The 144,179-nt window shown below is 39.4% G+C and overlaps 5 protein-coding genes, 1 long non-coding RNA gene and 1 pseudogene across 11 annotated transcripts; 1 reads left to right on the forward strand and 6 right to left on the reverse strand.

The window, feature by feature from the left end:
• Nucleotides 1-25,208: 25,208 nt before the first annotated feature.
• LOC133743480 (12-oxophytodienoate reductase 1-like) lies at nucleotides 25,209-36,165 on the reverse strand. Of its 2 annotated transcripts, none has more exons than XM_062171432.1 (5): nucleotides 35,641-36,165; nucleotides 34,336-34,494; nucleotides 34,110-34,240; nucleotides 33,440-33,616; nucleotides 25,209-26,067 (listed from the first exon to the last, which is right to left on the reverse strand). In XM_062171432.1, the coding sequence occupies exons 1-5, from the start codon at nucleotides 35,709-35,711 to the stop codon at nucleotides 25,475-25,477; spliced, it is 1,131 nt and encodes a 376-aa protein (XP_062027416.1). In that variant the 5' UTR covers nucleotides 35,712-36,165; the 3' UTR covers nucleotides 25,209-25,474. The 2 variants fall into 2 exon arrangements, with proteins under 2 accessions (XP_062027416.1, XP_062027417.1); XM_062171433.1 differs by having other exon boundaries at nucleotides 34,336-34,476; nucleotides 35,641-36,162.
• Nucleotides 36,166-37,923: 1,758 nt separating this feature from the next.
• LOC133743479 (uncharacterized) lies at nucleotides 37,924-40,629 on the reverse strand. The gene is made up of 5 exons (XM_062171431.1): nucleotides 40,346-40,629; nucleotides 40,067-40,268; nucleotides 39,897-39,965; nucleotides 39,676-39,808; nucleotides 37,924-39,062 (listed from the first exon to the last, which is right to left on the reverse strand). Exons 1-5 carry the CDS (start codon nucleotides 40,557-40,559, stop codon nucleotides 38,463-38,465), a joined length of 1,218 nt encoding a protein of 405 aa, XP_062027415.1. The 5' UTR covers nucleotides 40,560-40,629; the 3' UTR covers nucleotides 37,924-38,462.
• Nucleotides 40,630-48,345: 7,716 nt separating this feature from the next.
• LOC133742605 (12-oxophytodienoate reductase 2-like) lies at nucleotides 48,346-91,172 on the reverse strand. Of its 2 annotated transcripts, none has more exons than XM_062170297.1 (5): nucleotides 91,087-91,172; nucleotides 50,207-50,347; nucleotides 49,956-50,086; nucleotides 49,228-49,404; nucleotides 48,346-48,971 (listed from the first exon to the last, which is right to left on the reverse strand). In XM_062170297.1, the coding sequence occupies exons 1-5, from the start codon at nucleotides 91,155-91,157 to the stop codon at nucleotides 48,379-48,381; spliced, it is 1,113 nt and encodes a 370-aa protein (XP_062026281.1). In that variant the 5' UTR covers nucleotides 91,158-91,172; the 3' UTR covers nucleotides 48,346-48,378. The 2 variants fall into 2 exon arrangements, with proteins under 2 accessions (XP_062026281.1, XP_062026280.1); XM_062170296.1 differs by lacking the exon at nucleotides 91,087-91,172 and adding an exon at nucleotides 51,650-51,736.
• LOC133742265 (uncharacterized) lies at nucleotides 55,664-64,170 on the forward strand. 4 transcript variants are annotated; one of them, XR_009862458.1, is made up of 8 exons: nucleotides 55,664-58,381; nucleotides 60,486-60,557; nucleotides 60,908-61,050; nucleotides 61,440-61,505; nucleotides 62,718-62,768; nucleotides 62,883-63,115; nucleotides 63,552-63,653; nucleotides 63,774-64,170. It is a non-coding gene; the product is annotated as an uncharacterized LOC133742265 (long non-coding RNA). The 4 variants fall into 4 exon arrangements; XR_009862457.1 differs by having other exon boundaries at nucleotides 55,664-56,017; nucleotides 58,239-58,381; nucleotides 60,908-61,505; XR_009862459.1 differs by having other exon boundaries at nucleotides 55,664-56,017; nucleotides 58,245-58,381; nucleotides 60,908-61,505.
• Nucleotides 67,874-71,799, reverse strand: LOC133742606 (12-oxophytodienoate reductase 2-like). The gene is made up of 5 exons (XM_062170298.1): nucleotides 71,618-71,799; nucleotides 70,065-70,205; nucleotides 69,815-69,945; nucleotides 69,061-69,237; nucleotides 67,874-68,795 (listed from the first exon to the last, which is right to left on the reverse strand). Exons 1-5 carry the CDS (start codon nucleotides 71,686-71,688, stop codon nucleotides 68,203-68,205), a joined length of 1,113 nt encoding a protein of 370 aa, XP_062026282.1. The 5' UTR covers nucleotides 71,689-71,799; the 3' UTR covers nucleotides 67,874-68,202.
• Nucleotides 91,173-95,848: 4,676 nt separating the features above from the next.
• On the reverse strand, nucleotides 95,849-99,663 carry LOC133742039 (putative 12-oxophytodienoate reductase 11; annotated as a pseudogene).
• A 17,418-nt stretch (nucleotides 99,664-117,081) lies between these two features.
• LOC133742042 (12-oxophytodienoate reductase 2-like) lies at nucleotides 117,082-120,945 on the reverse strand. The gene is made up of 5 exons (XM_062169734.1): nucleotides 120,641-120,945; nucleotides 119,280-119,420; nucleotides 119,037-119,167; nucleotides 118,247-118,417; nucleotides 117,082-117,974 (listed from the first exon to the last, which is right to left on the reverse strand). The coding sequence occupies exons 1-5, from the start codon at nucleotides 120,709-120,711 to the stop codon at nucleotides 117,394-117,396; spliced, it is 1,095 nt and encodes a 364-aa protein (XP_062025718.1). The 5' UTR covers nucleotides 120,712-120,945; the 3' UTR covers nucleotides 117,082-117,393.
• Nucleotides 120,946-144,179: the final 23,234 nt, after the last annotated feature.

The raw sequence follows: 144,179 nt of genomic DNA on the forward strand, positions 1-144,179 counted from the left end.
TTTTATGTAATTTATAAATACATTTAAACTATTTAATCTTCATTTAAAAGATAATATAAATTCAAAATTATCTAAAATTGAGAGCACTGATGCAGACGGACCGGAGAAATTTTGAAAAGTGACCTTCTTTGAGTATTGAAATTGATTTATAACCTTTTTTTCTAAAAGGTTGAAAAATAACCATTTAGAAATATAAAAAGTCGCAATTATCTTTATTAAATTTTGCTTAAATTTCCACAGTTTCATATTTTCTCATTCTTCCCACTCACAATAAGCTCCCTCAAAGCTTCTCTCACGTCGTTGTTCTTCTTATTCTCTTCAACAAATGGAAGGGTTTACTACAATTGCAACGACAAAGACTTCCTCAACACAATTTAAGAATACATGCGAATCATATTTTTTCGATTATGCTAATTATGGTCTAGGGTTTCCTTTTCAATAAAAAAAGAATTATGGTCTAGGATTTCTGTGGTTTTTGTGTCAAAGATTTTTTATTTGGGTTGTTTCTACTATAATTTTCTGATTTTGTTGAGGAAGTCTTTGTCGTTGGAATTGCAGTAAACCTTTCCTTTGTTGAAGAGAATAAGAAGAATAACGGCGTGAGAGAAGCTTTGAGGGAGCCTATTGTGAGTGGGAAGAATGAGAAAATATGGAACTGTCGAAATTTAAGCAAAATTTAATAAGGATAATTGCGACTTTTTATCCTTCTAAATGGCTATTTTTCAACCTTTTAGAAAAAAAGGTTATAAATCAATTTCAATACTCAAAGAAAGTCATTGTTTGTTGAAGAGAATAAGAAGAATAACGGCGTGAGAGAAGCTTTGAGGGAGCCTATTGTGAGTGGGAAGAATGAGAAAATATGGAACTGTCGTTGGAATTGCAGTTGTACATACTACTAGGTAGTTCACTAGGTTTGGCAGTCAACTGGGGCCCGTAGGAAGACCCAGGTACCAGGCCACGGGCCGGGTTCACATCCCACCATGATGGTTCGCGTCAGGGACGGCACCCTGGGCACAGAGGGGTCCGGACCTGATCAGCACAGTCCATCTAAATATACACCAGAAAGCTGATATAGCTGCAACGGGACAACATGCGTCCCACATCGAAGATAGGGGAAACCCCTTTCCCTTACTTGAGTATTAAAGCATCAGCACAACCACCTTTTAAGGGTAATAACTCCTTTATCTACTATTACTCGATTCAATTATATATTAGTATCTCACTCAGGCATCGGAGAGGTGTAAACCGTCCGGTACGGTTTACCCCTCTAACGTTGTGTTCTTGATACATGATTTAGGAGTTAGATCGGTACCCCAGGTGGTATAGGATTCTGTGTGAGGTACGTACCCAGAGAAAGCCACCAGAAACAGCAGTAGACCTTTTCATTTGTTGAAGAGAATAAGAAGAATAACGGCGTGAGAGAAGCTTTGAGGAAGCCTATTGTGAGTGGAATTGCAAAATTTAATAAGGATAATTGCGACTTTTTATCCTTCTAAATGGCTATTTTTCAACCTTTTAGAAAAAAGGTTATAAATCAATTTCAATACTCAAAGAAGGTCATTGTTTGAAATTTCTCCTGTCCGTCTGCATCAGTGCTCTCAATTTTAGCTAATTTTGAATTTATATTATCTTTTAAATGAAGATTAAATAGTTTAAATGTATTTATAAATTACATAAAATAACTCAAAATGAATGTTTTAAATTATAGAGAGTCTCATCTCGTTCTCTATATTTAGGAGCAAGATAGCTAAAAGTTATAATAGAGAGCCACTTAGGAGTCTGGTGCTGCAACTAAAATATATAAAAAGTTAAACATACTCTACAAAATAGCTAAGGAGCCAAAATAGAAAGTCTGCTAAAGATGCTCTTAAGCAATCAATTTGTTACTCTTTCTTTGATATTTTGGTAGATTTCTCAATCAATAAAGGTAATTCATCAAACTCTAATTATCTATCCTTTTTGTTTCATGGTATTGATAATGAAACTATATATTACGAAAAGATTTCAAATCAGGAGCAATCATAGTGGATGTTAAAGACACTCAATCTTCTCCATTGAATAGCTAATAATATGGCTATAATGTTGTGCATCAGTTTTGATATTGTTGTTAATGTAGTTTTTTTTTTTTTTTTTGAAAGGGGTTTGGAACCCAGCCAAGCTGGGAGACTCATCCCCACGCCTGACTTATTATATTAAAATTAGAATTGTGCAAAGAGGGGGACATAACACCTTGACCTCTAGCACTTGTACAGAAATCCTCGTAGAGTACATCCTGGATAATCACAGGAGTCTCCTCTAACCAAATATCATCTAGATAATTAAGACTAGCAAGATGAGTCAATCTATGGGCTACACCATTTGCTTCACGGAAAATATGTCTAATCTGAATAGAGTGAAAATATGTCAAATATGACTTACAATCATCGATAATGCGCCCTATGTCAGATCGATCTTCCACATTTTGTTGTAACGCAGCCACCACGAGTGAGCAATCACTCTCAAGGTCGAAGGCATCCCAATATTGGTGAATTGCCAATAGAACTCCAGCCCTACAAGCCTCCGCCTCCATATGAGTAGCAGAGATAACATGAGGGAAATAACGTGCCATAGCTGCAACACAGCTGCCATCTTCATCTCGGACCACGACTCCAATACCTCCATCACCGAATTCTGACCGATAGCTACCATCCACGTTAATTTTCAGACGCCCAGTTGGGGGGAGTTGCCACTTAGCCTTGATTATTTTCTTTTTAGTCAACCCAGCCACATGAAGCTTCTGATAATCAAGTAATAATTGAGAAGGCCACTGCCTAGCATTGCATGCATTAAAACATCCACCCTTCCAAATGACATTATTCCTCTCCATCCATATAACCCATAGGTACATGAAGAAAGCCTCACATTGACCACCATGCAAGACATCAAACACATTAAGTACCCATTCTTCCAAACAACTCCCAGAAACATCTCTCACGTTCAAACCCAAGGAGCTAAGCAACCAAAGGGCCCCAGTGACCTCACAATCTCTAAATAAGTGAATGCCATCTTCAAAAGCATTAAAGCAAAGGGCACAGTTCATATTAGGGAGATCAACACGTCTAGCTAATGCAACTTTTGTAGGTAGAATACCTTTCACCACTCTCCAAATAAAAGAACGTACCTTGGGTGGAATGCATGCATGACAAACACCCCTCCAGTACGACCGATTAACTCCGAATGATCCATTAGATCCAGATGCCCTTGAATCACGTTCAGCTGCCCTTCTAGCTACATGATACCCATTACGGACAATATAATAGCCCTTCTTATGGTAGTGCCATACAAGTCTGTCTTTCGACGCACGCAAACTAAGAGGGATACGTCCAATTATGTCAACCTCAGAAGTTGTAAAAAGGGCCTGAAGTAATTCCCCATTCCACTCATGCATATCCACATCAATCAAGTCAGCAACTCTTAAGTCTTCCAAACCTTCAGGTGGTCTTGAAAACGGCTTGAAACTGTAGGGGAGTGGTACCCAAGGATCACCCCATACTGCAATATTCCTACTATCCCCAACTTGAAATCGTAGCCCTTCTTTCAATAACTCTCTTCCATGAATAATACTCCGCCAAGCATACGAAGAACCATTAGGTAGCGCTGCATCCAAAAAACCACAATCTGGGAAATATTTTGCTTTATAGAGAGAAGCAATCAGAGTAGTAGGGTTATGAAGTATCTGCCAACCTTGTTTAGCAAGCAGCGCTTGGTTGAAGTATACCATATTATGAAACCCTAACCCTCCCTCATCTTTGGGAACACAAAGTTTCTCCCAAGCAAGCTAGCTAGTGAATTTTCTTCTCATTCAATTTGTCACCCCACCAGAATTTAGCCATTAGGCTATGCATCTCCAAGCACAAGTGTTTCGGGAGCTCAAAACAACTCATAACATAGGTAGGAATAGATTGCGCAATAGCCTTAATCATAATTTCCTTACCAGCAATACTCAAAGTCTTCTCCCTCCAGCCGCTTGTACGCTTTCTCACCTTCTCCGTTAAGAAACCAAATGCCTCAGCCTTTGATGAGTAGCTAATTTCAATAGGGAGTCCAAGGTATTTGTCATGTTTATCAATCCTCATCACACCCATAATTTCTGCAAGTTCATCTTGCTTTGCCCTCTTCACATTCTTGCTAAAAGCCACAGAGCTTTTCTAGTAATTAATTAGCTGACCAGAAGCTTCTTCATACTTCTTGAATATATTCGTCAATGCAAGACACTCCTCCGGCTCGGACTTGAAGAAAATAAATGAGTCATCAGCAAAAAAGAGGTGTGATATGGAAGGTGTACCTGAACATATTTGGATACCATTGAGCTGGCTAGACTCCTCCGCACGCAGTATCAATTTGGAGTTTTGGACAAAGCCTCCGCACAAAACAGAAATAGATAAGGTGAAATAGAATCCCCTTGCCACAATCCTCGAGAGGGCACCACCTTCCCCCTAGGAGTTCCGTTAATAATGAAAGAGTATGACACTGTAGTTACACATCTCATAACCCAATTAACCCAAGTAGGACTAAACCCAAGCTGCATCAACACCACCTTCAAGAAACTCCACTCAACTCGATCATATGCCTTACTCATATCTAGCTTTAAGGCACCAAAACCAACATTACCCCTTCTTCTATTCTTCAGGAAGTGAGCAATTTCAAACGCTGCCAATGAGTTATCAGAAATTAAACGGCCTGGAACAAACACACTTTGAAACGGAGAGATCATCTCATTCAAGAACGGTTTGATTATATTGGCAAGAACTTTAGACCCAAGCTTGTAGAGAACATTACACAAACTAATAGGGCGTAGTTGAGAAACATTCTCTACATCCTTAACTTTAGGAATCAGAGAAACATTCGTACCATTTATTTGCTTCATCATATCATCAGACTCCAGATAACAACGCACAGCTCCCACCAAAGGCCAAAAATGCTGATAAAAACATGGTGCAAACCCGTCCGGACCCGGTGCCTAGGCCCTAGTAACTCATTCATACTGTCCGAAACACATCTAGGAAGCACATCAGCCACCTCCTGAATACCATGAGGCTGAGACGTCGTATAAAGAGTCCTGAAATAGTTAAGCACAATAGCCTCAATCTCACCATCAGCAGTACACCATACACCCTCCTCATTATAGAGCCCCTTTATCCTGTTCTTCTTCCTACGATTACTGGCACGCTGATGGAAAAAGCGTGTATTCATATCGCCATTTGTCAGCCAAAAAATCTTAGCCCTTTGCCTCCAAAAGTCCTGTTCCTTCTGTAGTAGATCATTCAACTTGGCCTCCAACTCCAATCGTACATCATCTGGAGGTGAAGAAAGGGAGGTGTCGTGGAAGATGGATAACTTCTCTCGAAGGGCAGCAATATCTTTCCTCAAATTACCAAACTTGTTCTCACTCCATTCCATAAGCACTAACCTCGTTTGCTTGATTTTATTGCAAACAAGCCTAAAGGGATCGGTGCCACTCTCATGCGTCCACCCCAACTCCACCATGCGACAACATTCCTGCTCTCTGAGCCATAGTTCCTCAAACCGGAATTGCTTTTTCTTTTTCTTCGTAGATTTCTACCCTCGGACCTCAAGCACAATGGGTAGGTGATACGATTTGTTAATGTAGTTTTATTACTTCATGTAAAACTGCCAATACATACTCCTATATATTGTACACAATGTAATTGCACAAATCAATGAGAATCAATTTCTACATGGTATCAATAGTTTAGGGTGTCTTTTTTACCTCCTGTCTTTCTCGTTTTCATCCTCTTATCTCATTGCTTCCTCCTCTTCTGCCCCTCCCTCCCAAAACACTACCCAGTTTACCAAACTCATCGAAACAAACTACCTAGTATGGCTTCGTCAGATCAAACCCTATCTTCATGGTGCCAAGATTTGGGGTTATGTAGATGGGTCCATTCCCGAACCCTCTCTCACCACCACAAACACTGCTAGTGAAGGCAGACCTGCAACCACCATTCCTAATCCCGAGCATGAAAAATGGTTGTCCACTGATAAGCAAATTGTCAGTATATATCCTCACCACATCCCTAATCGAAAATGTAGCTTGTCTTACCATTGGGTTTGATACATCCAAGGGGATATGGGACTGCCTCGCCCGCCATTTCTCCCAACGTTTTGTTGCTAGCGCCACAAGCCTCAAGCTCCAACTCTTCGATCTTCAAAAGGGTTCGCAGTCCGTTGATGAACATTAATAGGCTAAATCCATTGCTAATTCTCTAGCTTCAATCAATCAACCTATATCTGATGCCGACTTGGTCGTTGCCGCACTTCATGGGCTTGGTCCCGATTATCTAATGCTCCACACTGCTCTTGCACAGTCTCCATCCCTACCTGATTTCTCTAACCTTCATGCTCAGATTCTTGCCTTTGAAGCCCAACAGACCCGCCCATATGACTCAGCCTTAGCTATAGCTTTGTTTCATCACGGTCCAACCCAGGAACCCCAGCCTCGTGCTCCTAATCCTCGCTGAGATGGTCGTCGGCCTCAATATGGTGATCGCAACAACCACCATTTTCGCCGTGTGGGTGCGCGACCACAAGCCTTGATGCAGACGTAGTCTTATCACGTGTTTTTCAGAACGCATCCTCTTTTTCTCCAGCAAATTAGGCTGTTTGCTCCCCTTGGGCAAATGGGCTTCTTGGTCCAAGCCGACAGTGGTGTCCTAATTGTTAAACAAATCAGCATGGTCTCCCTAATTGCCCACACCGTTTCTCTGGCCCAACCACAACCGCTCTTCCATTTGCCGGAGCCCATTTCCGTAGTGACCCAAATTGGTTTCTCGATACCGGAGCAACTCACCATATGACAGCCATGGCACTCAATAACTCTCAATCTTATGGTGGCCCACACAACGTTTATATGGGTAACGGTAATTCAATGCCAATTTCTCATTTTGGTAACCTTCTTTTATCATTGGGTAACTCTCGTTTCTTCTTCGAAAATGTCTTACGTATTCCTTCCATTCGTAAAAATCTCTTGTCTGTAACTCGTTTCACTGAAGATAATCTTGTCTACTTCCTTTTTGCTCCTAACTTTTATCAAATTCGTTGCTTACGAACTGGTTGTCTATTGTTTCAGGGCCTCGGTAAAGATGGCCTTTATCTGCTTCATTTGTCTTCCGACTCCACCACTCCTCATGCTCTAGCCATTATTCATTCCTCCCTCTGGCACAATCGTCTGGGTCACCCCTCGTCTACAGTTTTAGCTTATTTAAAGCCCACTATTGGGTCTCAATCTACTTTCAGCAATTTCTGTCATGATTGCGCACTTAGCAAATCACATCAGTTGCCTTTCCCTTCCAATAATGTATCTGCTACAACCCTTTTTCATATTATTCATAGTGATATTTGGATGTCCCCCATTTTGTCTGTTAGTGGCTTTAAATACTATGTTCTTTTCACCGATGAATTCTCACGTTATACTTGGATTTACCCAATGCGTCGCAAAAATGAGGTTCTTACACACTTTCAAACTTTAGTTGCCATGATTTGTAATCTCTTTAATGGTTCCATTAAATTTCTTCAAAGTGACAATGGCACTGAATATGTAAATCATGCTTTCTCTCATTTTTGTCAATCTTTGGGTATCCAACAACGGTTTTCATGTCCCCATACACCACAACAAAATGGCCTAGCTGAACCCAAACATCGCCACATTGCCACCATGACCCGCATTATTCTTCTCACTTCTGGTGTTCCTAAAAATTTATGGGTTGAAGCCGCTTTGACCTCTGTTCATATCATTAACCTCCTTCCCACCCCCGTTCTTAATTGGAATACACCTCATCATCGCCTTTATGGTACTCCTCCCTCGTACTCTTCTCTTCGTGTCTTCGGTTGCTCTTGTTTTCCCTATCTAGGTCCATATGTCTCCAACAAACTCTCTAGTCTAACTGTCGAGTGTGTCTTTATTGGTTACAGTCCTCACCATAAGGGCTATCATTGTCTCAATCCCACCACAAATCGAGTCTATGTCTCCTGTCATGCTTTATTTAACGAAAATCACTTTCCTTTTAAAGAATTGCAGGTACAGTCCCATCCCAATACTGGTCCACCGAAGTTTATCTCATTATCCAGTCCAATTCCTCCGCAGGCCCAACTTCCGAGCCCATTGTCATCCCCATCTGACACAGGCCCAGTAGAGTCCACTCTGTCTTCATCAGACGTCTCGTCCTCCCCTCATTCCACATCGAGAGCTTCTCTGCTCTGGCAACCGTCATCTCCACTCTCCAATCCTCCGTCGACATCATCCCCAACATCGTCGGTCTGCACTCTGTCCTTGCCATCCACCGCCAGCGATTCCGGTCCCTCACCTCTGCTCCAATACAATCGGCGTCGACCACATCAACCAGCGACGGTGCCTATTGCCTTTTCGTCCGCTCCTCCAGCCTCAGACCCTACTCAGACCGCAGCATCCCAAGCCACTGCTGTTTCCCAAATCCCAGATCCTCCCGTCAACGCCACTCTTCTGCAGGTGGCAGCTCCACCGCCAGTCACAGCTCCTCCTCCACCTCATCCTATGGTCGCTCGGCTTCGAGACCGTATTGTTCAGCCCAGAGAACGCACAGATGGCACTGTCTGATATCCTATTCTTCGGGCTCTCCTCACCTTGGTTAATATAGTTGAACCTACCTGCTACTCTCAAGCCTCTCAAAAACCAGAATGGCATGCAGCAATGACAGAGGAGATCAATGCCTTGTTGAAGAACAACACATGGACTATGGTGCCTTCCTCCCCCACACAAAATACAGTAGGTTGCAAAATGGGTCTTTCGGGTGAAGTTGAAGTCTGATGGCTCGGTTGAGCGTTATAAGGCTCGTCTCGTCACCAAAGGCTTCCATCAACAGCAAGGTATCGATTCTGATGAAACTTTTAGTCCTGTAATTAAACCTGCTACTATTCGTACTATGACTATTCTTGCTGTGTCTCGGGGTTAGTCCCTTCATCAATCGGATGTCAAGAATGCCTTCATTCATGGCATTCTTAAGGATGATGTGTATATGGTTCAACTGCCTGGTTTTGTTGATCCATCCTGGCCCACTCATGTCTTCAAACGCAACAAAGCCCCCTACGGCTTGAAAAAGGCACTTTGTGCTTGGTTTCATCGCATGAGTACCTTTCTTTTATCTGTCGGGTTCATTCAGAGTATTGCTGATTCATCCTTGTTCATTTATCGTCATGGGCTGCACACAATTTTTTTTATGCTATATGTTGATGATATTGTGGTTACGGGAAGCAATGATCTTCTGCTATAACATTTCATTGATGCTTTTGGGCGCGGTTTTGACATCAAGGATCTAGGTCCTCTCCATTATTTTCTTGGTTTGCAGGTCACTACTCACTCTCATGGGCTGCACATTAATCAGATTAAATATGCCCATGATCTTCTCTCTAAACATGACCTCTTATTTAGCAAGCCAGTGAGTACGCCCATGTCAGCCAAGTCTGATCTTAATTCCACTGATGGTGTTATGCTTGAGAATCCTACAATGTTTCGTCAACTTGTTGGGTCCTTGGAGTATCTCACCATCACCCGCCCAGACTGTGGTGACCCGAGAGAGGGGTCCCACAGCGCCGCGACCCCGAGCCAATGAGAAACCGACATGTCACGAATGACATCCCGATAACTCATCAACCCGAAATCGCAAGGCCTTTTGGGTTTAGACCGTTGGTTCACAAAACACTTTCTTGGACAAATCACTCTAGCAACCGAACAACATATTTTCGAAAACGGAATTTAAATTGGGCTAAAGGATTTGGGCTTACAATAGGAGCCTAATTTGGAAAATAACAAATCACCAAGTAAATATAAGTATGAGAGATGCGCCCCAGGGTTACGGGTCTCTCGAAATTTTGGTAAACGATTAGGAAATAGATAAAAAGTAGATAAACAAGCTACTTCAAAATCCGATTAAGGACCAAAACCTTCTTTTGATAAAATTAAAGAAGAATGCGCCAAAGCCGGGCCATGTGCCTCCTCTATACGCTCCCCGACCACGTGCTCAAACCTGCACACTATTGTAGGGGTGAGCTTTCGTCCTCGCATGCCCAGTAGGGGCCGACCCAACCATGCTAGGTTTGAAAATAATAATAATAATAATCGAAAATATTTACTACATAATATTGTGCACGTTTATCGAAAATACTTTAAAAAGAGGCAACCACAAACATTTATTTCTTTTAAAAAGCATATGCAGTATGCTTCACACAATTTGGAGCTCCGAGATACTTACCTGCCGGCTAAAATAAAACAAATCGGTGACCGACCTGGTTCGTCATCCTTCGAGAACCGGCCAACTACTTTGTAGTACTTCTGACTACAAGTAGCGAAAGTGTCCATTTCCTGGCCCTGAGTCTCCAATGACTGGTTCACTGTCTATACTCACTCTTTCTCGACAAACATAGGAGCACGGCCCCCTCCGGAGGTTCACGGTTATCGACACCGTGGGATCCCTAGGAATCTACGCGTTTAGGTCCCATTCACTTTCAGGTCACAAGTACAAACATACAATGGTACAGTATCTCAACATGCAAGTCTAGCCTCGGTTTTCGCAATTAGCAATTATCAGTTCTGAAAACATATGTATCACGAGGCATCGACTAATGAACAGCCAAAATCGTACTTGCAGGCAACATACTATCTTAGTATAGCATTCCACATGTACTGAAAAGTCTCTAACAAGGAAAGGACAGCTCACCCTACCTGGAATTGGAGTGCTCGTCCACATTCGGGTTCGTTCTCGACTTTCGATCATTTGTCCAAATCCAAACGCACACGCTCGAGTCCTTTAACAAAAACTAAATCCGATAAGTACTCAATTCACAACTCATTTGCTCAATTTCTTTATGAGTCACCAATTTATTTTGAATCGATAATTAATGGTAACCATCCCCGAACAATTCACTTAATGTAGTAAGCTCATTCGAGAGATGGTGATCACACTTCTTCCCATATTAAAATTTCGGTCAACCAATTTGACCTCAATTTATTTAGCTTCTAAACCTTAAGCAATTAAATAATAATTACCATTCCCGAATGATTTCGCCTTTCAAACTCCTTTCGGGATATGGTGATTATACTTATTTTCTTAATGTATTCCAAGTCAACCGGTTAGAACCTTTTTACTCAATCATTAAATAATAGCAAATAAATAGTGATTACCATTCCCGAATTATCACATTCTCACAATAACTCCAGGATATGGCAACGCTAGAATACACCGATTTTTAACATTATTTCATGAATGTTAATCCAATATCCTAATTTAGCTCAATCAAATAAAATCCACCATTTTCATTACCCATTTCCACTCAACATTGATAATTACTCAAGCTCCTTATTTTCTTTCACAACAACTGTTTACTTTACAATATGACAAACTCAAACTCCGTCATCATTTTAACTAATAACACTATTCTTCTCCACACACATTTAGCCATTTCATGCTTGTCCACATTTAAGTTAAATTCACAACAATCGATCACTTAAAGGAGCATTAACCATTCAAGCAGCATACCAACTTTTCATTCCATTAGATAACAACCTCTAGAATTTTACAATCACCATACCAAAACCACAGTTTGGCAGGGACCAACACTTACCATTTCTTCTTTTCCAAACGGAGACTTGAGTCGCCATAGCTTCATTCCCACCATCTTCATCCATTCTGATCCCTAACAGGCACAACACAATTAACAGTCCATCTATTGATCAATTTCTGCATTCCAAAACAGAATCTGAACATAATCCTTACCATTTCCCACTTCAATCGAAACAGACTCAAGAGCTTCTCCTCTCCCGAAATCCCAAATTCGCAGACTCCACAAAACCTCATACAATCCCGATTAAATGACAGAGTTAGGGATTTGAAGATCAATGTCCATAACTTTTCCAACAGAACTTGACCAGTATAGGGAAAAAGGTTTCGACTTGAGCTTACCCAAAACGAGCTAAGCAAGTTGGCAGTTTGCACGGTGGTGATAAGGTGGTTCACGGCGGCAATGGGTGACCCACGTGCCAGCGGCGGCTCTGGCCGGAATTGGGGGGTCGGAGTTAGAGGGCTATGGCAAATCGTGATACCCTGAACTCATTTATAGTGGTGGTGTGGCCTGAACTTGCCGGAAGTCGAAGAACAGAGACAAGCAGAGCTATGACTCTGGTGATGTGCGTGTGGCGTCGTCCATCCTCGGTGGGTGGCAGAACTTCTGTGTGTTTGCTCCTCGTTGCTTGCTGAGTCTGGCGGTGGCGTCGGGGTGGCGAGGTGATGGTCAGAAATCGATGAAGGAGGAAGGGCAGTGGTGTCGTAGCTTTCCGGGCATGCATGTGGTGGTTAGGAGCTTTCGATCGGCGGCGAAATGGCTGGGCTTTGATCTGATTTGGGTGCTGGTTCGAAGGGTGGAGGCGGTGTTGCAAGGTGGTGGCCGGAGATGGTGGCTTCCGGCGCTTGCAGAGGGAAGAAGAAGAGAGAGGGAACGAGAGGTCGGGAGAGAGAGAGAGTAGGACGCGGCTGAGAGAGGAAGAAAGGAGATAGTTTAGGTTCTAGGGTTTCCACTTTCCTATTTATACCCATGTCCGTGAAATACCCATTGTGCCCTTGCGACAAATTACGGAACTATCCTAGCTTATTGCTTTCGGTTTTGGGCTCGTAACATTTCTTTGATTCGTTTTTCGTCTGAAACCTCCTAAGTTATTTCTCGACTCTGTCCTAGGCCCAAAACTCGATCTCGTAAAAATCCAAAATCCAAAACTTTGTCACAACTCAACTTATCGTCTTCGAAAATTCAACAAACAGTCGCCTCACTAAACTTCTGTAACCTTCTGGGCCCAAAACGAAGGACTCTGGCCCAAACTTAAATTATAAGGCCCAAATCGAAGTCTCGACACCGAATTGATCTCCAAGGTCAATTTCTTCAATTAAATCACCTGGCGAAAAATCTTATTGGCAAAATATTACCTTCAAAATTTAAAAAAAAAAATTCGGGGGCTCACACAGACATAGCCTTTGCAGTTAACTTGGTTCCATAGTTTATGAGTCAGCCACGTGTCCCTCATCTTATTGCTGTCAAATGCATCCTCCATTACATCAAAGGCTCTCTTGGTCATGGTTTACTGTTTACTCCCCAGCGTCAGCCGGTTGGTCTTTCAGCTTACTCTGATGCTGACTAGGCTGGTTGTCCAGACTCTCGTCGCTCCACATCTGGCTATCTTGTGTACCTTGGTTCCAACCTCATCTCTTGGTGTTCTAAAACGCAGCCTACCATAGCCCGCTCAAGTGTCGATCTGAGTATCGATCTCTTGCCCATGCTAGTGCCGAAACAACTTGTTTAGGTTATCTACTATATGGACTTGGTGCCCGGATTCAATTTCCAATTTTGTTACATTGTGATAATCTAAGCACCACCTAGCTATATGGCTTCTAATCCTGTTTTCCATGCCCGCACTAAGCATATTGAGCTCGATTACCACTATGTTCATGAAAAGGTTGCTTGTGGTAGTCATCGGGTTTGCTTCATTCCTTCCAAGGATCAGCCAGCTGATTTACTCACCAAGCCGCTTCACAAGTCTCGTCATCTCCTTTTTTCTGGCAAACTTGTCCACCCAGGATCGCCAAGTTTGAGGGGCGTTGTTAAAGACACTCAATCTTCTCCATTGAATAGCTAATAATATGGCTATGTTGTGCATCAGTTTTGATATTGTTGTTAATGTAGTTTTATTGCTTCATGTAAAACTGTCAATACATACTCCTATATATTGTACATAATGTAATTGCACAAATCAATGAGAATCAATTTCTATAGTGAACAATTATAATTGTTTTAGAGAGACTTGTTATTTTTGAATATTTTAATGATTTATGATTTTTTAAACAATATACCGAATTTTTTGACAATCAATATATGCAATTAATTTTATGTTATTTGATGAAATTTATTTTTGTTTAGTATAATATTATTCAAATTCTGACACTCCAATTAATTTTATGTTATTTGATGAAGTTTATTTTTGTTTAGTATAATATTATTCAAATTCTGACCCTCCTAGTTAGTAATTCTGGCTACGCCACTGAATGTATGGGCATCATGAATAGCATGGTTGCACTATAAGCTCTATACTAAGTTGATTGTACTATAACTGAAGGCTTTCTATACAAAACAAATAGATTTCAGAACTCAAATGAATATATGTAATCAGAAAGGACCTATCTGGACAAGAGTCTTGAGCAACTTTTAGTCATAACCAGGTGTATAAACCCTCCTCTATTATGGGTACTGCTCACATACTAGTCATACGAGGGGGTGTTATTGAATTGATCAAAGGACCTGATGCGTCAATGTTGTAATTTTTCACTTATGTTCACAATTGTTTCTATGATGAAAACTATGAAAGTTAAGTCATAAATGTCTACGTGAAGAACGCACCACTATTTGAAACTCTTCCCGCATGCCAGATCTGACAGAAGAATACACCGCCTTTAGCATGAACTGCATCATCAATGGGTTTCCGGGCTTCCACTTGTTCCTTTGTCCATAAACCAGGCATATCAGGTACCTTCGCATATGAAAACAGTAAACACTCAAGGGGATGTTTGTCATTTGATATGAAATCATCAACAAAACTAGAAAGCCACTCTAACTAAATTTACCCTTGAGCTGTGTCAAAAACTCTAGTGGCTTCAGCTATTAATAGAACCCCGTTGGTTGTTCGCTGAGAGTAATATAATGAAAATACAAGAACATAACGTGTTTTCTGGAAATCGGGGATTGATAGGCACATTTCAATCCTTACTGGGCAGAAACCAAAAAAATCAGACAGAATACAGGATTTTAGTTACGCAGTGAAAACCTCAAATATGAGATTAAAAACACTGCGGGGCTCTTACTTTTGAGAACCCAAAATAAAATCAATTCACTTATGATGAAGGATATGTTTCTTTACAAACACAAGCAGCACTAGCTCGGCTACAATCACTAGACTAAACTAATGAGATGTTGGTCTTCAACCTTGAACGCCTTCTTCACTTGAGTGATCTTCAATTATCACTTTTCTTGCATCCACACCTTCTCTACTGGTCTTGAGAGAATCAATGCATGTAGGTGAATGAACAATGAAACACTTAGACACGGAACAAGTGTTTCATGGACTCCTATGGAACTCTTTCTAAGCAAGCAAGACACACAATAATTCTTCCATCAAAATCACCACAAAATCAATCCTGCTTTTCTGAATATATTGAGGAGAAAACCAATCCTCAACAATTAAGACTTAACCCTAATTGGAATCCTACTAGGAAAGATCTTTTAATAAAAATCACCTAGGACTTCAAAAGCATGATTTTATCAGTTGGAAAATATCTTTGTAAAATAAAATCTAAAAACCAAAAGATACTTTCCAAAATCAAACTTCCTAAAACGTAGGACTGACTTGGGGATTGCAACACATGTTGCAATCCCGTGCTTATGCATGAGATGCAATTACCTGAAATTCTCCGAGACCAGTTTTGATGAACTTTGTAGGCTTCTTTTTCCAGCTTCGAATGATGAAACGGGATAAGATGCTTCACTTGCTTTTGTATGGGAATGCCAACACATAAAAGTACAAACTTTTGTACTCACATATATATAAGATGGCATGTGGTTGAGGAAGATAGTTGTATGATCTCTGTCTGGTCAATAATGGTGCTAAAACAACTCTAGAGAAGAGAAAGAAGCTAAATGAAATATAACTACGAGCATCTTATGAAATTCTAGGTAGGGGGCACTGAAGCAGTATTCACCTACGTGGCCGGCCTGTGGTAGGTTTCAAAGGAAAATGTATTATTAGCTATCATGCCCCTCAGAATCCTTATCGAATCTTGCTAAGCAAGAAGGAAGATTTTAAGAAGTGTAACCACACAATAAAGAAGTTATTAAACAATCAAGACTGAAAAGCACATCCTTTACTAGGTGATAAATCACATCTAATATCAAAATTTAATTCATGAGTTCAAGGTCAGTACAAGGCAAGTTCTGATTCAGGTGTGTAAATCCTCCATATGATTGAAACCCCAAGAACGTATCATCCAGGTCATGAGAAAATCAAACCATGTGTTAGTCCTAGCAAGGCAACATTTATGCAGATCTTGCATTTGTTCAAGAAAATTAGATGCAAGAGAGATTGTAGAGAGAATTGGTGTGTCTATCATTGATAATAGGAACCTATAAGGACTAAAAAGTACAATTTCTTAGAGTACAAGGATTCCTATTCTAACTTGAAATGGGAATCTAGAACATTCTCTTCTATTACAACAATAGATAGTAAACACAGTTTGACAAGGCACACTAAAGTCAACATTCTTCAACAGGAACAAAAAGGAAGATGTCGTGGGTTGATGGAGTGGCTAATTTTCTTTTCAGAATTTTAACCAAATGGAGTGATTGACTGAGATCTTTGATGGCATTTTTAATTAAAGTGAAGTAAAATCTCATACATATAATTAAGTTGATTTCATTGATGACATTTGTAATTCAGTGGAGGCAATATCTTCTATATCATAATGGAGTGTGCACCTTAGTAGACTTAAAAAAGAGTGTTGGTATGGATTTTTTTTTTTGGAAAAATTTCAGTTTAGTACCCTGAGGTTTGGGGGTAACATCATTTCAGTCCCTGCCCTTTCAATTTGATCAGCAACACCCCTGTGCTTTCAATTTCAATCAGCCATGCCCAATTTTTTCCAAGCCATCCAAATCGGACGTTAAATGCTGACCTGGCAGCGGCAAACTCAGCTAGTGGGCCTAGTGAAAGGGGTAAATTCAACATTTCACTTAATTTCCACATTAAAAAAAAAAAAAAACTCTTGTTCTTCGATCTCTTCCTCTGATCCTCCTCTCCCCGCAACTATCTCCAGCTCCCAGCAAATCCAGATGAAGATGAAGGGAATGTTGGGGTGGCCTCCGCCAGCTTCTGGCTCCGAGTTTCCATACAAGAAACCCAATTCACCTACAAATTAACCAAAAACCCCAAATCTGAAACAAACTCAAATCACCAGTTTCTACTGCACTTTACAATCAGCATACAATGCAAGCAATCAATCTGTCCTAATTGTATTCCGCTACAAACCACCATTCGCAACTTTAGAATCATAACACAACTGACCATCAATCCTCAAGCAGAGAGAGAGGGAGGAGAGAAAAAGATAAAGAAAGAAAAACCATCGGAGATGAGAGAGAGGAGGAGAAAAGAAGAAAATGTATTTGAAATGATATTTTTAGCCCCCAAAGTGGGCCCCTCAGTCAAAGTTAACGTTCAAATTGGACGGAACAAATGAAATTGGACACGGCTGATTAAAATTGAAAGCACAGGGGTGTTACTGATCAAATTGAAAGGGTAGGGACTGACATGATGTTACCCCCAAACCTCAGGGTACTAAATTGAAATTTTTCCTTTTTTTTTTTGGCCAATAAAAACTAAGAAACACAAAAACTAAGAACCAAAGAGGTGACATGGTCTGCAGCTCTATTTGCATCTCTGCTGGTCCAACACCAGCTAACTGACGGTGAAGCCTGCGCAAAGAGGTGGAGGTCCACCGCTAGTAGTTGGACAACCCAGTCCACTAGTGTTAGCATGGATTTTAAACACCATAGACAAAGGAATAAGGGAAAAAGAAGAAAATGTAGTGGTTGGTTTTGTAAAAAAAAAAAAAAATTGATTTGATTATGAAAAATAATGGTTGTAAAGGATGATATGATCGGATGGACTAATTATTGACTTAGTAGATCAGTGGGTCTCATGATGGGAGGTAGAACCGCCGAAGTGTGGTGGTCAATGGCACTGTTGCCGCCAATGGTGGTGTCGTGTCAGAAAATTAGCCGGGTCTTTGGTTCGTATTTGAACTTCATTGTCGACCTTTTTCTTCATTTCTTTCTCAACCTCCACATTCCGGGCTCAAAATTAATAAGTTTCCCTCTTAACATGATTTCATACAAAATAAGAAACTAAATTAGTTAACGCTAAATTGAACTTTAAAATAAGTTATTTTTGTTATTTGGGAACATACAACAATGACAGCGGAAAGAAGGATTTGCATCCCAACACATACAATCTTCCTCTTTCTTTCCCTCTTTGATTTGAGAAATATTAAGGCATCAGTTTCCGTATTATCAGCTAAAATCAAAATATTGGATGTAAATATTAATATGCTTGTAAAAAAACAAAAAAATAGAGAAAATTTTAATATTTAATTGGTTGAATAAGCACATAAATGAAAAGAAAGAGCAACACTACAATCACACATGAAACTTATCAAAATTAGCAAACATTGAATCAATATAAATCATGCCTCATTCATCAAAGCAGTTACCGGAATGTCTAACAAATGCCCAGTTAGCAATGATTTTGGTACACGGTTCTTGCCTACTCGACTTTTGTCTTGGGAGGAACTTTAGCTAAAATATAAGAAATTTTCATTTAACAGATGTTTTTTCTTTAAAAAAAAAATGTTGTAAAACATAAAGTGAGAGAGTTTGAGAAAAGAGAGAAATGACACAGAGAATGGGATGTGTTTCTATTCATCTCACCATGAGGTTTATATAGGACTACCTCAGGTATACAAAAGGCAACTATTCAACGATTGCACCAGTATTCGTCTGATTACAAATCAATCAATCACTAATTATATTCTGTTAATCACCAATCAATCATAATTGACGTATATCACACAACACTAATTGGTATTACATGAATAGCCACATTAATATTTACAACACTCCCCCTTGGATATTCCATGTCAATAGTGTTGCCCCTGCTGTGAGCTTCTAAGTTGCCTCATCAAAAACCTTGCCAAGTAATAAAAACCCTGTGGGAAAAAACAACCTTGGTCGAAGGTAAAAAAGAGCACAACGCGCGTGAGTGTGGAGTAGTAGTATCACAGCTTTAGAGATAGGTGAAGCCTTCTTATCAGCATCATAAGTAGGTAGCATGTCTACGAGAGGGATGCATTAGAGTTGCTGCACCAAAACCTTGTCTGGTAAACCCAGCGAGAGAAACCCGTGGTCGAAGGGAAAAGATGAGCAAATGCGTATGTGTTGAATCAAAGCATCTTCAGGATGTAGTATAAGTGGGGTGACCATGCTAAAGATGTGCCTCGTTAAAACCTTGCCAGGTAACAAAACCCAATGGGACAAAATAACCCTGGACGAAGGACAAAAAGAGTACACGATGGTCAAGTGGGTATGCTTCGGGATACTCCCCCTAATTTCGACTCCCCCTGAAGATTACATACTAGGTAAAACTAATACCTTGAACATGCTTCGTGAAGAGCTAGACTCTCAGCATAATTTGAAGAGGTAGCAATAAGGTTTGTTTTATATACCTCCAAGATATTATTATATTCCCAATAGTAAAGACATAACTAGTTTAGGAACAAGCCTTGTGTGGGTTTACATAAATAACCCGTGTTAGCATATCTAACAAGGCAGGCATCATTCCGAGGATCAAAGGGGGTTTGATCCATTCATTGATGCGTAGGGTAAGAATAAGCCTATTTCCGTCATACATTTAAAGTAGTCAAAATTGTCTTTTATGCCATTTACAGAGGCGACGTGTTGGCGCAGAGCTATATCTAGCTAACAAGTTCACATCGAATGAGATGTCCGGTCTAGGGCATTGAGCCAAGTACAATAATGCGCCTATTACACTTAGATATGAGACTTCTGGCACCAATATCTCTTCGTTATCATCTGCAGGACAATACGGGTCTCTCTAGACTTCGGACGACCATGGGTGTGCTTGAAGACTTAGCTTTATCCTCATTAAAGCGTCTTAACATCTCCTGGATGTAATTTGATTGATGAACCAAAATTTCATCTGCACTATGCTCGGGCTCCAGGTCGAGACAGTAATTTGTTATCCCAAGGCCTTTCATCTCAAATTCCGACTTCAGGTGTTTTGTGGTTTCCTTGATCTCTTCAGGAGTATCAATCAAATTCATGTCTTTGACATAGACCGCCACAATTGCAAACCCGGAACTTGTTTCCTTAATAAACACGCATGGGCATAGTTTATTATTCATATATCCACTCCGATCAAATATTCACTTAGACGGTTATACCAACTTCGTCTAGATTGTTTCAATCCATAAAGTGAACGTCTCTAACGAATGGAGAGCATGTTCCGTGGTCTAAAACTATTTGCATCGGGTATCATTAGTCCTTCAGGAACTTTCATGTATATCTCTGTATTATGATCCCTATAGAGATAAGTTGTGACCACATTCATAAGCTGCATATTCAATTTTTTTTTCGGAAACTACCAAACTGATAAGGTAGCGGAACGTTAATACGTCCATTACGGAGAATACGTCTCCTCGTAATCAATCACAAGGCGTTGAGAAAATCCTTGCGCCACTAGACGAGCCTTGTGTATCACAATCTCGTTTTTCTCATTACGCTTCCTTACAAATACCCATTTAAATTCTACAGGTTTAACATGGGGAGGTGTATAAACAACAGGTCCAAACACCTTTCTCTTTGTCAAGGAATCTAATTTGACCTGGATTGCTTATTTCCTTTTTGGCCAATCGTCTCTTCGTTGATATTGATCAACAAAGCAAGGTTCGAGATCATCGCTTATTATAATTTCGGTGGCTACCGCAAATACTAATATATCATCGATGATAATCTCATTCCGATTCCAAACCTCACTAAATTTACCAAGATTGATTGCATAGCCCCACACAAAAACTAGAAGCTTGGTGATCATTACCAAGATTCTATCTGCGAGACCATCTTGGGTGCGAACATAGTGATCTATATGTTCAACATCAATCCCAAGGGATATGCAATAATCATCGAAAGACTTCGATGTAAACTCTCAGGTATTATCAAGTCTTATGGACTTTATGGGATAATCCAAGTGGTGAACCCTCAATTTCGTGATCTAGGTGAGAGTTTAGCAAAAGCAGCGTTTTCTTGTGGACAATAGTGTAACATGTGATCACTTTGTCGATACATCAACCAAAACCATTAATATTTAACTGGTCCGCATGGTGGTTGGATATGTCCACAAATTTCCTGTGCATTATGTGCAGAAAAATGGTGGTGTATGTACTAGTCTTTGCATATGATGGTCTAGTATTAAACATTTCTAACGAGTAAGCTTGGCATAATGTGTCATTATACACAAGACCCTTATTCAGAAGGGGATGCACATGTGATGAGTTGAGGATACGGTGAATCATACTTTGACCTGGGTGTCCCAAACGGTCATGTCATAGCAACTAGTTGCTCGAATTAGTTAGCTTCTAGCTAACAGATTTCAATTTCTCCAATGTACGCTTCTGACTGCACACTCGGAGGTTATGCAAAGATATTCCACTCATTTTTCTTAGTGGTTTCAACGTGATAACCGTTGGTTCGAATATCCTTAATATTGAATAACATTCTTCTAGAACGTGGAGAATATAAGGCCTCATTAATGGAGTTCAGTATCATTGGACAACATAAAGTGGGCTTTGTCAAAGCCCTTTATCAGGTTGGATTGGCTTGATATGGTTGTCACAGAGGTATGAATAAGCAATAAGTTTGAAAAATATCTTCGATCTAGGAGTATGGTGTGCGTAATAGCACTTTTAGCCAGACAACAAACTTCCCCACATAATATGGCTATTCATTTACTTAATTAAATGGATCACATGTATAAATAAGTTTATTGAATTAAATATATTCAAACATAACCACATTTCCATAATCCGAAATAATTGAAAACACAAATCACCAAAATCAAAAGACTGAAACATCATTCATTAAGATAAAATAGATATGGCACAAGGGGCCAATCATACCCATGTCTTTGAGTTTCTAATCCTCGGTATGTTCAGTAACTGCCTGAAAATCCATGATCTCTAGTGTGGAATCGATAGAAAATGACCATTCAATAAAGTTGGTATTTCTAGTTCCACGACCCGCGTAATACTCATCTACTGCTTCGGCTATCGCACAGCAGCTGCGGGACCAGCAGTCAATTCCTCCACATCGATAACAAAGATCATGCTAATTATGGTGGTGGTGGGTTGGACCAGTGTTCCTTTCCACTTTGGCTTGTTGGACAAGGGCAATATAACATGGGGCCATGCGCTTTAACTCTGGGCCTTGGCTATGTGGCTCATGGTCATATGGTCCATTTTTTTTTCATGGCCGCAATTTCTCCTTTTGCAATTAGGTTCACGATGAGTAACATCATTTGCTTTAAGCAAAAGTGTTGCTCAGGTACCGATGGGCTTGGCTTGATCATTCCTCAACAGGAGGTTGTTGTTCATTTCAGTGAGCAACAAGATAGTGATCAATTCTGAGAATTAGTAAGGTGACTCTCTCCTTGTATTGTTTTGGGCAGATGGGCTTGTTCAATATCTTGCTAATCATGTCTTGCTTCAGGCAAGAAAGCATGCCAACTTTAGATAATTTCTTCCAGAAACTTTCAATTGCTTTCAATTGCTAAAATTTGACATTAAATCGTGGATATTACTCAACCCTTTCAGTAACTCCAATTGAATACGACCAGGTAAGGAGGGATGAGGTTTAGGTGGAGCGAGGCTCACTTAAGTACACAGGTCCATCCGAACCTTACCTAGACATCGCATCCAACTGGGTGAGCCTAGTTAGAGAAGATTCATAACATTTCGTGAAATAATGTGAAAATATATGTATAACTAATGGGAACTTCGATCAGGTTCTATAACATGGCTTGAGAAATCGGATTAAACAAGTAAAATCTTCTGGTTTTATCATGTATGGTGAATTTATGTAGGAAACTTCAAGTTCCTTCTGTGGCTTTATCAAAACTACAGGTTCGATATTTATGTATAAACTTCTGGTTCATTAAGTACCTGCATTTTCTACACATATATTCTAGTGCAAAAATTTAAACAAGTAGCAAAAATAATTATGAACAAAGCAAGTTGGAATAATATTTCACAATTGCATAAAAAGAATTCATAAATTAAATGTCACAAAACCTTGCAATTGGAATAAATGCTTTTGGCATGCTATACATACTGAATATGGTTAGAGTGTTCCAATGTGCAACATCAGCACAGTAGGGATGTGGTTTGTCTCACATAGCCTATGCCTAGGTTCGAATCCTAGAGATAGCAAAGTCATTTTTGCCTTTTATTTGGTGGCTCTTCTAGACCAAAGGTGGACTGGGCTCTACCACTTGATAACTCACACAAGACCAATGAGATAGTGGGCCTGCTGGGCTCGAATTGGGCTACTGGTGCATGCGGCAACACGTGGCGCGATGAAGGTTGGCTTGGGCCTCCGAGCTCCTTACTCGGCCCATTTAACTGTTGGCATAGTCAGCGGCTTGGTCGATGTGTCTTGGGCCTGAGCTTTTGGCTCCGCTGAGATGGACTTGGGCTGTTGGCGTGGTCCTAGATCGCGACGGACCCAGAGTGTGTTATAGGGTTGTTGGGCCTTCTGGGTAGCCCGTGCGGTCAGCCCATTGGCAGCCTTCTAGGCTAGGCAAGGTGCTTCTGGGCCTTGAATTTAGTGGGTCACTGACGTGGCTGCACCTGCTCTACTGGGCAGGCCTTACTGCTTTGGGCCTTCGGGTCAGCCACTTGGGCTGCAGAAACCAAAAACAACTATAGTCCTACCGACCCTAATTTTTTTTTTCCAATCAATCAATCCAAAACATGAACAAATATATATGCCAAATAAATAAATCAGATAGGATTAGGGTTCATGCATCATGGTGATTTTTCATATTCAATCAATAGGCTCAATAAGCATGAATATAAAATTAGATTTTGGAAAACATTACTTGATGAAGAATGGATGAATCTTTAGCTTATTTGTGCAGAACTGAGAAGGCTGTCTTTTCAGCCAATCCAAGAGCTTGTTTGTGATTCAGATCCTAAACCAGATTGAACGATGATCCTCCTTTGGTTGATCAGCAATTTCAGAGCTTTTCGTGTTGATAACGTGTTGTAAAACATAAAGTGAGAGAGTTTGAGAGAAGAGGAAATGACACAGAGAATGGAATGTGTTTCTATTCATCTCACCATGAGGTTTATATAGGACTACCTCAGGTATACAAAAGGTAACTATTCAACGATTACACCAATCACTCGTCTGATTACAAATCAATCAATCGCTAATTATATTCTGTTAATCACCAATCAATCCTAAATTGGCGTATATCACGCAACACTAATTGGTATTACATGAATAGCCACATTAATATTTACAAAAAAAAAAAAAAAAAAAAAAAAAAAAAAATTTAAGGTTGCTCACTTGTTAAGTTTAACAAGAGTAACAAGGGGAGTGGCATTCCCATTAAAAGGAAAAGTAAAGAGTATTTCCATAAACAAAGATGTAAAGATGTGTATGACCTTTCTTTAATGTATCTATATTTGATTATCAATAAATGTGAATTAAAAGCAGTGACACATAAGATAATGGGTAAAATCCTCAAATGGTACCCGAACCATTACGAAATGCACTTTTTGGTACCTACAAATTTTCAGGGAGTCTAGTAGTACCTATAGTATCTCTCCGTTAACCCTTTTAGTACTTCCGTCAATTATTCCGTTAAAGTAGAGATAAAATCGTAAAAACCCTATTTTTTATATTTTTTTTACAAATTTTTTATAAAACTAAATTAAACTTGGTTAAAAAAAAAAAAAAAAGAGCTAGAATTGAATTTAATTAGTGAATATCTACATTTACCATTTACTTACTACTTCCATTGGTTAATCCTATTAATTGTTTGAGAAAAAATTATCTCATTAGTTGACCAAATGAATATATATTAATTTTTATAAAAAATAACTAAACACAAACAAAATACTTAAATTAATTACCCCAAGTAACTCGAGAATAGGGAAGAACGGATTGGGTATTATTTTTATTTTTTATGTGTCAAATTACTTTTTAATTATAGACCTTCAATATATTATAATACTATAATTCTAGATATGAATGAAAATACTATTTTACCCTTGTTATTTTACTCACATGAGTCTCACATGGCCGCCACGTAGGCCTATTTAACGGAATAATGGACGGAGGTACCATAGGGGCTAACGGAGGAATAGTGCAGGTACCACTAGACTCTCTAAAAATTTATAGGTACTAAAAAGTGCATTTTGTGATAATTCGGGTACCATTTGAGGATTTTACCCTAAGATAATAGCATATCAGTTCACATTTCAGCAAGGCACAAGCGGCACATTTGATGCATTAATTCCAGTTTATAACTTTAACTCAGGCATAATATACAAAGGAGACTACTATCACTGGCTTGCCAACCACTGCCTAAACCCTTCCTTCACTTTTTTCCTCTAAGTATTCACATTTATGCATACCACCCAACAGAAGTAATTATAAGTATACATTGGAGCAGATTATACCCATATAAGTGTTGAAGCCTCCAAATGCTGCTGGAAATTTAAGCAGTGGTCTCAAGAAATGGATAATCAGTGTAACCAACAACTGGATCAGAAGTGTAGAAAGTACTTCTGTCATACTTGTTTAGGGGAGCATTAAGCTCAAATCTCTTTGGCAAATCTGGATTAGACAAGAACCAACGGCCGTAAGCAATAAGATCTGCACAAGCCTCAGCCACTACATTGTTCCCATCTTCCCTGTCAAAACCACCACCAGCAATGAAGGTCCCATTAAAAGCCTTTCTCATGGGTAGAAGACTGTCAGCACTTTCACTTTTCACTGCAGCTTCCTTCATTCTTGGCTCAATCACATGGCAGTACAGAATCCCATATTTGTTCAAGGATTGAACCATATAAAGGCCCAATGCTTCAGGGTTTGAATCCCCTGATTCCATATAGTCGGCAAATGGAGATAATCTAATTCCAACTTTATCTGCTCCTGTCTCATTAACAACTGCTTCAATGATTTCCAGAGCAAATCGGCAGCGATTCTCTAGAGATCCACCATATTGGTCTGTTCGATCATTCACTTGGTCTTTCATAAACTGATCAATAAGGTAACCGTTAGCTCCATGAATTTCAACCCCATCAAAGCCTATATCAGACAACGTACAAATGTTATTAGCTACTTAAGATTTTATGATTAGCAAAAGAGAGACTTTCTATAGGCAAAAGGCAAACCTTGTCAGAAAAACTTATTCTACTTTATTGAGTCTTTGAGATACTGTCTTTTGCTAAAATCCCTACTCTTAAGAGGGTCACATTTGGACACGAAGGAGTGATTTAGAGAACTAAAATCAAATCTGCAATTTGGAAGATACAACCATCTTTTTATTACACAAGAAAAGAGGTAGACTCCCTTTTTCCATTTTCAACTGCCAAAACTACTAAAATTATTTTTGATCCTCCGGATCAAGAATAACTCTGTTTTTGTTGAAGGATATTGACATTTAGTGTGCCTAGTCAAACTAGGATAAGTTCTATAGTTGTAATAGGAGAGGTTTCCTACTCCAAGTTAGATAAGGAATCCGTGTACTCTTAGATTATGCACTTTGTAATCCCTATATATAGGGCTCCTATTCTCTATAATGAAATACACTTCTCTCATCAATCTCTCTCAATACCAATATACTTAAACACGTTATCAGCACGAGCCCTAAACCACAAAAGCAAAAGCCAAAAACCCGAAAAGAAATCCCTATCACCGAAACTGCCGCAGCTCCTAGCCCGTGCTAGCCACCGCTGCAGCCCCTGCTGCCCCGCGCACCTCTGCAGCCCCTGCTGCCCCGCGCACCTCTGCAGCCCCTGCTGCCCCGCGCACACCTGCCCCCGCAGCCCCTACGCACACCTGCGTTCGCTGCTGCCTTGCCCGCACCGACTGCTGCCCCGCAACCGGCCTGCCTACTTCGCGCCCGTAGCTCCTGCACCCCCTGCTGCCCCTGCAGCACACCTGCAACTCGCTGCCACTGCAGCCCCTGCTACCACGCACCACTGCGCACCTTTACTCGACTTGCTTCGCTCCATCACGCCTGCATCGACACGCGCGTGATCCAAAACCAACAAGTAAGTACCCAAAAGAGTAAGTTTTAAAGTTCCTAATTTAAATATTTCTTCTTTTTCTCGGGGACTTGAAAACCTCCCTTCTTCTACATCCCACCTTTCTTATAACGTGGGTTCGATTTTGAGAAAGCGGAATCGTGGGGATTCGCGCTATAAACGAACTAAGAGCGTTCGTAAGACTTCGGACTAAGAGCGTCCGCAAGCATCGATTAACGACCTTATAAACATCATTGTTTCGGTCTAATCCAATTTTCTTGGAAATCGATTTCTTGGTAGCATAGCTCGGAAATCTAAATATTTAGTTGTCGTGGAAGTTTTAACTCCGAAACTAATATATTTCTTCTTCTTATTTCAGGATGTCAAAACTTGACTTTCCTATCCTTGACTCAACTGGCTCGGAATATCATAGTTGGGTCACGGATGTTGAGAACCATCTCACTTCAAAAGGGATCCTACCCGTAATTCAAGCACCAAATCCCGACCTCATATTTGAGCGTACGGCTACAAATAATGCCACCGCTCTCATCTTGATGAGACGCCACATGGATAAATCACTCCGATTGGAGTACATGGCAATCAAGGATGCTAGAGAATTATGGGTTGCGCTAGAAGAGCGTTTTGGTAATGTAAAGGATACCCTCCTCCCTGACTTGAAAGTTCAATGGAACAATTTACGATTTGCTGACTTCAAGTCTGTAGCTGAATATAATTCAGAAGTTCTTCGCCTCAAGACCATGTTGGGGTTCTGTGGACAACCTGTCACAGAGCAAGAACTAATTGAGAAAACTCTCTCCACCTTCCCCGTCGCAGCTATTTTGCTATCAAAGCAATACCGAACTGAATTCAATACTGGACGGCTCACGAGGTTTCATCAGCTAATTAATATTATGTCTGTAGCTGAAAAGCATGATAATATCCTCGTGAAAAATTATAATTCAAGGCCCATCGGAACTAAGAGCGTTCATGAGGCAAATTATAATAATGCACCCAAAAGAGGGCGCAAGGAGCGGAACCCTAAGAATCAGGGACACAACGGACGTTCTGGTCCATATAACCGCCCTACAAAGGAAGGTATTCGTCAGAATGAAGGACAATCACGTGGCAATACATGGCAACGTGGGAGAGGAGGCCGTGGGGCTCCAGGACGTGGAGGAGCCACCCAAGGCCGTGGGAATGGCGCCAACTCCTATAAGGGACGCCACCCAAGTGCAAACAATGCACCTCAATTAAAGGGAGGAAATCACAATGACATGTGTCATCGATGTGGATCTAGTGAGCATTGGTTCAAACAATGCAAAGCAAGCAAACAATTAGCTGCGCATTACAAGGCATTTAGAGACTTCAGAGAGCATGAAGCCAATTTTGCCGAAAATATACAAGAAGAAGATGGTGATGATGACAACGCCAATCTCACCATAGCGGACTTCAAATCTGACAAAGAATTGCACAAGGATGCTGCAGATTTTGATTAGTATAGTCCCTTATTTTTCCAAGAATTATGTAATGGCTATTATGCCTTAAATCAATAAAATGACTTATTGTATTAACTTTTTCCCTCTAGGCGTACTCAAGAGTACTTGTGATGTCTAGGCAAGGTTTGATCTGAGAGAACGGTTTTAAAAGTGAGCAACGCTCCACCAAAATCTCGCCTTACCTTACCTGGTCACAACTAAATTGAAATTACCGAACGGATTGAGTGACTACGATTTGTCTACGGTTTGATTTTTTTTATATTGGATTAGATTTTGGTCAAGAAACTTTGATGTAATCATTGGCTATTTTAATAAAGTTTTCGATTTGTTCCATACAATGTCTTGGACATATTTTTAATTCGAACTTTATTATTTTTCAGTATGTTTCCTGGAGAGCTAGAATGCCTCGTGGATAGTGCAACTACACATACTATCCTTCGAAATAGACAGCTATTTCTATGGATGACACCATCTCGATCTTCCGTGACTACGATGGCTGGATCATCTCGATTGATCCATGGTCGAGGACCAGCCCAATTTATGTTGCCAAATGGCACGAGTTTAAATGTCACCGAAGCTCTTTATGCTCCTAGGGCAGGAAGAACCCTATTAAGCTTCAAAGATATAAGAGCCAATGATTTTCATGTGGAAACACATCGTGAGAATGGACAAGAGTTCCTTTGCATCACCTCTAATGACTACGGACATAAACGAGTCTTAGAGAAACTTATGTGTCGCTCTAGTGGGTTGTACGCAACCACTATTCGAGTCATTGAATCCAACCATGTCATGAGAGATGATTTATGGGATTCTGACACATATAGGCTTTGGCACGACCGTTTGGGACACCCAGGTCGTGACATGATGATCCGTATATTAAAGACTTCACACGGACATCCCTTTTTCAGAACGAAAGGAAGTAAAACTCGAAATTTGGATCAAGGAGGAGCACCTGCGCCTCACGGCGCCTTCCCCCTTCAAGTCCGGCCACCACTAGCCGGCGCCGCCATCCCCCTGCGGCTCAAGGGTGGCTTTGACGCCCCCTCTGCTCCTCTGACTCGAATTTCTACTTCTCAAGTCCATTGTGACTTTATGGCTCAACCAAAATCCTCATTGGTTGTTTCTAAAGCCCATCATTCGTTCTGCAAAGCCTGCTCTTTAGCAAAGCTAGGATCGAGACCATCCTATGCAAAGGACACTAAAGAAAATATACCATTCTTGCAAAGAATCCAAGGTGATATTTGTGGACCTATTCAACCATCATGCGGACCATTTCGATATTTTATGGTATTGGTTGATGCATCGACACGCTGGTCACATGTCATGCTATTGTCCACAAGGAATGCTGCATTTGCTAAACTCCTCGCACAAATAATTAAGTTAAGGGCTCACCACCCTGATCATCCTATTAAGTCTATAAGATTAGACAATGCTGGAGAGTTTACATCAAAGACTTTTGATGATTATTGCATGTCCATTGGGATTGATGTTGAACATCTTGTTCCTCATGTTCACACCCAAAATGGTCTCGCAGAAGCCGCCATTAAACGACTACAAATGGTCGCTAGGGCATTGGTAATGCGCACCAATCTCCCTATTTCTGCTTGGGGCTATGCAATATTGCATGCAGCTGTGCTTATTCGTCTGAGGCCCACTGCCACTCAACCCTTCTCTGCGTCCCAGATGGTTACTGGGTATGAGCCTGATGTCTCACACTTACGCATATTTGGGTGTGCAGTTTATGTGCCAATTGCGCCTCCACAGCGCACCAAAATGGGTCCTCAAAGACGATTAGGCATTTATGTTGGATATGATTCTCCAACGATTATCCGCTACATAGAACCCTTGACAGGCGATCTCTTTACCGCTAGATTTGCGGATTGTCACTTCGATGAGACAGTCTTCCCATCGTTAGGGGGAGATAAGAACATCAATGTTCAACAGGAACGACAGGAATTGTCGTGGTCTGTCCCCACTCTGTCTCATCTTGATCCCCGAACCGCACAGTCCGAAATTGAAGTGCGGAGAATTCTCGATCTTCAGAACGTAGCAGAATCGATGCCTGATGCGTTTTCTGATATCGCTAAAGTGACGAGATCACACATACCTGCTGCAAACGTGCCTGCAAGGATTGATGTCCCTAAAAATAGAGGACATGACGCCAACTCAAGAATGCATGAGCATGGCGCCAACGTCCCATCTCTCAATGATGGTGACGTTATGGCTAGGCCCACGGCTTCCGCCAGGAAGCGCGGGAGGCCCATAGGTTCGATGGATTCTCGCCCAAGAAAGAAAGCGAGTTTGGCACAAAATAATCCATTAATCATCGATGTGAATAATCCATCTCATGAGAATATTCCGGATTATGGTTATGTCCAAGAGACATCATTGGGGGACGCTCCAATGTCAGAACCAACTCCAGAGAATAGAGAGATCTCCATAAATTACACTAGTGTACATGAGATGATGGATAGAAATTCTATGGCGATTGATGATGCATTTGCATATCATATTGCAAAAGGAATTATAGAATATGATGATATCGAACCTCGCTCTGTTGAAGAATGTCAACGAAGAGCAGATTGGCCTAAATGGAAAGATGCGATCCAGGTTGAATTGGATTCACTAACAAAGAGACAGGTATTTGGGCCTGTAACGCAGACACCCCCAAGTGTAAAGCCTGTTGGCCATAAATGGGTCTTTGTTAGAAAGCGTAATGAGAAAAATGAGGTGGTAAGATATAAAGCCCGCCTTGTGGCGCAAGGTTTCTCACAACGCCCTGGAATCGACTACGAGGAGACATATTCTCCCGTAATGGACGTTATAACGTTCCGCTACCTTGTCAGTTTGGTAGTTTCCGAAAAACTTGACATGCAGCTTATGGATGTGGTTACAGCATATCTCTATGGGGATCTAGATTCAGAGATATATATGAAGGTTCCAGATGGACTTCAATTACCCAAATCAAGTGGCTCTAAACCACGGAGCGCGTTTTCAATAAGGTTAAAACGCTCACTATATGGATTAAAACAATCCGGGTGGATGTGGTATAACCGTCTAAGTGACTACTTGATTGGGAAGGGATATATTAACAATGAAATATGCCCATGCGTGTTCATTAAAAGAACAAGTTCCGGATTTGCAATCGTAGCAGTTTATGTCGATGACATGAACCTAATTGGAACTCTAGATGAGTTGAAGGAAACTGCTAAATACTTGAAATCCGAATTTGAGATGAAAGATCTTGGGAAAACACGGTTTTGTCTCGGTTTAGAACTCGAGCACCGTAGTGATGGGATTTTGATCCATCAGTCTGCATATACTCAGAAGGTCCTAAGGCGCTTTAATGAAGATAAAGCGAAGCCTGCGAGTACTCCCATGATCGGCCGTAGTCTTGAGCCCGAAAAAGATCCGTTTCGTCCAAGGGATGAGGACGAAGAACCATTAGAGGCCGAAGTGCCCTATTTGAGTGCAATAGGCGCATTATTGTACTTAGCTCAATGCACAAGACCGGATATCTCATTCGCAGTGAACTTGTTAGCTCGACATAGCTCTGCGCCAACACGCCGCCATTGGATTGGTGTAAAGACCATCTTTCGATACCTAAGAGGTACGATTGATATGGGCCTATTCTATCCCTACAGAGAGAAAAGGAATGACGGAAAGTTGGGATCGGACCCCAAAAGGCAAAACGCCCCCGTCCATGGAATGGCCGCCGGCCATGTTGCCGCCGCCGGCGCCGCCGCCGCTCATGGTGGCCGGCGTCCTCCTATCTCCCTCCATCAAAACGACAATGATGTCTTGATGGGTTTTGCTGATGCAGGGTACCTCTCTGACCCTCACAAAGGTCGCTCCCAAACAGGTTATGTCTTTACCATGGGAAGCACTGCGATATCTTGGAGGTCTACGAAACAGACCCTTGTTGCTACTTCCTCAAATCATGCAGAGATTATTGCTCTACATGAAGCTGTACGTGAATGTGTATGGCTAAGGTCTGTAATTCGACACATTCAAGGAAGTTGTGGTTTGAAGTCTACCACAGATGAACCTACATGCATTTATGAGGATAATGCAGCTTGTATTGAACAAATGAAGTTAGGTTTCATCAAGGGCGACAACACCAAGCATATATCGCCTAAGTTCTTTTATAATCAGCAACAACAATCACTTCTAAAGATTGAAGTGAATCAAATCCGATCAGAGGATAATGTAGCGGACTTATTCACTAAGTCGTTACCTAAATCCACCTTCGAGAAACATGTGAAGAGTATCGGATTAAGAATGTTATCCGAACTCCCATGATTGTAGCAATCAGGGGGAGATTTCGACATCAGGGGGAGTTACTCAGTCTCGAAGGATCAAGGACGTGTTGCACTCTTTTCTCCTCCTCGAGTTCATTTTTATCCCACAGGGTTTTTTCACTTGAGCAAGGTTTTTAACGAGGCAACGGATGAAGCGTCACCACCAAGTTTGAGCGGCACAAGGGGGAGTGTTGAAGGATATTGACATTTAGTGTGCCTAGTCAAACTAGGATAAGTTCTATAGTTGTAATAGGAGAGGTTTCCTACTCCAAGTTAGATAAGGAATCCGTGTACTCTTAGATTATGCACTTTGTAATCCCTATATATAGGGCTCCTATTCTCTATAATGAAATACACTTCTCTCATCAATCTCTCTCAATACCAATATACTTAAACAGTTTTTTTTTTTTTTTGGGGAGTCTAATTCACTTCATGCCATCATGTGTTTATGTAGTTTCTGCCTATATCAATTAAACCTCATAGAATATGTATGGAACTAATCTGCATGTATCTAGCTATTTGAGTAAGTCTATTCCCTTTTACTACACTTGATCAGTTAATCAAAGTATATTTTGCCTGAGCTCAAAATCAAATTTCCAAGTTTTATTTCATAATCAAGTTGAAGGAAAATTACCAGCTTCGATTGCATTCCGTGCAGCAAGTCTAAAGTCATTGACAATTTGTGGGATTTCATCTGTCCTTAATTGCCTTGGAGGAGTGAATTCAGCAACATCAACACCGTCAGATAGTACTTGAGGGGTTAGTGGCTTGTCAGTACAAGAAATTGGAGCTTGACCATTTGGTTGAAAAACTGAAAGTATAAGAGATAAGAATCTCAATCTGAACACAAGAGACTTTGTTTGAGGATTATCAAATCCACTAATGAGTGATCAATAGCCAGCCATAATAGCAGAAGCATCACCAATATTGATGAAGATGATGACAAAAAGTACTATTACTTGCCATCAAGCTAACTAAATTATGCATGGTTCAGCAATCAGCATATCATGGTTCTGTTTATCAACACCAACCTCGGATCTTGGCAAGTCATAAATGCATGTATGGCAGATTGAGCAACACTATCAACAGTCAAATCCATTCACTTCTACACTTGCGCTGAATTCTGAGCTATTTTATATATCAAACTTCTTTCATTGCAACAGAGTTTTTTCTGAAAATGCTTTTCATGATAAATTAAAGAACCTGATGCGCCAATGCTCTAATTTTCGATCACTTATGTTCACAATTGTTTCTATGATGAAACTATGAAAGTGAAGTGATAAATGTCTGTGTGAAGAACGCACCACTATTTGAAACTCTTCCAGCATGCCAGATCTGACAGAAGAATACACCACCTTTAGCATGAACTGCATCAACTATGGGTTTCCATGCTTCAACTTGTTCCTTTGACCATAAACCAGGCATATCCGCAAACCTTCGCATGTGAAAAACACTAAACACTCAAGGGGATGTTTGTCATTAGATATGAAATCATCAATGAAACTAGAAAGCCACCCTAACTAAATTTACCCTTGAGCTGTGTTAGAAACTCCACTGGCTTCAGCTATTAAAAGACCCCCATTGGTTGTTCGCTGAGAGTAATATAAGATGGCATGCGGTTGAGGAAGATTGTTGTATGATCTCCGTCTAGTCAAGGGTGCCAAAACAACTCTGGAGAAGAGAAAGCAACTATATGATTTATAAGTACGAGCATCTTATGAACATTCTAGGTAGGGTACTGAAGCAGTATACACCTATGTGGCCCGTTGTAGGTTTCAAAGGAAAATGTTATTATTAGCCTTCATGCCCCTAATCCTTTGGAATCTTGCTTAGCAAGAAAATTTTAAGAAGTGTAACCACACAGTAAAGAAGTTATTAAACAATTGAGACTGAAAATTAAGACACAACGTTTACTAGTTGATAAATCACATCTAATATCAAAATATTCACAATCCCTGGAGAGATAGTTCACTAATAAACCGAGGGATCAGTAACCCACTCATTCACATCTAGATCATCAATGTTTGGAATCCATATTATGCAAGGAGACATTGCTTTTGCTAATTCTAATTGAAGGGTGATATAAAATTGGTCTATTTCCGGCATCATATCCCTTCATGAACTCAAGGTTCGTACAAGGGAAGTACTGATTCAGGTGTGTATATCCTTCATGTGATTCAAACCCCATGAACGTATCGTCCAGGTCAAGGGAAAATCAACGATGTATTAGTCCTAGCTAGGCAACATTTATGCAGATCTTGCATTTACGTTTTGGTGCTTCTTGATGATGCTAATGTCTGTTCTTTCCAAATTATATTATTTTGATACCTTCATAATATTTGTGTCAAATCTTATTTAAAAAGATGTAGTTGCACCACCAGCCCCGGTTTTGAAAAATCCCAAATGCATAGGAATTCTTATGAGCAAGAAGGCTAGACACCCGACTATTAAACGGACTCGGTACACCCAAACTTGTAAAGAATGCAGCATTTTGATACTATAAGAGGCTTTTTCCAAGAAAAGTACACAGACCACATAGCATGCAGAAGTAAAAGCATCAAATACCAAATTATCTGGCAATGCATAGAGAGCAATATAAACTGTATTACTATGCTTCACACTAAATTTGAAAAAAACAGAAGCAGGAACACCTTCATTTTTCTTGTTAGCCAACTGGGACATAACAAACGCCTATTACTATGTGGAGAAGAACCACTTTAAATCAGACCACAAGGCCCCTGCTATATAGAAAATAAACTAAAACTATGTTCTTGGGCTCTTAGCCATCTTGATCGATGAAATTATATAATACTGAAGCAAAGATTAGGCAAGTACCGATGAGAGAGATTGAACTTTCCCAGTTTGTAAGGAGTGAGGAGAGGAATGGTGGGAGCTTGAGCAGACATACTAGAGCTATAGCTACTATCTTCTGGGTTGTGTTTTTTGATGGTATTGCAGCAGATGAGAATGGAAGAAGAAACAAAACACCTGGGCAGGAACAAAAAAAAAAAAAGGAAGATGCTGTGGGTTGATGGAGAGGCTAATTTTCTTTTTAGAATAAATGGAGTGATTGACTGAGACCTTTGATAATGGAGCGGGCACCTTAGTAGACTTAAGAAAGAGTGTTGGCATACGTTAACTTATTGTAATCTCTTTCAGAGAAAAGAATCTCGTAACTGATCTGAAAAATGAGCAACTATCTTATACTTCTGACCATATCATTGAACATTTGCATCAAGAATCCACTATCACAAAATAATTACATGATCTAGCTTCTGCTGAAGAAATTTTTTGGCTTCAAAGAGCAAGATCAAAATGGATTAATCTTGGAGACAAATAATTCTTACTTCCAAACTCAGGCCCTTGGCAAAAAAAAAAAAAAAGATTACCACCTGAAAGATGACCAGGGGTTGATTGATCAAATTGTTTTCCTTTTTAGATTTAAAAGATTTAGATTTGTTATAGAAAATAATGGTGAGTAAAGCATGACATGATAGGATGACATGATAGGAATCATAGGATGGAATAAGTTATTGACTTAGTAGACTCAAGTGGGTCCCATGATTGGTGGTTGCCAGTGGTGGCGGCACGGCAGAAAATTCGCCGGGTCTTCAATTCGTATTCGAACTTCAATTTCGACTCTTTTCTTCATTTCTTTCTCAACCTCTATATTCCGTACTCGAAATTAATATATCTCCCTCTTGTCATGACATCATACAAAACAAGAAATTAAATTAGTTTAAGTTATTTTCATTGTTTTAGAACATACAATAATGACAAACTGAAGGAAGGAATTGCATCTCAGTCATAGTTTTTTTTTTGATAAAAGGATAGCTTCATTAACTAAAGGCCAGAAGGCACATACATCAAATGCTGTCTCATACCTAAAATCTAGATGGCACAAGCCGCCAAGCAAAAGACAAGTACCTTCACTGTTAACACATATGCTCACTTGTGGAGCCTAGAATACAGAAAATCAAATTCTCACTACTAACCCCCTTTGAAAAGAAAACCTAGTCGTCTAGAGACCTCAATTGGTGTACAACTAAGTAGACTGAGAAGAAAGTAATGATGAACCCAATTTCCAGTAGTAGGCAAAGGAACCAGGAAAGCCTAAAGCTTTCCTTTGCCCTTATCTCTAGGGCTAGAGCCTGAAGCACCGGCGGCAGGGTAGGTGAGTCTCAGAGGGGCTGCTCCGGCCTTCTTCCCAGAGCGTTGGCTCTTATTCCTGCTGCCCAGTGGCCTACCCATCTTCTTCTTGAGAGTGACAAGAGGGAAATCATGGTCGTCGCCAACCAGACCCAAAGCATCAGCCTGCAAAGTTGGAATTTTACCACCCATAATGGTCTTGAACTTCTTCGGAGAGGGATCACAACCTCCATTCCTATCCCTTTTCTTTGAAGCCACAACATCTTGTTGCATATCCTGCACCAAGGTTGCAGCTTCACTGGTACCAGAACTATTTGCCCCATTATGGGCCTAAAAAGAACTCAAGGGCTGCTCCAAAGCATGCTCCGTCCCCGAAGTGATATGCATCTCAGTCATAGTTAGTAAAAAACGGGACGTGTAAAGTACGCGAAAAATACATATGTGTATTATTCGGACATTTTATCAAATAGTTCGTTGAAAAATTCGGCAAAATATTTTTAATTAATTAAATAATTAATTTTAATTAAAAATATTAATTTATATTCATATTTGTTCAATAATATGTATAAAATACAGAAAAAAACGTAAAAATCTTGTATAGTATGTGTATAATATTGGCTTCAAAATACGACAAATTTAACGAGTCCCTTTCAAAAATATGAAGTACGGAAGTATTTTTGAAAAAAACGTAAGTACATATTTTATTCGCGTATAATACAAAAAATTACTAACTAGGATCTCAATACATACAATCTTCCTCTTTCTTTCCCTCTTTGATTTGAGAATAATTAAGGCATCAATTTCCCATTCGAAACTAAAGTCAAAATATCAGACGTGAAAATTAAAGTCAAAATATCAGACGTGAAAATTAATATGCTTGTAAAGAAAAAACAAAAAATTTGAGGAAATTATCGATATTTGATATTTTAATTGGTTTAATAAGCACATAAATGAAAAGAAAGAGTAACATTAGAATCACACATGAAACTTATCAAAATTAGCAAATATTGAATCAATATAAATCATACCTCATTCATCCAAGCAGTTAACACATGCAATCGATACTAAAGTTGCAATAAATTGCCAGGAGAACAGAACTCAACTCTCTGAACGGTTACAAAATTAATAAATAGAAGCTTACAATAACCATCTGATGATTTGTATAGGTGCCATGCCGTTGCAAATATATCCAATTTCTTAACTGCAGCAAGCTGGAGGAAGAATCAGAGTCCAATCAGGACAGAAACCTATTTCTGGACTTCAAGTTTGAGGAATTGACATGTGATAGGTGATGGAAACGCCAGGAGTACAAATACCACTTAAGAATTCATACAGAGAAATCAAACTTTTCCAGATTGGCTATCACCAGAAATTACTCGAAAGTATATAGAAACAGCCAACTCAATGCCACCAAAGGCACTATACTTGTATTGTCAGCAATTTCTAGGGGCTTTTGCTCCTCGGAAATTCCCTCTTTTGATTCCTTTCAGGGAATCTAATGAGTCCGATCATTCTAATATTTCCCCTTCCTCTATATCATCATCTGATAATAAGAAATCCCTGATACCTGAAAGATTTCTTTCTATCCCTTCACCATCCAAATCAAGAAAATCATCAGGATTAATTTCAGCAATAAGATCTGAATACGAGTCTATTAAGCCTTGATCAAAATCAAACTCCATGTCTTCAAAAAGGCCTTGTTCCTTATCCTTGGAGCTGGAATGTGAACCATTTTCTGCTGCTAGTGTTGCAGACAAAGATCTATCTGATGCATTATTTATCCCTTTCTCACACCTGCTGTTGTTGGAAATATGAGGCAGGGAAACTGAAGTCTCATGTCCCTTTAGATCTAACACCTTAGGGCAGCTGTTGTCCTCTTCTATTTCCTCCTCCCTAAAGGGTACACCTCCTGCACCTGGGTCATTACTTCCATAATTCTGAAGCTCTTGTTTGTGAACATTACGAGTGACATCTTTAACGACTTCAAAATCAATACTGTGTGAAGGAAGAAAAACATAGATGACAGGGTATTCCAAAATATCCAGGTTGGCTAATTGCTGCCTGATTGGAACTCTTAAATCTAACTCACGAAAAGGTGACCTGGTGCCCTGTAATCACAGCCAAAGACAAAAATTAAAAGAACTGTTTAGTAGGCGACATTTTTAATATACATAATATAGATATTATCAAAGTAGGTAATTAAGCTTAAAATACAGCTCCAGTATGACCCAAAGAACACAGATTTTCACCATATCCCAACCTTACTATCTCTATATACCTTCACCTAAAAACATACCCATCCATAGCATACAATTAGTATTATAAATGTGTACACATATATCTCCTACAAGGGAAAGAGTATCCAAGAAAACCCAGATCATTGCAAGTCTAGCAAGAAGCAGTTGGGCAAAGCTCACATAAACCTAAGAGATCCAGAATTGATAGAGAGATGAAGCACCATAGCAAAAGCAGACATAAGGACACATATATATATATATCAGTCATGAGCCAGGGCTTGTACAAGAATGCAGTAATTTAAACCCAAGTTATAATTGCGCTAGCACTAATGACATTAATGCAGGGTATTGGCCAGAATAAACAGTGATTGATTATCCTTAACCTGCCTGAGAGTCCAGCAAGGAACTATTATCAGGTTTCAACCTGACTTTCTAGATGTTCACAGCGAACTATTAAACATCAACCAGAAACAAAAGGACAAACCTTTGGGCGTTTACGAATAAAAAGCTTGAGACAATCCAGCTGCTCTATACAGAATTGCCTCAGCTTATGATTCCATGGGCCAGGCTGTAAATGGTCTTCAAGAACAGAGGATAGGTTCATGTTTTCATTTACTCTATAACAACATAAAAACACGCATCAGTTGTCAAACTATATTACCGAAAACTCGACAAACAACCAGACATGGAGAGAAGCAGGCTCACCCATGGTCAATTAGAACAACATCTGTAGAATGAAACCGCCACTCAATGGTCCATGTGATGCATTTCTTCCTGCAGCAGACAACACAAAACATAAATAACTACTTTCGCAATCATTCAAGTAAAACGTATTGCTAATAACACGAAACAGTTGAAGGGCATCGAAATTAAACCTTGTGTCATATCGGGTCTGATTTTTGTCCCTCTTTGACATACCAGTAGGCAAAAACAAGAGTTTGGTTCTGCGACTGAAAGCAGCACCGCGTAGGCTCTTAAGATGAAAGGGCAGCCTAAAACTATTGTATCTGCACAACTTATTCCTCAATCTCTGAGCAGAATCAGCAACCCTCTTCACTTCCTCAAGCAGATTGTAGTCTACAACATACAAGGATTTAGACAAGGAAGGAGATATTAAGAAAACAAAAAGATTGAGAATTTGAGATAAAGGGTACCAGAAAGGAGGAGATTATCGTCCATCTGAGAGATGGTTACGAAGTGGGTTTGGCTTCTCTTGCCCGTACAAGAGGTACGAATCTTGTGGGCTTTAACGCAGGGGAGGCTGCAGGAGCGTATGGAGCAACCGGGACATTTGTACTTGGATTCTTTGGCTTTGCACTCTTCGCATAACATTGCCTTTGTCTTTGCTTCTCCTCCGTCCTCCTCCATTTTCTGATCACGAGCAGAGAGAGAGAGGGCAGCTGCCGCACCGCTAAACCAGACCAGAGAGTTTCTGGAAGGCAGGGTTTGGGATTTCGGCGGGCAAGGGCTACTATATTTGGGCCGGGCTTTTTTTTTTTTTTTTTTTTTTTAAAGGTTCTTTTTTCTTTTTTACAAAAGAAAGTCTCTTTTTTCTTCAAAAAAAAAAAGAAAGTCTCTCTTTTTTTTTTTTTTTTTTGGTGAGATGTACAAAAGAAAGTCAGATGCCAACATAATTTTGGAAAATGTGTTTCATCATTTCTGTCCAATACAAGTATGTTTTTATATATGTGTTTGTGTTTTACTCTTATTATAATGTTGAAGTAATAATTACAGCTTTGTTTAAGGAAATATCTCTTTTATGTGTTTGGCCCAAACTCTAGGTTACTGATAATAGGGTTAAATTAGAAGGATCTAGATTCCTATTCAATGTACGATTACTTTCCTTGTACGATTGAGATTCTATGCATTGTAATCCTCTATATAAAGAGACCCCTATTATCAATGACAATACACAGCAAATTACTCTCAATTTCAATTTCTCTACAACACGTTATCAGCACGAGCCCTAACCCTAGCTTTAGAAACCAAAACCCCAGAAATTGATCAAGCTCCACCAGATTTTCCTTGCCTGCGCTACTACTGCCCTCGCAGCCCCCGCGTCGCAACTCAACACTAACCCTACCAGGTTAGCCTCGCTGCCCCTGTAGCCCCCGCAAGCCCTGCTTGCCTTCTACCTTCGCGCGCGCTCGCCTGCCCTCGCGACCGCAACTCACCAGCGGCCTCGCGACATCTCCACAGCATCCCCGCAACTGTCCTCGTGGCCTCGCGACATCCCCACAGCAGTCGCATCCCCGCAGCGGTCCCGTAACTGTACCCGCGACCTCGCGACATCCCCGCAGAAGTCGCTTCCCCGCAGTGGCCCCGCAACAGTCCTCGCGGCATCTCCGTAGCGTCCTCGCGACATCCTCGCAGCGACCCTGCAGTATCACTGCACAGCCCAACCAACATCTTTTCCGGTCAAGAATTCCGGCATCTTTTCAAGGTAAACTTTTCTAAAAGTTCCCGTTTTTGAAGTTTTTCAATTTCTCTTCTTTTCTCGGGGACTTTCAACCTCCCTTCTTCTACCCCCCTTTCTTCTTCATAGGGGAGACCAAAAGCCGAACTGTGGGGGTTCGTGCTCACTCCAAGCTTGGAGCTTGTAGAGTCCTCCAAACTTAAGAGTTTGTTGAGAAGAAAACGATCGACCACACACATCATTGTTTCGATCTAATCCAACCCCTCTTGGAATCGAATTTCTTGGAAGCGACTACGCTCGGAAATTCCTAATTTCTTGGAAGCGACTACGCTAGGAAATTCCTAATTTCTTAGAAGCGACTACGCTCAGAAATTTTATATGTTTTCGTGGTAGCCTTTCACGCTCCGAAACTAACCCTAACTTCTTGTTCTCTTTCAGGATGAGTAACCTGAACAAATTGGACTTTGCTCCATTGGGAACAACTGGCTCTGAATATCACAGGTGGGTTCGTGATGTCCGCCAGCATCTCAAGGCCGATGGAATCCTGGATACGATTCTCGAGCCTAGCCAGGACGTGCTAATTGTTGAGCAAGCTCAAGCTTTGGAAGCAAATTGAGCAGCCTTAGAGGCAAATAAGGCGAAAGCCATCATCCTAATGACTCGTCATATGGATGATTCGTTCCAGTACGAGTGTATGAATGAAGAAGACCCCAGAAGGCTGTGGGTCTCACTCGAAGAAAGATTTGGCAACGTCCGTGACTCCTTCCTTACTTCCTCACCTAGAAGTGAGATGGCATAGCCTCCGCTCCTGTGATTTCAAGTCAGTTCTTGACTACAACTCGGAAGCACTTCGCATTAAATCCTTAATGGAATTCTGTGGTAAAGAGATCACAAATGCGATGTTAATTGAGAAGACTCTCTCTACCTTCCCCGTTTCTGCATTGATGGTTGCTAAGAACTATCGAATTGATGTTACTGCAGGACGGATCACAAGGTTTCATGAGCTCATTGGAGCTATGAATGTCACTGAAAAGTATGACAACATCCTTGTGAAGAACTATAATTCGAGATCCGTGGAAACAAAGCATATTCCGGAATCCAATTATAGTCGCGCCTCTAAGAGAAGGCGCGAAGAGCGAAACCCTAATCTTAGGGATACTTTTGGACGGTCTGGTCCATATAATCGCTCTACTTGGGAAGGTAACTGCCAAAATAGGCGAACACGGAACCGAAGAGGTAAACGTGGAAAGAGAGAGAGAGGCAACGCCTCTGGCCATGTTGGTGGCGCCACCAACACTAAGAGCCATCTAAATGACGCTTTCAAAGCGCCTCAATCAATGGAGTTCGAGCAAAGAGATGTATGTTCTCGATGTGGGGTGTCTGATCATTGGGCACACATTTGTAGAGCTCGTGAAGAACTTGTCACCGCCTACAAAGCATATTGTGAAGCAAGAGAAGCTCACTATATGGAACAAGAAGATCAAGAAGATGATCTAGAGTGAAGGGTTAAAGACTACAAATCTGGCTGGGATCAATAGATCGCCAATTCTGTTTTAAGTCTTTATTTTCCAAGAGATGTAGGCAATTGCCATATTATTTTTGTAGTAGATGCCTATGGTTTAGTCTTTCTTCAAAGTAGGCGTACTCAATGTAAATGTGATGTCTAGGAAGGTTTTGAGATAAGTGGTAATTAAGCGAGCTTTGCTCTACCGACATCTCCCTACTCACCTGGTCACATTTGCGTTGGAATTACCGAAAGAAGTTAGACGACTACCATTGTTTTGCATTAGCTAAGCATTTGGATTAGATTCTCCTAATGGTTAAGAGACAATGATGTACTCCGTTGGCTTATGAATAAAATTTTGAGTTCTTTTCATTATGACTCCATTTTGATTCATGAGCATGTTACTTTGTGACTACGATGGCTGGGCCATCAGTATTAATTCAAGGACATGGAATAGCCCAAGTTCTCTCTGCCAAATGGCACCTTGATTAATGTCACAGAAACTCTCTACACTCCTAGGGCAACTCGCACCTATGGATAGCCAACGGATTCCATGCGAAAACGCATGTAGAGAACAGAAATGAGTTCATTTGCAATGCCTCTAATGATTGCGAACGAAAGCGCATCTTAGAGAAGTTTATGTGTCTCTCTAGTGGACTCTATGTCACTATTCGAGCTATTAAATCCAATAAAGTTATGAGAGAAGATCTCTTGGATTTAGACACATATTGGCTTTGTCATGACAGGATAGGTCATCTTGGTCATGATATGATGATCCGTCTACTAAAGACTTCATATGGACACCCTCGAGCGAAATGAAGCAAGAATCAAAAATTGGTTCCTGGACTTAGCAAGACCGCAACAATTGCAGCATCTGGCGCTGCAGCCGTCTTGGGGCGCCATATGGCCGCCCAAGTCCCTTGTGACAACGCCATATATGGCGCTACCCATGGCCATGACGCCATGGATGTCAATCCCCATGGTTATAACGCCATGGATGCCACTTCCCATGGTCATGACACCATGATGGGTGATGTAGTCACAAACTTTGCTTCAATATGCGTTTCAAACGCTCAGGCCCAACCAAAACTCTCATTGGTTGCTTCTAAGGCCTCTCGCTCATTTTACAAAGCCACTTCCTTAGGAAAATTAGGATTGAGACCGTCCTATGCAAAGGATATGAAAATACTCATTATGTTCTTACATAGAATCCATAGGGATTCTGTGGACTGATTCAACCAACTTGCGAACGTTTAAATATCTCATAATGTTGGTTGACACGCAAACACGCTGGTCACGTGTTGTTCCATTGTCCACTTGTAAAGCTGCTTATGCTACACTCCTAGCACATATCATACAACAACGGGCTCACTCCCCGGATCATCCTATTCCGTCAATTGGATTTGACGATGCTAGAGAGTTTACTTCGAAGACTTGTGATGGTTATTGCAATGGGACTGATGTTGGACATCATATTCCCATGTACACACCCAAATGGTCTCGCGGAAACGACTACGATGGTAGTCCGGACATTGGTAATGCGCACCAATCTCCTTATATCCGCTTGGGGTGATGCAATATCGCATGCAGCTATGCTAATTCGTCTACGACCCACCGCCACTCAATGTATCTCTGCGTTACAGCTAGTGACTGGGTACAAGTATCGTACTTATGCATCTTTGAGTGTGCCATTTATGTGCCAATTGCGCCACCACAGCGCTCTATAATGGGTCCTTACAGACGAATGAGCAACTCAGTTGGATTTGAGACTCCAACAATCGTCCGCCACTTAATGCCCTTGCATGGCGATCTCCTTACCGCTAGATTTGCGGATGTCACTTTGATGAGACAGTCTTCCCGTCGTTAGGGGGAGATAAGAACACAGATGTTCAGCAGGAATGACAGGAATTGTCGTGGCCTGTCCCCAATATGTCTCATCTCGATCCCTACTAAAGTGACGAGATCACACAAATATGCTGCAAACATTCCTGCAAGGATGGACGTCCCTACGAGAGGACGTTGCGCCACCCTACACGGAGGTAGGCATGGCGCCAACGCCATAGAGAGTGGCACTTTGGCGTTACAGGCCATGGCCCCAGCTAGGATGCGTGGGAGGCCCATAGGTTCGAAGGATACTTTGGCACATTGCAATCCTTTGATCATCGACACTCAAAATCCGTCTCATGAGTATCTTCCGGGTTATGGTTATCGTTGGGGGACGCCTCAACGTCAAAACCTATTCCTGAGAATATAGAGCTCTATGAAACTTACACTAGTGTACATGAGACGTGGGATAGAAACTCCATCATAATGATGATGTAGTTGCGCATGCGCATGAGTTTGTTGAGTCAGATGATATCGAACCACGCTCCGTTGATGAATGAATGCCAACGTAGAGAGATTTGGCCTAAATGGAAAGATGCGATCCAGGTTAAGATGGATTCTCTAACGAAGAGGAAGGTTTTCGAGCCAGTAATGCCAACACCTCCTGACATAAAACCTATTGACTAATGGGTCTTCGTTAGAAAGCGTGATGAGAAAAAAAGATGGCAATCTCGCCTTATGGCGCAAGGCTTCTCACAAAACGCCCTGGAATCGACTACGATGAGACATATTCTCTCGTAATGGATGTCATTGCACTCCACTACCTTGTCAGTTTGGTAGTTTCCGAATAACTGAACATGCAGCTTACAAATGTGGTCACTACGTATCTCTATGGGGATCTAGATACGGAATATACATGAAGGTTCATGGTGAACTTCATTTACACAAGTCAAGTGGCTCTAGACCACGGAGCGCGTTTACAAAAAGGTTGAAATGCTCACTAAAGTGACTACTTGATTGGGAAGGGATATGCCCACGCGTTTCCATAACAAGTTTAGGATTCTATCGCGGTTCATGTTGGACATGATCTTCATTAGAAGCCCTTAAAAAGTTAAGGGAAACCGCTGAACATTTGAAATCCGAGTTTGAGATGAAGGATTTTGGGAGAACACGATTATGTCTCGGTTTGGAACTTGAGCATCGTGTCGATAGATGCTTAGGAATTTTGACAAGGTCAAGCCTTCAAGCACCCCCATGATCGTTCGTAGTCTTGATCCTGAAAAGGATCCTCTTCGTCGAAAGGATGATGACGAAGATGTGCTAGAGGCAGAAGTGTCTTACTTAGTACAATAGGCGCATTATTGTACTAAGCTAAATGCACAAGATCAGAAATCTCATTTGCAGTAAGCTTGTTAACTAAGATATAGCTTTGCGCCAACGCGACGCCATTAGGATTGGTGTAAAAGATATATTTTGATACTAGATGTACGACTGATATGGGCATGCTTTATCCCTACAGAGAGATGATGGATTCGGACCCATCACACACCAGGAACGCCGCCAACACTGGTCTGCGTCCCCTCTCCCCATCCCAAAACGAAGTTAGCGTTTTTGGAAGGTTTTGCTGATGTTGGGTATGTCTCTGACCTACACAAAAGTCTTCCCAAACTGGTTAAGTGTTCACCATGGGTAAAGACTGCGATATCTTGGAGGTCTACAGAATAGACCCTAGTCGCTATATCTTCGGACCATGCAGAGACTATTGCTCTTCACGAAGAGATTCGTGAATGTATATGGATTGGATCCATAATTACGCATGTTCGAACGATTGTGGTTTGAAGTCTACCATAGATGAGCCTACGAGCATTTAGGATAATGCAGCTTGTTTTTGAACAAATGAAGCAAGGCTACATCAAAGCGACAACACCAAGCTTAATCAGCAACAACAGACTCTCCTCAAGATCAAAGTGAACTAGGTTCGATCTGAGGACAGTGTGGCAGACTTGCTCACTAAGTCATTGCCTAAATTCCACTTTCGAGAAACATGTTGGTAGCATCGTTTACGGAAGTTATCCGAACTCCCATGACCGTAGTCATCAGGGGGAGATGCAGACATCAGGGGGAGATGTCTACATGTATGGTCTCGAAACGTGAAGGGTGTGTTGTGCTCTTTTTCCCCTTCGACCGAGGTTATTTTTGTCCCACTGGGTTTTTGTTACTCGGCAAGGTTTTTAACGAGGCAACGAGAGAAGCACCGCGTTTGGGCAACACAAGGGGGAGTGTTTAAGGAAATCTCTCTTTTATGTGTTTGGCCCAAACTCTAGGTTACTTGACCTAGTGGTAATAGGGTTAAATTAGAAGGATCTAGATTCCTATTCAATGTACGATTACTTTCCTTGTACGATTGAGATTCTATGCATTGTAATCCTCTATATAAAGAGGCCCCTATTATCAATGAGAATACACAGCAAATTACTCTCAATTTCAGTTTCTCTACAACAAGCTTATATTTACTTTCCAAACATCCAACATGGTAACATCTATGAAAATTCATAATTTAATGAATGGAGTGATTTTATTTAGACCGGCTATTTCAGCCGTTTGGGTCAAATTTGGCCGATTTTAGATCCAACCAAACCGCTTTGGGCTTAAGATAATCGACTTATCAAGATTCGGCTCGACTGAGTCGCACCGATTGCGTATTAACACATGTGAGTAATCAAAGATCATATTCTGAATAGAACTAAGTAAGTTATGAAGAAATAGCTAAGGGATTGGAAGCCATTCAGTCTTCACCATCTCCAGTTCTCCACAGTCTAGACCTGCCCAAATTCACAATCCATTATTTTTTAAAAGTAAAACTTCAAAAAACTTGGCTACAAAGCTCATCAATCACCAGGAAAGATAAAACTCCATTTTCGTACAGGGTTTTGGACCGATATGATGATGAAGAATCATGATCATGCAAGAGTATAAGTTATAGGATTGCCATGGATTCTTAACTTTTAGTTTTCCCTTATAATGTATTTTCAATTACAAGTTAATGAGAACAGAAAAGTTCAGAAGTTATATCTCTCATTGTTAAGATACACTGATACACACAACAGAAATCCAGTAGTTCCAACTAGTCAAAACACAGGCCATTTTTTATTGAATTCATCTTGTACAAGGCTACAATCAGTTTGCATCTTCACGTAGCCACAAGCTACAATTAGACACTTGACAGGGCACTTGAAGAGTACCACAACTTACAATATCAAACAGCTAACACTATACTAAGTGAGAACTCTAGAGTCTGGTTTACCAGCCACTTCCCCTTGGTATTTATTATTTTTATTTTAATTGTACATTCCATGAAAGAAAAGTTACAAGAAAATTTTAAAGCAGACCAATGCAGCAATAATATATAACCGAGTTCAAGCTTCCTATACTCAGCTGGAAACTCAAGCAGTGCTGTCAAGAAATGGATAATCAGTGTAACCAAGAACCGGATCAGATATGTAGAATGTATCTCTAATGTACTTATTTAACGGAGCATTAAGCTCAAATCTCTTTGGCAAATCTGGATTAGCCAAGAACCAACGACCAAAAGCGATAAGATCTGCACCGCCCTCAGCCACAACATTATTCCCATCGTTCCTGTCAAAACCACCAGCAGCAATGAAGGTACCATTAAAAGCCTTTCTCATGGGTACAAGACTGTGGGGACATTCAATTTTTTCTCCAAGTGTCTTCATTCTTGGCTCAATCATGTGGCAGTACAGGATTCCATATTTGTTCAAGGAATTGACTAGATAAAGGCCCAATTCCATTGGATTAGAATCTCCGGATTCCATATAGTCAGCAAATGGAGATAATCTAATTCCAACTTTATCTGCTCCAATCTCGTTGACAACAGCTTCAACAATGTCTAGTGCAAATCGGCAACGCTTTTCTAGAGATCCACCATATTGGTCTGTTCGATCATTTACTTGATCTTTTAAAAACTGATCGATAAGGTATCCATGGGCACCATGAATTTCAATCCCATCAAAGCCTATGAAATCAACAAACAAAAATATTAGGGTAAGGAAGATTTTTGAAACTTGTCATAGCCCAAAACGAAGAGAAGGAAGATAACTTATTGATCATATAACAAAGTGAAGGTAAGAAATTGATATTCCTAGAAGACTTGTACATTTTATTCTTCTATACTACAACTTTTTTATCATCGAACAAGACATTTTTGGCACCCCACTTTGATATAATACAGACATGTAAATTCATTTCATATTTAACTTAAAAAAGATTACCAGCTTCCATAGCATTCCTTGCAGCAAGTCTGAAATCATTGACAATTTGAGGAATTTCATCTGTCCTTAATCGTCTTGGAGGTGTGAATTGCATAACATCAATACCATTAGATCCTTTTTGGGGGGTTATGGACTTGTCAGTAGAAGAGATTGGAGCTTGCTCATCTGGCTGAAAGTCTATAGGCAAAGAGGAATAGAATCACCATGAGACAGAATAGATTATATTGAAGGAACATCAAATTCATTGATCTACAACAACCCCATAGCAGAAGCAACAATGATAAATAATAACATTGGTGAAAAAGAGGTTTATAATAGGATAGGTTCAAATCGTTCAGTAAAATACAGTTACTATGCAATGCAGGTTCTCTGGACCCAATCAAATATATCCATGTTTCATGTTATTCTCCAGGTTGACCTGGCATAAAATGGTTCCATAGAAACCAATTTGAGATTTTAAGAAACCATAATATGTTGCCAACAGAGAAACGAGATGTCATCAGCCACAGTCATTCACTTGTTATGAGGCATAGCAGATGCTACACTAGTTCTGAATTCTGAGTTATTTTAACTGATCCAACTTCTTCCACATTGAAACTTTATGTTATCCTATTAAACTACGGAAGAACAATTAGCTTTCAAATGCTTCACTAGTCTAATAAGTCACATATGCTCACAAAGGTTTCTATGACAAAGTCAAGTCAAAAAGGTATAAGTCAGGAACACACCACTATTTGAAACCCTCCCCACATGCCAAATCTGACAAAAGAAGACACCCCCTTTAGCATGTACAGCATTGACAATGGGTTTCCATGCTTCAACTTGCTCCTTTGTCCATATACCAGGAGTATCTGGATACCTTCACATTTGAAAGAAACAAAAAACGATCAAATTTTGCAATGGGGAAGTTGCAAATTCTACTGCATCTTGTGATCAAAAAATTTACAGAAAGAAACTTGCTAGCTATTCTTAAAGTTACCCTTGTGCTGTGTCAGAAACTCCAGTGGCTTCAGTTATGAGAAGACCCCCTTTGGATGCTCTCTGAGAGTAATATAAGATGGCAGGTGGCTGGGGAACATATCCATATGATCTCTGTCTGGTCAATGGCGCTAAAACAACTCTGGAATGGATAAACAAATTACCCACTTATTAATACAACTATCAATACTATGGAATTACATCTTCCTGACAAGTTACAAAAAGCGATAACATAACTAGCCTTGAAAATATTATCATATCTTCTTAACCAAACAAAATATGAAATATTACCAAACATAAAACGGATTATGAAATGCTCGAGGCAGAAAGGATACTTACTTTTAGTAATCAATTGCAACTAAAATAAGAAATTCAGTGATGAATTTAAAGCAACATAGTTCAGTTGTAATGAACCCTTCCGGATTCACACATGTACCATCCCCATCTGGTGGAAACATTGATTGATTATTAATGTGTAGTCCTAGTCATCATATATTTGTTTCAAAATTGAAAGCTCACTGGTTATAATTTCTGTCCTTTTACACATACTATTCGTAATATTTTAGTTACAAAATATAACAATCAACTTTCTGAATTCTCCAAAGTTTGAAAGTATGGCCTCCATTGTTCATTCAAACTGAAATATTGAACAAATGCATGGTGGCTGCAGAAGATGCTAAATTAGTAGTGAATAATAGGTTAAAAAAAAAAAAAAAAAAAACACTGTACGCTAAGCTACTAGCAACGAGCATAGCTAAACTAATTTGAGAAAACACAAAAGCAGTCAACTATTTCATTTTTTGTTCACCAATTGGGACTTTTCGCAAACAACTGGTCATCTAAGTATAGAAGTGATGTGAATATGCTAATGCTACATAACAATAGTACAAACCTAGCCGATGAAGGTTCCAGATTATCATCTCTGATCCATTGTTCACTCAAACTAAAAAAGCAAACAACCCATGGTTGAAGAAGATGCTACACTACCAGTGAAAAATCCTTTTACAATACACAAAAAGCAGTAAACTTCCATTTTCCTAATTCTCTCAATTGGGAGTCTCCTCAAACACCTGGTCTGCTAAGTTCACACAACCAAACCCAGATCATATTATGGCTAATCATGACCCACCACACAAATTCATCAAAACCTAAGATTCATTGGGTCTTAGCAACATCATCATTCTATAATGAAGCAATCAATCAATCAATCAATCACAACATGACTTTTTTTCATACTGAAGCAGTAAACTTTCTCACTCCTTGTTCAATTGGGACTTGCCACAAAAACATCTTCTGCGTTTATAAACCAAAACCCAGATCTTATTATGGCCAACTAATGCACAAATTCCAAATATGGAAGATGAGAAAACCAAAACCTGTTTTTGGGCTCTGAGCAATATCAACCAATGTAACAATGCGGAGAGAAAGATTAAAGCAAGTTTACCTGTGAGATAGATCAAACTTTCCCAACTTGTAAGGAGTAAGAAGAGGAAGTGTGGGAGCTTGGTTAGCCATAAGTTGTTGGAGTTTTATTAGTCTGGAAACGAAGGGAAGACACAATGGGGTCTTTATACGTCTGAGAGTGAGCTAGAAGACAACGTCGGCTGCCTAGAAACAATAATGTTGTAAATGGGTTCATCGTCACCGTCACTGGGATGGCTAATGCGTATTTACAGCAATTGTTTTATGACGATTGAGATACTCTGTGACGTTTGAGGTTACGTTGGTTGTGGTTTTAGGGGATTAATGGACGAACTGGGAGGTTATATTATTTATGGCTGTTCACTGTTGTTGACTAGACGCCCTTAGATGGTGTCTTTCTTCGAAAAGAGTGCTCCTTCCTTCCTTTTATATTGGAACTGGCCATTCTATTCCAAAGAAGAAAATCCAAAAGCAGATAGTGACGTCGTGCCCTCTTTTTTTTTTTTTTTTTTTTCTTCTTTCTTCAGAAAATAAATTAATTACAAAGAAGTGCCTATGCAGGCACGGAACCAAGAATTAAATTTGAGGTGGGCTAAATTTTTAGGAATCAATAGATTTAATTACTTACATCAAGAAATCGATAAATACTCAAATTCTAACATAAATTACTCAAATTCTAACATAAATTACATTCTAATTTTGTCAAAAATTTCATTATAGAAGAGAAGTTAACGTGTAATACCTTCGCAAGGTTGAGAGAATGAGAATGAGTGCAAGAAAGAAGAGAGACCAACCCCTATAATAATGATGTGCAAAGAGAATTAGAGAAGTGAGAGTTGAGTATGAGAAATGCAAAACCGGGTAGAGAGAGGAGGAGACAGAAAACTGAAAAAGAGGAGAGAAAGAGGAGAAAAGTTTTTTTTGTCTAGTTGTCTACTTGTTATTTGTAAACTACAACATATCTTAAACATACATATATATAATAATTTTTTTCCCACCAAAATGTTGGGGTGTGCTACAGCACACCTTAGCCCACCCCTACATCCGTGCCTGTGCCTATGCTAAAACCGGTCTGAAGTTGATTGAGGTTGCAGGCAGAGGAAGCCCTACAAGGGATCATACCAAACTAAATCCTAGTGTCAATGAACTCATGACCTGAGCTAGCTAAGGCATCAGCCACACCAATATTGGCTTCTCAAAATACATATCTAAAGGAAACAACATTAAAGTTTACAACAAGTGACTTAATATTATATATGTTTGTCTCGATTCTCCAGGGAGGGGGTGAAGTGCTGTTAATGCAATCAATAAGGGTCTTGGAGTCACCTCCAATGAGAAGTTCATTGTAGCCTACTTGAACCGCAGCTCTTAAGCCTGACTCTTCAATTTTTATTTTTTTTTGGAAAAGGGGATCAATTAAGTTGCCCCACAGCTAGCCCAATGGGCTGAAAATAGACACACACAATCAGTCCGTTGGACAAGCCCAAACAGATATAAAACTAAGACGGAAAATTAATTTCCTTCTGGGCTCCAAAAGAGCCAATATCAGGAAACTAATCCTTAAAACAATAAAAACTAAAGCATAGGCCGAATAAGAGGCCCAGCCCACTACTAAAACCCTAGCCACTGCCGTCCAAACCTCGCCTCACTCTTCAGCTTGGAAAACATAAATATAACTGATAGGTTTGGCACTAGCAATTAGCACATATCCTTCTGCATCTCTAATTACAAATCTGGAGGCAACCGCATCTTGGCCTTGTCTAATTGAACCATCAAAGTTAAGCTTCACACTATTCAGGGGAGGAGGCTCCCGTTTTATCTTAGCTGATTCCCGGGTCTTGAGGGGTGAGAGGAAAGTTGAGCAGGGTTGGGCAATGCGGGGTGCCTCGCCAAACTTCTTGGGAAAAAGGACATTGTTTAAAAAGATGATCATGAGTTTCTAAATTCTCTCGACACTTACAACTTAGGTCAACATTATTTGAAAATTTTAGTCTTAACTTGGAGCTTAACTTGGGTCAACTTGAAGCATATTGTACTTGTGAAAACTACTCACTCTTTTTCCTTATACTTGTTCCAGTTTCACTTTTAGTCATGTTAATTTAAAATTTCTTTGAATTTGTCAAGGTCCTTTAATTTCACTTTTCTTAAATTTGAATTTAATTATAACTTGCGGTTTAGGAGTCTGGACTAGGTTCGTCGGATTAAATTTTTTCATGAGGAGTTACCGAAAGGTTAAGTGTTAGACAACATCCAAAGTTAGATTTCTTTTCCTCTTAAAGTAAATTGGATTGAGATTTTACCTTTGTAACGTATTGGTTTATCACTTCTCACAACTAGGCTCACCTTAGTAGAATACGATGTCTAGGTAAGAGGCTAGGAATTTATCTCGAGTGTTGTGCCGCGTACTTAGTGAGTCTTGCTCTACCAAAGCCGCACCTACTCTTACCTGATCGTATTTCGAAAAGAGCCAAGTAAGTATTGAACCTTGCTCTTAGTTTGTAACTACATTAAGCATTGCTCTTAGTTTGGAATTCTGCCAAACTTAATTTGGAACTAGACCTAATTTGAGATTACGAAGTGGTGCTAGCTCAGTGGTCAGAGCACGCACTACCTAGGATCCAGGTCCTGGGTTCAAGTCACCATGGGGGTAATAGTGAAATCCTTTGATCCTCTTTAAAAAAAGATTTAAAAAAAAGATAAACGAAAACGTTACAGAGGTAAAATCCCAATCCAGGTTACCTTAAAAGGAAAATAAATCAAACTTTGGGTATTGTCTAACACCCAATATTTTAGTAACTCACCATTAGTATAAAATGTGTGTAAATTTTTGTATGATGTGCCCTACTCTCAAGTGTAAGAGGCCAAGTTTTAGTAAGGGAAAGTAAGAGTGTTATACCCAAAGGATTGTGGGAAACTCTATCCTAGCTAGATTACCGCAAATCAACCTAGAAAAATATGCAAAGTCTACTTTTTTATAGTGCCCAATTTTGGTCATTTGGAAGCCAAGAATTGCACGGATGATATTCACAATGTTAAGTGGTGAAACACGCTTGATTGTTTTTAGACTAAATTAAATTACAAGCATATAAAGTAAACAAAAATTAGCACATGTGTAGAGCTTTAACCAAATGAGAAAAATAGGGACTTAGGCATCACACCTAGCCTTACTCATGCACACAAAATAACCCAATTTGAATGTAATAACATGCTTTTATAAATTCTCCCTTGATTTTCGCTAGAGAAACCGAGCTACCAACTAGTCATGCAATCTAACCATGTCACTAAAGCAAAACTAGATTACCTTAGTCCCATTTATAGTTGCTAAAACATTAAAGGGCTTTGATGCCACAAAACTTAAGGCTTCTCTACTTTTAAACTCATGACACCAAGCATTAAGCTCAAGGTGAGAAATTCAAGAAGCTTAATTTTTTCCCTTAGGAATAAGCAAAGCCACCACCCATTTAGCTACAAATACTCACGGATTCAAGAATTTGTAAAGTTCATGTTTCCAATTCATTAATTTCCTAAAACATGCTTCTAAGTGAAAAATCTAAAAACACACTTACGAGGCATTAAAGTAAAGTAGTCAAGAGATTCAAAACATGCATAAACATCAAAAAATATGGAAAATTACATTCATACACAAGTTAGCCCTAGCCTCAAATTTAACTACTCATGACAACCATTATTAATTACATATTATTAATTACACATTACAAGTGTGACGACCTCAATTTTAAATAGGATATGTTTTCGAATTATTTCTTTCGTCCTTTTCTTTTGTGTGTTTTGTTCTCTGACTAGGATTTGGTTTTTTGTTTATACGATGGATTACCAGTTATAGGTTTAGATTGGACTTTGTTTTATCACTTTTATGTCTCTATAGTTGTTTATTTAATTTATTTTCTTTTAGAATTATCTAAGTGGGTATAGTAGCATCTAGTCACCATCTAGATAACCACACATGTTAATCACTCGTTTATTTCCTGTGCCTTTCTTTTTCTCAACCATAAACGTCATTCCTACTTCCTCTTCTACCATCTCTTTTGCCTTGTACCTCAAAGTCTGACCTCCATTCACTCACCCAAAGGTCAAAAAAAAAAAATCTACACTTCTGCAATAGCTTCAGAGAGATTGCTGTGAACCCACTCATCTCGAATTGAAATTCCTTGGTTACTTGCAGCTATCTCCAATAAGTCAAAATTTTCATCTTCTAAAAAACCCAATCATTCCGTTTCAGCCTTCTTTTGATTTTGGGTATGATTTTGTCAAAAATTTTGGTTTAGGTGGTTGGAATTGCTGAATATAGAGTGGGTGTTAGCATTTGATTTTGGGTTGCAGCTTGTAGCAGTGGATTGGGGTTTTGTTAGCCGCAAAACTAAGGCTTGAGGTAGGGAAAGCAAAATTTTCTTTATAGCTTTGATTCTAATTTGGTGTGATTGTTGAGATGTTTTCTCTATGTTTCGGTACAAAGTGTTCGTATGTGATTGAACAATGAATTGTCAAGTTTGAGTTTTGATCAAACTCTCTTGTTGGTAAAAGTGGTTGCCTTTGAAATTTGATTTCATTCCTAATCTGCAAATTTGAATTGATTTTTCAGCCAACTATAAACATGGTTGACGACCAATTACTCAATTTCATTGTTTTGATATTTTAGCTTTATATATCTTTGTCTGTGTGTGGAACTTGTCTTTGAGAATAGTTGTTGGTGCTTGCTGACTGCATGCACAAGGAAAACTTTATGATTGTTTTGGTTTGTCTTACAAAGCTTTGGATCTCTATATTGACAGCCTATCCGTTTCTTTTTGTTTTCTTCTTCTCTTAGAAGGATTTGATTGCAGCAAAGAGACTTTTTACTGCATTAGACTCCCATCTTCAGTTTTGCTTATTGAACAGATTGTGTTCTCTTCTTTTTCATTCTCTTTTTGCCAAGTTCTAATTGTAGCAGAGAATCCGTAAAATCTGATGTTTACCCCATCTTTATTGTCGGGTTAAAAAGCTGATTTATGTTGTCCGATTTCAAAGCAATGGACTATGATTTCAAATGAAATTAAAACTTTTGTATGGCTGCATCTGAGCCTATTGAAGGAATTGTGTCCTAAAACAATCATTTTGATGTAATTATTATTGTAATTATTATTAATCAAAAGGGCAAGTTTATTGTTAATTGCTTATATTTAATATTTGATTGAACAAGGTCCAAGGAATATGAGTTAAAGAGAAAGTAATCTAAAGAGTTAGATGTGTGAGACCTTTACTCTTTCACACTCTTATCCTAAAAAGTTCATAGTCATAGGATTATCACTTAGACTTTGATAATCCGGAAAGACTAGCACATACTATGTATGCTCAATATGGAGGATGATATGTCTATTGTCATTTGTGGAGAGACACTAATACAAGTATGTGGTGCTCTTAACTTAAAGAGTACACTGAATGCGCTCATTAGAGTTCTTGTATGGAGTCTTACTTACATGTCAAACTTGAACTCTAAATTGCAATAATACAAATTAGTCCTTTGACCTGAGACACCATAGTTGTCTTATAAGTGAATGGATTATCTCTTGATGATGCAATAATATTGTGTCCCTTAATGGATATAGTAGATGCATTCATTGGTATAATCAATTCGGTCATGGAGACATGTGAGTGTACAATAAGGAATCTCTATCATTAAGTAAATAAGGTGTATGTTCAAAGATGTGAGTCAATAAGTCTTTGGCCAAAGCATTGAATGAGATTAAAAAGGAGTTTCTAATCACATTCTAAGAATCACATAAGAATGAAAATCACATTAGGGGATTGACATATCAATTCCATACCCCGATGATGTGATTTAGAACATAGTGTTAGAGAATGACCGTATTGTATTGTAATTCCAATTGAATAGGTTCTTTGTCATTCTACATTAACTAGGGTAGTCATGATATGTTGCAAGACATCACTCATGACTTATGAAGTCCTGAGGATTAATAAACATTTATAATCCTAATAACAAGGGAGAATCAAAAATGGAGTTTTTTTTATTCGTAAACAAAATAGAATGGTTTCTATAAACTTCACTGCCTTGTTAATTAGAACCTAAGAGATCGCACACCATATAAGTGGATCCTTGAGATTGTATATGAAGAAGATTAAACAAGAGTAGGTTATGACCAAATAATTAATTAGATTTATTATTTGGACATAATTAGGATTTTCGGGTAAAACCGAACCTATTGGGCCTAAACGATTGTCGGGTTTTTGGTGTGGACTTGGGCTTCAGTAAGTGAGATTTAAATGAAAGCCCAAGACACATTTTTAGTGCCCAATAACATGTATGGACCAACCAACATATTGGCTTTATGAAAGTCAATATTTTTCTTTTAGTAATTGGAGTTATTTCCTATTATATAAAAGTGAAAGCATGGACATAATAATAAGTGTGTCTCCACACTGTTATTTTAGATTTGAGAAAGAGAGAGAGTTCTCCCTTGGTCAATTACAAAATTAAAGGAAAGAAGAACACTTGCATAATTTCTTCTTTTCTTTCATCTTTCTTCATCTCTTGATTCACTTGGTGAAGATCCTTAAAGGCCATATCTTTTTGTGGCTTTACTTATTACATCAAGGAGAAGATTACAAGCACAAGAAGGGGTACAAGAAGGAGTTCTTAATTCAAGGTGCTTCAAGGTGGAGGAAACACATACAAGGAGAGATCAAGGAGAGGAACTTTGGTGGTTCACTTGGATCGGATTAAAATCATGCTCCAAGGGTGAGTAGAACATAAACTATTTCTTTGTTCTTTCTTACTATGCATGCTATGTTTATATACATATCACAATAAGCCAAGATCATGGGTTAAATGAATGGATTTTATGTTTAGTTAGTAGTTTAATGGTTAAACTAATTCCGCACTGATTAAAAAGTTTTGAAATCCATTCATTCCTTCACCTATGTCTAGCTTTTGCTTGCCATCCATTCATAAAGGTTTCATGAAAACTTCCTCAAGTCAGTATCTTTATTCATCTCTATTTATTTACTACCTATGTCCTGCAGTAATGAAAGTAAAAGTTTATTCATATGCTTACTGTATGACAGATTCCTTGCTCCTAGTAATTTTACTTTCTGTTTTAGTTTTTTTACCAAGCTATTCTAGAAGGGTTCAATCCTGAAATTCCTTAGGGGTGCATCTGAAATCATATTCAGCTATTTATTAGTCTGATTTGTATCAAAAGAGTTGTTATAAGTTTTTTTTTTTATCAGATTCAGTTAGTAGATTTACACTACTCTGCCACCAACTTTGTTTGATCATCTACATATTTATATTTTGTTAAGATCTAGAAATTGTGCAATATGTTTTATTTGTAGTGTTGATCACCACATATGGTTTAATTTATCCAGCTCTTCAGTTCTCTCAACATAAAGGGCTTTTACTTAAAGAAGCTTTTCCTGGACTAAGTCTATTTGTTTTCTACAGAAAGTGGATTCCAAGCTATTGAAAATCCTTGATTGTTCAGTTTCATTTGGAGCAATAAAATATTTCCTGGAAAGACCAGATTTGGTTTCAAATTGTTTGATTTTGGTTAGGCCCGGGAAAAGTTAAGTAGGGACACTAGGCCATTGGCCTAAACATACAACACTTTTTACACAACGAAAAAAAAAAAATTCGTTGTGTGATGTGGGAAAGTGAATCACACAACATGTTTACTAAACTTACGTTGTATAAGGTGGTTAAAATTTTGAAATTTTTTTTAGAAAGTCATTGCACAACGGTTACAAGAATAATCTGCTGTGTCAATAAATAAAAAATGTGGCGGATTTCCCTCCTAGATGGACTCAAATTTGGCTCCAAATTGTACCCTAGATGCCACCAAATTGTACAACAGTTTAGTTACTTGTGTTGTAGGAGTGTACTTGCAAATCATCATGCAATGGTTTTTAATGTGCCGTTGTGTAAGTGAGTGGCAAAATTTGGAGAAGTCTCCAAAATGGCATTCATTCTCTCGCCAAAACGAGTAAATTGTCTTCAATGGTTTGTTATGCTTACAAGTTCCTACAACACAATGAACTATTTCTGTTGTGTGATTGAGAAATATCTAACCTCAGCGCCAAAACTGAAATTTTGATTGCACAGGCGGGAAATTTCCATCTTTGTTCCCTCAGCTTTGCTACACTTCAACAACATATATAACTCTATATGTTGTTTGAGTAATTAAAAAAAAAAAATTAATGCGTGGTGCCTTATGCAACTCGAGGGCACCATTACACACACTTTCGTTTTTCAAGTCTAAGAGCAAAATCCTGAGCCTTTCTTCACTTTGAACAAAATCCTGAGCCTTCCATCTCTCACTCCCACTTTGGCGTTTTCAGCTAAAAAACTTCCACACTTCCCCTCTCTCTCATTTCACTTCCCTCTCTGCGATTCTCTAAGTTGCAACCCTAACACTCTCTTTTCTTCGATTTCCGATTTTTAAACTTTAAGAGGTGTGTAATTCTCCTTTCTCTAGTATCTCGACTTGAGATTAGGGTTCTTCATACTGAAAAAAGAAGAAGAGGTTCTTCAATTTTCTAGTTCAGGGTATTGGGAAGAAGAGAGGCTTTGAGGCCGATCTCAGCGACTATTGCAACAACCAGCGAAGGCCGCCGTTCACGAACACATAAGAGAGAGAGAAGCGGAGGCTGGTTACGACTAAAGAGAAGGAGGTGTGAGGAGGACGATGCATGTGAGGTGTGAGGTGAGGACGAGGGAGAATACTAGGTTATTGAGCGTTTCGGTAATTGTTTATTGTGGTATGGTTCAAATCTGTTCTTGATATGGCTTGGACTTCTAATTTGTTGATGATCTATGTTAAAGCGAATTTGATTATGTGTTTCAGATGACCTGTACTAAGCAAACTACTTGTAAGTCAACTTGTGGAAAGGCTTCAAGGAAGCAGCTCGCCACCAAGGTTTGTAGCTGTGAATTTGCAATTCTGGGTTGTGTTTGTTATATGGGTTGCGATTCTTTTGTTTATGTTGATTGGTAATATGATTATTGTTTTGTGATAGGGAGTTGATTGATTGTTTCTTTTTAAGTAGTTTAAGTTTCCAGTGTCTTGGTTTCAATTGTGGGTTTCTTTGTTGGTGTAATTGCTTATTTGGCAATGAATTGTGTTTGTGTAGTGAAATCCATAACTACCACAAATAGAAGTTTGGTGAAAAAAGAGATATTTAGGAGTATATATATATACACCAACTAAAGTTCAAGATTGCATCGATTTGTTTAATTTTTTAACGTGTTCATGTTTTTCTTGGTCAGAGAGTCAGAGCCAAGTAGCTGCACATTGATATAATAATGCAGCAGCGAACAAACGGGATTAAATATGGAACTATGGAAGTAGGGAAAGACATGTAGGCCTTGAGAGTCATAAATTGTTTCTATTGATAGACCAAAACAATCAGGTTAAATTTCTTTGATTTTAATTTATGCTTTTGTCCAAGGACAAAAACATGTTTTCTCACAACAAATATATGGTATCAACAACATGGGCATTTGCTTCCCTTAATCTTCAAGCATGCATATAATTAACTTGCTCAATTATAGGTGGAGAAGAAGGAGAAGGATCTATAGTTGAGTTTTGACAGTGTTGATCTAAATGCAATGCTTATTATCTATTAATATTCCTTTTGCTTTCTTCTTGATTTAGTATTATATTCTTCTTAACATAGAAGAACATCTAATCCTTTTTCTATAATCATCCAAAATAAAAGAATATGCTCTCGTTTGATGATTGTATTAGCTGTGCTTTTATCGCCACTTCCTCTGTTTATCTGCACCTTTTAAGATGTAGGTCAGTACTCTCTCACCCTTCGCCAGACTCAAAGCCATCTACAGCGAAGCCCCACTTCCCCAATCGGTACTCTCTCACTGCTTTGCTCTCTTTCACATTTGGGTTTAGGGATTTAGGGAATCAGGGTCCGATTGGTTTTTGTTATTTAGTTTCAATGCATTTTTGCAGCAGTGAAAGAGGATTCCAAATCTGCCGAAGCTAAATTTATGGTTTGAGGGTTGCTTGCATTTTTGTTTTGCCCACAGGTGTTTGTAAAATGCCTCAGATCTTCTTAATTCTTTGTGTTTCTGCTCCGTGCGTCCTCTCCTCTGCTGTGTTTTTTTTTTCTTCCTCCGTTGGGAGATGGGCACATAACATTATATTTCTTTGTACCAAAAACAACTTACAAAAACAATTAATATTGCTGGACATTGCTTTTGTTGCTGTCTTCCACTTCAAAAGATCAATTAATTATCATGCCATATTTATATTGCTTTGATTGCCACCACCGAAGAAAGCACACATCCACCACTGAGTGCTTTGTGTTAACAAAATTTTCCACCACTATTTGTGTTTGCATAGTTGAATAATTAAACATGGTCCCTTGTCTTCTTGTTCACTACATCACTTTTGACCACTGTTTCAAGATGCGATTCAATTGCATTTTTTGTCTCTTTTGTACATAGAATGATTACGGAGTAAAAACACCCCTGTGTTTACTAACACATAAAGGAATCGAAATGATTCCAGGTAAAAGAATTCATGTGTTTACTAACACATGAAGGAATCGAAATTGGTGTAGGTCCCACCTATTTATCAGGAATTGATTCCTGAATACTCAAGAATTCGATTACAAATGGGGGAGATGAGTTTAGGAATCATTCCTCCGGAATCAATACCGATTCCTTTCTTCTCCCATTCTACTTGTCTCCGATTCATGATTATTTTCCATTCCAAGTAAGTAAACGTGCCATCAGAATAAAGGTGCGGCATGAAGGCTTTGATTCATTCTTTGAATCATGCCTTAATTACAAAGATTCTTGATTCTTTATTTTTCGCATATGAAGGAAATTTACATCAGCCATATATGTAGCACCATTTTTTTTTTATCTCAACAGCTACCCCCTCATCGAATTGGATTTGTGAATTTTTTTTTTTAGTTTCAACAATAGCCATATATGTTTATGTTGATCATTGTCTCAGACTCAGGGTTACTGCTACTGCTAGAATAACGTCATAAAATGCACTATGTGTCTGCTTCAAATCATTTTGCTTGATATTCTTTCCTCGTTATTTCAGGTTCATGCCGTATTGAAGGAGCTGGCTCAGAAGTCTTTCAATGCGACCTCGGTATGTTCTTGAATATACTGAATTTAACTAAGAGGATAGCTATTAGTTATTCATTATATCCTAAATTTGTTTAATCTATTATTTTTAATGGGATGTTTTCCCTGTGGTGTGTAGGAATTAAAGCAGTATCCCACTTTAAGAGTGGAAGTTGGGAATGCAAGATTTGAATCGCTGGATAGGATGAAAGAAGAGAGCAATGAAGCAACTATGTAGCTAGCTAGTTGATATGGAGTGTGGTTACCTCACCGTTGAATTTTTCCTCAAGCTTCCTGAGGATATTGAAAAGGGGGGAAATCTGACACACTCACTTTTCGACAGATATAACGATTCCTACCTCTGGTGGGTTGGTAAGTAGCTATAACTTGAAGTACATGTTAAACCACCTCAATCATCTCCTTAGTCTCATCGCTTTAACAACCCCTTTATACTTGATTTAAATTCTACTGATATTAGAACCTCCACTTAAAGAGATACAATTTCAAAATGAAATATACTATATGTTAAACTACTACTGCAATGTGTTAAACTATGTGAACATGGTGTGCTCAAGTTTAAGGATTTCTATGCTAAAGTCTATTGTCGACTGTCAAGTACGAGAAGCCAAATGCAGCTTACTCGATCATTCTTTTGCTGAGCTAGGTTCAAAAGGATTTATTGTGATTTTTGTTTCTTGAAAACCCTTTGTTTTGAATTAGTGTAGTGCTATATGTGCATGTATAATGCTGAAAAGAATAGGCTGCAAGTTTCACCATCTAACTTATTGATTAATTTGCTTGTGTTTAGGGCATTCCTCCTCATCCTAGCAACAAGGAGTGTGGGTACTTTATCATGTGCTACATGAGAGATATCATTGAGGATAAAGACATGTCATTGTTTCCTTCCAAGGTATCAACATAGCTATTAATATATTCACTTGACTCAATTTCTCATAACTTTGTTATTATATCCATGCCTCATTCACCAACACGATTAAGTAATCCCTTTGATATAATAAATCAATTTCAGTGGGAGAGGAGAGTTAGCAGCTAATACACCCAAGCGGATATTGATCAAGTGCGAAATGAATAGGGAAAGTTTGTTGTCAACACGTATGTGCATGAGCCATGAAGTATGTTGTGAAGGCATATGTGTAGGAGCTAAAGGAGCATAAGAGGAAGTAGGTTGTTGTTGAAGGAAAGCATAATTTTTGTGCTTCTTTGCTAGTACAATATTCATGCACTGTGTGGCATGTTTTGTAACAAATAGTTTGTATTTGTATAAACTTTTGATGTCCCAAGTAAATGGGCATGCATTAGAATACTTTTCTTCTTTCAATGTTGGCTTGGATGATTGAGAAATCCTCCCTTTTAACATTTGAATGCTTTTCTTCAAATAGTATGAGTTGGATTACTCATTTCATAGATTCCAATGTCTTTTCTTTACAATTAGCCACTGTTCATTAGGTAAAATAGAGCATTATTATCAATGCACAAAATCCAGAAAAGACGATTATCACACAACAAAATTTCTAATGTTAATAATGTTGTCTGAAGTAACAATTTGGATGTTCACACAATGAATCCTTATATAACCATGCAACGGATCTAACAAACATACGTTGTCTGATTTACAATCAGACAACTGTAATAACTAGAATATGTTATCTAAAAACTAACACACAACAATAAAATTTCCAAAAGTGAAGTGTGAGGATAACTCATACAACAGAGAAAATAAAATGTTGTTGTCTGATTCTGGTTTCATACAATGGCTCGGAAACAACTTTCGTTGTGTGAATGATGCCAATGAAATGTACAGCATGACTGCGTGGCAACTGTGGCTGCCATCTGCCCAGAGAAGGTGTTTGGCTCTAATTTTGTTGCAGCTGGTCAACAGTCTCTTTTCTTGCGCGGGCGTACCAGCACCGTTCGGGTGCGGTCATCGGGAGTGTCCCTTGACCTGACTTCTTTCAAATGATTGTGGACGAGGAGAGCACCAACCTCATCGTGGGATTCTTTGTGCCTTATGGTGAGGGCTTTTGCTGAGCTTCTTCAAAATCACAATCGATACTCAATGTTGTAGATCGAGCAGAGCGAGAACTACTAGGAAGTGAGGAGAACTTGCTAAAGCGTGACTTTAGCTTGGCTGGAAGGTTTGGTGGCACTAACAGTCGGCTCTTGAGGAGACTAGGACTGGAGTGTGCCTACCAGTAAGAGAAAGAGAGAAAGAGAAGGAGAGGGGTTCTCCGGAGAGAGTTGAGAAGTCGTAGAGACTCTTTGATGAGAAATGTGTGTGTTTGGTCGCGGTACTACCGTCGGCTCCCGGGGAGACTAGGACCGAAGTACATTGACAGAGGGTTTGGTGGCATTGAAAGTCGGCTTCTGAGAATACTAGGACTAGGAGTGTGATCACCGGTAAGAGAAAGAGAATGAGAGGAGTTGCTCTTAGAGAGGTTGCTCTAGAGAGAACCCCTCTCATCTTAGAGATGTTTGTTGTGAATCTGTGTTGGTGTGTTTCATTGTAACCTCTATTTATAGGCTACCATGCCAAAGTGGTTGGCCTTAAACAAATGATAGTGGAGCACTAATTGGAGATAGTGGAGCACTAAATGGAGATAATGGATCACTGAATGGAGATAATGGAGCACTAAATGGAGATAGAAATGATGAGTTTTGGAGTGATTTTGAATCACTTTCGGCTCCTTTATTCCTTCAATTATATCTCTACCAAGAATTCATAATGGGGCTTCGACTCCTTCATATAAAATGATCCAAAATGAGTGTAGATTATTGTGATGAAATTTCAGAACTTAATTCCATATGGTTGGGCCGGAAATGCTGCTGGACTCCTTACAGGTCCAGTTTTCCAGTTTTGCTTCTGTAGAAAATTGGACTGATTGTTTGAAGGCTTTCCACTTGAAACTAGATCTTACACTCTTCATAAGAAATTATTCTTGGGATGTCTAGTATTAATCTGGAAAGTTTCAGCTTATTTGGATCTTGTTTGGTTAGTCTTCCGCCCCTCTTTCCTTGTTTAGCTCGGTTTCTCCTAGCCGAAGTAGGAAAATGTGCTAAAGTTGACTTTTCATTTCCATGCTTCCATCATTTCCTTTTCTTACAGCTCGCATAATTCTCCATAGTAGGCTTTATTTAGCCTTTAAATAATATATTTCGAACTTGTCGACAATATATAGCTTGAACCACTGACATTGGCTCAATTTCTCCAACACATGCCTTGTCAAGCCAAAATGCTCATTTTGGGTCCAGACAGAAGGCACAACAATTTTAACCAAATAAGTGTTGACTGTTTGTGATTCACACAACGGGTTTCCACCGTTGTGCCATTTTTCATCACAGAACGCTCCGATACACAACGGAGATCGTCCAAATCACACAACGAATTTGGTCCGTTGTCAGTTAACTTTTTTGGCCTAGTGGGATTGTGCCTCCCTAGGGTGAAAGACCCAAAACCTGATCAGGATCCGCTTGTACGGGGTGTGCTCGGTGGCCTTAATGAGAGCAATGGGCCCTAACCGGAAAAAAAGAAGAAGAAGGATTTCAAGGATTTTGTTGGGATTTGAGTTAAGAGTTTTAAACCATTGTTGCTGAAAGTTACAGCCAAGGAAAGAAAAAGATTTCTGAATTTGGAACATAGTAACCGAAGCAAAAAAGGCTTTATGGTCTTATTGCTATTTTAGTTGGATTTTTGACGGGTTTTACTTTTCCAAAGTGGATGAGTATTTATCAAGAAATTCTTGGTTTTCAGCTTACTTTTCTCTTCTTGTTCAGTTGTTCATTGAATTGATTTAAGCTGAATAGTGTATTTCTGAGCCTTATGTCATAACTTTATATTGACTGTGTCATTGTTTCCATTCCAATTGTTTTAAGCAGCAGCTTTTAAGGTTTAATTTCACTTGCTACCATTTAGCATACTGTTCTTCTTTCACATTCCAAGTGCATTCTAAATTAGAATCTTAGCTTATTGATTGTTTTTTCGTACCTGCTGAGCTTGTGAAGCTCATTGCCTATGTTCTTGTTGTGATTTTCAGGAAAGGAGTCCATGAGTGGACGTGTTAGTGAAATACCAGAATTGTCTTGCTTGTGAAGTGTGTGTTGGACTTTGCTTTCCTTGTTTAAATGATTGCTCCTTGGTGCTGGATGTTCATCATTCCAGAATTTTTGTTCTTTTTGCTTTTGCATTGTACATATGTTGTAACTGAAGTGTAAATATAAAGAAAACAATACAAGGATTAAGCAGAAAAGTAAGAGTAGGAGAAAAATTACTATGCAATTATAAACCTAACAATATAATGTGAAACGTAGAGAAGACTAATTCCCTACGAGAAAAATTGAATTTTCCTAATTTGTAAGGATCGTAAGGAGAGGAGTTGTGGGAGCATGAGCAGACATATAAGAGTCCTATCCTCTACATATTATCTGATCTATTTGGTTTCTCAGTTGGTTTTTCATTTTTTTTTGTATAAAAATATATGATTAGCAGACACAGGTGTGTCTTTATACCTTCAGTTGGCACCAGGAACCAAAAATCCCCTACTTACCTAATATAATTCCCTCCCAACTTGCCTAATTGCATAAACCGATCCATGAATTTCCAACCAGCAGAGCACATGGCAGTTCCTCAGGAAATGAAATGTCCCAACCTCTTACAATTTCAAGGAAACTACAGTTCGACCAATGAGTAGAGAGTGAAGAGGAACATCTACCTGTGAAATAATCCGACTGGTTCATGTGTATCTGGAATCTGGAAGAGACATTTGCTTGCTATCTCACCATTTCCACAGTCTAGACCTGCCCAAATTCGCAATCCATAATTCTTTCCAAGTTAAACTTCCAAAAACTTAGCCAGAAAGCTCACCAATCACCAGGAAAGATAAAACTTCATCTTCATACAGGGCTTTGAACCAATATGATGATGAAGAATAATGATCATGCATGAGTAGAAGTTATAGGACTGGCATGGATTCTCAACGTTTAGTTTTACCTTATAATGTATTTTCAATTAAAGTTAATGCAAACAATAAAATCAAGTTGAGCACAGTCAACAGCAAAGTTCAGATTTCAGAAGTTATAATTTCCTCACGTATCTCTCATAATTAAGATACACACAAACAGGATATCCAGTAGTTGGTACAAGTCAAAACACGGGCCATTTTTATTAAAATCATCTTCTACAAGGCTACAATCAGTTTGCATCTTCACGTAGCCACAAGCTACGCTAAGACACTTGACAGGGCACTTGAAGAGTCTGGTACAACTTACAATATCAAACAGCTACACTATACCAACTGAGAACTCTACAGTCTGTCAACCAGCCGCTGCCCCTTGGTATTATAATTGTACATACCATGAAAGAAAAGTAACAGGAAAACTTTAAAGCAGACCAATGCAGGAATAATATATAAGTGAGTTCAAGCTTCCCATGCTCAGCTGGAAACTCAAGAAGTGCTGTCAAGAAATGGATAATCAGTGTAACCAAGAACCGGATCAGATATGTAGAATGTATCTCTGTTGTACTTATTTAGAGGAGCATTAAGCTCAAATCTCTTTGGCAAATCTGGATTAGCCAAGAACCAACGACCAAAAGCGATAAGATCTGCACGGCCCTCAGCCACAGCATTGTTCCCATCTTTCCTGTCAAAACCACCAGCAGCAATGAAGGTACCATTGAAAGCCTTTCTCATGGGTACGAGACTGTAGGGACATTCACTTTTTTCTCCAAGTGTCTTCATTCTTGGCTCAACGATGTGGCAGTACAGGATTCGATATTTGTTTAAGGAATTGACTAGATAAAGGCCCAATTCCTTTGGATTAGAATCTCCGGATTCCATATAGTCAGCAAATGGAGATAATCTAATTCCAACTTTATCTGCTCCTATCTCATTGACAACAGCTTCAACAATGTCTAGTGCAAATCGGCAACGCTTTTCTAGAGATCCACCATATTGGTCTGTTCGATCATTTACTTGATCTTTTAAAAACTGATCGATAAGGTAGCCATGGGCGCCATGAATTTCAACCCCATCAAAGCCTATAAAATAGACAAACAATAATATAAGTGTGACGAAGACTTTTGAAACTTGTCATTCCCCAAAACCAAAACGAAGAGAAGATGATAACTTATTGATCATATAACGAAGTGAAAGTAAGAAATTGTTATTCCTAGAACACTTATACATTTTATTTTCGTACTACAGCTTTTTTATCTTCTAACAAGACATATAAGGAAGACTTTGATATAATACGTTTCTGTAAAAGGACATGGAAAATTTAAAATTTAACTTAAAAAAGATTACCAGCTTCCATAGCATTCCTTGCAGCAAGTCTAAAATCATTGACAATTTGAGCAATTTCATCTGTCCTTAATCGTCTTGGAGGTGTGAATTGCGCAACATCAATGCCATTAGATCGTATTTGGGGGGTTAGGGGCTTGTCAGTAGAAGAGATGGGAACCTGCCCATTTGGCTGAAAGCCTACAAGTAAAGAGGGATACAATCACCATGAGCACACAACAGATTTTATTGAAGTATATCAAATTGATTGATCTATAACTACCCCATAGCAGAAGCAACATTGGTGAAATAAAAGTTTATAATAGGATAGCTTTAGATCATTCAGTAAAATCAGATACTATGCATGCAGGTTCTCTGGACCCAATCAAACATATCCATCTTTCACATTCCCCGGGCTGAGTTGGCATAAAATGGTTCCATAATACCAATCTGAGATCTTAAGAAACCATAATATACCGCAAACAGAGAAACAAGATATCATCAGCCACAGTCATTCACTTGTTATGAGGCCTAGTAGATGCTACACTAGTTCTAAATTCTAAGTTATTTTAGTTTATCAAACTTCATCCACCTTGAAACTTTCTGTTTTCCCAATAACGTAAGGAACCCAAACCCCTATCGCGCACACACAAAAAAAAAAAAAAACCCAAGGAAGAACAATTAGCTTTCAAATGCTTCACTAGTCTAATTAGTCATTTATGCTCACAAGGGTTTCTATGATAAAGTCAAGTCATAAAGGTATAAGTCAGGAACGCACCAGTATTTGAAACCCTCCCCACATGCACAATCTGACAGAAGAAGATACCCCCTTTAGCATGTACAGCATTGACAATGGGTTTCCATGCTTCAACTTGCTCCTTTGTCCATATACCAGGAGTATCTGGATACCTTCACATATGAAAGAAACAAAAAGCGATCAAAATTTTCAATGGGAAGTTGCAAATTCTACTGCATCTTGTGATTAAAGATTTTACAGAAAGAAACTTGATAGCTATTCTTAAAGTTACCCTTGTGCTGTGTCAGAAACTCCAGTGGCTTCAGTTATGAGAAGACCTCCTTTAGATGTTCTCTGAGAGTAATATAAGATGGCATGTGGCTGGGGAACATTTCCATATGATCGCTGTCTAGTCAATGGCGCTAAAACAACTCTGGAATAAATAAACAAATTAAACATTTATTAATACAACCATCAATATTGTCGTACTGGACACTGGCAGTATCTATGAAATTACATCTATATGACCAGTGACTAGTTTGAAAGAAATAACATAACTAGCTCTTGAAACTATTATCATATTATCTAAGCCAAACAAAATATGAAACATTACCAAACATAAACCGGATTGGATTATGAAATGCTCAAGGAGGAAGGGCAATACTATTCCTAATAAATTGCAACTAAAATAGAAATTTAACGATGAATTCAAAGCGACAGTTCAGTTGTAATGAACCCTTCTGGCTTCACTCCCCACATATGTACCATCCCCGTCTGGCGGAAACATCAACTGATTATTAATGTGTCAGTCGTAGTAATCATCTATGCAGATAAATTGTATCAAGATGTGAAGATTATTGATTCTAATTTCTGTCCTTTCAGTACTGCTGACCTCATATAATATTTGCAATGTTCTAGTTACAAAGATATAACAAGAATTTGGCCTTTTGAAATCGATCTCCAATGTTTGAAAGTATGGCCTCGATTGTTCATCCAAACTTAAAGATCAAATAAATGCAGGGTGGCAGAAGATGCAAAACTACTAGTGAATCATACGTTTGAAGTGATGTAAGCTAAGCTACAAGTAAAGAGAATAGCTAAACTAATTTGAAAAAACACAAAAGCAGTCAATTAACTTTTTTCATTTTCCTTGTTCACCAATTGGGACTTTCCGCAAACAACGGGTCATCTAAGTTTAGAAGTGATGTGAATATGCGAATTCTACATAACAATAGGTCAATAGTACAAAACCAGCCAATGAAGGTTCCAGATTATCATCTCCATTGTTCATTCAGACTAAAAGAGAAAACAACCCTTGGTTGAAGAAGATGCTACACTACCAGACTACCAGTGAAAAATTTCATTTACAATACACAAAAAGAAGTAAACTTTTTCATCTTCCTGGTTCTCTCAATTGGGACTTTCCTCAAACACCTGGTCTTCTAACTTTACACAACCAAACCCAGATCATATCATGGCAAATCATAACCCCAGCACACAAATTCATCCAAACCAACATCCTTTGGGTCTGAGCAACATCATTATTATATAATGTAGAGTAAGATTAAGCAGGTATCTCAATAGATCAACCAATCACAACGCAAGACTTTTTCATGCTCAAACAGTAGACTTTCTCATTCCTTGTTCAATTGGGAGTTCCCAAAAACACATCTTCTGAGTTTACAAACCAAAACCTAGATCACAATATGATCAACTAATGCAAAAACAAAATGATCCAATTCCAAATTTGGAAGATGAGAAAACCAAAACCTGTTCTTGGGCTCTTAGCAATAATATCAACCAATGTAACATGCAATGCAGAGAGAAAGATTAAAGCAAGTTTACCTGTGAGAAAGATCAAACTTTCCCATTTTGTAAGGAGTAAGAAGAGGAAGTGTGGGAGCTTGGTTAGCCATCTATCTGATCTTGCAATCTGGGTAACTTCTAGTTCTTGGAGTTTTAGTTGTTCTGGTCTGGAAATGAAAGGAAGACACAATTGGGTCTTTATACGTTTGAGTGTGTGCTAGAAGACAACGTCGGCTGTTTGGAACCAATAATGTCACTGCTTTAGTCTTACGAGGCCATCGTGGGCCTCTGACTTGTGGATGCCATGCTCTGTGACGTGTGTAGTTACGTGGGTTGGGGTTTTGGGAGATTTAAGAACCGGGAACTCGGGAAGTATTTACGGAGAGCTGCCAGTGTTGACTTGACCGGTGGCCGTAAGATTTTGTCTTTCTTTGAAAACGAGTCAAATGAGAACGTCTTCCATGCTCCGAGCAAGTAATGCTCGGGCTTTTTGGGTCCACGCACATGAGTTTCACGTGCCTACTTATTAAGATGAAATTCACATGGGAAAGGCTTAGCCTGTTCACGGTCATTTGTTTCTCAATTGAGTTTTACCCAGTTATAGGGTAAATCGATTTTGGGTGAATTGGGTTTTACCCAGAGCAGACCCAAGTGAAATGATGAGCCAATCTCTACACCTGTGATTACCTCTGATGATAAGAGGGAGATCTTGGATCAAGTTCTGTAGCCTGTGTTCATCACCGTGCTCGTCACCCATCACCACAACCCATTCTCTCTAGCTACATTCTTGAAAACTTTTTCTCACCTTCAGCTCTTTAGTTTCTAGGACGCCATCTTCTCCGGGCAATCCTTGTGTGGGAGACTTGGAATGGCAGGTTGATGGGGTTGAGATCCGGCATGAGGGGATTAAGGGCTGATCGATAAGGGCAAGGTTAGGTGACCGTAGAGATCGACGCAGTCGATGGAAGGTGGCGGTTGGGTTGAGGATGGTGGGATGACGGCGGGAGAATTCCGGGCAAGCTGCTGGCAGTGCGTTCCTTGCAGACCTCAATCCTTTTAATCAAAGAAGAAGAAGGGAAGAAAAAACAAAAAAAACAAAAACACGGGTGCTGGGCGTTAGCTTTGTGCTTATCCTAATTTGTTTATTTATTTATTTCGATGACTTTTTTTTTTTTTGGTTACACCTTATTCTCTTCTTCTTTTTTAAATATATAATAAAGTAATAAACTGAATTTGTTTTGATTTATTAGTTATTGTTTTCGTTTCGACCATATTAGTGACATAGAAATAAAATAGAAAGAAAGATTAAAAAAATTAAATTTTCTAATAAGACATTGACTTGATTAAATTTTATTTATAAATTTAACGTTTAAGTGTTTAGAAAAACTAACTGTGAACATCAAGTCCCTTGAGTTTTTTTTTTTTTTTTGAATCAAGGAAATAACTTTATAGATAGAAACTCAATAGAGTTGGGTTACAATCATATCGTATCGTAACACATCCAGATAGCATTCATGGAGTGTTATCAAATTTCTAGAAATTTGTTTTAGCCTAAGGCCAGAGTGGCCATTACATACCCTTCCGCTGCCATGTACAGACAGAACAAGAAGATGTGGAAGTACCCACGGTGGTACATAGAGATAGATCCACTCATTTGATGTTTCATGCTCCGCCATTATAGAATAGCTTGAATCCTCCTTTAGTACTACTCCTGAAGATCCAATAGTATCACTGATGCCAAACATACTTAGATTCTGTTTGAGTAAACCTCCAGGATCCCAAATACGATACCCTAGAGAGTTAGAGTCCATCAATTGGGCCCACAAGATTGCCTGAGTCCAACATAGAGCCCATAGCTGGGTCCCCTTCCAAGCCCATCTCCAATTAGGCCCCAAAACAATGTTATGTTTGGGCACCCATATTGGTTTGGGCCTGAACAAAGACTTGGGCCCCAAAACTGATTTGGGCACCCACCCACAGAAGGGCACCTAATTTGCAGCCTCACCTTCGCTGCCTCCGCCGTCCTCGCACCTCACCGTTGTTGCCACTAACACTGTACAGACAGACTCGTAGGTCGGCTCAACTCTCCACTCCATGATCTGCCTCACAACCACAGGTAGTAGATTCATAGCAAAACCAGCCTGCCATTCCATTGCCGATGTCGTCAATCTCCTCACTGACCCTGCAAGACGTTGCACACCGCCTGGCTCCGCCTTGCTCTCAGTCGACACATAATGACGCGCCGCCTCAACCATCAAGCTATCCCATACAAATTCGACCAGATCTCCATGTCCAGACCGCTGAGACTTGAAGACTCCGTTGTGATCGATCGAAGATTTGAGTCGCCCTCTCCTCGGCTTGATTCGCACACCCGGATTCCAAGTGCGCCAACTTCCGATCTCGATCAGATCTGCCTGGCAATCCCCCTTATTCTCATCGAGTTCCCATGATCGAGGAGTTGGGCATGGTTTAGCGATTGCTGGAAAAAAGCGGCACTGGAGTGCAGGTACCAGACCGTAGAGCGTGGAGAACCAGTCGCCACTTAGGGCGGAGACCAGAGGCGGTCGCCGGAACGAAGAACCATAGCCCGAGCGGCTAGGTTTTGGAGAGAGCCCTTGAGTTTTTGGACATGAGTAATAGAGGTATATCATATGAGAAATGGTCTTGAAATGCTCTTATGTCCCGTTTGGATGGCAGAAAATCATGGTATGGAATGAGAATTAATATCATTTTCCATTCAGATGTGTCATTTGGTTGTAATTAGAGATTGAAAAGAAAATAAAACATGAGATCTGACTGGAAATTGACTCCCTCATAAAGTCTGAATAGAATTACCTAATTAGGGAGTGGTATTCTATTTCCATTTCCCACTGTCAAAGACAAAATTACATTAATTATCCCTATAAAAAATTTATATTCTCCCACCAATATTCCTTATAAGTTGATCTGTACTTAAATTAGTAAAAGGCGTTGTTAAAAATTATAATTTTATATTTCATTCTTATGACTTACCAAACACTACAATAGAAATGCAAAATTGATTCCGGAAAATGTTCTAGACACTCAGATGGAAATACCAAAACATATTCTATTCCTTATCTGTCTAGAAAATAAAGTAAATCTTTTTCCTATTTTGACATTCCTACTAATTAACCAAACGGGGCCAAATAGTATTAATTACAGATTGGCAAATTATATTTTAGGGTCAATAATAATGAAGACATTATGGTTGACAGAGTGGATCGCTGTTGAATCAAAGTCAAAAACGGATAATATTATGAAAATGAGTATAAAATATCTCAATCAATGCATCAAACGGTCGGTTTTCCCAAAGTCTTTTGTCTTGATGAGGCTGCTCTTATAGGAATGTAATAAACAAATATAGTGTTACTAAGGTGTCACCGTTTGACGATATGGATCGATTTATCAATTTCCAATTTTGATTTTTAAGATCACACAAAATACCTATATGCCTACTAATGTGGTCCAACTTGTTTATTAGTTGTATAAGAAAATACACCGTCCATAAGCAACAAGGTGGCGGAAATAGATTTTATCGAAATCGACCGTTGGATGTTATCAAGACAAGAAAAAATGGTTATGGTCAAAATTTCAACTATTTCCTTCACCGTTTGGGTCTCGATCTAGTCTGTCAACCATAAACCCTAAATATCACATAAAACTAATATGCTCATAACCGCTCATTTACAACTTCTTTTTTCGGTCTGTCAGCTCTCACTCTCTCGTGGATATGATCTATATAAACTAATGTAAAAATTTTGGGAAGTTTATTTACTCGTGGTTAAGCTCCCCTTAGGGAGTTATAAGTGTATAAGTGGTTGACCGCTTTATTTGACATCTAAATGATGGCGGATTTGATTAATTTTTTTACACAATACCTATTAATACGCTATAAATAGATGGGTAATGTCAAATTTATCGATTTTCAGTTTCGATTGTTTAGATCGCACGAAATCATTATATGCCTACTAATGCGGTTTAACTTGTTTATTAGTTGTATTGAAAAATATACATTCCATGAGGAACAATATGGAGGAAATAGACTTTATCAAAATCGGCTGTTAGATGTCATCATGATAAGAAGATATAATTATGGTCAAAATTTCAGCTATTTTTGAAGTTGTTTGGGGCTCGGTCTACTAGGTCAACCCTAAACCCTAAATACCACGTAGAACTAATATGTTCATAACCACTCACTCGCAACTTCATTTTTCGATCTTTCAGCTCTCACAATCTTGTGGCTATGACCTATATCAACTAATGTAAAAATTTCAAAAAGTTTATCTACTCGTGGTTAAGCTCCTCTTAGGGAGTTATAAGTGTGTGAGTGATTGACCGCTTTATTTGATATCGAAATGATGGCGGATCGGATTAATTTTTTTACACAATACCTATTAATCCACTATAAATAGATGGGTAATGTCAAATTTATCGATTTTCAGTTTCGATTGTTTAGATCGCACGAAATTCTTATATGCCTACTAATGCGGTATAACTTGTTTAATTAATAGTTGTATTGAAAAATATACCTTCCATGAGGAACAATGTGGAGGAAATAGAGTTTATCAAAATCAGCCGTTGGATGTCATCATGATAAGAACATATAATTATGGTAAAAATTTCAGCTATTTTCGAAGTTGTTTGGGTCTCGATCTACTAGGTCAACCCTAAACCCTAAATACCACATAGAACTAATATGCTCATAACCGCTCACTCGCAAATTCTTTTTTCGATCTGTTAGATCTCACACTCTCGTGGGTATGACCTATATCAAGTAATGTAAACATTTTTGAAAATTTATCTACTCGTGGTTAAGCTCCTCTTAGGGATCAGTTATAAGTATATAAGTGGTTAACCGCTTTATTTGACCTCTTAATGATGGCGGATCATCTTAATTTTTTTATACAATACCTATTAATACGCTATAAATAGATGGGTAATGTCAAATTTATCGATTTTCAGTTTCGATTGTTTAGATCACACAAAATCCTTATATGCCTACTAATGCGGTTTAACTTGTTTATTAGTTGTATTGAAAAATATACCTTCCATGAGGAACAATATGGAGGAAATAGACTTTATCAAAATCGGCCGTTAGATGTCATCATGATAAGAAGATATAATTATGGTCAAAATTTCAGCTATTTTTGAAGTTGTTCAGGACTCGATCTACTAGGTCAACCCTAAACTCTAAATACCACATAGAACTAATATGTTCATAACCGCTCACTCGCAACTTCTTTTTTTGATCTGTCAGCTCTCACACTCTCATGACTATGACCTATATCAACTAATGTAAAAATTTTAGAAAGTTAATCTACTCGTGGTTAAGCTCCCCTTAGAGAGTTATAAGTGTATTAAGTGTGGTTGACTGCTTTATTTGACATCTAAATGATGGCGGATCGGGTTAATTTTTTTATACAGTACCTATTAATACGCTATAAATAGATGGGTAATGTCAAATTTATCGATTTCCATTTTCGATTGTTTAGATCGCACGAAATCCTTATATGCATACTAATGCAGTTTAACTTGTTTATTAGTTGTATTGAAAAATATACCTTCCATGAGGAACAATGTGGAGAAAATAGACTATATCAAAATCGACCGTTGGATGTCATCATGATAAGAACATATAATTATGGTCAAAATTTCAGTTATTTTCGAAGTTGTTTGGGTCTCGATCTACTAGGTCAACTCTAAACCCTAAATACCACATAAAACTAATATGCTCATAACCGCTCACTCGCAACTTCTTTTTTTGATCTGTCAGCTCTCACACTCTCGTGGCTATGACCTACAGTCCTACATCAACTAATATAAAAATTTCAGAAAGTTTATCTACTCGTGGTTAAGCTCCCCTTAGGGAGTTATAACTGTATAAGTGGCTGCTTTATTTGACATCTAAATAATAGCGGATCGGGTTAATTTTTTTACACAATACCTATTAACACGCTATAAATAGATGGGTTGTCGGTGAGCTGTGACCTGTTGGTAAATTATAATTCCAACATTGTAAATGTCATGGGTTCGATTCTCATTGACATATGTAAGGGTGGGGTGGGCTAAGGGTTTTTTTTTTTTTTTTTTTTTTTTTTAAAAGATGGGTAATGTCAAATTTATCGATTTTCAATTTTGATTATTTAGATCGAACAAAATCCTTATATGCCTATTAATGCCGTTTAACTTTATTTATTAGTTGTATTGAAACATATACCTTCCATGAGGAACAATGTGAAGGAAATAGACTTTATCAAAATTGGCCGTTGGATGTCATCATGATAAGAAGATATAATTATGGTCAAAATTTCAGCTATTTTAGAAGTTTTTTGAGTCTCGATCTACTGGGTCAATCCTAAACCCTAAATACCACATAAAACTAATATGCTCATAACCGCTCAATCACAGCTTCTTTTTTCGATTTGTCAGCTCTCACACTCTCGTGGCTATGAGCTGTATCAACTAATGTAAAATATTATAAAAGTTTATCTCCCCTTAGGGAAGTGTAAGTGTATAAAAGGTTGACCGCTTTATTTGACGTCGAAATGATGGCGGATCAGGTTAATTTTTTTTACACAATACCTATTGGGGAGTGAAATTTGCACCCCCGTATTACAACCTGCACCCCCTTTTTAATTTTTTAATATTTTCTGATGCCCTCTTATATTTGTTTCCCATATTACCCTTCTTCTCCAACCAACAAAGTCAAAGCTGCATCTCATCCTCTCAAACCCGTTTCTCCTCGTTGGCTCATGTATATACACACAGACACACACACAGGCCAATAGTAACAAGAACAACAAAACAAAAAGCTGTGGGAAGCTTTGCAGAAAGAGAGCAGTTGCAGAGCCAAAGCTTCTGCAGAAATCGGAGAGGGGGCCAAAGCATTCGAAGCACAGTGAGACAGACCGATTGCCAAGCACAGTGAACGACGACGGAGGCTGAAACAATCAAAACACCCATCCATCAAAACTCAAAACCAATTATACCAGCGTGTAGAGCACAACGAGTAGAAGAAAGTTCATACCTCGAACAGCCCAGAAGATCGCTGGAAAACTTGGGCCTAAGGATGTGTATATGACGTGTCTCTCTATGGGGCTCCAGCAGTTGTAGAAGGCCGTACGACCTTTGATTAAAGTCCAACACTTGGACCCGTATGACTTGACGATTTTGACACCGGGGTTTCCTTCGAAATAAGGATTAAACGCGAAGAGATCGGCGTCAAGAGAGAAGGTCGGGAAGAAGCCGTGAAGCCTCAACATTTGGAGATGTCTGACGGGAGACGACACCGGCTCTAAGTGAGGAATATCGACTCGCCGCCCCACTGAGTCGACTCGCCGCGGAATCGGTGGTACCCGAGGAACTAGGAGTCCGGAGAAACGAACGGGTTGAAATGGTGGAAATTCGGGTTCAGCGTCTAGCTGACCGGATGGAACGTCTTCGTGTCGACGTCGAAGACCTCCACGTGTCGGAACTTCGTGTTGCGGCGGAGAGTGGCGACGATTATTCTTTTTCCGTCTGTGCATGGCGGCCGAAGTGAAGCAGTGGAGACCCGATGGAGTGACCCGGAGGGAGTCAACGGGGATGCGGGGGACTCGAAATCTTGGGGGAAATCAATTCGGAAAGTAGATGACGGAGTCGCCGGACGAGGTGGACAACCCACCGCGCTCACAGACCACCACACGCTTTCCGGGTTGTGAAGGTCGGAAGACGACGATGTCAGTATTGAGCTGGTGAAACTCGCCGTCCCAGGGACGAGAGCAGTAAGAAGCGACGGCGACGAACTCGCCGAGAGAGAAACGGCCGGACTGTAATCGACGGACCCGGGTAGAGTCAATCGGGTGGTTTTCTTTTCGTTCTGATCATCAAGCTCAGTGGAGTAGGGAGCAGACCAGCTCTTGAAAAGTCGATCGAGCTGTTCGTGAGCTGAGATGAGGTAGAGCTTGCCGTCCTTGATGATGGGTCGATCATGAAGGAGGCTTCCGGGCACTGAATGCAGCAGTTGGGGATTTTTTTTTTTTTTTTTAGAATAGGGGATTTGGGATTCGATGACAACGAGAGAAAGAGAGAGAGAAGAAAAATGGTTGGAGAAGAAGGGTAATATGGGAAACAAATATAAGAGGGTATCAGAAAATATTAAAAAATTAAGAAGGGGGTGCAGATTGTAATATTGGGGGTGCAAATTTCACTCCCCTACCTATTAATACATTATAAATAGATGGGTAATGTCAAATTTATTAATTTCCAATTTTAATTATTTGAACTGCACAAAATCGTTATGTGTACTAATGTCGTCTAACTTGTGTATTAGTTGTATCTAAAAGTATACCTTCCATGAGAAATGATGTGGAGGAAATAGACTTTATCAAAATTGACCGTTGAATGTTGTCTTGATAAAAAGAAAAGGTTATGGTCAAAATTTCAGCTATTTTCAGTGTCGTTTGGTCCTCAATCTACTAAATGAAATGTAAAATATATATGCCAAATTTATTAGCCGCTTTTTTTATTCAACTTTGTTTAAGTAACGCAGTTGTTTTTAAATTTAAAAGATAAAATAGTTTGTAAAAAAAAAAAACACTGAAAATGAGGAAATCAAGCTTTTTGTATGGAATGCAATTTTTTTTTTAATAGTTCATTTGTTTAAATTTATTTTAGCAATGTAGGGGAAAGGAAAAAAAAAAAGACTAGAGAAAGAAAAAGTTAAAATAAGAAAGACCAAAACGAGGTTGAGCTGGATCGAACCCAAACAGTCAAACTGATATCCTCATGCCAACCTAATCCACTGAGCTAACAATTGTTAATGTTGACCTATCCTTCGACTTTATATAAGAACTATTGTAAAGAGATCATATAATCTGAGGACTGTATAGTGTATACCCAAAATCCCACAAGCCCAGATATGTGGTTAATTTCTGCGACTTCCTCACTGGCGTTGTGCATCACAATGATGATCCTTTATGTTTAAAGAGGTACCAAGATCTTGCTTGCAACATATAAATTAAAAAAAAAAAAATTATTTTTCTTTGGCCTACGCCCAACAACAACAACAACAGCGACATCCACCACCGCAACAACAACCGCGGCAGCAACAATTCGGGTACCCACCCCAGGCCCAACAGTTTGACACGCCTCCATTCGGACACCCACCCTTTCCCCTACCAGCCCCACTTGAAGCAGCAACCGCCGCAGCAGGTTCTCTCTTACTCCCCGCCGCCTCACCCTCACCACCTACCCTCTTCGCCGGCCTTCGCTCCCCACCTCCCCCCTGTCTCCCCCCCCCCCCCCCCCCACCTTTCCACACTGGCCTTCCTCAGCCTTCCTCCGGTGGCTGGTCCTCCATCCGACCCCGAAGCTCCACAAACGGATCGACAAGCTGGTCGAGTACTCCGCCAACAGCGGACCCATCTGATTATCTGTTTGTATAAATTTTTTACGCACATCGTTATTCTTTTGCAAGCTATTATGTAGTGGGACCCTTGCATTTTTATTCAAATTAGAAAAGCTATGCAAGTTAGCCGGTTTTACAAAGGAATGGCCAGGATTGTCCAAATGAAATCAATGGACCAAAAATATGGTGACGTGCCCGAGCATGCAGAAGCATGGCAGAATTTTCGGTTATGAATTGATAATTGAGGTCTTCCTTTTATGTTGGAACTTGGAATTCAATTTCGAACGATAGGGTCCCACAGAAGAAAATGCAAAAGCAGAGGGTGACGTCGTGCACCTGTTAGCTCAGACGTTACTCTTCCTTTTTTGTTGTTTTTTTTTGTTTCTTCATGAACCCAACCCAAGCGAAGCCTCAAGTGTATTTCTATTTCCTTAAAGGGTAAAATATCGATCATTAAGATGCGTAATGGGAACGGTATAGTTAACCAGATCCACTATACCTAAAAGAGTTCTTGACCAAATGCCCAAATGCCTAAATTTAGCCTAATAAGGGCTCACTTACTTCATTAAAATATTTATGTGCTCAATTATCAATTTAAATGTCAAAAGATAATTTTAGTCTCTACTCAATTATTAAATTACAATTGCGATTAAATATCTCTCTCTTAAACAAATACATGATGGCAGAATACGTTTGAAGTGATGCATGTAAGCTAAGCTGCAAGCAAAGAGCATAGCTAAACTAAGTTGAGAAAGCAGTTAGAATTTATAACAATGTTTCTCTCTCTAAGTTGAGAGCGTCTCTCTCTAGAATAGAGAAATCCCCCACTTCCAACAGTGGAAACCCACTAGCAACAGTGAAACCCTCGGAGCAATTCCGACCTTATCCCCAAGCAACTTGTTCCAACACCATCACTAACCCATACCTGCTCCGCCGTCTGGGCTTTACTCCCACCCACTCACGTCATCTCAACCTCCTGTTCTTGCTCTCTCCAGCCTTTACTTCCCCTGCTTAATCTAGCTCTAGCTTGCTTTCTGTCGCCCCTAAAAAACCTTGTTCAAACCACTCGCCGGATCTTACTCTCTCTGTGTCCCCCACTAGATTTAATTTCATCTGCTCTGCAGCTACACCCACCGTCCTCCTCCCCTGCCGGCCATCTAGCAATATTGGGAAATCCCACCACCATTAATTTTGGTCACCTCGTTGCCCCCTGCTTCTCAATGAACACCACTTCTGGATCTGCCTATTTATTAGAATACATTCAACCTCTTTCTTACATCTTAACAATCCATACTCAAAGAAGCCAATACACTTCCCCCACAGATCTCTTCCATCTTTCACCTTACAAGTACTCCACTTCCCGTCTTTGCGCCATGCAATCTGATGAAAACATCAACCCTGACGATCATGTGATCGATCTAAACCAACCTGACCCTCAAGCTCAACAAGCTCTCACCCTCCTAGGCTTCCTCATCGCTGATAAATTTCTCAATACTGCTGCTGTGATTCGGATCCTCACTCGAGCGTGGTCTGACTTTGGTGAAGTCCATATCGAAGCTATTCGCGATAATCGTACTTTCACCATAACACCCATGGAGGCTGAGACTGGCCAGTTGATCCTTGACAGAGGACCCTGGTCTGTTATGGGTCACACCATCAGCATCAATACTTGGCCCTTGGAGGCAAGACTTGAGGATGTTCCTGTTCATTCTTTGGCTATTTGGATTCAGACCCATGGACTTCCTCGGGGGCAGATGACTCGATCCAATGCCAATCTCCTTGGAGCGGTTGCTGGTTCGGTGATGGAAATTGAAGATCCTGAGTCTATTAATGGATCGGGGGGTTTTCTTCGTGTACGGGTCAACATAAATACCCTTCTTCCCTTTACTCCCGGTGTTTGGATCAGGAGTGGAGCCAATAATCCCACTTGGGTGGAGTTCTAGTATGAGAGGATCTCTCTCTTCTGCTACAACTGTGGTCGCTTGGGGCATAGTGAACGTTTTTGCAACCAGGCCCACTTCCAAAGAGCCGATCGTTTGGGTGTGTGGATGATCACCCCAGCTGCGAGACGTCTCTCTCATGGATCCTCTTTTGATAGTGAGAGAGGTTGGGACCGCTTCCAAAGATAGAGCTTTCAAACCAGACAAAATTGTTGTGAGTTTCCAAGCTCCCCTCTAACCCAAGCACTCATTCACGTGCCCCCTCAGCCTTCTACGAGGCCCCTCATCATTTCTGACATCCCTTCCCCACCCGCAACTGTTACTCACCAAAACAACTCTCCCATTCCGTTGATCGTTGCTTCCTCCTCTGTAGGCCCTCCGGTCAAAGGTAAGGCTAAGGTCGGCCCTGTTAATGAACCTATTATTGAGGTTGAAACTTCCCTTGATACCTTCTTACTCCAAAACAATGCCTCTCGAACTTTCCCTACCTTGGGTTCCTCTAGAGAAACTTCTTTGGGGAATACACATTTCATTTTTAACCATTCCCTCAATGAATTTGTCCCACTCGATCCACCATCTTATCCTTTTCTGGCCCACCACACCCACTCCCAACCTCTGACCCAATTTGCCCCATTATACACCTCACCCCAGCCACATAACCACACTCACTCTGGTACTCTAGCTGATCTCTTCCCTACCATCACCCACTCAAACTCACAAATCAATTCTATCTCTCTACCTCCACAACCACCACTTCCACCTACTGACCATACTATCTCTGGGATTTCTGCCTTCCTTGATCAACTCCGGCTCAAGCGATTGACGGAGGACATTCCGGAATGTTCTTCCCGTGTCAATAAGAAGTCAAAAATTGCGTCTCCCACTGTAGCTCAACCGGATCAGTCTTTAGCTCCACCATCCATTTTCGAACAGATCATCCTTCCTGCCTCCTCCCCTATTCTGTCCATTGGGAGGCAGCGCACCCAAAGCTCCCTACCAGTCATGGCCGTGGAAGAGGTCGTGGCGCGCGTGGAGCGCGTGGTCCCACATCAATTGCAACCAACCACTCTCCTTTGAGTGATACTGTGGCTACGCTTGATGGTATGATTGATGTTCGTCTCATCCAGACTGAGAATTCTCTGATCTCAAGTCCCCCTTCTGATACTAATTTGTCTGATGATGCTCCTCTGTTGGGACCACAACACCCTTTGACACTTCCCACAATTTCTGTCACTATCTCTACCCATGATAGTCCCACTCCTGTTACTATCTCTTCCCATGATAGTCCTACTACTGAAATTGGCATCGGTGGCTGGCCATATGCAGCCACGGGCCCCCCATGAGGCTGCTGTCTTGGAATTGTCAGGGTCTTGGGACTGCCCTGACAGGGAAGCATCTTAAACGTTTAATACAACGTCACAGTCCCTCTATGCTTTTTATAATGGAGACTCATCAGCAAGAACAAACCCTTCAAGATTGGAAGAAGACACTGAAATTTGACCACATGTTTGTAGTTAATCCTACTGGCCAGAGTAGTGGGGGCCTTGCTCTATTTTGGGACAGCTCTGTCCAAGTTTCCAGTATAACTAGCTTGGATAATTATATTAATACTACTGTTTGTTTCATTTCAGAGTCTTTCCACTGTAATATTTCGTGGATGTATGGTACTCCCCATGTTAATCAAAAAAATGCCTTTTGGCTTTCTTTGTATTCTGCTTTCTCTCCTAGAGTAGTACCCTGGTTGTGCATTGGTGACTTCAATGAGATTCTCTGGCTACATGAAAAATGGGGTGGCCTTCCTCAACCCCATTGGAGACTCTCTCTGTTCCAGGATTTCCTCTCCCATTCTGGATTATCTGATCTTCATTTTCAAGCCCCTAGCTACACCTGGTTCTGTTTCCAGAATGGTAGAATCATCATCAAAGAAAGACTTGATAGGGGTCTGGTAAATTCCGCTTGGCTGACTGCCCAACAAAAGACTCAAGTGTTCCATCTCCCTAAATTGGGCTCTGACCACCGTCCCATACTTTTGGACTCTGCTCCAACGGAAACCAAAGCTACCAAGTTGTTTTGGTTCGAACACTTGTGGACCTCACATCCGGATAGTTTTCAGCTCGTTCACTCCAACTGGAAATCTATTTCTTCGGATTTGGCTTCCACTACTTGGATTGAGAACTTGAATCGCTGCAAATCTGCCCTTACTCTCTGGGCTAATGCTACTTTTCCAAACTTTGGCAATCAAGTTTCTGATGGTATTCAAATGATCCAGTCTTTGTTAGAGTCTGAAACGGAGGACACCCAGAATGACATTTCCACCACTTCAAATCATATTGCTTCTCTTTGGTTGCTTGAAGAAATGTATTGGAAGCAACGATCTCGAATCTCTTGGCTTGCCCATGGTGACCAGAACACTCATTATTTCCATCAGATGACTATTATGCATAGACGCAGGAACAAAATCCTTCGCCTCAAGGATGATGCTGGTTCATGGTTACTGTCGGAATCTGCTGTTGTCTCTCATTTGAACCGGTACTTTCGTGATTTGTATACTGCCTCTCCCCCTACTAATACTGACACTGTCTTGGACTTTGTTGAACCGGTTGTCACCCATGAAATGAACAATGCTCTATTGAATGATATTTCTCTTCAAGAAGTGAGGGATGCTGTCTTTCAACTTGGTGCGCTCAAAGCCCCTAGCCCTGACGGATTCTCAGGCACCTTTTACCAGTCCTATTGGGATATTGTCAAGCTTGTAGTCAAAGAGGCCACTTCTCAGTCCTTTTTGGCTAAGTCTTTGCCTGATCAGTTCAACTGCACCTTTATTGCCCTCATCCCAAAAGTGGATACCCCTGAGCATGCTTCTCAATTTCGCCCTATTGATCTGTGTAACTTTGCTTACAAAATTCTCACTAAGATCATTTCCAACCGACTTCGTCCTTTCATGCCGGATCTCATTTCCGAAAACCAGTCTGCCTTTGTTGCTGGGAGACAAATCCAAGACAACATCCTTGTTGCACATGAATGCTTCCACCACCTTAAGCTCCTCAAATCTGGATCTGATAGAGAGTTTGCTCTGAAGCTAGACATGAACAAGGCATATGACCGCGTTGATTGGAAGTTTCTGGAATTGGTTTTACTAAAATTGGGGTTTCATCCTTCTTGGGTTCAATTAGTGATGGCCTGTGTCACTTCTGTTTCTATGGCTGTGTTGGTCAACGGAACTCCTGGCAGGAAATTCAAGCCTATAAGGGGGTTGAGACAGGGAGACCCACTTTCCCCCTTTCTTTTCCTTTTCATCAACGATGTTCTTTTGTCAATGATTAGAAGGATATGCCATAACCGTCTTCTTGATGCTGTTAAGCTTGGTCTGGATGGCCCGGAAGTTAGTCACCTCTTCTTTGCTGACGATTTCATTTTCTTCCTGAAAGCTACATTATACAATTGTGAGGTATTATCTGACACTCTTCATATGTATTGCACTGCTTCTGGTCAATCAATTAATCTTCACAAGTCCTCCTTATACTTTAGTCCCAACACAAGACCGGAGATTGTTCATCTTATTAGCCATATCCTGGGGATGAAAGCGGTGACGAACCCGGGTTCGTATTTGGGTCTTCCTACCATTTGGGGTTGGTCAAAGATTTCTGCTTTGAATTTTGTGTGAGAGAAAATTGACAAAAAAATTGAGGGATGAAACCTTTCAACCTTATCTCAGGCAGAGAAGGAGACCATGATTAAAGCTGTTGCGCTTGCTGTTCCGGCGTACCCTATGACCGTTTTCAAGTTTCCCACAACAGTTTGCAACAAGATTTCTTCCTCATTGGCCAATTTCTGGTGGGGGAATAGCGCAACCAATTCGGGTATTCACTGGAAGAAGTGGGATATGCTTGGCCTCCCAAAGTCAGTTGGAGGCCTGGGCTTCCGCAATCTTGCAGATTTCAACATTGCTCTACTAGCTAAACAAGGTTGGCGTATATTGTCCAATCCTCAAGCGCTATGGGCTCGAGTTTTGAAAAGTTTGTACTTCCCCCACTGTTCCTTTCTCCATGCAGTTTGAGGTTCATCCCCCTCGTGGGCGTGGTCTAGTTTGCTGGAGGGTAGATCTCTCCTTGCAGCTGGCTCTCTTTGGCAAATCGGTTCTGGGGCGGATGTTAATTTTTGGCGAGACAACTGGATTCCACGGCATCTGAACTTTAATCTAAGTTCCCTTATGCCTCCTCAAGCTCCATTTACGCCAGTCTCCTCTCTCATTGACAGATCTGCAAATGTGTGGAACCTGCCAGCCTTACATGCTCTGCTCCCTCCTGAGGTAATCTCGGCAATACGTGCTACACAATTTGGGCCCGCTCTTGAACTGGATAAGCTAATTTGGTCTGCCTCCACCTCGGGGGAGTATTCAGTAAAATCAAGTTATAAATTTGCTGTTTCGAGGTCCATTCCTACTCTCATTTGTCATCCCCATCATTCTCATCAAATTCATCCTCAAGTATGGAAGTGGATATGGGAACTTCGTGCCCCATCCAAAATCAAGTTCTTCTTGTGGCGTGCTGCGTCCAATATTTTGGCTATAAACTCAAACAGATTTAGAAGACACCTGGCTACTTCCTCTATTTGTCCTCTCTGTGATTCTTATCCTGAGACAATTGAGCATGGGTTACTTCTCTGTCCTCTGATTATTCTGACCTGGTTTTCTCATCCTCTCAATTATCGTATTGATAGTCAAGGAATCACCACATTCGACAGTTGGTTGTTGGCACTGTTTAATCCTGACAATGGTTTAGCTCTGGCTGATGCTCAATTTCCCACCCATGTTGCTTTCCTTCTGTGGTACATTTGGAAATACAGGTGTAATCTCATTTTCAAGCAAGTTCCTTATTCTCTTTAAATTGTTGCTTCTCTTGCCTTCACTGCTTCAAGGGAATACCTTCAGATCCCTCCTAAGCTGCTTCCCCCGCGACACTCTTGCATCACTGATCTGTCTACCAAGGATACCCATTGGTCTGCCCCTCAATGTGGTTCTCTTAAATTCAACACGGATGCGGCCTGGGATGAAGATTCTAACTCTTGTGGCTTGGCGGTGGTGATTCGTGATTCATCTGGAGTCATTGTGGGGGGCTCCTCTAGGTTTGATTTCACTTCCTCTCCTTTGGCTGCTAAAGCTATGGCTATTGAGCTTGGCCTCATCGCAGCCTCCTCCCTCTCCCTCTCTTCTCTACTGTTGGAATCTGATTCTTTATCTCTGATTTCTGCTCTGCAAAATCCCCTTTCAATGGTGGGCTGGACGGCTTCCCGAATTGTTGCTCGTATACGAGTTCTTGCCAGCCGCTTCCACCGTGTTAACTGGCGTTGGGTCAGTAGAAAAGCCAACGGTGCTGCTGATCTGGTGGCTTCCATGGCTTTACGCAGGGTGCGTCCTGTTGATTGGTACTCCAATCCTCCCCCCTCCCTAATGCGTATTTTGCTCTTTGATGCTACGGCCCCCCCTCCTTAGCTGTGCCTTTGGAGTTTGTTTCTTGCTTTCCTGTTTTCTTAGTTTGCTGCTTTGTTTCTTTCTTCTGTTTTGTTTCCTCTGTAATGTTTCTTCAATGCCAAAAAAAAAAAAAAAACTAATATGAGAAAGGCCAATGATATAGGGCCTCAATGAGGCCTAAGATTTATGGTCTTAATTCCTAGGTGTCATGTCATGTAAGCAAATACAAATTTTATTTTCAATTCCACATAATAAATCTTGCCACATCATACTATTGCAACACCAAATTTATCCTTTATATTTCCTTCTAGATGTTTGAGGGTGAATCAATTACATTAATGAAATAAATTAGATGATAAAAAAAGATTAACTATTAATTATATATTTATTTAAGAGATATGTCTACAAATCCTTTGACAAATATTTTTCTTCATTTAATTAAATTATGTTAAATTATTTCCTATAATTTTTCTTTCAATATAGCATCAATATAGTCAAGAAATAGGCATTAACTTTTCTTTCCAAATATTGATTAATTTCATCCAAAAAAAATAACATTAATAAATTGAATTTGGAAAATATGTATGTCTAAACTAAGAGGTAAGAAAAAATTCAAGCCATTAATTATCATCTACAATCTAAATATAAGGGGAAAAAATAATAAAATCAAATATAATGTGAAACACTAGCTACATAAAGAGAAAAAAAAATAAACAAAAAAAAAAAAGAGAGGAAAAAATAAATATAAAAGAAAAAAGTGAGGGTATAATAGACATTTCAGCGTGTAAAAAAATGCCACGTCAGCAATTTAACTGAGATTTTGACGGATCATTGACGGCAAGGACCAATTGGGTAAAATTTGAGAATTTAGGGAGTTTTCAGGTGAAATTGAAAGGTCAGGGACTGAAACGTCGACTCCCTATAAATATAGGGAGTAAACAGTATTTTGTCATATATTTAATAAGAATTAAAACTATGATAATTTGACATAAAAATGTATGATATACATATTGAACGCATATTGGTGAGGGAAAACAAAACTAATCATATTATGGCCTAAATCTAAGTCTATCCATTATATTTGCAAAAAAATAAACAAAAAATGAGCTAGCAATTAAAAAAACTAAACAAATATTTAAATAATTAATCATGAGGTACATAAAATAAAAAATAAGAAAAAATGATTAATCTTCATTTTTTTACAGAACTAAAACAGAAAGAAAAAAAGTTATAAAAAAAACCACAAAATAGTTCGTGTTATTTTCTTGTTGATTATAAATTAATTTTTAAAACTCAATACCTTGTCCCAATAAAAAAAAAACTCAATACCTTGTGTTTAATTTTTTTTATTGAAAAAATATTTATGTTGTTCGATTAAAGAATGGATATGTAATTAAGATTTCTAGAGTAATTAATAATTGAATTAACTAAGTTTTTTTTTTTTAAAGATAATAGTTTGTTTATTCAAAAAAAAAAAAAAGTTTGTTTGCAAATTATATGAGTGTGGTTATTTGAGGAAATTCAGTGAGGTTTAGGGAGTAATTTAGTATTTGAAAATTTGATAGGAGGTGTAAAAAGCATAGGAGGTCAAGTGAGTAAATTTGGAGGTTCTAATAGAAAAACTCAAATAATAAACTCAAATATAACTTGAAACACTAGTTACATAATGAGGAAAAAAAATAAACAAAAGAATATATATAATCATATGAATATGATTTTTTCACATTATATTTTCAAAATTTACAGGAACCCAACAAAGGTTGAATTCATATACATATATTATGCAAATATATTGATCGAGTGTACATATGTGCAAATCTATTAACTGAATTACATGAAATTTTTTCTATTATTGATTGAAGAAAAAAAAAATTGTTGTTTAAATCTAAGTATAAGTGTAATGAAAAGAAAAACGCCTAATATTGAGGCCACAAATCTTAGGTCTCATTGAGGCCACAAATCATTTTCCCTTGAGAAAACACAAAATCAATCAACTTTTTTCATTTTCCTTGTTCACCAATTGAGACTTTCCACAAACAATGGGTCATCTAAGTTTAGAAGTGATGTGAATATGCTAATTCTACATAACAATAGTACAAACCCAGCCAATGAAGGTTCTTATCATCTCCATTGTTCATTCAAACTAAAAGAGCAAACAACCTATGGTTGAACAAGATGCTACACTACCAGACTACTAGTGAAAAATTCCATTTACAATACACAAAAAGAAGTAAACTTTTTCAGCTTCCAGTTCTCTCAATTGGGACTTTCCTCGAACACCTGGTCTTCTAACTTTACACAACCAAACCCAGATCATATCATGGCAAATCATAAACCCAACACACAAATTCATCCAAACCCAACATTCTTTGGGTCTTAGCAACATCATTATTATATAATGTAGAGTAAGATTAAGCAAGTATCTCAATAGATCAACCAATCACAACGCAAGACTTTTTCATGCGTCAAACAGTAAACTTTCTCATTCCTTGTTCAATTGGGAGTTTCCAAAAACACATCTTTTGAGTTTACAAACCAAAACCCAGATCATATTATGGCCAACTAGTGCACAAACAAAATGACCCAATTCCAAATATGGAAGATGAGAAAACCAAAACTTGTTCTTGGGCTTTTAGCAATATCAACCAATTAATGTGACAATGCAGAGAGAAAGATGAAGCAGGTTTACCTGTGAGAAAGATCAAACTTTCCCAACTTGTAAGGAGTAAGAAGAGGAAGTGTGGAAGTTTGGTTAGCCATAAGTTGTTGGAGTTTTATTTGTTCTAGTCTGGAAACGAAGGAAAGACACAATGGGGTCTTTATACGTCTGAAAGTGAGCTAGAAGACAACGTCAGCTGCTTGGGAACAATAATGCTGTAAATGGGTTCATCGTCACAGTCACTGCGATGGCTAATGCGTATTTAGAGAAATTGTTTTATGATGATTGAAATGCTCTGTGAAGTTTGAGGTTACGTTGGTTGTGGTTTTTAGGGGATTAATGTACGAACTGGGAAGTTATATTATTTATGGCAGCACACAGCCAGTGTTGACTGGACTGGAGGCCCTGAGATCGTGTCTTTCTTTTAAAAGAGTAATAATTGGCCTCTTCCTTCCTTTTATCTTGGAACCATCCATTCTATTCCAAAGAAGAAAATCCAAAAGCAGATAGTGATGTTGTGCCCTCGTTTTTTTTTTCTTTTTCTTTTCTTCTTTCTTGAGAAAAGAAATTACAAAGCAGAGCCTCTGCTAAAACCGATCTGAAGTTGATTGAGGTTGTAGGCAGAGGAAGCCCTACAAGGGATCATACCAAAGTACCAAACTAAATCCTAGTGTCAATAAACTAATGACCTGAGTTAGCTAAGGCATCAGCCACACCATTGGCTTCTCAAAATACAACAAGTGACTTAATATTATATATGTTGGTCTTGATTCTCCAGGGAGGGGGAGTGTTGTTAATGCAATCAATATGGGTCTTGGAGTCACCTCCAATGAGAAGTTCATTGTAGCCTACTTGAACCGCAGCTCTTAAGCCTGACTCTTCAGCTTGCAAAAGCAATTAGCACATATCCTTCTGCATCTCTAATTACAAATCTGGAGGCAGCCGCATCTTGGCCTTTTCTAATTGAACCATCAAAGTTAAGCTTCACACTATTCAAAGGAGGAGGCTCCCGTTTTATCTTTAGCTGATTCCTAGGTCTTGAGGGCTAAGAAGAAGCTGAGCAGGGTTGGGCAATGTGGGGTGCCTCGCCAAACTTCTTGGGTAAAAGGGCATTGTCTAAAAAGATGGTCATGAGTTTCTAAATTCTCTCGACAAAAAGTACAACTTGGGTCAATATTATATGAAAATTTTAGTCTTAACTTGGATCAACTTGAAGGATTTGTACATGTGAAAAATACTCACTCTTTTTCCCTATACTTGTTCCAATTTCACTTTTAGTCATGTTAATTTAAGATTTCTTTGAATTTGTCAAGGTCCTTTAATTTCGTTTCTCTTACTTCTTAGATTTGAATTTAATTTAATTTAAAAAACTTGTGGGTTAGGAGTCTATATTTGTATCATTAAGTTTATTCACTCGTCACAACTAGGTTTGTCCAATTGATTTATTTCATAAGGAGTTACCGAAAGGTTGAGTGTGAGACAACATCCAAAGTCAGATTTCTTTTCCTTTTAAAGTAAATTAGATTGGGATTTTACCTTTATAACGTATTGATTTATCACTTCTCACAACTTGGCTCACCTTAATAGAATACGATGTCTAGGTAAGAGGCTTGAAATTTATCTTGAGTGTTGTGTCGCGTAGTAAGTGAGCCTTGCTCTACCAAAGCCGCACCTACTCTTACGCGGTCATATTTTGAAAAGAGCTACCGAACAGGTAAGTGTTGAACCTTGTGCTTAGTTTGCAACTACACCATGCAAACATTGCTCTTAGTTTGGAATTCTGCCAAACTTAATTTGGAACTACACCAACTTCATTACACCTAATTTAAGATTACGCCAAATTAGAAATCTTTGTCCCTTTTTGCTTTTCTACTTCAAGTTATAGTTTGATTCTAATATCTTAGAGACACCATTAAATTAGAACTTGTAAGTAGAAAAGCGAAAGGGACAAGGATTCCGAACTGGCATAATTTCAAATTAGGTGTAACGAATATGGCGTAGTTCCAAATTAAGTTTGGCGGAATTCCAAACTAAGCACAATGTTTGAGATAGTTCCAAACTAAGTGCAAGGTTCGAAACTTAACCGTTTGGTAACTCTTTTCAAAATACGATCAGGTAAGAGTTTGTGCTACTTTGGTAGAGCAAGACACACTTAGTACTCAGCACAACACCCAGGATAAATCCCTGGCCTCTTATCTAGACATCGTATTCTACTAAGGTGAGCCTAGTTGTGAGCAGTGATAAACCAATACGTTACAAAAGGTAAAATCTCAATCCAATTTACCTTAAAAGGAAAATAAATCCAACTTTGGGTATTGTCTACCACTCAACCTTTCGATAACTCCTCATGAATTAATTCAATTGGATAAGTCTGGTTCTGAAGAGTGAATAAGCTCGGCGGTACAAATATGGACTCCTAAATCACAAGTTTTTATTAAATTCAATTCTAAGAGAAGTGAAATTAAAGGACCTGGACAAATTCTAAGAAATCTTAAATTAACAAGCCAGAAAGCTAAATTGGAACAAGTATAAGCAAAAAGAGTGAGTAGTTAAGACTAACTTTCACAAGTACAATATGCTCCAATGTCATGCCCCGAATTTCGAATAAAAGAAATTCGAATCTGGAATGCGATAACGTAACAAATCGCCCTAATGCTTAGAAACTTTTTCTCCATTTAAACTGAGCAACAAAATAAACTGAGTCCACACATGTCAATACAGACTTACTCCGTAGAGTCATATATTACATTACACAAGTTTATGAATTAAGTTGCATAGCAAAATAATAAGTAAATGCCCCTCAGAGCTCACTACACAGCAGAAGTCTTAACAACAGTAAGGCCACAAAATAGCTTCCTACCCGTACAGCTGCTACTAGAAACTCAGCCTCACCCGCGATTACCCAAACCTGCAGGATTAACTTCTACACCATTGAATAGTGCACCGAGTTGCCATACAACAAACCCGGTAAGCCTTTGAAAGCTTGTATGAGTAAACTCAAATACAAAGACCACACAACTCACATGAATAACGAGGCAAACCGTTCAACTCGAAGAAAATAACTCACACCAAAATCACGAGGAATCCACCGATTCAAGTTAAGGAAGAAACACACACAAATCCTGAGGAAAACCTTTTCAACTCCAGGTAAAGAAACACACACCATGATTCTTAAAAAAAAAAAAATATTCTACATCAGTCACACCATGACAAAATCATATAAAATGTTAACCTAACAATTCAATATGAAACTCTTGTGATGTCCCGGAAATTCGTATTTATTTTCCGAAGATTTTCTGGAATCTAATTTATGGTTATTGGAAGGTTTCGTAGCTCGTGGATGGAGTGGAAGTGTTTCGGACGAATTTTTATTCAAAAAGTGTGGATTTGGGGGGGGGGTTCAAGGTTGACTTTTGATATGTTGGGATTCTCCAAAAACTTCATGGAAGTTGTAGACCGCGTTGATACGAGTCCGTGGACATGAGGAACGTGAGAATCGGAGTTCGTATGAGAAAGTTATGGCCATTGGAAGAAGTTTCCATTTTAGTATAAATAGGGAATTTCCGGAAAATCTTTTATAATTCCATTTTCCTTTTCGGGAAACTTTCCTTCTCTTTCTCTTCTCTCTCAGCTGCACCTTCAGTATCTGAGTTTTTCGACTGACCCGACCCGAACCGGGCCGACCCTACCTGGCTTTTCCGGCTATCTCCGGTGGTCTCCGGCGATGAAACTTTCCAGATCGGTTCGTCGTTGTCGTCCGCTCCTCCCTCTGGCAAACTCTAGCAGTGATTCTCCTCCACGGCGACCCTGCAAGTCGGCAAAGTTCGAGGTTTTCAGACAGGCTGGAAATCCTTGCTCCGGCGACGGTACGGCTTCAAATTTCCTCTTTGGCTTCGTGGGAGCCTTTTGGATGGATCTATTTACCTCACTCTTTTACCTCAATCCCTCGCAACAGTACCAAATACTTGTTGGAGACAACATTAGTATAAAAGATGTGCAAATTTGTGTATGATGTACCCTACTCTCAAGTGTAAGAGGCCAAGTTTTAGTAAGAGAAAGTAAGAGTATCATACCCAAAGGATTGCGGGAAATTCTATTCTAGCTAGATTACGGAAAATAAACCTAGAAAAATATGCAAAGTTGACATTTTTACAGTGCACAATTTCGGTCCTTTAGAAGGCAAGAATTGCACGGATGATATTCACAATGTTAAGTGGTGAAAAAAGCTTGATTATTTTTAAAATAAATTTAAGGACAAAATACTGTTTACTCCCTGTACTTATAGGGTCTCAACGTTTCAGTCTATATGATGTTTCAATTTCACCCAAATACTCCCTGAACTCTCTAATTTCACACAAAATATCCCTACCGTCAATTTTCCGTCCAAAATTCCGTTATCTTGCTGACGTGACATTCCTTTCACACAGAAATGACTATTATACCCTCATTTTCTTTTTTATTTATTTATTTATTTAGTCTCTCCACAGTCTAGACCTGCCCAAATTCACAATCCAAAATTCTTTCTAAGTTAAACTTCAAAAAAAACTTGGCCACTCACCAATCACTAGGAAAGATAAAACTTCATCTTCATATGGGGCTTTGAACCAATATGATGATGAAGAATCATGATCATGCAGAGAGTAAAAGTTATAGGACTAGCGTGGATTCTCAAAGTTTAGTTGACCTTATAAAGTATTTTCAATCACAAGTTAATGCGAAAAATAAAATCAAGTTGACCACAGTCAACAGCAAAGTTCAGATTTCAGAAGTTATAATTTCCTCACATAATTAAGATACACACGAACAGGAGATCCAGTAGTTGGTACAAATCAAAAGACGGGCCATTTTTACTAAGTCATCTTCTACAAGGCTGCAATCAGTTTGCATCTTCACGTAGCCACAAGCTACAATAAGACACTTGACAGGGCACTTGAAAAGTCTGGTACGGCTTACAATATCAAACAGCACCACTATACCAAGTACCAACTGAGAACTCTACAGTCTGGTCAGCCTGCCTCTGCCCCTTGGTATTTTAATTGTACATACCATGAAAGAAAAGTAAAAAGAAAACTTTAAAGCAGACCAATGCAGGAATAATATATAAGCGAGTTCAAGCTTCCCATACTCAGCTGGAAACTCAAGCAGTGCTGTCAAGAAATGGATAATCAGTGTAACCAAGAACCGGATCAGATATGTAGAATGTATCTCTGATGTACTTATTTAGAGGAGCATTAAGCTCAAATCTCTTTGGCAAATCTGGATTAGCCAAGAACCAACGACCAAAAGCAATAAGATCTGCACGTCCCTCAGCCACAGCATTGTTCCCATCTTCCCTGTCAAAACCACCAGCAGCAATGAAGGTACCATTAAAAGCCTTTCTCATGGGTACGAGACTCTGGGGACATTCAATTTTTTCTCCAAGTGTCTTCATTCTTGGCTCAACCATGTGGCAGTACAGGATTCCATATTTGTTCAAGGAATTGACTAGATAAAGGCCCAATTCCTTTGGATTAGAATCTCCAGATTCCATATAGTCGGCAAATGGCATGGAGATAATCTAACTCCAACTTTATCTGCTCCTATCTCATTGACAACAGCTTCAACAATGTCTAGTGCAAATCGGCAACGCTTTTCTAGAGATCCACCATATTGGTCTGTTCGATCATTTACTTGATCTTTTAAAAACTGATCTATAAGCTAGCCATTGGCGCCATGAATTTCAACTCCATCAAAGCCTATAAAATCGACAAACAATAATATAAGTGTTACAAAGACGTTTGAAATTTGTCAAGCCCCAAAACGAAGAGAAGATGATAACTTATTGATCATATAACGAAGTGAAAGCAAGAAATTGATATTCCAAGAAGACTTGCACATTTTATTCTTCTACTACAACATTTTTATCATCGAACAAGACATTTTTGGCACCCCACTTTGATATAATACGGGCATGTAAATTCATTTCATATTTAACTTAAAGAAGATTACCAGCTTCCATGGCATTCCTTGCAGCAAGTCTGAAATCATTGACAATTTGAGGAATTTCATCTGTCCTTAATCGTCTTGGAGGTGTGAATTGCATAACATCAATACCATTAGATCCTCTTTGGGGGGTTAGGGACGTGTCAGTAGAAGAGATTGGAGCTTGCCCATCTGGCTGAAAGCCTATAGGCAAAGAGGAATAGATCGAATCACCATGAGACAGAATAGATTATATTGAAGGAACATCAAATTCATTGATCTACAATAACCCCGTAGCAGAAGCAACATTGATAAATAATAACATTGGTGAAAAAGAAGTTTATAATAAGATAGGTTCAAATCGTTCAGTAAAATACAGTTACTATGCAATGCAGGTTCTCTGGACCCAATCAAACATATCCATCTTTCATGTTATTCTCCAGGTTGACTTGCCATAAAATGGTTCCATAGATCTTAAGAAACTATAATATGTTGCCAACAGAGAAACGAGATGTCATCAGCCACAGTCATTCACTTGTTATGAGGCATAGCAGATGCTACACTAGTTCTGAATTCTGAGTAATTTTAACTTATCCAACTTCTTCCACATTGAAACTTTATGTTATCCTACTAAACTAAGGAAGAACAATTAGCTTTCAAATGCTTCACTAGTCTAATAAGTCAAATATGCTCACAAAGGTTTCTATGATAAAGTCAAGTCAAAAAGGTATAAGTCAGGAACGCACCACTATTTGAAACCCTCCCCACATGCCAAATCTGACAAAAGAAGACACCCCCTTTAGCATGTACAGCATTGACAATGGGTTTCCATGCTTCAACTTGCTCCCTTGTCCATATACCAGGAGTATCTGAATACCTTCACGTATGAAAGAAACAAAAAGAGATCAGATATTTGAAATGGCAAGTTGCAAATTCTACTGCATCTTGGGACTTAAAATTTTATAGAAAGAAAATTTATAGCAATTCATAAAGTTACCCTTGTGCTGTGTCAGAACTCAGAAACTCCAGTGGCTTCAGTTATGAGAAGACCCCCTTTGGATGCTCTCTGAGAGTAATATAAGATGGCAGGTGTCTGGGGAACATATCCATATGATCTCTGTCTAGTCAATGGCGCTAAAACAACTCTGGAATGGATAAACAAATTACAATACAACCATCAATACTATGGAATTACATCTTCCGGACAAGTTACAAAGAGCGATAACATATCTAGCCTTGAAAATATTATCATATCTTCTTAACCAAACAAAATATGAAACATTACCGAACATAAAACGGATTATGAAATGCTTGAGGCCGAAAGGATACTTACTTTTAGTATCAATTGCAACTAAAATAAGAAATTCAGTGATGAATTTATAGCAACATAGTTCAGTTGTAATGAACCCCATCTGGTGGAAACATTGATTGATTATTAATGTGTAGTCCTAGTCATCTTATATGCAGATAATTTTTTTCAAAATTGAAAGCTCACTGGTTATAATTTCTGTCCTATTACTGCCTACCACACATACTATTCTCAATATTTTAGTTACAAAGATATAACAATCAACTTTCTGAATTCTCCAAAGTTTGAAAGTATGGCCTCCATTGTTCATTCAAAGTTCAAACTGAAAGATTGAACAAATGCATGGTGGCAGAAGATGCTAAATTAGTAGTGAATAATAGGTTTAAAAAAAAAAAAACAGAACCACTGTACGCTAAGCTACGAGCAATGAGCATAGCTAAACTAATTTGAGAAAACACAAAAGCAGTCAGCTATTTCATTTTTTTTTCACCAATTGGGACTTTTCGCAAACAACTGGTCATCTAAGTATAGATGTGATGTGAATATGCTAATGCTACATAACAAGAGTACAAACCTAGCCGATGAAGGTTCCAGATTATCATCTCCATTGTTCACTCAAACTAAAAAAGCAAACAACCCATGGTTGAAGAAGATGCTACACTACCAGTGAAAAATCCTTTTACAATACACAAAAAGCAGTAAACTTTTCCATTTTCCTAATTCTCTCAATTGGGAGTCTCCTCAAACACCTGGTCTGCTAAGTTCACACAACCAAACCCAGATCATATTATGGCTAATCATGACCCAACACACAAGTTCATCAAAACCGAAGATTCATTGGGTCTTAGCAACATCATCATCTATAATGTAGAGTAAGATTATGCAAGTATATAACTAGATCAATCAATCACAACATGACTTTTTTCATACTGAAGCAGTAAACTTTCTCATTCCTTGTTCAATTGGGACTTGCCACAAAAACATCTTCTGGGTTCACAAACCAAAAGCCAGATCTTATTATGGCCAACTAATGCACAAATTCCAAATATGGAAGATGAGAAAACCAAAACCTGTTCTTGGGCTCTGAGCAATATCAACCAATGTAACAATGCGGAGAGAAAGATTAAAGCAAGTTTACCTGTGAGACAGATCAAACTTTCCCAACTTGTAAGGAGTAAGAAGAGGAAGTGTGGGAGTTTGGTTAGCCATAACTTGTTGGAGTATTATTTGTTCTGGTCTGGAAACGAAGGGAAGACACAATGGGGTCTTTATACGTCTGAGAGTGAGCTAGAAGACAACGTCGGCTGCCTGGAAACAATAATGTTGTAAATGGGTTCATCGTCACCGTCACTGGGATGGCTAATGCGACGGCTAATGCGTATTTAGAGCAATTGTTTTATGATGATTGAGATGCTCTGTGACGTTTGAGGTTACGTTGGTGGTGGTTTTAGGGGATTAATGGACGGAGGTTATATTAATTATTTATGGCAGCTCACTGCTGTTGACTGGACGCCCTGAGATCGTGTCTTTCTTCGAAAAGAGTGCTCTTCCTTCCTTTTATATTGGAACTGGCCATCCTATTCCAAAGAAGAAAATCCAAAAGCAGATAGTGATGACGTCGTGCCCTCGTTTTTTTTTTTGTTTTTTTGTTTTCTTCTTTCTTCAGAAAAGAAATTAATTACAAAGAAGTGCCTATGCTAAAATCGATCTGAAGTTGATTGAGGTTGCAGGCAGAGGAAGCCTACAAGGGATCATACCAAACTAAATCCTAGTGTCAATGAACTCATGACCTGAGCTGGCTAAGGCATCAGCCACACTATTGGCTTCTCAAAATATATATATGAAGGAAACAACATTAAAGTTTACAACAAGTGACCAAATATTATGGGAAAACATCATCAATAGTCACTGAGTTATGACTTATTCGACACTTAACTCACTATATTTTCAACAATATCACTTAACTCACTATATTTTCAACAATATCACTTAACTCACTCAGTTTTACATCCGTCTTTCACTTAACTCACTGTTGTTAATTCTACCGTTAAAAGCTATTAAAATTGAGGATATATTTGTCTAAACACTAAAAAAATGCATTTCTAACTTTTTTTTAAAAGACAATTTTTTTAGAAATTATATTTAAGTTAAAAAATCATTTTTTTATTAGAAATCTCAGAAATTTTAAAAATTGAAAAAAGTCTAATAAATGTAAATTAAGAGTATATTTGTCTAAACACTAAAAAAATGCATTTCTAACTTTTTTTATAAAAAAAAAGACAATTTTTTTTTTTCAAATTATATTTAAGTTAAAAATATATATTTTTTGTTAGAAATTTAATAAATTTAAAAAAATTGAAAAAAAAAAGTCTAATAAATGTAGTTTTTTTTTTAAGTTAAAAATGATTTTTAAGTGTTTTGAAAAATATACCCTCAATTTTAACGGCTTCTAACGGTAGAATTAACGGCAGTGAGTTAAGTGAAAGACGGATGTAAAACTGAGTGAGTTAAGTGATATTGTTGAAAATACAGTGAGTTAAGTGTCGAATAAGTCATAACTCAGTGACCATCGATGATATTTCCCCTAATATTATATATGTTTGTCTTGATTCTCCAGGGAGGGGGTGAAGTGATGTTAATGCAATCAATAAGGGTCTTGGAGTCACCTCCAATGAGAAGTTCATTGTAGCCTACTTGAACCGCAGCTCTTAAACCTGACTCTTCAGTTTTTTTTTTTTTTTGGAAAAGGGGATCAATTAAGCTGCCCCACAGCTAACCCAATGGGCTGAAAATAAACACACACAATCAGTCTGTTTGACAGGCCCAAACAGACATAAAACTAAGATGGAAAATTAATTTCCTCCAGGACTCCAAAAGAGCCAGTATCAGGAAACTAATCCATAAAACAATAAAAATTAAAACATAGGCCCAATAAGAGGCCCAGCCCACTACTAAAACCCTAGCTACTGCCGTCCAAACCGCGCATGACTCTTCAGCTTGGAAAACATAAATATAACTGATAGGTTTGGCACTAGCAATTAGCACATATCCTTCTACATCTCTAATTACAAATCTGGAGGCAGCCGCATCTTGGCCTTGTCTAATTGAACCATCAAAGTTAAGCTTCACACTATTCAAGGGAGGAGGCTCCCGTTTTATCTTAGCTGATTCCCGGGTCTTGAGGTGTAGAAGAAAGTTGAGCAGGGTTGGGCAATGCGGGGTGTCTCGCTAAACTTCTTGGGAAAAAGGGCATTGTCTAAAAAGATGATCACGAGTTTCTAAATTCTCTCGAGACTTACAACTTGGGTCAATATTATTTGAACATTTTAGTCTTAACTTGGAGCTTAACTTGGGTCAACTTGAAGCATATTATACTAGTGAAAACTACTCACTCTTTTTCCTTATACTTGTTCCAGTTTCACTTTTAGTCATGTTAATTTAAGATTTCTTTGAATTTGTCAAGGTCCTTTAATTTCACTTCTCTTAAATTTGAATTTAATTATAACTTGCGGTTTAGGAGTCTGCACTAGGTTCGTCCGATTAAATTTTTTCATGAGGAGTTACCAAAAGGTTGAGTGTTAGACAACATCCAAAGTTAGATTTCTTTTCCTCTTAAAGTAAATTGGATTGAGATTTGACCTTTGTAACGTATTGGTTTATCACTTCTCACAACTAGGCTCACCTTAGTAGAATACGATGTCTGGGTAAGAGGCTAGGAATTTATCTCAAATGTTGTGCCGCATACTAAGTGGGTTTTGCTCTAGCTACCAAAGCCGCATCTACTCTTACCTGGTCGTATTTTGAAAAGAGCCAAGTGTTGAACCTTGCTCTTAGTTTGCAACTACATGAAGCATTGCTCTTAGTTTGGAATTCTGCCAAACTTAATTTGGAACTAGACCTAATTTGAGATTACGAAATGGTGTTAGCTTAGTGGTCAAAGCACCTACTACCTAAGATCCAGGTCCTGGGTTCGAGTCACCATGGGGGTAGGAGTGAAATCCTTTGATCCTCTTTAAAAAAAGATTAAAAAAAAAAGATAAATGAATACGTTACAAAGGTAAAATCCCAATCCAGGTTACCTTAAAAGGAAAATAAATCAAACTTTGGGTATTGTCTAACACCCAATATTTCAGTAACTCCTCTTGAATTTATTCAATCAGAGAAGTCTGGTTATGAAGAGTGAACAAACTCGACAGTTGAAATATGGACTCTTGAATCGCAAGTTTTTATTAAATTCAAATCTAAGAGAAGCGAAATTAAAGGACCTAGACAAATTCAAAGAAATCTTAAATTAACAAGTGATAAAGCTAAATTGGAACAAGTATAAGTAAAAATAGTGAGTAGATAAAACTAACTTGCACAAGTACAATATGCTCCAATTAGTCCAATTTTACCCCAATTTCAAGCAATTTCAACAAACTAAAAAGGTGAACTTGCAATAAGTAATAAGCAAATAATAAATAGACAAGACTATTTTTCTAATTTCAATATGCTCAATTTAGTCTTTTCTTACCACAACTTTCCACTTACTTAACTAAAGAACTTATCACAAATTTCGAAAATAAGGTAGCTAACACAAAAACTACAAAACTAAGAAAGCAAAGTAAAGGTAAACAAAGAATGGGTTCTCTAGTCCCATGTCAACCTAAGTTAGGGACTGAGTTTTACCTCTCCTCGGCAACAGTGCCAAAAACTTGTTGGAGACATCATTAGTATTAAATGTGTGTAAATTTGTGTATGATGTGCCCTACTCTCAAGTGTAAGGGGCCAAGTTTTAGTAAGGGAAAGTAAGAGTATCATACCCAAAGGATTGGGGGAAACTCTATCCTAGCTAGATTACCGCAAATCAACCTAGAAAAATATGCAAAGTCTACTTTTTTATAGTGCACAATTTTGGTCATTTGGAAGCCAAGAATTGCACGGATGATATTCACAATGTTAAGTAGTGGTGAAACAGGCTTGATTGTTTTTAGACTAAATTAAATTACAAGCATATAAAGTAAACAAAAATTAGCACACGTGTAGAGGTACCTGTTTGGACCCAAAATGAACATTTTGGCCTGACAAGGCGTGTCTTGGAGAAATTGAGCCAATGTCAGTGGCTCAAGCTATATATTGTCGACAAGCTCGAAATATATATTTAGAGGCTAAATAAAGCCTACTATGGAAGTATGACAAGTCAACTTTAGCATATTTTCCTACTTCGGCTAGAAAAAACCGAGCTAGACAAGGAAGGAGGGGTGGCAGACTAACCAAATGAAATCGAAATGTGCTGAAACTTTCCAGATCCATTCTAGACAGCCCAAGGATCATTTCTTATGAAGAGTGCAAGAGTTTTTTTTTTGAGTGGAAGGCCTTCAAACAATCAGCCCAATTTTCTACAGAAGCAAAACTGGAAAACTGGACCTGTAAGAGGTCCAGCAGCATTTTCGGCCCAACCACATGGAATAAAAATCTGAAAATTTTTCAGGATGATCTACACTCATAATGGAACATTTTTTATGAAGAGGTCATAGTGAAATTTGGAATGTTTGTTGGAGAAATAATTGAAGGAATAAAGGGGCAGAAACTGACCTAAAACCAGCTCAATATTCACATGTTCATGTTTCCTACCCACATGAAGAAAGCTAGATGCTTTTCTTCTTTTCCTTGGATATATTTTTCAAGACAATCTCTTTAATAGATCATCATCACTTCCATGTTGTTGCACCTTCATGCCTTGCTTTCATTTCATCATTTCTCTATCTTTTCCATATTTTACAAATCACTTTCATATTCCACTTTCATTATTTTTCTTCCACTCATCATTTCACTCTTCTTTTTCTTCCCTATATAAACACCTTCTCTTCTCATTCTAAATCACACATTCACAACACAACAACAACATCTCTAAGATGATCTAAGTTCTCTCTAGAGCAAACCTCTCTAAGAGCAACTCCTCTTCCTCTCCTTTTCTTTCTCTTAGCGGTGATCTCACTCCTAGTCCTAGTCTTCTCAGAAGCCGACTTTCAGTGCCACCAAACCCTCTGTCAACGTGCTTCGGTCCTAGTCTCCTCGGGAGCCGACGGTAGTGCCGCGACCACAACGGTTACAGAACCAGCCAAGCAAGGGTAACGCCCTAGCAACCCAGCCAAGCTAAAGTCACGCTTTAGCAAGATCTCAACATTTCCCGGTGATGTCGCTCTGCTCGATCTACAATATTGAGTATCGATTGTGTTAACAAGAAGCTCAGCAAAAGTCCTCGCCACGAGGCACAAAGAATCCCACGACGAGGTTGGTGCTCTCCTCGTCCACAATTGCTTGAAAGAAGTCAGGTCAAGGGACACCCCCGACGACCGCACCCGAACGGTGCTGGCACGCCCGCGCAGAAAAGAGACTGTTGACCAGCTGCAACAAAATTGGAGCCAAACATTTTGGCACGCCCAGTGGGACAAGGTTAGAATTTTTTTTTTTCTCTTGAAGACATTCAACCACTGGCCTTCAAAACAAACATTTTGGCACGCCCAGTGGGACAAGGTTAGAATTTTTTTTTCTTTTCTTGAAGACATTCAACCACCGGGCTTCAAAACAAACATTTTGGCACGCCCAGTGGGACTACATCAGAGTCTTTTTGTGTTCACCATCATTGGGATGCCAGAGGAAAATCTTTACCAAAAGAAATTCCTGAAGTCATGGCGACGATAGAAGGCTATGTGCCCATTCTCATTCCGGAGAATGCGAGCATAGAGGAGCGACTTGCTATCTTTCAACAGAACACTGCTTCGTATTATGCGAATTTGAAAAAGGTCCTGGCGGCGCAGCAGAAGAGGATGGATGAACTTTTCCAATCAGCCCAACAAGATCCGTGGCAGACTTGGGAGCAGCTGGCCGACGTGACCCAACCAGCTGAAGAAAACCACCAGCAGTCGATGAATGTCGTTGCGACCCAGCACAAACAGACCTCATCAAAGTTCGCGACCTTGTGCAAAGAAGGTTCCAGCTTGGCTACTCAAGTCAGTTCGCATCAAGACAAATTGGAACATCAAGAAGCTGCTCGCGAAGAGGTTATTTCTGAGACTAACTTGCCTATAGGTGGCAATCAGCGTAAGGGTCTCACTGGAGAGTCACAGCCTTACACAGAGGCTGTGCATGGAGAAGGCCAACTTAATTATCAATTAAGTTTTGGTCTACAGAAGCCAATTTGTGGCTTTATTAATCAATTCAACTTGAAGTTCTTCATATATTCTTCAAGGCCAAGCGGTGGCTTTGATATATGTGGAGGGCACATCTACAACCCACGTTGCATGAATGGCCAGAACAATTATTCTAGTGGCCAAGTTGTCCTTCGCAACTGTAAATTTGAGTATCATCAATACAAGTTAACTCTTGTTTACAATTATCCAGCAAGTGAAGCTCTTGATATGGAGAATTCAGACCAGCAAGTGGTCGTCTATAATGGCCAATCTGTGGCTAATCCTGAAGACACCATGTTCTATGACATGGTAGTTGGCAACAAAGCCGATCTTGGAACATCTTCATCGCCAATGGTGCAATTGAAGATCATGTTTCGCCAACCAACAAAGATACTTGGGGGGCAAAATTACTCCTCCTACGAGCCAAATTTTTCCCAAGTTTTTGATGAGAAGTATTTTTTTTCTTTTCCTACAAGCTCTCATAGGAGGGATTTTTACCCTACAAATTTTGATACATCGGAGCTTGGAATGAAGCATAGATGGCCTCCCCCGTGGTCTTCTAGAGGTTAGCCAAACATAGTGTTGCTAGCTTCTTTCTTTCTTTGCTTTTAATTTTTTGTTAATTTTTCGTTTTTATTTTTCTTTTCATTAAAAAAAAAAAAAGAAAAAAGAAAAAAAAAAAGGTTGAATTTGGTAAAGGGGTTGTGAATCATAACGGAATAGGTGAAGTCTCTTTTGTTAATATTGGCCTAAACTCCTTATTGGTGCCTAGTTCAGGTCCCTTAAGGTTAAGGGCGGCTTTTATTAACACTTGTTGAACTGTCTTCACACTTATGACCTTTCTCATCTTAGTAAGTATAGCCTATGTGAAATGGTGTCTAGAAAGGGGACAACGTTCATGACAGGTTCTTGAATCCAGAAGTGCGTGCAAATGGGCCTAAACCACTATGTGGGAGTAGCTCATGCCAAAATGGATTCTGCCTCTCTTGTTCGCCCTCCCCCACCTGGCCATTTCAGTAAGGTTGCCCAAAGGATTTGAAAGAAAATTTGTGTCTAGGCGACTATACTTGGGCCGCATGTCTAAACCTTGATTCACATTGTCTTATTGAATTCAACTACTTATATATAAAATAATAAAATAAAAAAAATTTTAAAAAGTCATAAATACAACTCTTAGGGGGCAATTCTAAGTGTTCCTACACTCGCAAAGCTACTAAGCCGAGTCAGCGGCTCCAGAAACTTTTTCCAGCTTTGCCCTCGCAGGAAAGGCTGAGCTCAAGGGAAATGTAAGAGCCACCACCGTGACCGCCACCTCCATCGGAAGTAGTCTTCATGTTACCAAAGATGTCCTCACCATGCATTGGGAACAGAGGAAGGGTTTCAATCTCCATGTTCATAGATCCATAACCACCATAGTTCCCATTCTGCCCGTTAAAAGCAATCACACCAGCTGAAGAAGCAGAAGCAGATGCAGAAGATTCGAAGTTAATATACTGATCCTCAGGTTTCCAATTGGTACCATTGTCATCACCAACAAGCCCTGATCTTTGCATGGGCACATGAACATCCGAAGTGGACCTCTTCTTCCGCTTCTCCCGAGCCCTTTGGTTCACGAACCAAAAATAAACGTTCTTGAACTCGAACTGGCCGTACCATTTCAGCTGGAGATAGATCCTCTGAATCTGCTCTAAAGTTGGGGACCTAACTCCCTTATTGTAGAAAAGCTCCTTAAGGATTCTTATCTGATCTGTAGTGGGATTCCACCTGTTCCGCCTACAAAGCATGTTAGCACTACTCTCGGCTGCTTTGTTACTTCCTCCATCCTCGGTTGGTTGCTGGGTTTGTGGTTCCATTGGTGAAGGATTGAGAGAATGCGAGAATTGAAGAATGGTGGTGACAAGTAATATTGGAGTTGATGAAATGGTTTTGGGATTGGAGATTGTGGAGGAAGATATAGGCATGCAAATATCCACCCTTGGATGGACGGTTGAAAAGAAGAGTCAAACCGATGTCAGTAAAGAGTGATTAGTGCCTTAAATCTTGGAAAAGAATGGAATAATAGCATGTGGGGAAACCGAACGGTTTTCAAGGAGGTAACTGTTCTTTTCACGAGATTATTTTTCACGACTGTTGTTTTTCAACGAGTGATTAGTGCCTTAAATCTCGGAAAAGAAGGAGTTATTGGCGCTAAGAGTTTTGAGTTGGGAGCCAGCAAGTGGATCCAAAAGATACATATGTCCTCAAAAACCTCGCCACGAGGCTCTTTTTGACGCGGAGCATATTTTAAAAGTTCATATTATTTTCAATATACAACTATGGGGGCCTATATTTGGGGCCTTGCGAGACACAATTATTGGCTTCTCACGGATATTTGGATATCAGGATAAGAAAATATTATTGTATTCATAAAGTGGCTTTGCGGCCAAAAGCAATACATTCATTACAAAGCCAAAAGTGGCTAGAATACAAAACAAGAATCTTCGGATTATCTTCTAAATCTTTTCTCAAGTGGAAGCAGCTATGGAATCCAACGCCGGGTTGAGCCGCGCCATTATCTCCTGGAGGGGCAGAGAGTGAAGGAACCAAATATCAGCTTGAGTCTCTGCACCCCCTTTAGCCTTGGTAACCACCATTAGCTGGACGTGAAGTACAGGAACAGCCATTCTGTAGCTTAAACCCATTCCTTCAAAGAGTCCATCCCTTCTCATCCCTCCAAGATTCTATCAAGAAGAGAAAGGGGGAGAAGGAGGTGAGAACCAAAGCCCCTTCCATCTGGAGGGCACAACACAGGCCAGGTCCAGAAGAAAGGAAACAGAGGAGGAAAGATGAACCTCAGAGTGGCCATCCTCCCTCTCCCCGTTTCGCTCCGCGTATGGGATTTTCTCAAAAAATGATCTTACATGACCGGAGATCCCACACTTGGAGCCCCCTCGTGTTTCTAAACCAATCTGAAGCCTGGCATTTTTGTTGCAGAACTCCAGAAAGACGAAACAAGGGGTTGCCTAAGATTACGCCATGAGGCCTAACCCAGGCTTAAGATTACGCCATAAAGCCTAAAATTTAGAGGCTAAAGGTCATTTCATGAGGGGAAGATTTGTGAAGAAGGAGAAAAAGAAGCAAGGACTGAAAGGCCATTTCTTGAATATTTCAGAAAAATTGTTGTGAGTATTCCCTTCCCGAAATACAACTATTTATAGGGAATTCAGGCAAATCCCCACCCTTGAATGAAGCTCTATTTCAAAACCGATGTCAATAAATCGAGATTAGTGATTCCAAATCTTGAGAAAAAAAGGATTAGCAGCATGTGAGGAGCGGTTTTTGAGGAGTTAGCTATTATTAGAGGATTAATAGCATGTGGGGAAACCGAACGGTTTTCGAGGAGGTAACTGTTTTTCAACGAGTGATTAATGCCTTAAATCTCGGAAAAGAAGGGATTAACAGTATGTGAGGAGACCGAACGGTTTTCGAGGGGGCCTACAGAGATTGGCCCGCAAAGCTCAATTTCAAGCAAAGTTCCTCCACGCGGAGATTCGCCGCAATAGCACTAGCTTCGGCCTGAGTGGCCCGTTCTCTGAGATGGGCCAGGTTGCGGCCCATTTCTTCAGAAGCAGCCAGAGGTTCATCGAGTTGGGCTTCTTCTGTAGCAATCGCGTTTTCAACAAAGGCTAAACCGGTATGGAGGTCCTCGATCCGAAGTTTGAAGTCGGACCTTTGGATTTATAGTTCCCACAGGCGGTTGGTTCGCTCATTTAAAATACCGCGAGAGATGTCCATTTCTCGAGAGAGGCTATTCAAAGCCTCTCGAGTGTCGTGAGCCTGGGCGTTCGCGGCCGGTTGACGTTGGCGGGCCTCACCAAGTTCATTCAGCAGATCGTCAATGGCACTACATTGCTGCAGGGTCAATGCCTTCTCCTGGCAAAGATACCTTAGGGCTTCCAAGACTCGCGAGAGGATGTCAGTCTCCAATACCTGAGGACCCAGATGTTCGTGAAGCACCATCTTAGCCTCATCCACAGCAGAAGGAGGAGTTACCTCTAACACCCTCATCAATCTCTCGAATCTGGTAGGAGGCGGCGGAGGCGCCACAGGATCACGAACCACTAATGCAAAAGGGTGGACAACTTCCTCAGTTTCTTCATCTTCAATAGGTTGGTCTGTCCCTTCAGCCGCGGGAGAATCTGGAAACTCAACTCGCGGCTCACCATGGGCAAGTGGAGCAGATTCAACAGGGCCCTCGGCTTCGACGGTTGTCTCATTTATTCGCAAGACTTGGGGGGCACCACCACCGTCAGTATCATTTTTCATCTCTTGGGCGACTGTCCGACCGATAGGACCCTCAGCATTTGTAGCCACCTCCTCGGTACAAACAGAATCCTGGTTAGATTCAGAAATGTCAGAGAGTGGGGTTAGATCAAAAGGGAAATGGAAAGCATTGGCCAACAGTGGCTTACCTCTCGAGTTGTCGGGTCAATATCTGGTACGTGGTCACCAAGAGGAAGAGACCTCACTTCATTCACCTCTTGGACCTTTAGTGCCGCGAGAATCTCTGTCGTCATTAGTTCCTCATAAGCGGCAGAATCCTCAGAGTGGCTTTCCACACTTTCATGCTCCGAGGAGTCGTCATCGGAGATCGTTATTAGAATGGTAGGACCTTGCAGATGCTCTGTAGATGTGGGAGACGGAAGAGGCGCCACGGGGTTAGTTGATGCTTCAACTAGCGAGAGAGTTGGCTTTTCTGCAGTGGCTGAGGGTCCAGCCTCGCTCAGGCGAGAGGGATTAGTGGTCCTTTGACGGACCTGTCAAAAGATACATAGTGAAGATCCTGCCCAGATTCTAAAATTTAAAAAGGATAAGACGGGGTCGGAGTTTACCAATCGCATTCCCAGAGGTTCGTCATCTTCAAAACTCTCTTCGACGAATTGAGCTCGATCGCGTTTGCAAGCAAAGACAATAGTGGCCTGTACGAGAAAAGAGTCATAACTCAAAAAATGGGGAAGCACCAAATATACAAGTTTGGGATCATTCTTAACTAAATTACCTCAGCGGGATCTTCATCATGCGAAGACTCTCCCTCAGAAGTCTCCTCTGCTATTGCCTTTTGTTTCCCCGCCTGAACAGAGGCTATCCTGCTCCAGGTAGTTTGCTGCAAAACACACTCAGGAATAAGAGCGGGAAAATCAACACAAGGAAAAAGAATGGTGAAGAAAGACAAAAAATTATTGTTGCCCTAGGCTCGTGGATTTGTATCCCTGGACGCAATGAGCGAGAAGGTAGAATAGGTCGCGGGGGTTGTGCTGCAAGGTTGGAGAAGCGCTCAAGAATCTTGCGGTCCTCCGGACCAGGACTACTCATGCCACGAAAGATCAGGACGAAGAGTTCGTCATGTGGCAGGTCCCAACAGTTCACGGACACTTCTTTCCACCAATCAGCATAATCATCGTCGACATCGTTAAGGGGGTACAGCGCTCTGACCCAAGGGGGAATCACTATCAAAGTAAACTGACTCTGAAAGTGGGCAGACCCAGGTGGGGCTAATCTCCGCCAAGAGGTGTAGTAATTGGCAGAATCAACCAGAGGCCAGGGTACCAACTGGGCCAACCCAAATTGGCGAGCAAAATGGTTAGGGGCATAGAGCTCATAACTTACGCGTTCAGTGGCAAGACGTATATCCAAGCAGGAGATGGCGCGACGAAAGGCCAGGAAGGCTCTTTCACTATGATCCCGTCCACTGGGCAGAAAGCCATCATCAAGGGGAGGAGGGAATCGCCTAGAAAGGACTATTTTTGGGTCCGGCATCTCTCCCAGCAAGTACAAGTAAATAAAACACTCGGAGCAGGGTGGAGCTCGATACCTTACGTTGTGGCAAAGCCAGTTCCCCAAAAGGGAATCAACTGGAGGTTCCTTTGGAATATCACCGCGACAGAAGAGAGGGAAATAAATCTGCAGCCAAAAGGCAAGGATCCAGAAGGGGCCACTAATTTCGGTATCAAATGGGCGCATTACGGCTCTATAAAGGGAGCGATATAACGCACCCAATACAGGTTGCCCAAGGCCAACGCAAATACCATTGTAGAGAGCAGTGGCCAGAGAATTCCAAGGTCCAGTAGGTTTGTTGGAAGAAGTGCAAAAGATAAATTTGCAAAGCCAGAATTCCAGGAATGCGATACCTCCTGTATGGTCACGCCGGGTGCAGTAATATTCGCGCCAGGATGGGTAGGATCTGCTGTGATGCCCTCGACCAGCCATATCCATTCTCAAAGAAAATTGAGTGCCGTCAAACTGACCATGCACATAGGGGTCAAAGTCAATGGGCAACCCCGTGATGGTAAGAACATCCAGCAGAGTTATGCTCATCTGCCCAAACCGGAAATCGAATGTATTGCTGGAGGTGTTCCAGAAGCAAAGAGCGGCAGCTAGCGGTGCAGGGCTAGTATTATTGGGAAGACAGAAGCATAGATCGATGGTTTGGGTGATACCCACCGCATCCCATCAGGCCAAATCTCTCGCTCGGACCTCCTGATACCAAATATTTTCCTCGGGAGCGACGGTAGGCCAGTAGCCCACTTTCCTCCTTGGTCCCCAACTGCTAAAATCACCAAGCACCTGCCGAAGAGCCGCTATGGGACGGCGGATGGGAAGCCCATAATAGGCCATAACATCATCTGGCAAACGATCGCGAGGTGTGGGACCCAGACTCGCTTGACTATCACCGCCACCAAAGCCCATCAGTCGACTTCTCTCCTCTCCGTTTTGACTTCTACATCGAACACTCATGTTAGTTCGCCAGGCGAATGCGGCTTTCTCAGTGATTTCATCTGCCTGATCGATAACGAATGGTTTCTTGGATGCCATTTCTAGGTCGCAAGGAATACTTCTCCAATACGCTTTGATTTATAGCTCAAATATGTTTGGAGATTAATTTATTAGCTGGGCCAGTGAGTGGCCCTAGTTGATAATTAATGAGTCATTATTCCATCTTGAGAATCGCATCTAAGGCGACAGTGAAGATACTTCTCCAATACGCTTTGATTTATAGCTCAAATATGTTTGGAGATTAATTTATTAGCTGGGCCAGTGAGTGGCCCTAGTTGATAATTAATGAGTCATTATTCCATCTTGAGAATCGCATCTAAGGCGACAGTGAAGATATTCCACCTTTTCCTATCACCGCAGGGCCAGCATAGTGGCCTGATGTTTTTTAAAACATGATTAAAACCGATGCGGTTTTAGATGCTAAAGTTGCAGCAAAATATGGTGGTTTCAATTGGTCACACGTCATGATGACGATAGCCATGATCCAATCATCCTCTTTGGCATAAGACTCGCGAAGGATTAAATGAAAGCAAACAGTTTGCTATTTTGCATCTTATTTCGCCAAGTACTATAGGCCTTGATCTAGCCAGGAAAGCGGCTCCAACACCTACATTTGAAAAAATCAACAGAGAGCCAGCAAACAAGGCAGATACTTGTTGCTATACACATGGCGAAGCTACCACCAAGGAAGAGAAGGATCCTCATTCGCGATCAAAAGCAGTCTCCTTCGCATGGGGGGCACGCTAAAGTTTTGATTGCCTACAACCTGCCCAAGTTTTGCCAGATCCATGGGGAGCAATAAAGTTGGCAAAGGAAGCGTCAGTTCATGACAAAGGCAATTCAATAGTGGCATTCAAGCTTTATGGCCTATTTAGAGGCCTATATGGAAACAGTCAAGCCAATACAAGTGGCTTTGGAGCAACAACATTATAAGAGGAGTGCTGATTCAAGACGTCTTCAGTCAAGACGAGGACCTTTGACTTCGAGGTCTGGGGGGCAATGTTTGGACCCAAAATGAACATTTTGGCCTGACAAGGCGTGTCTTGGAGAAATTGAGCCAATGTCAGTGGCTCAAGCTATATATTGTCGACAAGCTCGAAATATATATTTAGAGGCTAAATAAAGCCTACTATGGAAGTATGACAAGTCAACTTTAGCATATTTTCCTACTTCGGCTAGAAAAAACCGAGCTAGACAAGGAAGGAGGGGTGGCAGACTAACCAAATGAAATCGAAATGTGCTGAAACTTTCCAGATCCATTCTAGACAGCCCAAGGATCATTTCTTATGAAGAGTGCAAGAGTTTTTTTTTTGAGTGGAAGGCCTTCAAACAATCAGCCCAATTTTCTACAGAAGCAAAACTGGAAAACTGGACCTGTAAGAGGTCCAGCAGCATTTTCGGCCCAACCACATGGAATAAAAATCTGAAAATTTTTCAGGATGATCTACACTCATAATGGAACATTTTTTATGAAGAGGTCATAGTGAAATTTGGAATGCTTGTTGGAGAAATAATTGAAGGAATAAAGGGGCAGAAACTGACCTAAAACCAGCTCAATATTCACATGTTCATGTTTCCTACCCACATGAAGAAAGCTAGATGCTTTTCTTCTTTTCCTTGGATATATTTTTCAAGACAATCTCTTTAATAGATCATCATCACTTCCATGTTGTTGCACCTTCATGCCTTGCTTTCATTTCATCATTTCTCTATCTTTTCCATATTTTACAAATCACTTTCATATTCCACTTTCATTATTTTTCTTCCACTCATCATTTCACTCTTCTTTTTCTTCCCTATATAAACACCTTCTCTTCTCATTCTGAATCACACATTCACAACACAACAACAACATCTCTAAGATGATCTAAGTTCTCTCTAGAGCAAACCTCTCTAAGAGCAACTCCTCTCCCTTTCTTTCTCTTTCTCTTAGCGGTGATCTCACTCCTAGTCCTAGTCTTCTCAGAAGCCGACTTTCAGTGCCACCAAACCCTCTGTCAACGTGCTTCGGTCCTAGTCTCCTCGGGAGCCGACGGTAGTGCCGCGACCACAACGGTTACAGAACCAGCCAAGCAAGGGTAACGCCCTAGCAACCCAGCCAAGCTAAAGTCACGCTTTAGCAAGATCTCAACATTTCCCGGTGATGTCGCTCTGCTCGATCTACAATATTGAGTATCGATTGTGTTAACAAGAAGCTCAGCAAAAGTCCTCGCCACGAGGCACAAAGAATCCCACGACGAGGTTGGTGCTCTCCTCGTCCACAATTGCTTGAAAGAAGTCAGGTCAAGGGACACCCCCGACGACCGCACCCGAACGGTGCTGGCACGCCCGCGCAGAAAAGAGACTGTTGACCAGCTGCAACAAAATTGGAGCCAAACAGTACCAAATGAGAAACATAGGGACTTAGGCATCACACGTAACCTTACTCATGCACACAATATAATCCAATTTTAATGTAACAACATGCTTTTATAAATTCTCCCTTGATTTTCGCTAGAGAAACCGAGCTACCAACTAGTCATGCAACCTAACCATGTCACTAGAGCAAAACTAGATTACTTTAGTCCCATTTACATTTGCTAAAACATTAAAGGGCTTTGATGCCGCAAAACTGAAGGCTTCTCGACTTTTAAACTCATGACACCAAGCATTAAGCTCAAGGTGAGAAATTCAAGAAGCTTAATTTTTTTCCTTAGGAATAAGCAAAGCCACGTACCCATTTAGCTACAAATACGTACTCACGGATTCAAGAATTTGTTAAGTTCATGTTTCCAATTCATTAATTTCCTAAAACATGCTTCTCAATTGCAAATCTAAAACTCACTTACAAGACATTAAAGTAAAGTAGCCAAGAGATTCAAAACATGCATAGACATCAAAGAATATGGAAAATTACATTCATACACATGTTAGCCCTAGCCTCAAATTTAACTACTCATGACAACTATTATTAATTACACATTACAAGCCATAAACATCATAAACAACAAGTTAAAGAGAGGAAAGAGTAGAGAATGATGATTAAACCAAGACCTAGGGCTCTTCCTAGATACTAGATGATGAGATAATTGCCTCAAGGTATGATATTTTTGATTTTTACAACCCAAAACACCATACGCATACACAAAATTCAAGAATAATGAAGAATAAGGCCTAAATGTGTGAAAACAAGAGTAGTGATGGATCAAAGTGTGTAAATGCTTTAGTTTTGGTGAAACTCAAGTAAGCTACACACCTTTCTCTTACACAAAAGCTCTAAAACTATGAACTAGAGAGAAAAGAGAGAGTTTTTGTGTGAAAAATGAGAGAGTAAAATGGAAGTGGATGGCAAGAATGGGAGATGATATATTTAAAGGCTTACGGTGATGAACGGAGGGTGAAGATCAAAAGTAATGAAGGGTGGAGATGTACTAGACAAAACATGTAAACATAAAAATTGGATCTTGGTCCAAAAAAGAATGGACTACTTGTCATCTTCTCTTTTACATTTAAATTTAAATGTACCAAAGTTCCCCTCCATGTCAAACTAGCCGTTATTGGCTGCTCCACCACCATGCCACAACAAGCTGTTTTTTCCGTCTTCTTGTGCCATTTTTTTCTCTTTTCTTCCTCCGACCTTGATTCTTCCTTGACTCCATCGGAAAGTGTGTTGCTCCGCCTTCTTGTGCCTTCAGAAGGTTGCCTGAATCAGGCTGATTTCCGGCAAGGTACTTTTTCGTCTTCTAGTGTGTTTTGCTTCTTTCTTCCTTTTGGCTTGGCTTCATTTGGATTTGACGGAAAAGTGTGCAATGTTCATCGTTTGGATGCGTTTCCGAGCCTTCACTTAATTTCCTAGCATGATTTAAAAATAAATATAAAGAAAGCAATACAAGGATTAAGCAGAAAAGTAAGAGTAGGAGAAAAATTACTATGCAATTATAGACCTAACAATATAATGTGAAACGTAGAGAAGACCTAGAAAAATTGAATTTTCCTAATTTGTAAGGAGTAAGGAGAGGAGTTGTGGGAGCATGAGCAGACATATAAGAGTCCTATCCTCTACGTATTATCTGATCTATTTGGTTTCTCAGTTGGTTTTTTCATTTTTTTTGTATAAAAACATATGATTAGCAGACACAGGTGTGTCTTTATTCCTTCAGTTGGGACCAGGAACCAAAAATCCCCTACTTACCTAATATAATTCCCCCCCCCCCCCAACTTGCCTAATTGCATAAACCGATCCATGAATTTCCAACCAGCAGAGCACATGGCAGTTCCTTAGGCAATGAAATGTCCCAACCTCTTACAATTTCAGGGAAACTACAGTTCGACCAATGAGTAGAGAGTGAAGAGGAACATCTACCTGTGAAATAATCCGACTGGTTCATGTTTCTGGAATCTGGAAGAGACATTTGCATGCTTTCTTCACCATCTCCATAGTCTAGACCTGCCCAAATTCACAATCCACAATTCTTTCTAAGTTGAACTTCAAAAAACTTAGCCACAAAGCTCACCAATCACCAGGAAAGATAAAACTTCATCTTCATACAGGGGTTTGAACCAATATGATGATGAAGAATCATGATCATGGAAGAGTAGAAGTTATAGGACTAGCATGGATTCTCAACGTTTAGTTTTACCTTATAATGTATTTTCAATTACAAGTTAATGCAAACAATAAAATCAAGTTGACCACAGTCAACAGCAAAGTTCAGATTTCAGAAGTTATAATTTCCTGGGGTATCTCTCATAATTAAGATACAGAGTACAGACAAACAGGAGATCCAGTAGTTGGTACAAGTCAAAAGACAGGCCATTTTTATTAAAATCATCTTCTACAAGGCTACAATCAGTTTGCATCTTCACGTAGCCACAAGCTACAATAAGACACTTGACAGGGCACTTGAAGAGTCTGGTACGACTTACAATATCAAACAATTACACTATACCAACTGAGAACTCTACAGTCTGGTCAACCAGCCTCTACCCCTTGGTATTTTAATTGTACATACCATGAAAGAAAAGTAAAAAGAAAACTTTAAAGCAGACCAATGCAGGAATAATATATAAGCGAGTTCAAGCTTCCCATACTCAGCTGGAAACTCAAGTAGTGCTGTCAAGAAATGGATAATCAGTGTAACCAAGAACCGGATCAGATATGCAGAATGTATCTATGTTGTACTTATTTAGAGGAGCATTAAGCTCAAATCTCTTTGGCAAATCTGGATTAGCCAAGAACCAACGACCAAAAGCAATAAGATCTGCACGGCTCTCAGCCACATCATTGTTCCCATCTTCCCTGTCAAAACCACCAGTAGCAATGAAGGTACCATTAAAAGCCTTTCTCATGGGTACAAGACTGTGGGGACATTCAATTTTTTCCCCAACTGTCGTCATTCCTGGCTCAAACATGTGGCAGTACAGGATTCCATATTTGTTCAAGGAATTGACTAGATAGAGTCCCAATTCCTTTGGATTAGAATCTCCGGATTCAAATGGAGATAATCTAATTCCAACTTTATCTGCTCCTATCTCGTTGACAACAGCTTCAACAATGTCTAGTGCAAATCGGCAACGTTTTTCTAGAGATCCACCATATTGGTCTGTTCGATCATTTACTTGATCTTTTAAAAATTGATCGATAAGGTAGCCTTGGGCGCCATGAATTTCAACCCCATCAAAGCCTATGAAATCAACAAACAATAATATTAGTGTAGCGAAGACTGTTGAAACTTGTCGTTCCCCAAAACTAAAACGAAGATAAAATGGTAACTTATTGATCATATAACGAAGTGAAAGTAAGAAATTGTTATTCCTAGAAGACTTGTACCCTTTTTTTTGTCTACTACAACTTTTTTATCTTCTAACAAGACATTTTTGGCACCACACTTTGATATAATACGTTTCTGTAAAAGGACATGTATATTTATTTCATATTTAACTTAAAAAGGATTACCAGCTTCCATAGCATTCCTTGCAGCATGTCTAAAATCATTGACAATTTGAGGAATTTCATCTGTCCTTAATCGTCTTGGAGGGGTGAACTGGGCAACATCGACGCCATTAGCTTGGGGCGTTAGGGGCTTGTCAGTAGAAGAGATTGGAGCTTGCCCATTTGGCTGAAAGCCTATAAGCAAATAGGGATAGAATCACCATGAGACACAATAGATCATATTGAAGGAATATCCAATTCATTGAGCTACAACAACCCCATATAATAACAATTAATATTGGTGAAAAAGAAGTTTATAATAGGATAGGTTTAGATCATTCAGTAAAATACAGATACTATGCATGCAGGTTCTGTGGACCCAATCAAACATATCAATCTTTCATGTTATTCTCCGGGTTGACTTGGCATAAAATGGTACCATAGATACCAATCTGAGATCTTAAGAAACCATAATATATCGCCAACAGAGAAACAAGATATCATCAGCCACAGTCATTCACTTGTTATGAGGCATAGCAGATGCTACACTAGTTCTAAATTCTAAGTTATTTAAATTTATCAAACTTCATCCACCTTGAAACTTTCTATTTTCCTAATAACCTAAGGAAGCCAAACCCCTATCACAAAAAAAATAAAAATAAAAAAACAAAAATAATAAAATAAAGAACACACCCAAGGGAAAACAATTAGCTTTCAAATGCTTCACTAGTCTAATTAGTCACTTATGCGCACAAGGGTTTCTACGATAAAGTTAAGTCATAAAGGTACCCTAAACCCTAAGTCAGGAACGCACCAGCATTTGAAACCCTCCCCACATGCCAAATCTGACAGAAGAAGATACCCCCTCTAGCATGTACAGCATTGACAATGGGTTTCCATGCTTCAACTTGCTCCTTTGTCCAAATACCAGGAGTATCTGGATACCTTCACATATGAAAGAAACAAAAAGCGATCAAAATTTTCAATAGGGAAGTTGCAAATTCTACTGCATCTAAGATTTTACAGAAAGAAACTTGATAGTTATTCTTAAAGTTACCCTTGTGCTGTGTCAGAAACTCCAGTGGCTTCAGCTATGAGAAGACCTCCTTTAGATGTTCTCTGAGAGTAATATAAGATGGCATGTGGCTGGGGAACATTTCCATATGATCTCTGTCTAGTCATTGGTGCTAAAACAATTCTGGAATAAATAAACAAATTAAACACTTATTAATACAACCTTCAATACTGTCTTACTGGACACTGGCAGTATTTACGAAATTACATCTCTATGACCAGTGACAAGTTTGAAAGAGATAACATAACTAGCTCTTGAAAATCTTATGATATTATATAAGCCAAACAAAATATGAAACATTAACAAACATAAACCGGATTGGATTATGAAATGCTCAAGGAGGAAAGGCAATACTTTTTCCTAATAAATTGCAACTAAAATAGAAATTTAATGATGAATTCAAAGCGACAGTTCAGTTGTAACGAACCCTTCTGGCTTCACACCCCACACATGTACCATCCCCGTCTGGCGGAAACATCAATTGATTATTAATGTGTCAGTCGTAGTAATCATCTACGCAGATATTGTGAAGCTTATTGATTCTAATTTCTGTCCTTTCACTGCTGACCACCTATACCATTTGCAATGTTCTAGTTACAAAGATATAACAAGAATTTGGCCTTTTGAACTCTCCAATGTTTGAAAGTATGGCCTTGATTGTTCATTCAAACTTAAAGATCAAAGAAATGCTTGGTGGCAGAAGATGCTAAACTACAAGTGAATCATACGTTTGAAGTGATGTAAGCTAAGCTACACGCAAAGAGCATAGCTAAACTAATTTGAGAAAACACAAAAGCAGTCAACTTTTTTCATTTTATCTTGTTCACCAATTGGGACTTTCCGCAAACAATGTCATCTAAGTTTAGAAGTGATGTGAATATGCGAATTCTACATAACAATAGTACAAACCCAGCCAATGAAGTTCCAGATTATCATCTCCATTGTTCATAACTAAAAGAACAAATAACCCTTGGTTGAAGAAGATGCTACACTACCAGTGAAAAATTCCATTTACAATTCACAAAAAGAAGTATACTTTTTCATCTTCCTAGTTCTCTCAATTGGGACTTCCCTCAAACACCTGGTCTTCTAACCTTACACAACCAAACCCAGATCATATCATGGAAAATCATAACCCAGTTCAATTGGGAGTTCCCACAAACACATCTTCTGAGTTTACAAACCAAAACCCAGATCATATTATGGTCAACTAATGCACAAACAAAATGATCCAATTCCAAATTTGGAAGATGAGAAAACCAAAACCTGTTCTTGGGGTCTTAGCAATAATATCAACCAATGTAACACATGCAATGCAGAGGGAAAGCTTAAAGCAAGTTTACCTGTGAGAAAGATCAAACTTTCCCATTTTGTAAGGAGTAAGAAGAGGAAGTGTGGGAGCTTGGTTAGCCATCTATCTGACCTTGCAATCTGGGTACTTCAAGTTCTTGGAGCTTTAATAGTTCTGGTCTGGAAATGAACGGAAGACATAATTGGGTCTTTATACGTTTGAGAATGCGCTAGAAGACAACCTCGGCTGTTTGGAACTGGGAGATTTAAGAACTGGGAAGTATTTACCGAGAGCTGCCAGTGTTGACTTGACGGGTGGCCGTAAGATTTTGTCTTTCTTTGAAAACGAGTTATCAATTGATAATTGAGGTCTTCCTTTTATGTTGGAACTTGGAATTCGATTTCGAGCGATAGGGTCCCAAAGAAGATAATGCAAAAGCAGAGGGTGACGTCGTGCACCTGTTAGCTCAGACGTTACTTTTCCTTTTCTGTTGTTGTTTTTTTTTTTGTTTCTTCATGAACCCAACACAAGCGAAGCCTACACTCTTCCTGAAACCGGTCAATAAGATGCGTAATGAGAACGGTATAGTTAACCAAATTAAAACGGTATAGTTAACCAAAAGGGTTATTGACTAAATGCTCAAATTTAGCCTAATAAGAGCTCACTTACTCTATTAAAAGGTATATGTGCTCAGTTACCCATTTAAATGTCAAAAGACAATTTTAGCCTTTACTCAATTATTAAATTATAATTGCGATTAAATGTCTCTCTATCTCAAACATATCCAAGGTGGCATAATACGCTAAACTACTAGTGAATCATAGGTTTGAAGTGATGTAAGCTAAGCTACAAGCAAAGAGCATAGCTAAACTAATTTGAGAAAACACAAAAGCAGTCAACTTTTTTCATTTTCCTTGTTCACCAATTGGGACTTTCCGCAAACAACGGGTCATCTAAGTTTAGAAGTGATGTGAATATGCTAATTCTACATAACAATAGTACAAACCCAGCCAATGAAGGTTCTTATCATCTCCATTGTTCATTCAAACTAAAAGAGCAAACAACCCATGGTTGAAGAAGATGCTACACTACCAGACTACCAGTGAAAAATTCCATTTACAATACACAAAAAGAAGTAAACTTTTTCAGCTTCCTAGTTACTACTAGCATATGCCTTATAAAATACTCTAATTTTTCTGTATCTTTTGCTCTAGAGGATATGGATAACTGTATCAAAAAGTCATTAGGTACGGTGCAACCACGGAATGAAGAATGGTATTCTCTATTGCAGGCTCCAGTAACCAAAAGCCACGCTTTTGACTTTGGTGTCTCTGTTTTTTATTTTATTTTAAATTTTGTATTAATGTTTTTGTTTCTCTCTCCTAATTTTCTCTTAATTTCTGTTTATATAGTAATCAAAATATACAAATATTTTTTTTCCTTTTTATTCCAATTTTATTTGTTTGTCTTAATTCAAATTTTTATTTATTTAATATTCAAAAGAAAATTTATATTTCATTTTTATATTTGTTGTTTTGATTCGATATTTATCCGGTCGCCGGATCAAGGCAACCCAATCCTCTTCCTCCGCCCTCTCTCTTATCTCCCCTTCACATCCTCATCCATCAATTTGATTAAGCCAGAGCTACCTAGCCTCTAATTGAAACAAAACGATCTCTCGCATTCGCTCACTCTCAACTCACCGTGTCATCTGCAATCAATTAAGACGGTGATGGAGGATTGGAGGCTATATCGAACCCAGCAAATGAGCGAATAGGTGCACGTTGATCTCGATCTATTCTGTGAGATGAGCAAATGGATGAATATTAATCATAATTATACCTTAAATCTCAAAGCATGAATCTAAAATTTAAGTTCAAGGGCTGATTTTACCTGTTGATGAAGAACATTGTATCCCACTTCTGTGTATGTATATGCCCAGTTCAATAAAAGATCCAAGTTTGAAAGAGGTAACTGAAATTAAAAAACTTTTAAGTGTGAATGACTGAATGGATGAGATAAAACTTTTAAAGTGTGAGTGGAAGAGATAAAGGGGCCAAGGGGGAGGTGAAAACGGTGGTTATCCCGTATTTTGGATAAATGTGCATTTCTTCTTTTCCCTTTTTGATATAATTGGATATAAAATAAATGAAATTAGAGAAAATGTGTTGGTAACTTAAAATTAATATTTTTTTCAATGAAGTAATATTGTGGTGCAACATTTGCACACGGTTGTGTGTGGAAAATGAAAGGACACCTTTATCAGTGAAAATTCCTAGACACGGTTAATTGTGTCAAATATTATAGATACTTTTAATCGTATGTAAATGAATTTTATTCTAAATGTTTATTTTTCATGTTTGCATTTCTAATTTTTACTTTATCATTACATACGGATGACTATCTCTAATTGGTTTAATATAATATTTTATTAATTTGACCATTTTTACTACACAGTTATCATTATCTATAAAGTAAAGAATACGGAAAATAGATGAGGATGTCCTTTAATATATCAAATGATACGGTTATAAATCTGTGTCTAATTAGGGGTGGCCTATAGCCAATTCCAAATATGGAAGATGAGAAAACCAAAACCTGTTCTTGGGCTTTTAGCAATATCAACCAATGTAACAATGTAGAGAGAAAGATGAAGCAGGTTTACCTGTGAGAAAGATCAAACTTTCCAATAACTACAAACCCAGCCAATTATTTACCATGTGCAGTGGCCCATTAATTGATTCCCATGCGGATTGCCTAGATAGCCCTTGCAGTCAGCTAAATCATTGGGATATTTTCTTTTGTTTTTATTATTATTCTATTAGATTGGAATTGACAGAGGTACCCTTCTTATATCATTGATAGATCCGCCGATATGGTTAGATTTGGTTCATTCAGAGAGAGAGAGAGACAGGAGATGAGGATCTGCAATTGTAAGGATTTGAAATGAGAGAGATTGATGAGAATTTGCAATTGTAAGGATTTGAAATGGGTAATTTCCTATTTTTCTATCAGATCAGGAATAGTTTTTCTACATGTTGATTTCAGGCTATGATAGAGATATGATGTGAATCTGCAAGTAAGGATTTGAAATGGGTAATTCCTATTTTTCTATTCAGTTAGAGTCAATTTCTTATGCATATTGATTTCATGCTATAAGAGGAGATAGATACATTTCTTTATCACTGAGAAATTTGAAAGCCGAATCCTTCCAATTGATTCCTAGGCTCTAGAGTTCTTGATTAATATTATATGCCAAATGGTGGAATTGACATGGAGTCTGTACTTATGTTTGACGCATTTAATTTTAGTGTGCTTAATTGAGTTTTAGGATACTTACATACGCGTTTTTTCCCCCTTAATATTGTTCATATTGTTGTTTGTTACTGAAGGTCAATAACATTTGTGAATATGTTCCTATTGAGGTACTCACTTCATGATTATGCTTCTGTTACATATCAAGATGAAGACTGCTTTTTTAGGCTTCGAGAACATGAGTGAAGCTGTTTAATGTGGTCTTTTGGGATGACATAGTTGGAAAACTTATAATATATTTTTTTTTTTTTTAGTAGAAGAGGTCGTCCATTATGCAGCTTAGCAAGCAGTACAAAAACGATCCCCCCCTATGGGGGCTACAGAAAGAACCGTTCCGTAGAAACTACTACAAATCCACCCCTAAACAGAGCAAACTAAACTAGTAATCTCCTAGTACACCCATCCTCTAGGATTAAGCCCAAACAAATAAAAGTAGAAGCCCAAGGAATAAAAATAACACCTCATGGGCTCAACAAGTCTCTCTTTTCTTTGTGATTTTTCCCACTCAAAGTAAGAAATAAACAAGCCCATCATCTTTCAAAACAAAAAGATGAAGGCCCAAACAAAATTGAAAATGAAAAGCAACACAACCGGCCACGCCCAAGACAAGTCCCTCGCAGCCCAATCAACCCATCTAGGGCAAACCCTAAGTGAGAAGACAGCCCTGCCCCCTCCACCGAACACCACTCGCCGGAGGACCTCGCCCGCGCTTCCACCACCGCTGGTAGCATATGGATCTGATTCCAAGCGAAACAGCACCGACGACGAGCAAACCACCATACCCCCGCGCTCACCCCAGTTCTGCCAGCGATCTTCGCCGCACTCTACGCCAACACCAATGTCAGACCTCGCAGCCATCATCCCCGGAGCATTCTGGCTTGGATCAGTCATCCAATCAGCAACCCAATCACCAACGTTGGCCTTTGCAAACACCAGATCGGGAACAGAGATACCAACACTAGCCGCTACAAACCCAGCTGTAATTTGAGGAGACCCAAACTCACTGTCCCCAACCTCCATTCATGTTGACTGTAAAACTCTCAACATAGTCACCAGCCGTGCAACCTCTATCCAAGATCCAGACATGCCGATCCACCATAGACCACCACAGATTCACCCAATCGGATCTTAACCTCAGACCAATCAAGCAAACACACCTACCATCCTCGACAGCAACCATAAGGATCTCTGTCCAAGGCGGCAATCCATGCGCCAAAGCGAAAGCAACTGAAAGAAAGAGACAATTAGCCACAAGGCTAGCAATGGTCATGACCATCAGGGTTTGGAAATTTGGATATTTTGTCGAAGGAGGGAGGCCAACGATAAACCCTAGCAGAGCGCTAGGTCAGTTTATTATGTAATTTGCAAATTGAGCAATTGGATGTCGTGAAACATTAATTTGGAAAACTTATAATATCTATTTTAAGTTCATTTGTGAGGAAATTGTAGTAATTTACTAACCTTTTTATAATAAATGAAACTTTGGTATTGTAAATTCTATAAAATCTTAGTTCTATTTACAATTAGAGCTTTGATTATATTAATTCAACTTCTTCATAGTGTTTGTTATTACTTTTCAGTAAGTACTGACAGTCAGTAGCAAATGTTGTAAGTATATATACTGATGGTCAGTAGCAAATGTTGTAAGTACACTGATGGTCAATAGCAATGTCTGTAAATAGACTTATCCAATAAAAATGTCAATTACTGAATGTGAATATCAATGACAACAAGTATACAGATTCTTAGATGCAATGCCAATAAGTATATTGACTTTTAGTAGTAATGTGGCAAATATACTAACCCGGCCTCAGTAGTATTACATATTTGTTGTTGAATATGATAGTACAAGCTTCCAAGGCTTATTCAACAATTCATCTTCTTCATTTTCATTGGTTACTATTTAATATTAATTTATAGAGGTCTATATTTGGTAGCAGATAAAGTTTAATATTACTACTGACAGTCAATAGCAATATCTTAACAAAATATGTTGATGCGGTGGCAATCTCGTAATTAATAACAACTTGAATAAATGCGGTGGCAATCTCGTAATTTATCACAACTTGAATGTTTAATTAGAATTTGAATTTCTTTCCGCAGTTTTAAGGTGACCGCACGGATTTCCCGTATTTGCATCATGCTCATGGTAATTTAATTGACTAACTTAACCTTAACGGTAAAAACCTCTAATTGCAATTCACGCAGAAGTTTGGGAGAAACTGATGTTGTATGGATTGCGGGTCGCCAAATTTGATCTCTTTGGTTGGTTTTCATGGTGAGAATCTTGTTGAAAAGGCTATGTGAATGAACTTTAGTTTGAATTTTGGGATTTTCTCTGTGTCACCTGAGAAATTGATGATGGAAAAAACTAAAGTGGCTTGTTACTCTGGATGTGGGTGAGATCAATCAAAATCAAACAGTAGACGATCAAACTATTGTAAAACATGAATGAGTTGAGATTATATTATTTTATATGGATTTGAGGGCGAAAACTAAATATGTTTTTGGTAGAACAAGGTCATCAAGGTAAAAACTCGGATCAAAATTCAAATCCCAAAACTGAGTTTGCTGGGAGATTTCTGGAATCGCGTTTGGCAGGGACTGGTTTCTACTATATTTTTCACTGGGTTTGCTCACGGTTTTTTCTCTCTTTATCCATTTATTAATTAGTTAAAGTTAAATGTTAATATTTGTTTAAATTGTTAACCAGAGTTAGTGCATCAGACACACGTGGCAAATTCTCTTTGGATGGTGATATCACCACATAGAGTGGAGTGGTGAGCAAATTTGAATCCGCTAAAATATGGAGTGGTGGATGCTATGTCTAAACTCCTAACACGCTCGATTTCAGTGTGTTAATGAAAAATGAAGACAATATATATTCAAGATTATTACAAATTGAAAACTGAAATTTTGAAACTATGGAATTCTGATCGATTACCGAAGTTCAAAGCTGTATATCAAATTATAGTCACATGCTCGTAATATCAAATTCCACTTAACTAGCTAAAGTAGAAGGCTAGGAAAGGTGGCACTCACCTCCATAAATGACCGTGTGTGGGCCCTCGGCGCCACCATTTCTGACTTCGAATCTAGAATAAAAAAATTATGCTAAAATGATCACCACAACACAACTATCAATTTTTATATATGCACTAAAGATCAATTTGACGTGGATTGGTCGGAAAACTCCTCAAAAGTTTTAGAAGTTCGATACTTTACACCGATCATACTCTCTCTACATGTCGAGTCGATCTAAGAGGCTTGAGTGGTTTTTATCACCAATTAAAGGTTTTTAGAGACCAAGTGGTTTCACGGCCAACGGTGGGCGGATGAGGAAGAGATGATCGAGTTGAGTCATATGGGTCTGTGATGCCTTATTAGTGTTGATTCTCATTGGGTGTTAAGAATCGAACCTATGGGTCGAAGGAGGGAGAAAAAAGGAAGTCATTTCTCGACCGATGGCTTAAGAAGTGGTGGTCAGACATAAGAGATCGAATCAGGTTGAGTTCGGGTTGTGAAACGAGTTAGGTCAGGGAGAAAATTGGAAGGTATATTTGGTTTCTGAACTGAAATGGAAAGTTAATATTTCAGGAAAATATATAAAGGGAAAGTTTCTCAAAATAGTAATTCATGCTCCTCACCTCATAACTTACTCATACAAACTCTGAAGTCTATTAGTCTAATCTCGTGCTAGTCTAACAAAAAATATTGCGAGACAGAAACCCTACTGAGAGCGCTCTCCTTTCTCTCTAATCACAGGCGGCTAGATTTATAGCCTGAGTCTTCTTGACGACATTCTCTCAATGTCAACACCAGTTGACATTCTCTACCCTAGGCACCAATGGCATCTTATTCCTTCAAGGATTATTGCTATGTGGAGGAATCAAGGAATAAGTGCTCCTCTTTTGTGGTTGTTAATGTATCTGCTATATATGCTACTCTGGTAGCGTCAATCTACTGTGGGTCGTTCTTGGTGGCTCCGGCTAACAAAGATCAGACCTTATGAAAGTTATACATCTGGAGAGAAACCCACAATGATCTTTCCACATTGTAGGTAGAGGAAGCCCTACAGGATCATACCAAAGTACCAAACTAAATCCTAGTGTCAATAAACTCATGACCTGAGTTAGCTAAGGCATCAGCCACACCAATGGCTTCTCAAAATACATATTTGAAGGAAACAACATTAAAGTTTACAACAAGTGACTTAATATTATATATGTTTGTCTTGATTCTCCAGGGAGGGGGTGAATTGTTGTTAATGCAATCAATAAGAGTCTTGGAGTCACCTCCAATGAGAAGTTCATTGTAGCCTACTTGAACTGCAGCTCTTAAGCCTAACTCTTCAGATTGCAAAACATAACTATAACTGATAGGTTTGGCACTAGCAATTAGCACATATCCTTCTGCATCTCTAATTACAAATCTGGAGGAAGCCGCATCTTGGCCTTGTCTAATTAAACCATCAAAGTTAAGCTTCACACTATTCAAGGGAGGAGGCTCCCATTTTATTTTTAGCTGATTCCCGAGTCTTGAGGGGTGAGAAGAAGTTGAGCAGGGTTGGGTAATGTGGGGTGCCTCGCCAAACTTCTTGGGTAAAAGGGCATTGTCTAAAAAGATGATCATGAGTTTCTAAATTCTCTCGACACAAAGTACAACTTGGGTCAATATTATATGAAAATTTTAGTCTTAACTTGGAGCTTAACTTGGGTCAACTTGAAGCATATTGTACTTGTGAAAAATACTCACTCTTTTTCCTTATACTTGTTCCAATTTCACTTTTAGTCATGTTAATTTAAGATTTCTTTGAATTTGTCAAGGTTCTTTAATTTTGCTTCTCTTAGATTTTAATTTAATTTAAAACTTGTGGTTTGGGAGTCTATATTTGTATCATTAAGATTATTCACTCTTCACAACTAGGTTCGTCCAATTGATTTATTTCATGAGGAGTTACCGAAAGGTTGAGTGTTAGACAACATCCAAAGTTAGATTTCTTTTCCTTTTAAAGTAAATTGGATTGGGATTTTACCTTTGTAACATATTGATTTATCACTACTCACAACTAGGCTCACCTTAGTAGAATACGATGTCTAGGTAAGAGGCTAGGAATTTATCTCGAGTGTTGTGCCGCATACTAAGTGAGCCTTGCTCTACCAAAGCCACACATACTCTTACCTGGTCATATTTCGAAAAGAGCTACCGAACAGGTAAGTGTTAAACCTTGCGCTTAGTTTGCAACTACACCAAACATTGCTCTTAATTTGGAATTTTGCCAAACTTAATTTGGAACTATGCCAAATTAGTTACACCTAATTTGAGATTACGCCAAATTCAAAATCTTTGTCCCCTTTTGCTTTTCTACTTCAAGTTATAGTTTGATTCTAATATCTTAGAGACACCATTAAATTGGAACTTGTAAGTAGAAAAGCAAAAGGGACAAGGATTCCGAATTGGTACAGTTCCAAATTAGGTGTAACGAATTTGGCGTAGTTCTAAATTAAGTTTGGCTCAATTCCAAATTAACTAAGCGCAATGTTTGGCGTAGTTCCAAACTAAGCGCAAGGTTCAACACTTAACTGTTCGGTAACTCTTTTCGAAATACGATCAGGTAAGAGTATGTGCTGCTTTGGTAGAGCAAGACTCACTTAGTACTAGGCACAACACCCAGGATAAATCCCTAGCCTCTTACCTAGACATCATATTCTTCTAAGGTGAGCATAGTTGTGAGAAGTGATAAACCAATACGTTACAAAGGTAAAATCCCAATCCAATTTACCTTAAAAGGAAAACAAATCCAACTTTGGGTATTGTCTAACACTCAACCATTCGATAACTCCTCATGAATTAATTCAATCGGATAAGTCTGGTTATGAAGAGTGAATAAACTCGATGGTCCAAATATGGACTCCTAAATCACAAGTTTTTATTAAATTCAAATCTAAAAGAAGCGAAATTAAAGGACCTGGACAAATTCAAAGAAATCTTAAATTAACAAGCCAGAAAGCTAAATTGGAACAAGTATAAGCAAAAAGAGTGAGTAGTTAAGACTAACTTTCACTAGTACAATATGCTCCAATGTCACGCCCCGAATGTCGAAGAAAAGAAATTCGAATCCGGAACGCGATAACTCAACAAATCGCCCAAATGCTTAGAAACTATTTTTCCATTTAAACTAAGCAACAAAATAAACTGAGTCCACACATGTCAATACAGACTTACTCCATAAAGTCATATATTATATTACACAAGTTTACGAATTAAGTTGCATAATAAAATAATAAGTAAATGCCCATCAGAGCTCACTACACAGCAGAAGTCTTAACACCAGTAAAGCCACAAAATAGCTTCCTACTCGTACAGTTGCTACTAGAAACTCAGCTTCACCCGCGATTACCCTAACTTGCAGGATTAACCCTTACACCATTGAATAGTGCACCGGGTTGCCACACAACAAACCCGGTAAGCCTTTGAAAGCTTGTATGAGTAAACTCAAATACAAAGACCACACAACTCACACGAATAATGTGGCAAACCTTTCAACTCGAAGAAAATAACTCACACCAAAATCATGAGGAATCCACCAATTCAAGTAAAGGAAGCAACACACACAAATCTCGAGGAAAACCTTTCAACTCAAGGTAAAGAAACACACACCATGATTCCTAAAAAAACAATATTCTTTTTCCAAAAGAAACAACATCAGTCACACTGTGAAAAAATCATATAAAATGTTAACCTAACAATTCAATATGAAACTCCGGTACAACCTGGACAACAAAAGAAAGTACATCATGAAACTCTCTTTCAAAAACATATACCCACAAGTGTCATAACACAAAGTTTTACCCTATGACAGCACGTTGGTAGACAGACTAGAGCTCTAACTGATTGTAACCACTCACCTGACCAAAGGTGTGATTCCCGATATATTGCCCGAGGTCACAACTTGCGACCCCCGATCCTTAGGCCAACTTGACCCTTAGATCAAAACATTTAAACGAATTGCACTGGACCCAAAATGTCACCAAATCACCAAAAAGGAGACGTCACAACCTGTGACTCCCAAATCAAACACTTTTCAAAACAATAGAAAATACCATTTCCCACAACATATTGTTTCCCGAAAAGTCATCCCCCAAAACAATAATATGAACTCATTCACAAACATTGCTTGCATCACAACAAATCCACCAATACATATATATTTCACGTAAATATAAATATCTACATAGTCATTTACTCAATAATTAATGTCACTAATACCAACTATAGTCCACAATTGCAAAAATCGAGAAAATTATTTTTATAATTAAAATCTCATTTTAACTTACCTATGAACCGTAGACGATCAAGTTCATATAATTTAAAGGACTAAATAATGTTTAGTCCTTGAGGTTTTGACTAAAAAACACTTCAGTTCCTGGCCTTTTAATTTCACACGTTTAGTCCTTGTACTTCTCAATTTTGAACCAATAGGTCCTTTCCGTCACTTTCCGTCCAAAACCTCCATTAAGTAGCTGACGTGGCAACGTTTTCTCTCTAAAATGTCTATTCTACCCTCACTTCCTTTTTTTATAATTATATATATTGTTTTCTCTCTTTTTTTTTCCTTCTTCCTCCTCTCTCTCCTCCTTCACCTACTCAATCTTCCTCACTTCCTCCTCTCTCTTCTTCTTGTCCTCTATACCCACATCGAAGGGACTGATTCATATACAACATTTATGCTAACATAATTGAGAACGATAAGGACATCATATTAATGCAATCTCATCAATAACAACACCATTCACCATTACAAAACCCCCAAAAGCAATCGAAATCGAAAACAACAGACACAAAATACAGTTCAGAGCCTAATTCAATCACAAATTTGAACAACAATACCATTTACCATCATAAAACCCAAATCAGCGACAAGGTTAGATTATCATAAATAAATTTTGGGTGGATGAGTGCTCTACGGTGGAGCAGCTGTTTGGAGCTCGATTCGAACTGGAAATTGAGGCCGAGAGAGAATCCATCTGGGGCTTCTTCTTTTTTTTTGTCAATCTGTTTATCTCTTCTTCTTCCTTCTTCTAGCTCCCCCCCCCCCCCCCACGCCGTCCTCTTCTCCACCCCCTACGACCTCATCTGCAGCGTTTCCAACACCATCCTCGTCTTAGATGAGAACACCATATACCCAAATCACAAAGTCTTGGATGAGGACCCATATACCCAAATGAAAGAGTTTCAGAAAACAGAGAATCAAAGGCAAGCCATATACCCAAAACATAAACACCATTACCCCACTCTCAAATCGAGACCCAATCCAAAAGAACCCGAGTTAAAACCCTTAATCCCTAAATCAACCACAAAAGAATCAAACCTCAAGGGCGTCATCCTCGTCTTGGATGAGGACACTGGAGCGGTGCAGGTCCTCGGAGGCATCGTCTTGCGTGCGCTGCGGAGTTAGCTTCCCGATCCAGTAGAGTGTGGAGGAGAACGAGCGAATCGAGGAGTGGGTGGTTGAGAAGGGACTACGGTTTGAGGTTCGGGTGAGAAGGATTCGGTTGATTAGGGTTTAGGGTGAGCGAGATGGTTAGCGTTTTGAAGGAGAAGGGGAAGGTTGCAGCTCTGTCTCGTGTTGAGGGTTTTGGAGAAGAGATAGCTGGAAGAGGGAAGAAGAAGAAGAAGAAGAAGAAGAAGAAGAAGAAGAGATAGCTGGAAGAGGGAAGAAGAAGAAGAGAAAGAGATGAACCGATTGACAAAAAACAAAAAAAGAAGAAAAGAAACATAAAAGAGATAAACAGAAGGAAAAAAAAAAAAAAGATAAGCGAGGGTAGAACCAAGGTTTTAAATATCTGCGATATTTCCGATATTCCCCCCGATATCTCCTTTTTTCGACGGACGGATATATCTATAAGGGTAAATATCTTATCTTTTACCGTTTCTGCGAAATTTCTCCGACATCGTCAAATATCCCCGATATATTAGATATTTGTGATATATTCCCGATAAAGTGAAGAAATATATGTAAAATTTGAGGTAAAAATAATACAAAAAACTCAGTAATTCTCTAAATGAAAATCTGTGTGAAGAGAGATCTCCTAAAGGCAAATCTGAGTGAGGAGAAATCCCCTAAAGGTGAATCTAGGTGAGTAGAAAATCTCCTCAAGGCGAATCTAGGTGAGGAAAAAAAATCCCCTCAAGGCGAATTTAGGTGAGGAGAAATACCCTCAAGGCGATTTTGGGTGAGAAGTAATTCTCTAAAAGTCTAAATGCAAATCTGTGTGAGGAGAGATTTGGTACTGTGTAGTCTGTGACTATGTCTATAACTCTGTATGTAATTTGTAACTCTGTAGTTGAATAATAGAAAGAAGATAAAGCCATAAAGGTTCAATTATTCAAATGAGGCCAAATGACATTGCAGAAGGAAGCTGCGGCTGCGAGATAAACATGCAAAGAATAATGTGGTCAATGAAAACAACTATATAGATCTACTTCATGTTGCAAGCGAGCCGCTTGATAATGGCATTGATCCACTTCATGATTGGATTATGCCTGCACACCTCGATGATGAAGCTGGAAGACCTCTTCCACAAGTTGTAGAAACTACAACTAATGCTGGAATCAACGTAGAGAGAGTCTTATCTGAAGAAGTTGTTAAAAACCCAGAAGATAATTCAGATAGTGATGATGCGTGGGGTGGTACAGCAACTCCAGATAGTTCTGATGATGGTGGAGGTGAAAGATATGAATATGGACAATCTTCTATGGATGGAGGATTCCAATTTACCTGTGAAGGTAATTTTGATCATACCACCCAAGATGAAGACCACGGAGTGAGAACAGCTGGTCATGGTGCTCAAGAGAGGACTCGATATGGGAGGAGGACTAGAGGTGCAACTGATGATCAAAGTACCCCATTTGATGTTTCTTCAATTGCCTTAAGTTTTGACTCTATCAATTTAGGCACAGAGCGCAGTGGGATCTCAAATAAATCTCATGAAGGCAACAATCAATTTGGTTATGATGCTTATGGATATAATCAATCTGGAGAAGTATATGATCAGTCATCCAGTTGAGTTCATCCTTATTATCCGCTTAAAGGGGAAACAGTAGTCGGCAGCTCTAAAGAGATCTATAACTATCATGTTCATCACTACAATTCGCACTATATGGGTCATATGTCTTGGTCTGATTATTGCATTTTTGTAGACCAGCGAGCGGCTTTTCAACCGCCTAGAGTCTCTTTTTGGATGTAGATTGATGTAGGACGAGATTTTAGCCAATTTCAACCAAAAATCTCGAAAAGAAAGAAGCGTCTTCATATTAAGAAGTATAATTTGAATATTGGAAATTGGTATTCAAATAGGCTTCTTAATGATGAAATTAATCATAAATTACTCTTTTGGATATATCGGAATTCTCGAGCAAAATCTTGATTGGGATTCCAAGCGTAATATTATTTAGTATCTAGGATTTTATTTTCGATTTTTATTTAATCAAGTTTAATTAGGTTTCCTAGTTTTAGTCTACAATAAATTCTTCTTTATGTTTTCTAGTTGTATTAGGTTTATGCTTTGTGCCCTATATATGGCACCTCTTTGATTGTAATTTTGATTCAAGTTATCAATAAAAAAACCAAATATTAGAGAAGTTTCTCTATGTTTCTTACGGCTGTGCCAGTAATTGCTAGTGGATATATTCTAGCTCATCTCATATGGCTTTCGACGCTTGACGGAGCCTCTTACTATCGTGTTCACGCTTCCCGCATCATTTGGTTTCAGAGCGGGTATCGCCCGCTCCTTCGCAGACGACGATCCAAGGGAGAAGTTCACTACCACCAACCTCAACGACGCTGGTCGTAGAGTATCTATCAAAGAAAGTTTCATTGAAGAGGAACATGCCAAGGGATTCGCCCTAGGACAACCTCATCAATCCAAAAAAAAAAAAAAAAAGAAGAAGAAGAAGACACATGCAACGTTGGATCTTCACAACGCCAGATTACGACGACTTCCGAACTACATGTGTCATCAAAGACAAGGTACGCTCTGTAATAATTGACAGTGGTCTACGAGAGAACTTTGTAGCAAACAAAGTTGTGGATTATTTTCAATTACCGACAGTGAAGCTGAGTGATCCATACTGGATTCCATTTGGGGAGGATGAATATGCACAAGTAACAGAGGTTTGTAAAGTTCATGTCTCTATGGGAAAATTTTATAAAGAAGAGATTACTTGTCATGTTATTGACATGGACGACACTAATGTTCTTTTTGGAAGACCATGGCATGAAAGCGTCAAAGGTGGTTATTGCAAAGACAACACATATTTATTCAGGTGGGAGTCGCACAAAATTAAAATCAAGCCTGGAAGGAAGAACATCAAGAATGACCATCCTGAGGTATGTGAAATGGAACATGAAGAAGTTACTTTGAAGATTGAAGAGAAACTCATTAAAGACAAGGAAGCTGATTCATTCATCACATCGATATCCATGTCATGCATGCCTAATTGTGTTCAAGATCAACCCAAGGAGAAGTCAATGCTCATTCCTTTTCAAGTGGAGGAGTTCAAGTTTCAAGATGCTTATTCTAAACTTGTATACGGTATTGGATTCATGGTGATACCTTTTAATTTTGAGAATATTGAAGTTGATGGCTTATCATGTTTTATTCCTACTAATGATCGAGCTGCATACAAGAGGAACTCGAGGTCGAGTTCTTTTTAAGTGGAGGAAACTGATGTAGGACGAGATTTTAGCCAATTTCAACCAAAAATCTCGAAAAGAAAGAAGCGTCTTCACATTAAGAAGTATAATTTGAATATTGGAATATTGGTATTCAAATAGGCTTCTTAATGATGAAATTAATCATAAATTACTCTTTTGGATATATCGGGATTCTCGAGCAAAATCTTGATTGAGATTCCAAGCGTAATATTATTTAGTATCTAGGATTTTATTTTCGATTTTTATTTAATCAGGTTTAATTAGGTTTCCTAGTTTTAGTCTACAATAAATTCTTCTTTATGTTTTCTAGTTGTATTAGGTTTATGTTTTGTGCCCTATATAAGGCACCTCTTTGATTGTAATTTTGATTCAAGTTATCAATAAAAAAACCAAATATTAGAGAAGTTTCTCTATGTTTCTTACGGCTGTGCCAGTAATTGCTAGTGGATTCTAGCTCATCTTGTATGGCTTTCGACGCTTGACGGAGCCTCTTACTATTGTGTTCACGCTTCCCGCATCATAGATGAAGTTGACATTCATATGTATTTATATATAGTTCTATATTTCTAATAAATTGACTTTTTTCAAAAACGACATTTTGTTACCCTGTATCCCCGATATTTCCGATATCTCCCTTTTTCAAAGTACCGATACATATGAAGATACCGATATTTAAAACCTTGGGTAGAACAGACATTTTAGAGGGAAAACGTTGCCACGTCAGCTATTTAACGGAGGTTTTGGACGGAGAGTTACGAAAAGGACCTATTGGTCCAAAATTGAGAAGTACAAGGACTAAACGTGTGAAATTAAAAGGCCAGAGACTGAAGTGTTTTTTGGTCAAAAGCTCAAGGACTAAACAGTATTTAGTCCTAATTTAAAATAAATAGTTATTTCCAGAAAACAATTTCATAATTTAGCAAATAATCCAAAATAATAAGTGAATTTCATTCATAAATGAACCATGTGAGATTATTCACCTCTAAATCCAGATGAGTCTATTAACGTTAGAACCGAAGTCTCTAGTTAGCTTTAGATAGAGAAAAGTTAGTGTTAGCTTGAACACGAGAACTATAGTGGTTCGTCTCCCGCCTTAGCGGGAAACTACGTCCACTTGAAATGTTTAACTGTGTTTGGGGCCCAAAGGGATTATAAGAGATGTAATGGGAAGGAGTTTAAGTGGGAGGAAGGGTCCCTTTTATAGGTAAGGGAACCCCTCTCCTTTACATTTTCTTCAATGTGGGATGCAAAACCACTATTCTAGCCTTAGAAAGCATGTTGTGAAGGTAACTTGGCAAGGCCGGGAAGGCTGCTTCCCGGCGAGGTCTTAGCCGCTTCCAACTACCACGAGGTAGGTTGTATGTCAGGCTATGGCATGTATGTCATGGTTGGTCCCCACCATGGCTTGTAGGCCCACTAAGAGAGTGTTGCTTATGCTTGGTGACTAGAGAATGAGCCATGCTAGTGGAGTTATCTACAAGTCCCCGAAGTCCCCAAGTAAGAGGAGCTTCTTGGTTGGAGAGTTATAAACATGATGTCATCAAGCATAAGTGACGTCCAAAAGGAGCCTAGCCCCTATAAGTCCCCGAACTCCGTAAGCAAGAAGGGACTCGTTAACCTGCACAACAAAGACAAAAGCGCGCATATGTAGAATGCTTGTTGTATTAGGCAACGTATGTGAGTTGAGTTGATATGCATTAGCATATACGAATGTACGAGGTACATGATACATGTTGATGTATACATGGGAATGGAGTCGAGTATGATCGATTATGACGTATTGACGCGAGAATGGATATGGTTGTGTGAGCATACGGATTGCATATGATAAATGTGTGATGCATGCGCGTAAGAAAACGAACGAGGTCGAGTTTGACGAGGTTACACTCGTGAGGTGTAAGTTGCATGAGCGCCGTGAAGGCAAGAGTTTGTGATTCATGAACAATGAATATGCAAATGTTTGTGTTAGTTTGGTTTTCGCGCGTGTTAATGGAACGCGAAAAGAATTCGATTGTTGCAAACGACAAATGGTAGAAGAATTCAATGCTCCATTAACGTGTACTATTCTGAGGGGATATGAGTGTAAAGCTCGAGAATGTCGGGAAGGCGTGAGCATAAAACTCGGGGTTGTCAGGAAAGTGTGAGAGTGAAAGTTCGGGAATGCCTGGAAGGCATGAGCATGAAAGCTCGGGGATGTTGGGAAGGCGTGAGTGTGAAAGCTCAAGGGCGCCGGGAAGGCGTGATCGTTATAGCTCATGAACGGGAAGCTCGGGGGTGCCGGGTAGGTGTGAGAGTTAGAGCTCGTGAGCATGAAGCTCGGGGGTGCCGCGGAGGCATGAGCGTTAGAGCTCGTGAGCGGGAAGCTCGGGGGTGCCATGAAGGCATGAACGGGTAGCTCGAATGAGATGTCCTGAGGCATGAGCGTGACCGTTGCTAATTATGCTGGGCTGTATGTACAAGTCCTCGAAGTCCTTAGTCAATGAGAGTTCTCTTGCGGGTTGATACCAAAGCGTAGCTTTATGCCGTATTGCGAGCATAATTAGTGCAAGTGCGTCGTCCATCTAGAATTTTATCGGAGCAAACGCTTATACCCTTTCTGGTGGGCCCCTGCTAGGCCCTCCAAGGAGTCTCCACTCCTGGCTAGAGACCTTCGTATGGTCGGAAAATTGTTTGATGAGGGGAGCTGCGTATAAGCAGTGAGTGTTAGGTAGCGAACCTAATCTTTGATACTCAAGTGTCGGGGGTTAACCGCCGAATCAATGGCTGTCGTGGGCTGCGTTAATCGATCCATTTACTCTTTCTAGGAGGAGAAAAGCTTGACTGCAATGCCGCGTAGCGGTCATCGTCATTATGAGGCGTTGCGTAACCGCTTGGTGGCTGGTCGTGGACCACAGACTCATGGAGTCTAGACCCGTTTAGGTATTTTTTTCAGTGGGGAGAGTTGGGCAAAGTATGGTGCCCGGAGGCTAAACCATATGTTTACATATAGAGTATATGTAAGGTTTGTAATTGTATGAACAATGACAAATAAGTGTAGCAAGTAATATTATGTGAATCTTATGGCCATATGACATGCATACTAGATAGTTGCAAGTGTAATGGTGTCCATATAAAATTTTGGGAGTAGCTCCCGATGAAAGCTATGAAGCATTGTGAATCTACAGCTTAACTAAAGCTTGTTGGATATGTTTGAGCGAGTTAGGTTGTGTTCGAGCAAGTTGGGTGTAATTGAGCGGGTAGGCGCTGTGCGAGCATGTGGGGCGTGGCCCGAGCAAGTCGTGGCCATGCTCAATACCCAAGCGAGTCGCAACCCAAGCAAGTCTTTATCCGAGCATGTTTAATTAAGTCATAAGTGTCACAAGTTTCTAGACATGGCATAGTTTGTTTAAGTGAGTGTTACATTAAATTGATTTAAGTTAAGCATGGCATGTGTATAGCATGTACTTGTAGTAAAGTTGCTAATAACATTTTTGCATTGTTGTAAACATGCTTAGAGATCATTGAGATCAATATTTGGAGCATGGCCTATCTAGCATGTAAGGCCTAGAAGGCGTTGCCAAATCTATGAAATGTTGTAGGCATGCTCAAGAGTTATGAAAGCATGACATTGGCATGGTAGTAGCTCAAATTGAAAGAGCATAAAAGAGAAGGTATAGTTATTTATCTTATGCCGATTTGGAGTGAGTTGGAGTTGGAATTGATATAAGTACCCAAATCATGTTGGAATTGTCCAAGCATGACGCTCCATTGCTCTGGCGAAGCACGTTAGTAGAAGGATGATGATTTCATTCATTGGAGAGGTGATTGGTGATTATGTATCCTTGAAACAAACTAGGTGATTAGTACATGCATGAGTTTGTAAAATCAACACTAATAGCTTATATATGTACTTTGATAAAATTTTAAGCAATGTTTGTAGTTGACAACAAAATGACATATTTGATTATGTGCTCTAATATGCATTTCAATTTGGCAATGAAATGTTAAAGAAACATTTTTAATAGGATTAATTTCAGTTTACCCCCCTGAAGTTTGGGGGTGGGGAAAAATTCACCAACGGTGTCTGGACACTTTGGTGACTTTCACAATGATACCTGAACTCTGAATGTTATCAATGTGATACCTAGACTTTACTTTTCGTATTATCGTCGTACCTCTGGCGAACTTCTGTCACGTCTCCGTCAACTGTGAGCACGTGTGACTCACGTGAGCCCAAAAATGAGGGCAAAAAAGACATTCTGCCCTCAGTTTGTTTTAGGGAAAAGTTCACCAACGGTGTCTGGACACTTAGGGGACTTTCAGAATGATACCTGAACTTACAAAGTTATCAATGTGATACCTGGACTCATTTTTTCGTATCAACGTCGTACATACGACCAATTTTCGTCACGGAGCCGTTAAATTTTGCACGTGAGTAACTTAATAAAGACAAAAAGACCGATTTACCCTCAAAAGTTTTTTTTTCTTTTTCTTTTCTTTCTGTCTTTCTTTATTCTTCTTTCTTTCTTTCTTTCTTCTTCTTCTTTTTTGGTTTCTTCTTCCCCTGATTTGAATCATTAAGATTCAAATCATCTTGCTCGTCCGATTCCCACCGCCGATCGCCGATCAAACATCGCCGCTGCGTCTCAATCCACCTTCATGCACCGCAGATGTTTCTGGTTCCCCCCACTTCAAATCCTACAGCAAATTGAAATTGTGCACTGAGGCTTCGCCGCTCACTCCTAGTTCATCCCCGCCGCCGCCGCCAACGACTTAGCCACCACCACTCTCGTTCTCTCCTCCGACCCCCTTTTATACACCATTGATCAGAAACTCAGACCCCGCCAGCCCTCCACTCTCAAATCACAACTCCAATCCCACCTCGCCATCCTCTCTGTCGTTCCCAACATGCAACACCACCTCCACACCATCCTCACCTGCAACTTCATCGGTCTAGCCGACAACTTCGGCCTCTAGCCCAACTTCGATCAGAGGCAATTGTAGGCAGACAAAGATTAACAACTTCAGCCTCCACACCATCCTCACATGCAGAAAATTCGAGCTGTTCTGATTCACCAGCTCCGCCACTCCGCTGCTACCCACCATTGCGCCTCGCCGATTAGCAGACAAAGAACTCGGAGCCTCCACCATCGAGAAATGGAGGCTCGCGTTCTGCGTGTCCTGCGCGGCGGATATCGTCACCGTCGGAGAAGATGTTGTCTGAACAGAAATTGAGTTCGGGTTCCACAGCGGCAGCTTGTCGATTGCGGCCTTGGTTTTCTTGATCAGCCAATCGACGGCCTTGCTGGGCCGGTCATATCCGAGCCGGTCTTGCACGTCGTAGAATTGAATGGCGGTGTGGGCGGCGAGCCGGACGCGGTGGTCCCTGGGGCCTTTGGCGGTGCAGACCTTGCTGTGGCGGTCTTTCCTGCCGGTGGCCCTTAGAATATGGCCTCGAGCCTCCATGATTTCGCTGGCAGTGGAGGAAGAAGCAGTCCTTATCCCCAAACCCAAGCGAGAAGCAGCGGAGGACGACGTCATTGCGCGGTGGTGGAGGTTGTTGTGGCTCTCCCCCATTTTTCTTCCTGCATATTCGATGGTGGGTTCTCCGAAAGCGGTGGTGTTGGCAAGGAGAGAAGGAGAGAATAAAGAAACCGAAAAAGAAGAAGAAAAAGAATAAAGAAAGAAAGAAAGAAAGAAAGAAAGAAAAGAAAAGGAAAAAAAACAACTTTTGAGGGTAAATCGGTCTTTTTGTCTTCATTAAGTCCGTGACGGAAATTGGTCGTAGGTACGACGTTGATATGAAAAAATGAGTCCAGGTATCACATTGATAACTTTGTAAGTTCAGGTATCATTCTGAATGTTCCTAAGTGTCCAGACACCGTTGGTGAATTTTTTCCGAGGGTAAATCGGTTTTTTTGTCTTCATTAAGTGACTCACGTGCACCGCACGTGCAAAATTTAACGGCTCCGTGACGGAAATTGGTCGTAGGTACGACGTTGATATGAAAAAATGAGTCCAGGTATCACATTGATAACTTTGTAAGTTCAGGTATCATTGTGAAAGTCCTCTAAGTGTCCAGACACCGTTGGTGAATTTTTCCCGTTGGGGGTGTCATCATTTCACCCCCCAAACTCTCAATTTCACTTTTTTACCCCCTGAACTTTCTAATTTCAATCAGTCGTGTCCAATTTCTCCTATTTCGTCCAAATTGGACTTTAACTCTGACTTTTGAGGGGTAAAATGGTCATTTCAAGACCAAAAAAAAATTTTAAAAAAAAATTTCATTTTTTTTTTTTTTCTGTTTTTTCGTTTTTTTTTTTTTTTATGTTTCTTCGCTTTTTTTTTTATTTTTTTATTTTGTCTTCAACCTATACACCACAAGTTATAATAGGTTTATAAAAATAAAAAAATACTCTAGGTGGTTAAAAGCCGCTCGCTGGTCTACGATATTTGTTATATATCTCCGATAAAGTGAAGAATTTTAGGATATATCCCCAATAAAGTGAAGAAATATCTGTAAAAAATAATTTTACACTTTATCTGTAAATAAATATCTGTATATCTCCAATAAAGTGAAGAAATATCTGTGTAAAATCATTTTTGGTCTACGATATTTGTGATATATCTCCAATAAAGTGAAGAATTTTAGGATATATCCCCAATAAAGTGAAGAAATATCTGTAAAAAATGATTTTACACTTTATCTGTAAATATCTGTATATCCCCAATAAAGTGAAGAAATATCTGTTTAAAATCATTTTTTACAGATATTTATTTACAGATAAAGTGTAAAATTATTTTTTATAGATATTTCTTCACTTTATTGGGGATATATCCTAAAATTCTTCACTTTATCAGAGATATATCACAAATATCGTAGACCAGCGAGTGTGTAAAATCATTTTTTACAAATATTTATTTACAGATAAAGTGTAAAATTATTTTTTACAGATATTTCTTCACTTTATTGGGGATATATCTTAAAATTCTTCACTTTATCGGAAATATATCATAAATATCGTAGACCAGCGAGCGGCTTTTAACCACCTAGAGTATTTTTTTTGTTTTTATAAACCTATTATAACTTGTGGTGTATAGGTTGAAGACAAAAAAAAAAAAAAACGAATTTTTTTATTTTTATTTTTTTTGTCTTGAAATGACCATTTTACCCCTTAAAAGTCAGAGTTAAAGTCCAATTTGGACGGAATAGGAGAAATTGGACACGACTGATTGAAATTGGAAAGTTCAGGGGGTAAAAAAGTGAAATTGAGAGTTTGGGGGGTGAAATGATGACACCCCCAAACCTCAGAGGGGTAAACTGTAATTAATTCTTTTTATTAAGTCATCATGTAAAACTATAAGAAGTAGGCCCTGGAGCCTATATATAGAGATTTATGCACAAATAATGACTTTGCATATATCAATATAGACATTGAAGAAGGCTGACTAGATTGGGTATAACCAAAATTCATGTTATTTCGATTGTGATGTGTACTTCTAATGTGTAGTGAGACATAAAGTCCTGGAAGTACGAAAGACAAGGTATTTTAATTAGAGCACAATATACGCCCCGCACCTAAGCTTTGAGATAAACCCATTAATTAAAGATGGGTACGCTATAGCGGTTAAAAGTTTAGACTTAGCCAAATATGCATAGTTGACCTTTATAGCTAGTTCACATGTAGGCATGCTCTGTTAACCAAATTGAATCATACATATTATCACATGCTTCATGCTTATTTGTGGTAGACCACATGGGAGAAGCACAAATAAGAAAGTAATGACAGTGCATTCAAGGCTAGCGGTTGAGTTGGAGCATGTATGCTCAGTTGGGTTTACTAGTCTCATGACTCAACTGACAAAGATGTTAAACATGTGTATTTATATGTGTGATAACTAGCTCAACAGTACATGAGTTTGATAGGTGGCAGCATAGTTAGACAGCAGTAGCCTGAAGACAAAACAAGGTTGAGATTTGTTCTACGTGTGATGCAATTTATTCAATTAAAAGTGCAGTGTCAACAATTTAGCTAGCTTGACTCATGCATGCAGCCAATAGAGGGACACGCCAAAGTCAGTAACAAATATTGTATATGTGCGCATTGTGCTCTGTTCGACAAGTATGAAGGTCAAGTAAGATAGAGCAGGTAGTATATGGAGGACTTAGCTTTTCAGTCTCGCATAAAGAGAATAGGGTGATGAAATTGATGTTCGAAGATAACTGCATCAAGAGTGAAACCCGAATGCTGCGTCAAGAGCTAGCTATCGTTGCGTCAAGAAAGAGCTAAAGCGCTGAAGTTTTGCCGCCGAAGTTTAGCGTTTGCAGCTGAATCTTGCCGCTGGCATTCTGTAGCTGAAGTTTTGCCGCTGGGCTCAGGGCCGGCCCTGAGGGCTGCTGCCTGAGGCAGCCGCCTCAGGCCACCACTCTCCGACGTGCCTCCGCCAAGTTTTTATTTTTATTTTTAATTTTACATATATTCATTGTATAATTATATAATCTTCTTTTGCGTATACTCTACTATATGGCCACGCTACTGCAGCGGCAACATGCAACAGCAAGTTGCTTGCAACACCA

The sequence above is a fragment of the Rosa rugosa genome, chromosome 4 (genome assembly GCF_958449725.1).
Source record: "Rosa rugosa chromosome 4, drRosRugo1.1, whole genome shotgun sequence".
NCBI lineage: Eukaryota > Viridiplantae > Streptophyta > Magnoliopsida > Rosales > Rosaceae > Rosa > Rosa rugosa.

Bases quoted from the DNA above. Each gene is read 5' to 3' on its own strand.
- LOC133742606 (XM_062170298.1), bottom strand. From the start codon at position 71,688: ATGGCTAACCAAGCTCCCACACTTCCTCTTCTTACTCCTTACAAAATG. The intron at 69,946-70,064 runs GTAACTTTAAGA...TCATATGTGAAG, and splicing joins GTTTCTGACACAGCACAAGG to GTATCCAGATACTCCTGGTA. The intron at 68,796-69,060 runs GTAATCTTTTTT...TCTATTTTATAG, and splicing joins AAGGAATGCTATGGAAGCTG to GCTTTGATGGGGTTGAAATT.
- LOC133742042 (XM_062169734.1), bottom strand. From the start codon at position 120,711: ATGGCTAACCAAGCTCCCACACTTCCTCTTCTTACTCCTTACAAAATG. The intron at 119,421-120,640 runs GTAAACTTGCTT...TATTTATTCCAG, and splicing joins AAGTTTGATCTTTCTCACAG to AATTGTTTTAGCACCAATGA. The intron at 119,168-119,279 runs GTAACTTTAAGA...TCATATGTGAAG, and splicing joins GTTTCTGACACAGCACAAGG to GTATCCAGATACTCCTGGTA.
- LOC133743479 (XM_062171431.1), bottom strand. From the start codon at position 40,559: ATGGAGGAGGACGGAGGAGAAGCAAAGACAAAGGCAATGTTATGCGAA. The intron at 40,269-40,345 runs GTACCCTTTATC...TGTATGTTGTAG, and splicing joins CGATAATCTCCTCCTTTCTG to ACTACAATCTGCTTGAGGAA. The intron at 39,063-39,675 runs GTTTGTCCTTTT...CTGTGATTACAG, and splicing joins TTATTCGTAAACGCCCAAAG to GGCACCAGGTCACCTTTTCG.
- LOC133742605 (XM_062170297.1), bottom strand. From the start codon at position 91,157: ATGGCTAACCAAACTTCCACACTTCCTCTTCTTACTCCTTACAAGTTG. The intron at 50,087-50,206 runs GTAACTTTAAGA...TCAAATGTGAAG, and splicing joins GTTTCTGACACAGCACAAGG to GTATCCAGATACTCCTGGTA. The intron at 48,972-49,227 runs GTAATCTTTTTT...TTGATTTCATAG, and splicing joins AAGGAATGCTATGGAAGCTG to GCTTTGATGGGATTGAAATT.
- LOC133743480 (XM_062171432.1), bottom strand. From the start codon at position 35,711: ATGTCTGCTCAAGCTCCCACCATTCCTCTCCTCACTCCTTACAAACTG. The intron at 33,617-34,109 runs GTGCGTTCTTCA...TTATACTTTCAG, and splicing joins TGGAAGAGTTTCAAATAGTG to TTTTTCAACCAAATGGTCAA. The intron at 26,068-33,439 runs GTAATTTTCCTT...TGTCTGATATAG, and splicing joins ACGGAATGCAATCGAAGCTG to GCTTTGATGGGGTTGAAATT.